At 43.4% G+C, this 144,179-nt stretch overlaps 6 protein-coding genes across 11 annotated transcripts in view; 4 read left to right on the forward strand and 2 right to left on the reverse strand.

The window, feature by feature from the left end:
• Window positions 1–3,817: 3,817 nt before the first annotated feature.
• On the forward strand, window positions 3,818–26,069 carry LOC118397397 (forkhead box protein N1-like). 2 transcript variants are annotated; one of them, XM_052467539.1, is made up of 10 exons: window positions 3,818–4,125; window positions 4,352–4,953; window positions 12,309–12,468; window positions 13,350–13,718; window positions 13,999–14,106; window positions 14,792–14,922; window positions 21,506–21,602; window positions 23,561–23,768; window positions 24,078–24,512; window positions 24,630–26,069. In XM_052467539.1, exons 3-10 carry the CDS (start codon window positions 12,331–12,333, stop codon window positions 24,947–24,949), a joined length of 1,806 nt encoding a protein of 601 aa, XP_052323499.1. In that variant the 5' UTR covers window positions 3,818–4,125; window positions 4,352–4,953; window positions 12,309–12,330; the 3' UTR covers window positions 24,950–26,069. The 2 variants fall into 2 exon arrangements, with proteins under 2 accessions (XP_052323499.1, XP_052323500.1); XM_052467540.1 differs by having other exon boundaries at window positions 3,818–4,953.
• Window positions 26,070–26,591: 522 nt separating this feature from the next.
• On the reverse strand, window positions 26,592–69,907 carry LOC118397398 (protein unc-119 homolog A-like). The gene is made up of 5 exons (XM_035792084.2): window positions 69,314–69,907; window positions 31,522–31,635; window positions 29,398–29,491; window positions 28,365–28,537; window positions 26,592–28,098 (listed from the first exon to the last, which is right to left on the reverse strand). The coding sequence occupies exons 1-5, from the start codon at window positions 69,600–69,602 to the stop codon at window positions 27,986–27,988; spliced, it is 783 nt and encodes a 260-aa protein (XP_035647977.1). The 5' UTR covers window positions 69,603–69,907; the 3' UTR covers window positions 26,592–27,985.
• Window positions 69,908–73,605: 3,698 nt separating this feature from the next.
• Window positions 73,606–78,486, reverse strand: LOC118396962 (beta-crystallin B1-like). Of its 2 annotated transcripts, none has more exons than XM_035791349.2 (6): window positions 78,381–78,486; window positions 77,238–77,311; window positions 76,924–77,042; window positions 75,905–76,037; window positions 75,625–75,767; window positions 73,606–75,505 (listed from the first exon to the last, which is right to left on the reverse strand). In XM_035791349.2, exons 1-6 carry the CDS (start codon window positions 78,475–78,477, stop codon window positions 75,337–75,339), a joined length of 735 nt encoding a protein of 244 aa, XP_035647242.2. In that variant the 5' UTR covers window positions 78,478–78,486; the 3' UTR covers window positions 73,606–75,336. The 2 variants fall into 2 exon arrangements, with proteins under 2 accessions (XP_035647242.2, XP_035647243.1); XM_035791350.2 differs by having other exon boundaries at window positions 78,327–78,433.
• A 4,518-nt stretch (window positions 78,487–83,004) lies between these two features.
• LOC118396963 (beta-crystallin A1-2) lies at window positions 83,005–87,668 on the forward strand. Of its 2 annotated transcripts, none has more exons than XM_035791351.2 (6): window positions 83,005–83,096; window positions 84,346–84,409; window positions 84,632–84,750; window positions 85,080–85,221; window positions 85,675–85,817; window positions 87,123–87,668. In XM_035791351.2, exons 2-6 carry the CDS (start codon window positions 84,371–84,373, stop codon window positions 87,268–87,270), a joined length of 591 nt encoding a protein of 196 aa, XP_035647244.1. In that variant the 5' UTR covers window positions 83,005–83,096; window positions 84,346–84,370; the 3' UTR covers window positions 87,271–87,668. The 2 variants fall into 2 exon arrangements, with proteins under 2 accessions (XP_035647244.1, XP_035647245.1); XM_035791352.2 differs by having other exon boundaries at window positions 83,022–83,087.
• Window positions 87,669–102,055: 14,387 nt separating this feature from the next.
• Window positions 102,056–132,876, forward strand: LOC118397399 (carboxypeptidase D-like). The gene is made up of 21 exons (XM_035792086.2): window positions 102,056–102,853; window positions 105,138–105,385; window positions 115,482–115,624; window positions 115,901–116,070; window positions 116,416–116,742; window positions 117,064–117,176; window positions 122,232–122,423; window positions 123,314–123,481; window positions 123,629–123,738; window positions 123,928–124,030; window positions 124,132–124,274; window positions 124,439–124,608; window positions 124,787–125,089; window positions 125,666–125,861; window positions 126,113–126,248; window positions 126,351–126,497; window positions 126,581–126,679; window positions 126,818–126,882; window positions 127,059–127,190; window positions 127,962–128,250; window positions 130,018–132,876. Exons 1-21 carry the CDS (start codon window positions 102,141–102,143, stop codon window positions 130,248–130,250), a joined length of 4,200 nt encoding a protein of 1,399 aa, XP_035647979.1. The 5' UTR covers window positions 102,056–102,140; the 3' UTR covers window positions 130,251–132,876.
• Window positions 132,877–133,327: 451 nt separating this feature from the next.
• LOC118397400 (Golgi SNAP receptor complex member 1) overlaps window positions 133,328–144,179 on the forward strand; it is a 56,456-nt gene continuing 45,604 nt past the window's right edge. Inside the window, exons 1-6 of one of the 3 annotated variants that reach the window (XM_035792087.2) lie at window positions 133,328–133,551; window positions 134,316–134,427; window positions 134,738–134,828; window positions 134,955–135,062; window positions 136,912–137,003; window positions 142,628–142,702. In XM_035792087.2, the coding sequence (XP_035647980.1) occupies window positions 133,521–133,551; window positions 134,316–134,427; window positions 134,738–134,828; window positions 134,955–135,062; window positions 136,912–137,003; window positions 142,628–142,702 (509 nt within the window). In that variant the 5' untranslated portion in view covers window positions 133,328–133,520. Of the gene's footprint in view, window positions 133,623–133,745; window positions 133,767–134,315; window positions 134,428–134,737; window positions 134,829–134,954; window positions 135,063–136,911; window positions 137,004–142,627; window positions 142,703–144,179 lie in introns of those variants that run through there. The other 2 variants (XM_035792088.2, XM_035792089.2) reach the window with 2 other exon arrangements.

The raw sequence follows: 144,179 nt of genomic DNA on the forward strand, positions 1-144,179 counted from the left end.
GTAGATATGTAACATACTGTAGATATGTAATACATTGTAGATATGTAACATACTGTAGATATGTACCATACTGTAGATATGTAGTATACTGTAGATATGTAGCACACTGTAGATATGTACCATACTGTAGATATGTAGTATACTGTAGATATGTAGCACACTGTAGATATGTAACATACTGTAGATATGTAATACACTGTAGATATGTAACATACTGTAGATATGTAATACACTGTAGATATGTAACATACTGTAGATATGTAATACATTGTAGATATGTAGCATACTGTAGATATGTAATACACTGTAGATATGTAACATACTGTAGATATGTAATACATTGTAGATATGTAACATACTGTAGATATGTAATACACTGTAGATATGTAGCATACTGTAGATATGTAGCACACTGTAGATATGTAACATACTGTAGATATGTAGCATACTGTAGATATGTAGCACACTGTAGATATGTAACATACTGTAGATATGTAGCACACTGTAGATATGTAACATACTGTAGATATGTAACATACTGTAGATATGTAATACATTGTAGATATGTAACATACTGTAGATATGTAACATACTGTAGATACTGTAGATATGTAGCATACTGTAGATACTGTAGATATGTAACATACTGTAGATATTTAATACACTGTAGATAAGTAACATACTGTAGATATGTAGCATACTGTAGATATGTAACATACTGTAGATATGTAATACATTGTAGATATGTAATACATTGTAGATATGTAACATACTGTAGATATGTAGCACACTGTAGATATGTAATACATTGTAGATATGTAACATACTGTAGATATGTAATACATTGTAGATATGTAACATACTGTAGATATGTAATACATTGTAGATATGTAACATACTGTAGATATGTAATACATTGTAGATATGTAACATACTGTAGATATGTAGCACACTGTAGATATGTAATACATTGTAGATATGTAACATACTGTAGATATGTACCATACTGTAGATATGTAGTATACTGTAGATATGTAGCACACGGTATATATGTAACATACTGTAGATATGTAATACACTGTAGATATGTAACATACTGTAGATATGTAATACACTGTAGATATGTAACATACTGTAGATATGTAATACATTGTAGATATTTAACATACTGTAGATATGTAATACACTGTAGATATGTAACATACTGTAGATATGTAATACACTGTAGATATGTAACATACTGTAGATATGTAATACACTGTAGATATGTAACATACTGTAGATATGTAATACACTGTAGATATGTAACATACTGTAGATATGTAATACACTGTAGATATGTAACATACTGTAGATATGTAATACACTGTAGATATGTAACATACTGTAGATATGTAATACATTGTATATATGTAACATACTGTAGATACTGTTGATATGTAACATACTGTAGATATGTAATACATTGTAGATATGTAACATACTGTAGATATGTAACATACTGTAGATATGTAACATACTGTAGATATGTAACATACTGTAGATATGTAACATACTGTAGATATGTAGCACACTGTAGATATGTAACATACTGTAGATATGTAATACACTGTAGATATGTAACATACTGTAGATATGTAATACACTGTAGATATGTAACATACTGTAGATATGTAACATAATGTAGATATGTAATACACTGTAGATATGTAACATACTGTAGATATGTAATACACTGTAGATATGTAACATACTGTAGATATGTAATACACTGTAGATATGTAACATACTGTAGATATGTAATACACTGTAGATATGTAACATACTGTAGATATGTAATACACTGTAGATATGTAACATACTGTAGATATGTAATACATTGTAGATATGTAACATACTGTAGATATGTAAAACATTGTAGATATGTAACATACTGTAGATATGTAACATACTGTAGATATGTAATACATTGTAGATATGTAACATACTGTAGATACTGTAGATATGTAACATACTGTAGATATGTAATACATTGTAGATATGAAACATACGGTAGATACTGTAGATATGCAACATACTGTAGATATGTAATACATTGTAGATATGTAACATACTGTAGATATGTAATACATTGTAGATATGTAACATACTGTAGATATGTAACATACTGTAGATATGTAGCATACTGTAGATATGTAATACATTGTAGATATGTAACATACTGTAGATACTGTAGATATGTAACATATTGTAGATATGAAACATACTGTAGATACTGTAGATATGTAACATAGTGTAGATATGTAATACATTGTAGATATGAAACATACTGTAGATACTGTAGATATGTAACATACTGTAGATATGTAATACATTGTAGATATGTAACATACTGTAGATACTGTAGATATGTAACATACTGTATGTAACACAAGTGGAATCCCAGGGTGGATAGGATCCTGATCTAAGTACCTTAGTTGGCTGATACAAGGCACAATGTATAATTCACTTCACAGAAATGTCTGTTTCTTTCTAGCACCCACTACACTCTATTACCATGTACTAACATAGCAGTTGCGGCCCTCCCGGGTTGCACAGTGGTATAGGGCACTGCATCGCAGCAATAGCTGTGCCACCAGAGACTCTGGGTTCGTGACCGGGAGATCCGTGGGGCGACGCACAATTGCCCTAGCGTCGTTAGGGAGGGTTTGGCCGGTAGGGATATCCTTTTCTCATCGCACACCAGCGACTCCTGTGGCAGGCCGGGCGCAGTGCGCTAACAAAGGTAGCCAGGTGCACGGTGTTTCCTCCGACACATTGGTGTGGCTGGCTTCCGGGTTGGAGGCGCACTGTGTTAAGAAGCAGTGCGGCTTGGTTGGGTAGTGTATCGGAGGACGCATGACTTTCGACCTTCGTCTCTCCCGAGCCTGTACGGGAGTTGTAGCGATGAGACAAGATAGTAATTACTAACAATTGGATACCACAAAATTGGGGAGAAAAGGGGGTAAAATGTATTTTGAAAAAATAATAACATAGCAGTTACACATAGGTAAAAGGGCAAATTGTGTTACACGTGTTTGTGGCATCAATTGTTTCAGAGATTTGCATGATCAGTTTGTTTTGATGAGCCTGTCTGGAGCATGTGCTAAGGTGGCAACCAACGGAGGATGATTCAAGACTAGAATCCCCCCCGCCCCCTTCCATTTCCCCGAAAATAAACCATTCTAGTAAAACAACAGCAAACAGGGTAACCTCAGTGCTACAGGTTTTTTCTTTTTACCAAGTGGAGTTTGGTGTCATTTCAACAAGTGCCATTTAGGACTTCTTTCCCACATTCCACTTCTTCAGAAATCCCTGTTTCTGTCAGGAGGAGCCCCCTGCGGCTACTTGACTGCGTTGAGAGGTTGGCTGAGACCTCCCACTGTAACCTAAGATTTTATTCATCTGTAACTTATCCCTCTGTCTATTTTTCATTCACCTCAGCCTGGTTTGAATAATAAGGCAGCTGAGAGAGAGAGGGAGAGAGAGAGAGGGAAGGAGAGAGAGATGCTAGGAGAGAGAGATGCTAGGAGAGAGAGAGAGAGAGAGAGAGAGAGAGAGAGAGGGAGAGAGAGAGAGAGAGGGAAGGAGAGAGAGAGGGAAGGAGAGAGAGATGCTAGAGAGAGAGAGAGAGAGAGAGAGAGAGAGAGAGAGAGAGAGAGAGAGAGAGAGAGGGAGGGAAAGAAAGAGGGACGGAGGGAGGGTGCTGCTTTCTTGGTTTACTTGGAGGGTAGGATAGGAATTTACCTGTATTGACATACTTCTTCCACTCCTCTCGCTTACTTTCTTTCTCTCTCCTTCCCCCCCTCCTCCCCTTCTCTCCCTCTCTGGCTCAGGTGTTGGTCTTGATCCAACTGTCAGTATAAAAGTTTGGAAGAGGTCTTCAGCGGTTCAGTCCAGAGGCTCAAAGGGTCAACCCCTCTCCTCTACCCAGCGCCACTCAGTTTATCTTAACCAACAACCACCTTGGCATGTGACCGGTCTGACAGAGTGTGACACATCTGGCACTTCTTCTCTGAGCCTGTGCCGTCTGCTCAGCACCTGACTGCCTGGCACTGCGTCCGCGACACACCTGGACACATCTGGGTACGTCTAATCCAGCAGTTTAATTTGTTAACTAATGCTATTTTATGCAGGTGCATCAAAATGTCAAAAATGTTAAATCTACAAAAAATATATAAAATTATAATATATTGCCGTAGCAAATGAGAGCCCTGACGCAATCAAAGAACAGCAATTAGTGTCAATAGACCAAATTAGATAATTGAACTAATGTGCTATACAGGCTCTTATGATTGGTGCAATTACACAGGGAGAACCAGATCCTATCCTACAGGTCCTATCGATGTGGACGAGCTCTGAAACCAAGGCTAAGTACCCACTCTCTCTCAGTGGATAGAGGATGTGATTGAAGTGTATCTGATGCCCCATTCACACAAGTCTTCAAATCAGGTAAAGTAAGAGGGAAGGAGAGAGAGACAGAAGTGGTGACTTCAGCAGTACAGTAACTAGGCCTTTGGAACCTGTTGTGACAGGTTTCCTTCTATGTATCTCATAGCGCTCTGCTGGGCTACCGTGGGTTGGCTGAGGGCCAGACAGAAAGAGAGAAAGAGAGAGAGAGAGTGAAAGAAGAGAAAGAATGAGCATGAGATTAATGCTCTGAAGGCTGGAACCAGCCCTTCTTCCTACTACCACACTCTTCTTAGTCAATATATCTTCAACAGTATTCTTCAAAAGAAGAATCGCTCTGTTGGAAAGTGTTCCAGGTGTTTAGGCTAAACCATGTGCATTGTGTGAATCTGATCAATTCTTCTTCTTCCCCAGACTGGACTGGAATGATTGATTGTCACCACGAGATTCAAATAAGATACTGTGGCCTACTGGCAGAACAAGATTGTTGTCGAATCAAGGAGGGTGAGTTGAGCATCTCTAAATGGTCAAGGATGGGAAAAGTTTGGAAACTTTGGAGCAAATATGCCGAACCTATGGCAATACACCTGTCTGTGCTTCTAACCAGCTATTGTTTCTTTATTAAGTGTGACATGCCTGTGAAATGACACTGAAAACTCATATACGCCATGTTAAGGCCCACAAGGAGAGGACCTTGTTTGGTGGTTGTGTGTTTGCTGGGGTGACAAAACTTTCAAAAGAAAAGCTGTGTCGTTGAACAAAGATGAGTCTTGTCTTCTTACCTGCAACTGATGTTTAGCAACTGAAACGACATTAAGCATGCTTTAGTGGCCTTCTGGCCCCGTGTCAGCCACAATGGACTGAGTAACTACCCCTACTGTATGATCAACTTCGCTACAAAGTCTTCCTACAACTGACTCATGATAAAATGTTTAACAGAGTTAAATCATTACTGTCAATCCAAGCATCTGTGACTTTCAAATATATGGGTCAGGTGTTATAGAGTCAAATGCTAAAGTATAAATTATTGTAAGCAAATATATGTATCATGTCCTGGTTAGGGTTATATTAGCGTCAGCTACCAGGGTTCGCTACTGATAGTGAGATGAAAGCCTGTGACAGTGGCTAAAGTTATAGAGCATAACAAAGTTAGAGGCAAGGTAATCTAGGTCAGGGGGAGGTGCAGAGACAATCAGATAATCTAGAGAAATCGTGAGAGATTAGAATCGTTAGCATGACTGCTGTCAATAAATCTCCCAGTGGGAAAGATTATAATGACATCTTTACTACCGATGAATGACAGGTTCCATAATGACATAATGACATGGTGCCTGGGACCTAAAGGTTTCTGTAGTTTACAGAGAATGTACAAACTTCTTGTTTTGAAACACTTACATAACATTAATCTTGAGCCTGAAATAGTAATTGGCAAATAATGTTATGGATGCTTTTTTTTAGCGGTGACAATAAGAAATATTAAAAGATAACAATACAAACATAAAGCAAATGGCTCAGTAGAATAAACCTTATAGCAAGTGAGTAATATCAAGGAGATTAACATTCAAAAGCTTGTTCAGTTCATGAGGGCAAATTTTGTCATGACAGCCACGTTTTTTATACACAGGACAGGAGTTTACAGGTTTTTGTTCCAGACTTTCACTAATACCTCATTCAACTTATTGTGGTCTAAATCGTAGACGATGAATAGTTGAACATGGTGTTTGCTGGGCAGGAATAAATACTTGCACGCGGTGCCGTTCACTGGGACAGAAATCCCCCAAGTCCGTATTTTAGACTGACGGTCACATGTTACAATGAGCTGACAATTCTGCATGATAGAGAATAACTTGTGAATCTATTTCTAACATAGTGATGTTGCACAGTGCTGAATAAACTCCTGACTAAACTCCTGGGATATGGTGATTTTCCTGGTGGACGGAGGGTTCCCAAGTTCTTTCCATCTGTCTGGGTGATGGGGTGGGATGTGCTTCAACCTGAGGATAACACAGCAGAATCATAAGGCTAAGGAAGGAGAAATTAACTGCGAACCACAACTACCTTTGTTAAATGTGCAATGGTTTTGTAAACAGTTTTCATATTCATAGGCTTGATCAAGTTGTCCCTGATTTACTTTAAATGTATAATTTCATTACTCAAAACATTTTCTTCATATGCAATGGTGAAACACGAGGGGAGGGGAAAGTGACAAGAAGAAAGTTAGCTAGCTTGCAAACGGTAGTTAAACAGACACTACATGCATGTACAGTATTGACTGATTCTGTAAGAATGCACAACTTGACTGGCTAGAACTGTAAAAGTTTCTCCCGAACAGGGACCATAACAGTCCACCATTAATTCAGATGTTTTTGGAATTCTCGCCGTGTTGCAAGGTGTTATGGGATACCCTCCCCACCAAAGGGAATGAAAAAGTATGCTCCCATGAGTGCTTTGTTTTCCAGAACTCCCAAGTACGCTTATAGAACTTCCAGTAACTTAGTACATACTTGTCTTTGAACAGTCTTATGTTTGGAATCACACTTGAAAAATGACAGTTGACTTTCGTACTTGCTATACGCTCTAGATAGAACACAAGTATGCATTTTGGAACACTACCAGTGTTTGTTTGACTAAATAGTAAATGTAATGTGAGAACTAACAATAGCGCTGTGAGTTGTATAACATGACTATCACATTGTTGACAACAGGCAAGCCAACACTTTCACATGTAGGCATGAGAGCCTGTACAGAGAGGAGAGGCTATGGGATTATGCCTTTGCCTGGTTTCATGGTCCTATCCAATGGTTTCCAGGAAAAACTTCCCCAAAATGACTAATTCATGGTAAACAGGTTGGAGGAGCACCCAATCTAAATTCCTCAAAAAAAGCAAATACGTTGTATTCAGGAAAGTATTCAGACCCCTTGACTTTTTCCATATTTTGTTACGTTACAGCCTTATTTGCATGTTTTCTTTTCTTCTTATCAATCTACACACAATAACCCATAATGGCAAAGCAAAAACAGGTTTTTAGAAATGTAAATGTATCATCCAAAAAACCTGGAAATCACATTTACATGAGTATTCAGACCTTTTACTAAGTACTTTGTTGAAGCACTTTTGGCAGCAATTACAGCCTTTAGTCTTCTTGGGTATGACGCTACAAGCTGGGCACACCTGTATATGGAGAGTTCATTCCATTCTTCTCTGCAGATCCTCTCAAGCTCTGTCAGGTTGGATGGGGAGCGTTGCTGCACAGCTATTTTCAGGTCTCTCCAGAGATGTTCCATCTGGTTCAAATCTGGGCTCTGGCTGGGAAACTCAAGGACATTCAGAGACTTGTATCGAAGCCACTCCTGTATTGTCTTGGTTGTGTGCTTAGGGTCGTTGTCCTGTTGGAATATGAACCTTCGCTCCAGTGTGAGGTTCTTAGAGCTCTGGAGCAGGTTTTCATCAAGGATCTCGCTGTACTTTGCTCCGTTCATCTAGTCTCCCAGTCCCTGTTGCTGAAAAACATCCCCACACTATGCTTCACCGTAGGGATGGTGCCAGGTTTCATCCAGTAGTGACGCTTGGCATTCAGGCCAAAAAATGTCATCTTGGTTTCATCAGTTCTGAGAATCGTCTTTCTCAATTTGTCATTTCTCAAGAGTCCTTTAGGTGCTTTTTGGCAAACTCCAAGTGGGCTGTCATGTGCCTTTTATTGAGTAGTGGCTTCCCTCTGGCCACTTTATCATAAAAGCCTGATTTGTAGAGTGCTGCAGAGATGGTTGTCCTCCTGGAAGGTTCTCTCATCTCCACAGAGTTCCTCTGTGGAGGTTCTTGGTCATCTCCCTGACCAAGGCCCTTCTACCCCAATTGCTCAGTTTGGCCAGGCAGCCAGCTCTAGAAAGAGTCTTGGTGGTTCTAAACTTCTTCCATTTAAAAATTGCTCGATTTCGAGTCTCATAGCAAAGGATCTGAATACTTACGTAAATAAGGTATTTCTAAAAAACTGTTTTCACTTTGTCGTTATGGGGTATTGTGTGCAGATTGATGAGGATATTTTATTATTTTATCCATTTTAGAATTAAGGTTGTAACGAGTGGCGATTTTAGCATGTAAATCTTGATGGGGAAACAAACATTTTGGGGGGGATGCATGCCAGCAAAGCCACTTCACTACACAATGCATCACTAAACAATACATTAATTGCACTATAATGGTGACAAACTATGCTCACAAGCTGTTATGGCCTACATATAGCTGTCACAACAGCAGAGTCCCAACAGCAGTCCCAACATCTTACAACTGTTACACCTGGCTATCAGCGGAGCCTTGTCTGGCAGCGAAACAGTTCATTCAGCCTAATTTCCTGCCTTAAAAAAAAACATAGCTGATATGGTTGACTTGCTTAAACAAATGTGGTTTCTAATGACAATTGAGATGTACAAACTATAGCATAAGGGGATGACACGCGGATAAGATCCTATTAGTAAATTTGATTAAAACATTAATGAGCTAGGACGGATGTAGTCAATATAACTATTTGTTCAGCACTTTTGAAATGTAAAGTGGCAGAATTCAGAACATGGGCCATTCTTACAGTGTTCTCCTTGTACACCAAGTCAGAACCAGAGGATAAACAAAGGGGGCATATTAACCGACAATGACAGCTCTTACAATATTTGATGATCACATTTTTATAAAACAGGTTATAGGCTACATGAGCACCACCAAGTCAGAACAGTAGGCACAATTAAGAGGGGAAAAATAGACCAAATTATTAGGGTGAGACACATGGGCTACTAAAGGCTTACTACACAACTTACAGTTGAAGTCGGAAGTTTACACACACCTTAGCCAAATACATTTAAACTCAGTTTTCCACAATTTCTGACATTTAGTCCTAATAAAAAATCTCTGTCTTAGGTCAGTTAGGATCACCACTTTATTTTAAGAATGTGAAATGTCAGAATAATAGTAGAGAGAATGATCTATTTCAGCTTGTACTTTTTCATCACATTCCCAGTGGGTCAGAAGTTTACATACACTCAATTAGTATTTGGTAGCATTGCCTTTAACCTTTCTAGCGCTGGAGTTCCGCTAGCGGAACACCTCAACAACATTCTGCTGAAAAGGCAGATATTCAAAAATATTTTTTTGAAATATGTAACTTTCACACATTAACAATTCCAATACAGTAAATGAAAGATAAACATCTTGTTAATCTACCTATCATGTCCAATTTCAAAAATGCTTTACAGCTAAAGCACAGCATATGATTATGTTAGATCACCATCAAGTCGAAAAAACACACAGCCATTTTTTAACCTTTGATGATCTTCATCAGATGACACTCATAGGACATCATGTTACACAATACATGTATGTTTTGTTCCATAATGTGCATATTTATATCCAAAAATCTCAGTTTACATTGGCCCCTTACGTGCAGTAATGTTTTGATTCCAAAACATCCAGTGATTTTGCAGAAATACTAATAATAAACATTGATAAAAGATACTAGTGTTATTCACAGAATACAGAATTAAAGATAGACTTCTCCTTAATGCAACCGCTGTGTCAGATTTCAAAAAAACTTTACGGAAAAAGCATAATCTGAGAACCGAGCTCAGAACCCAAAACAGCCAGAGGGCTTTACAATTTTGGGACTATTCTATTGGTCCATTAAGCAAGGCATGCTCAATCAAGCACAGATAAAGTATTCATAATTATTTCAAATACCATTTGAACCCATGTCTGTCAGAAACCAGCACACCGTTCAGCTTCAGAAGAACGTTAAAAAGGAATTGGATACTTAAAGGAAAACCAGCATCACTAAACATTGGTGTATCAAATTATTCACATATATATTTTTGTCTTTAAATCAGATGGGAACCATTCATTCATACATTCTGGCTCCTGAATTTTGGGAATATCCCCAGGACAAACTGTGGACATTTTGATACCTGATTTTTAATGGGTCATTTTTCTAGAGTCATGATAACATGGTTAACTGCTGTTACATAGCAAGTGCACTTCACCTATGTCATAAAGGTCCAGCCCTTTTGTCAGAGGTCACAGTACGCTTACAAACTGGGATGTCACACTATAGTCCTCAACCGTCCACAGATCCCGCTCCACCTTAAATCCAGTTAACCATCTTTGGCCAAAGAAATGGCAGCACAGTGATTATTTTTCTTGATCAGTTATTCTTCCTCGTCAGTGCTCCAAACGGCCAATCAGAGGTTTGAGTCATACAGGTCAAAAGTCAAAGGAGCTGTTGCTGCAACAGAACAAAGGCTGTCTCAACTCTGACATTTCACTTCCTTTTTACTCCTGTATGAAAACTTCCACAATCTCTCTCTCTCTCGCTCTTTCTCTCTCTCTCTTTCTCTCTCTCTTGCTCTCTCTCTCTCTCTCTCTCTCTCTCTCTCTCTCTCTCTCTCTCTCTCTCTCTCTCTCTCTCTCTCTCTCTCTCTCTCTCTCTCTCTCTCTCTCTCTCTCTCTCTCTCTCTCTCTCTCTCTCTCGCTCTCTACATCTCTGAAACGAGTCACCATCAATAATGGTAACACAACAAAAGGGTCTTGATTTCACCCTTCAACCCACCTCAGCAATAGCTGGTTTTGAGTGACCGAATCTTCACAGTTTGTTGCCCTTTTTAATGAGCTTTGAGGAGTGTGTGTGTGTGCGCATGCGTGCATGCGAATATGTGTGTGTATGAGGTTACCCTTCCTGGAACCTCTGCCACGTGCCTCACACCTCTTCTGATAACAGTACTGTAAACTGATGAAGATGGAAGAGCACCTTGCCTCCTTCCATAGAGTCCTAGACTAAATGTTTCTCCATTTAAAGTGCTTCTTAGTCCAAGATTCGACTTGATCTGTGTCCGGGTAACTGTTCCATCGAACCTAAAGTACCCACACCTGTACACTGAAAGATCACGTACTGTATCGCTCCTAGTCTTGTACAATGATAACTCAGTGATGCCCAGAAGACCACTGAGACGTTACACTGGGGTTAAGTGCTATAGCCTCCCTGAAAGGTACATTCATACTATGAATGACCCAGACTGAAGGATACAATAAGAATATAATGTAACGCATGGATGGACTGGCAAGCATCAACCACAAAGAGATGAATCACACAAGCCACTGTGCATATGGTACATGTCATGGACCTGTGAAAGCTAGGGAATGGGATTGTGACTCATAACACACATGTTGAGCTACACTGACCACATAGACTGACCAGGTAAATCCAGGTGAAAGCTATGATCTTTTTATCGGTGTCCATGAATTGGGGGGAGACAGGTTAAAGAAGGATTTTTAAGCCTTGAGACAATTCAGATATGGATTGTGTACATGTGCCATTCAGAGGGTGAATGTACAAGAAAAAATATTTAAGTGTCTTTGAATGGGGTGTGGTCGTAGGTGTCAGGCTCAGTTTGAGTGTGTCAAGAATTGCAATGCTGCTGGGTGTTTCATGCTCAACAGTTTCCTGTGTGTAATCAAGAATGGTCCACCACCCAAAGAACACCTTGTAGAGTCCATGCCCTGATAAATTGAGGCTGTTCTGAGGGCAAACTCAATATTAGGAAGGTGTTCCTAAGGTTTTGTACAATCGGTGTATATCACACCCCAAACTCAAACATGTTTGGGGGGCGGCAGCTAGCCTTGTGGTTAGAGTGTTGGACTAGTAATCGAAAGGTTGCAAGATTGAATCCCTGAGCTGACAAGGTAAAAATCTGTCATTCTGCCCCTGAACAAGACAGGTAACCCACTGTTCCTAGGCTGTAATTACAAATAAGAATTTGTTCTTAATTGACTTGCCTGGTAAAATAAAATAAAAAATAAATGTATATTTTCTTCCCGGGTGCAGATTTCATTCTAGGCACACCATCATGTCTACAGACTCTCCCAGCTCCACATTTACACCCAGTGCCAACAGGTTCCTGACAATGACACCAGCCCCTCAGACCTCCTCCCTACGCACCTCTGATCCTCCAGGGTCCTCCTTCCAGCAGATGGCGCACTCACAGGTACCAGAATCCACTGAACACTGTTTATTTTAAAGTCGCACCCATTTTCACCCAGAAACAATCCAGATGTTAACCATAGGCATAGAAACACTCCATTTTGATCTCGCCCAAAGCCATGCATGCTTTACCCATCTAATCTCCTTTCCTGCACCTGCATTAGGCTACTGTTCCTCCAGTGGTAATTCCAGAATCTACACTGTGATCTTAGTGCATTAGCCCTTAGCTGTTTGACTAACCAAACCTCAGTTCAAGTAGTATTTGTTATCTTTCAAATACTTTGAGCATTTGCTTCAGCCTGCTTGGAGTGGTAGATGGACAGGTTTTGAAAAATGTACCTTTTTTTTGGTTCCATTGGTTACTTTTAATTTGTCATTTTCATTGGTTCCAGTGTGCCAGATAAAGTTTGAATGAAAATGAATACTGTTTGAACCCAGGTCTGCTTGCAACAGAGAGATTGTTTATGAGTGAATCTAAAAGGATGTAAACTATCTACCTATCGCACACACAGGACCTTTTCAAGGACAAGATGCCCTGGAGGAAATGTGTTAAGTTTTATACCTAACATTAATCACGTTCCTCTTCTTTTGGACTAATTAATTACCCACCCTTGGGGCAGTAATGTCTATCTAGAGATCAAAATACGACCACACCCCCCTTGAAACAGGCAGGATGTGTTTAAACAGAAATAATATCTGCGTCCCAAATAGCACCCTATTCCCTACATAGGATGCCACTTGGGACACAGACAATGCCAGGAGATAAAAGGTAGGTGATTGTTGGCTATTTCCACTTGCATTGTTTTATGATTGCAGATGCTAGCCAGGAGATTCTGGACGTTGCTAAATAACCAGCTCAGAAATGGTATATTCATCTCCCCTCAGTGTGAGGAGAGCAGTTCTGTGTCATTTACCACTGCCCAGCGTGAGAGAGAGAGTGCCACCTACAGACAGAGAAATGCCGCTGCAGAGAGCTGCAGGAGGCACAGCGTTGATGGAGCCATGGTGGGACAGAGTCAAAGGTCAAACTTAGGGTCAGGAACGGCTGACCGCTTCCACCCCTACCGACATCAGTTCAGCGATGATGGGGTTGGCACCGGTTGCCTGGCCCCTGGTGCCCCTGGGTCTCGTACCTTCGTCTGTCTCAGAGAGGTAGAGGCTCTAGATAGCTTCGCTGCCACACGCACATCTACCAGTGAGGAACAGACATCCTGGGATCCATACAACGGGAATTTCCAGGCTTCCAGACTGATGGTATGATACAGTGATACTCATACTCTAAATGGCTATTCATTCTTAGTACACGCCACCAGCTGAACTGTAGTACCATACCCAGGTGTACATGGCCATCGGGGACAGTCCCACATGCGCAAGTAGTTCCCCATTGACAGATCTCTCATACACACCTACAGCTCCTATCCACACACCCACCCACCCACACATTACGTTGATACTAGTGCTGCCAATGAGTTTTCTCAGATTTCATCACTTGAATCATGCTATTATCTTCATTCATTCCCTTCATTCAACACAGCAGGGCTCCCAGCGCTCTTACACAGAACCACAGGATGCACCCGAGGAACCTTCCTGCTTCCTGTCCCAAGGCCACGCCTCCTACAGCCCCCTAGCCCCGCTACCGCAAGTGAGTGGGCAGGACCAAAGTACAGGGGAAGGTGATAACGTAAGGGGGAGTTTCTTAGAGGAGCTTATCTCAATGGGGTGATTTTGGAATTGCACAGAAAATAAGGTAAACACAGGCTGAGGAGATCTTATAGTATATGTTTTGTTTTATGAGATAATCTTCATCTGCTAACGTAAACATTTTGACATTTTGATGCATTTATGTAATCGAAACAAGCACACAAAGCACTTAATAAGGCTTCATAATTCATAAATGTCATGTTTACTGATTAGTATTCTCTCAAAGAACAAAACCATTTCTGTTTTTTAGGACTACAAACTGGCGACCTCATTTTGTTTGGGTGGAATTTTGGCTGTGTATAGGTTGATTGACATAGAAACCACCTACGGTACTGCACATCTTTCCTATTAGGTGTGTATTCTACTGCATATCTTTCCAATGATTAGTGCCACTCTGCCAAATACCTTGTCAAACACCTTGCCAAGGAAAATATCACTTTGCCAACAGGGCTTGATTATATCATACCGTGAACTAGTTTACAGTTGTCGGCTTTGCAGCACACAGCTGTGCGGTTTGGAAAAACCTCACTGTGTACACACTCTGTTGCTAAAGTAATACAAGTTCTGCTGTAACAATGTGTGTGTATGTATGTGCATGTGTACGTGTGTGTGTGTGTTCTCTCCAGTTCTCACCAGGTGTGTATTCTACCAGTGGACAATCCAAAAGTTCTCAGTACTCTCTCCAGTACCTCTCCACTCCAACCCATCAGGACAGTAGCATGCAGTCTCTCTTCCCCAAGCCCATCTACTCATACAGGTGAACACTGTCGTGACGTGACTATCATTCATCTAATGACTTATTTATTTTGACAACTAACTATGTTTAATTGTTACTCAATTGTTACTCAATTAAATTAATCATGTAACAATTAATCCATTAGGAATTTGGGGCACCATGGAATAAGTTGTTTAATGACTTACCACCTCCCAAATTAAACTCTAAAGATATGTTCTGCCTGTGGCTGTGGAATCCTGACCTGTTTCCCGGATGTGCTACCTGTCCCAGACCTATTATTTGACCATGCTGGTCATTTATGAACATTTTAACATCTTGGCCATGTTCTGTTATAATCTCCACCTGGCACAGCCAGAAGAGGACTGGCCACCCCGCATAGCCTGGTTCCTCTCTAGGTTTCTTCCTAGGTTTTGGCCTTTCTAGGGAGTTTTTCCTAGCCAACGTGCTTCAACGCCTGCATTGCTTGCTGTTTGGGGTTTTAGGCTGGGTTTCTGTACAGCACTTTGAGATATCAGCTGATGTACGAAGGGCTATATAAATACATTTGATTTGATTTGATATGTAGATATCTCTTACATCAATAACAGTCAATTATGAATTATTACCTCATTAGTCTCAGTCTGAACGTCACATAATCCTTGGATCCGCAAGAATCCTAGCCCTTCTGAATATTCAGTACTACACAAATTGATTTAATCATTTATTTACTAACTAACAAATTAATAACACAGAATACACATACACACGTACATGAGATAAAAGTCCCTAGTGGACTGACAAGATATGACGGCTTGTTACACATATGGAGAGGGAGGGGTAGGTAAAGAGAGGGAGAGACACAGAGTCAACTTATCGTTGTTACATTTGGAACCTACACTCAAAGTAATACCTTGCACATGAACCACCGCTCATTCGGATAAGAAGTACAATATGTACATTTACGCATAGCTGTCCTTGATCGTCATCGATCTCTGTTGAACTCGATGACTCCTATGGTGAAGTTGTCGATGGATGTAAGGTTCTGGTTTGTCCACCAGAGGTCACAATGTCTTTTGGAGAGCTTCACTGGTTGTGGAGAGGTTGTTGGAATAGATACTTCAGATGTGCCAATGGTTGTCTGAGAGGGACCTATTCCTTCCCCTCGTGTCTTTGATCAAATGTCCTAGACTACTTTACATGCCGGCTGCAGACTGGTAAATGTTACGGTCTAGTGAGTTTCTTCTTCTTGTGTAGAGATTGAGAGTTTCAGAGTTTCACCATTTCAAACGTATGGACTACCGTCTCACATTTTCTGGTCTGTAGAGTTGAAACCATTTGTCACGTTTAGCTCACGCTGTACGTTGGCTGGACTCGTAATGGTCTCAAGGCTGATTATTCAGGTTCAGGCTCCCAACCACTTTACACGCCAGCAGCAACCCGGCATGTTTTGATCTAATGTAAATTTAGTTTCCAAGGCTTTTATCCTTGGGTAAAAAGGGGGGCATTCCATCACGCCGACACAATGTCTGTGCTCACTTGGGCGTGTGGTTACTGACTGGGCACAAGTTTATATGAAAAACAATTAGCTAATTTAGAAGGATAAAATTACATCACTATCTTCACAAAACTAAATTAATCTGCCTGTTCAGGGGCAGAATGACAGATTTTGTACCTTGTCAGCTCGGAGGTTTGAATATTTTACTTCCGGCACCGACAAAGATGGCCGCCTCGCTTCGCGTTCCAAGGAAACTATGCAGTTTTTAGTTTTTTTAAGTGTTATTTCTTACATTAGTACCCCAGGTCATCTTAGGTTTCATTACATACAGTCGAGAAGAACTACTGAATATAAGAGCAGCGTCAACTCACCATCAGTACGACCAAGAATATGACTTTCGCGAAGCGGATCCTGTGTTCTGCCTTTCACCCAGGACAACAGAATGGATCCCAGCCAGCGAGCCAAAAAAATGACTTTGTAAAAGAGGGAAACGTAATATATAGTGGTCTTCTGGTCAGACTCCGGAGACGGGCACATCGTGCACCACTCCCCAGTATACTTCTCGCCAATGTCCAGTCTCTTGACAACAAGGTTGATGAAATCCGAGCAGGGGTAGCATTCCAGAGGGACATCAGAGACTGTAACGTTCTTTGCTTCACGGAAACATGGCTCACTGGAGAGACGCTATCGGAGTCGGTGCAGCCAGCTGGTTTCTCCACGCATCGCGCCGACAGAAACAAACATCTTTCTGGTAAGAAGAGGGGCGGGGGCGTATGCCTTATGGCTAACGAGACGTGGTGTGGTCACAAAAGCATACAGGAACTCAAGTCCTTCTGTTCACCTGATTTAGAATTCCTCACAATCAAATGTCGACCGCATTATCTACCAAGGGAATTCTCTTCGATTATAATCACAGCCGTATAAATTCCCCCCCAAGCAGACACATCGATGGCTCTGAACAAACTTTATTTGACTGGAATCCATACATCCTGAGGCTGCATCCATTGTAGCTGGGGATTTTAACAAGGCTAATCTGAAAACAAGACTCCCTAAATTGTATCAGCATATCGATTGCGCAACCAGGGCTGGCAAAACCTTGGATCACTGCTATTCTAACTTCCGCGACACATATAAGGCCCTGCCCCGCCCTCCTTTCGGAAAAGCTGACCACGACTCCATTTTGTTGATCCCTGCCTACAGACAGAAACTAAAACAAGAAGCTCCCACGCTGAGGTCTGTTCAACACTGTTCCGACCAATCTGATTCCACGCTCCAAGACTGCTTCCATCACGTGGACTGGGATATGTTTTGTATTGCGTCAGACAACAACATTGACGAATACGCTGATTCGGTGTGCGAGTTCATTAGAACGTGTGTTGAAGATGTCGTTCCCATAGCAACGATTAAAACATTCCCAAACCAGAAACCGTGGATTGATGGCAGCATTCGCGTGAAACTGAAAGCACGAACCACTGCTTTTAATCAGGGCAAGGTGACCGGAAACATGACCGAATACAAACAGTGTAGCTTTTCCCTCCGCAAGGCAATCAAACAAGCTAAGCGTCAGTATAGAGACAAAGTAGAATCTCAATTCAACTGCTCAGACACAATAGGTATGTGGCAGGGTCTACAGTCAATCACGGATTACAAAAAGAAAACCAGCCCCGTCACGGACCAGGATGTCTTGCTCCCAGGCAGACTAAATAACTTTTTTGCCCGCTTTGAGGACAATACAGTGCCACTGACACAGCCTGCAACCAAAACATGCGGCCTCTCCTTCACTGCAGCAGAGGTGAGTAAAACATTTAAACGTGTTAACCCTCGCAAGGCTGCAGGCCCAGACGGCATCCCCAGCCGCGCCCTCAGAGCATGCGCAGACCAGCTGGCTGGTGTGTTTACGAACATATTCAATTAATCCCTATCCCAGTCTGCTGTTCCCACATGCTTCAAGAGGGCCACCATTGTTCCTGTTCCCAAGAAAGCTGAGGTAACTGAGCTAAACGACTACCGCCCCGTTGTTCTCACTTCCGTCATCATGAAGTGCTTTGAGAGACTAGTCAAGGACCATATCACCTCCACCCTACCTGACACCCTAGACCCACTCCAATTTGCTTACCGCCCAAATAGGTCCACAGACGATGCAATCTCAACCACACTGCACACTGCCCTAACCCATCTGGACAAGAGGAATACCTATGTGAGAATGCTGTTCATCGACTACAGCTCGGCATTTAACACCATAGTACCCTCCAAGCTCGTCATCAAGCTCGAGACCCTGGGTCTCGATCCCGCCCTGTGCAACTGGGTACTGGACTTCCTGACGGGCTGCCCCCAGGTGGTGAGGGTAGGCAATAACATCTCCCTCCCGCTGATCCTCAACACTGGGGCCCCACAAGGGTGCGTTCTGAGCCCTCTCCTGTACTCCCTGTTCACCCACGACTGCGTGGACACGCATGCCTCCAACTCAATCATCAAGTTTGCGGACGACACAACAGTGGTAGGCTTGATTACCAACAACGACGAGACGGTCTACAGGGAGGAGGTGAGGGCCCTCGGAGTGTGGTGTCAGGAAAATAACCTCACACTCAACGTCAACAAAACTAAGGAGATGATTGTGGACTTCAGGAAACAGCAGAGGGAACACCCCCCTATCCACTTCGATGGAACAGTAGTGGAGAGGGTAGCAAGTTTTCAGTTCCTCGGCATACACATCACAGACAAACTGAATTGGTCCACCCACACAGACAGCATCGTGAAGAAGGCGCACCAGCTTCTCTTCAACCTCAGGAGGCTGAAGAAATCCGGCTTGTCACCAAAAGCACTCACAAACTTCTACAGATGCACAATCGAGAGCATCCTGGCGGGCTGTATCACTGCCTGGTACGGCAACTGCTCTGCCCACAACCGTAAGGCTCTCCAGAGGGTAGTGAGGTCTGCACAACGCATCACCGGGGGCAAACTACCTGCCCTCCAGGACACCTACACCACCCGATGTTACAGGAAGGCCATAAAGATCATCAAGGACAACAACCACCCGAGTCACTGCCTGTTCACCCCGCTATCATCCAGAAGGCGACGTCAGTACAGGTGCATCAAAGCTGGGACCGAGAGACTGAAAAACAGCTTCTATCTCAAGGCCATCAGACTGTTAAACAGCCACCACTAACATTGAGTGGCTGCTGCCAACACACTGACTCAACTCCAGCCACTTTAATAATGGGAATTGATGGGAAATGATGTAAAATATATCACTAGCCACTTTAAACAATGCTACCTCATATAATGTTTACATACCCTACATTATTCATCTCATATGTATACGTATATACTGTACTCTATATCATCTACTGCATCTTTATGTAATACATGTATCACTAGCCACTTTAACTATGCCACTTTGTTTACATACTCATCTCATATGTATACACTGTACTCGATACCATCTACTGTATCTTGCCTATGCCGCTCTGTACCATCACTCATTCATATATCTTTATGTACATATTCTTTATCCCCTTACACTTGTGTGTATAAGACAGTAGTTTTGGAATTGTTAGTTTGATTACTTGTTGGTTATTACTGCATTGTCGGAACTAGAAGCACAAGCATTTTGCTACACTCACATTAACATCTGCATGTGACAAATAAAATTGGATTTGATTTGACTTGCTACCTTCCGGTTACTAGTCCAACGCTCTAACCACTAGGCTACCCTGCCGCCCCTTAATGACATCACAAAATAATAAACAATATGACATGATTATTCTTTAGATCCCCACTGATCATTCTTAACATTCCTATCTTATAAATATTGTTCCCATATTCACTTTCTGTACAAAAAGGTTTTGGCGGCAAAAGTCTCTCTCTACACAAAGCACATTCCAACCTTGCTACTAGAGAGCCATAAGGAGAGTTCTCTCTCCCTTAATTTATGACAGGGTGTGAAGGTGTCAAAACCATCCCAGTCCGTCAGCCATTTGCCAAGCTAATCTGGCACCTTTGATCCTCACCCAGGAAAGAGTCATGACAGCACCCTACTTCAATACTCCATACATGTGCATAATCACAATATTTTACCAACCTGTAAAATCAGGTTTTGGACTTTGGTGCAACATGAATTATATACTAAAGACCTTATTCAATCAATACCTTATTTAATCAAACCCATTTCTCACTCTTCATCACTCTTCTTTCTCTGCATGTTTGAAATAATGTTTACAAGGTGAAACAAAAAGAAGTTGAGCTGTAAGCATGTCAGTTCTTTAATAACCCCTAAAACCAGTTTACCAGTTTGGATTGAAAGTGAACCCAAGTATTCAGTGTTCAGCTATGATTTCAGTTAGTTTCTGTACATTTTGTACTCTGGTCCTCTGAGGACCAGATGGTAAATATTTCAATAATGATTTAACCTAAACTCCTTTCAAGTATCAATGTTACATAACACAAATAATCACCGTTATCCCTCAGGCTTGCAGGTGTGAGGTGGATGGGGTGTGTGTGTGTGTGTGTGTGTGTGTGTGAGGTGGCCCATGCCCTAGATCTTCACTGGTTCCGCATACACAGCACGGCCTCTTATTCAAACCCACAACGGAAAACTATTTGTGCTTTTTTTTACGATAATGTCAATTCTACTGTATCTACTATACTTATTTTCAGACTTTTTCCTCAAAGACTGAATTAGTATAATAATAACAACATGAATGTCCTTGTTTCCTTTTAGTGTATTGTGGATGTCATCATGGATCCTTGTCATGAATGTACACTCATAGAAAAGTATATGCTATCTAGAACCTTAAAGGGCTGTCCCCATAGGAGAACCCTTAGAATAACCCTTTTTGGTTCCAGGTAGAGCCCTTTTGGGTTCCATGTGTCTGTAGAAAGGGTTCTACCTGGAATCAAAATGTTTTTTACCTGGAAACAAAAAAGGTTATTCAAAGGGTTCTCCTATGCCTATGGGGACAGTCGATGAACCCTTTTTTCTGAGAGTGTAGTGTATATGAAATGGAGAAACAACACTGATGTTAAATAATATCATGTAATATATGTAATAATAAATATAATAATAATATTGGCTACATCTGATTGACTACACTGACTACACTGACTACAATGTTTGTCTTCTATCCATAGCATCCTGATCTTCATGGCTCTGAGGAACAGTAAGACAGGGAGTCTCCCGGTTAGTGAGATCTACAGGTTCATGACTGAACACTTCCCCTACTTCAAGGTACAGCAGGAGGAGATTATGGCTTCTCACTGACCCAACAGTCATCTCGGTTTCATTATTCTCATCCTATGTATTTTATCTGTGCAATGTCACAGGCAGAGTTTCTCATGCACTGAGAAATTGTATGAACTTTGCATCACCTAACTTACCAAAACAGACACATAAGTGTGTTATGCATTGTAAAGTAAATACCTTGTAGTATTTACATGTGGTTTAAAAGACTCAATCACTGAGAGATCAACGCCTGTTGATCTTCAATCCTCTCTTATCTTCTTATCTGGCGATAAGCCCTTTATAGAAGGACACGGAGAGAGAGAGAGAGAGAGAGAGCGAAAGAGAGAGTGATATCGAGAGAGAGAGAGAGAGAGAGAGAGAGAGAGAGAGAGAGAGAGAGAGAGAGAGAGAGAGAGAGAGAGAGAGAGAGAGAGAAAGAGAAAGAGAGAGTGATATCAATAGAGAGAGAGAAACCACATATTTTCTTTAGACCATAGGAAGGATTGGCTCTACCACCTAGCAGTCTCCAGATCTCCTGGCAAGCCTCGGGGAGATGGATGATGAATGATACTGTAATAGTGTATTTAGATTCAACAGTGTGCCAAAGCAGAAGCAGCCGTAGGCTAGCCTCTTCCCCAGCCGTTTGTTAGGCATCATCGACCCCTACCTATTCCATATAGAATACAGGCGTGGCCTATAGGACCTAGTCAAAAGTAGTGCACTTGGTAACAGGGTGCCATTTGGGACACAACCAGTGTTTAACGAGGCTAACCATGGGCCACCCCGGCTGATTCCCGTTAGGGCTTGATCAGTGTCTTCCCATCCATCCCAGTGGTTATAGACCCATGAAATGGTTGGCTGTTTGTTGGCTGGCTGTTTGTAGGAGGAGGTGGAGGAAGGTGCAACGTGGCATTGCAACAGCTTTGGCTCCTCTCCAGCCAAACATACAGTAAGACATTTGACTGAGAGACTACCTCAGGGGGTGTGTGCACGTGTGTTTTCAACGTGGCACTCACACTGCTTTGGTTCCTCTTGACTTTTGACTTGATTTTGAATGACTTAATTGGTTAGGGTTTTGGCAGTTGAAACAATAAGTCAGTGTTCTGCCCTCCCCTGTTTGAGGGAAAAAGCTGAGGGATGGGGCAGGACAGATCTATGGATGTAAGGTGTATGTTGTTTGTTTACTCTTTAATGTTCACAAAAAGTGGAATAAAAAAAGCATATATTTTGAGTTCTGAACTAACTTATAAGTTGTATTCTTCAAGGATCAGTGGGTAACACAGGAGGTTGGTGGCATCTTAATTGGGGAGGACGGGCTCGTGGTCATTTGTGCCGTTCCAGCCATTATTATGAGCCGTCCTCCCCATAGAAGCCTCCACTGATGGGTAAATATCAATCATTGAAAAGTCCAAAAACGGATACGTCAATCGCAGATAGTGTCAAGACTTCCACCGAAGTCATTTCCTCTCCTTGTTCGGGCGGCGTTCAGCGGTCGGCGTCACTGGTCTTCTAACCATCATAGATCCACTTTTTGTCCCTACACACCTGGTTTCCATTTCCCTCATTATGTGTTGTGTATTTAACCCTCTGTTCCCCCCATGTCTTTGTGTGGAATTGTTTGTTGTCAGTGCTTGTGCACGTTTACTGGTGCGCGTTGAGTTTCTGTACCCATATTCTGTTGTATTTTCATGCTGTTGGTTTTTGGATTAAACTGCTCCGCCATTACCTAGTTCTGCTTTCCTGCGTCTGACTTCCCTGCCACCAGTTACGCACCCCTTTACAGATAACCCCTTTTAAGGAATAAATCAATGTTAAATATACTTCAAAGCAATACCTTGGTTATTTACATACAAACTCTACAATAGTATATCGAAATTGAACAATTTAAGAGAAAAAAAGTATCCCATGGAAAATGTAAAAATACATTGTTACTGTGAGTTTTTCCTCTCCTTTCTGTCTCTCAGACGGCTCCAGATGGATGGAAGAACTCGGTCCGCCACAACCTGTCTCTGAATAAGTGCTTTGAGAAGGTGGAGAATAAGATTGGCAACTCTTCCCGTAAGGGCTGCCTGTGGGCCCTCAACCCAGCCAAGATAGAGAAGATGCAGGAGGAGCTACACAAGTGGCGCCGCAAAGACCCCCTCACGGTCCGCAAGAGCATGGCCAGGCCAGGTAGGTGGTCTATTCATCACAGACCAGGACTCCCCTTAGACCTGGGCTATGTTTTATTTGCGCTTCCTCAAAGTTTGGATGCCAGTATTTTAGGTGGAGGGTAAGCTTGGCAATTCTCAGGTCCGTCATGGCATAAATGACACCATAAATAAGATGTGGTTACATACAGGGTATGTTACCTTTGAGACTGAGCAACTCCAGCGTTCTGGTGATTCTATCTACTCAGACTTTTTGGCAGCTGTTACAGGAGATAAGTGCAAGGTCATCTCAATTTAACCACAGTCTCTATCTCTTTCTCTGTTTTCTCAGAGGACCTGGATCGCCTGTTGGGGGAAAGACCAGAGAAGCTGAAATCTTTACCTTCTTACCACAACCAGATCCCTACCCCTTCCTCCTTCACATCCCATCCTCCAGAGCCCTGTCATCCTCTTCGACGTCCCCTCTACCCCCACGTCCCCCCTCCCTCCCTGACAGTCCAACAGCACCCCCGCTACTTGCCCCCCACCACCCCCCAACCCTTCTCCTTCTACTCCCCCTGCAGACAGCAGCCTCTATCGGGAATCCCCCCCAATGTGGGTACCCTGGGTTCCCCTCTGGCGGGGCAGACACCCCCCACCTGTAGCACCACCATACAGGCAGAGTATGATGTTGGGCCCAGGAGCATACAAGAGCTACAGCTAGATGAAGATGCTAGTACTGATATCGACACGCTCAACCCCAGCTTGACTGACCTGCAGCTCCACGGTAAGGATGAAAGAGAGAGATAGAGAGTGAGAGGCCAAGACAGAGAGAACCATATTAAGGAATTATTTTTTATACAATCTACAACAAGATGCACAACCCTGTTCACTCTCCTCTCAGGTTACTTGTGGGACGAGCTGAGAGAGGACAGCCTGGCTCCTGATTCGCTGGTGCTAATCAGTCCCTCCCTGTCCCCCTCCACTTCCCAGCCAACACACCTCCTCCTGGGGTCCAGTCTGAGGAGCACCGGTTCTGTCAACCAGACATCAGAGTGGATCTCCGACGGGCTGGGGAAGGAAGATGAGGAGGAGATGGGAGGAGGATGTGGAGGTCCATCAGACCTCCATATTAATGGACAGTACCACACAGCCTACCCAGGTATGGAGAGCTTGGCTAGTTACCTCACTTCTATGGGGAACACCCCCATACCTTTGCTTTGAAGCCCAGGAATAGGGCTCCCTTCGTGGAATAGCTCACAAAGACCTTCCCCCTGGACCTCAAGACTGTGGTTGTGAAGGTCAAGACTTATCACAAAGGGCTCAGTTTGAAGGTGAATGTAGCAATGATCACAATCAAATGTCATATTTTGCTTTGCTTTGAACATGCAGAGCACGTTGACTCAATTTGTCGACAATGAGTCTGAAGAGAATGGGGGAGCCTGGGTTCAGATTTTATCATAACCGTGTTAACAATATGTTTTTATTCATAACAATGACTTTGGCTGGGTCAAAGTCAAGACTTGACGAATGAGAATGAATGTATCCAAAAGCTCATGACACACCTGACTGTTCAGTGTTTAGGAGTAGAGTGCAGTATGAGCTAACTCCACACTAGATGGCAGCAGAGAGCTGTAGTTACTGGGAACTTTAAAGTTGTAGACAGAAATAAAGAACTGATGACATTTCTTTCGTATTCTACACTACAGAGAATCATATTCATGTTCTACACAATACATTTCTATGTTGAGCATTCTGTGAAGTCCCATTCTCCTGAATAAGCCCCCTGGTGTGATATGTTCCCACTATTGCAATTAGCATTTTATACAGCTTATGGTGACAGGAGATGATTCAAGCCAGTTGTTTTTTAGGTCAAAGCTAATGAATACAATTACAAAATGTGTCTCAGCATAATTTCTTATACGATACAGGGAACATACTCACTGTTTACTCAATTCCTTTTGCTTTCTAGAAATAGTTTTCAAAGCTTTATAGCTAAATTACCATTGAGGATGGAAGTCTATCAAGGCAGAGCCAGACAACTGTTCTCAGGCCTTCATCTGGTTCCTGCACTATCTCATAATAAAAATGACATCACCTTAGCAGACACATTTTTCGAGAGTGTATTTTAGTCAAAGCATGTGTGAAAAGCCCTTTTTTCTTGTATGACTTAACTGAGTATATAGTAAACTGTTTTTGATTTATAGCGCTTGAATTCATTCATTAAATTATATTCTAGTCTAGACAATTGTTCTGTGTCTATCTATGCAATTCCTTTCTTCTAATTTCTGTCACAGATCTATCCAGTCATTGTAAAACAACATTTGTTATACAGTGCATTCGGAAATTATTCAAGACCCCTTGACTTTTTCCACATTTTGTTACGTTAGAGCCTTATTCTAAAATGGATTAAATAAAACATTTTCCTCATCAATCTACACACAATATCCCATAATGATAAAGCGAAAACAGTTTATATTTTGTTTATTAAAATTAAAAACAGAAATACCTCACATCTGGGGGAAACTCCCCAAATACAGGTGTGCCAAGCTTGAAGCATCATATCCAAGAAGACTCGAGGCTGTGATCGATGCCAAAGGTGCTTCAACAAAGTACTGAGTAAAGGGTCTGAATACTTACGTGATATTTCAGTTTTTCTAAAAACCTGTTTTTGCTTCATCATTATGGGTGATAGTGTGTAAATTGATGAGGGAAAAAAACTATTGAATCCATTTTAGAATAAGGCTGTAACGTAACAAAATGTGGAAAAAGTCAAGGGGTCTTGAATAATTTCCGAATGCACTGTGATTGGCTATTCCCACATATCATCATCTTCCTATCAAGTGAATAAAGACCACAAGACGCATTTCAAGACTTCCCAAAAAATCACATATATTTATTTCTCAAAGTGGCATTTCAACCATCTAAACTTTACACTATTTTTTGTTTTAATTTACAAAAACCACATTTATTTTAAATAAATCTGCAGATCACTTGAGACTAAATAGTATGTGCTGGATATCAAAATGAATATCTGGTTTTGAATTCCTATATGACTATCCTTCACCTACTTTTAACTCCTCAAAGTGGCTATTTAAAAAAATACTTTAGAACATAAAACTATGAGTATACGGAAATAAACATGACTAGGATTGCAAAATTCTACTAACTTTCCTAAAATTCCCAAGTTTTCCGGAAATCCAGGTTGGAAGATTCCGAGAATCAGGTTGGAATAAGAAACGCGGGAATCCTCCAAACGGGACTTCTGGAAAACCAGGGAATTTTGGGAAAGCTAGAATTTTACAACCCTAAATACGACACATTCACTGTAAAAGAGTACCTGTCCCATTCTACGACTTACTGTACCCTAATGGCATTCGACTGGTTTCTAGTGGAATGGTGATCGACAAAGAACTTCATAAAACAGTAGTACTATTCCTATCAGGGACATCGAGTCATTCAGAGCTAATGGCTATTTATTATAAATTCAATACACTTTTTTGACTTTCTTTAAGAGTAAAAAAAAGTTGCTGAACCCTAGTAGAAATATATAGGTTCTGCTTGCTCGACTAGAATACATGTTTTGAGGATGTCAGAGAATTGTGTGTCTGTGTCACTTGGTCCTGCGACCGACAACTGGCGGGTCTGTCTGTCTGTCTCTATTGTTTAAATAGCTTAATGTTAATGAGATGAAGGGCAGATAAGCAGACCCTCTCTCTATCTCTCTTTCTCTCTCTCAATTTTTTTCTGTCTCTCCCTTTTCTCTCTTTCCTGCTCTCTTTTTCTCTTTAGTAGATTGACTGAGCCCTTCAGAAAACGCTGACTAGACATTCAATCTCATTCATTGTTACTGGCCCTTACATACTGTACTTGTTGTGCTTTTATTTGGTCTAGATCAGGCCACATCAGACGTGTCCCATAGCAAAGGTCTGTTTGTGTTCATGTATGCTAGACTGTGTACACATCTACAACACTCTCTATCAGACACAGAAACATAAGTTGAGAGGTCATTGCAAGAGACTTGGAGTAGGGGATTGCAATTGAGGCGATAACAAGCAATGGGAGAATTCTGGTTGGAGAAATAAAGCTGCGGAGAGTGTGAGAGGCTGTCCATCAGCCCTGTTGCTTGTGACCTGTCAGTCCGTCCATACATCTCTCCATTCGTCATCTGTCAGCACGTTCGTCTGTCTGTCTGTCCGTGGTCCCATGGGGGGTGGGATTGAGTTGGAGTTGGGATCGGTCTAGGGGGGTCCTGTGGTCCTATGGACTCCCACTGTAGGAGTAGTCTGCCTTGTTGTGCATCACCAGCTTGTTGTCCACAAAGTAGAAGCTGTCGGACTGCGTTTTGTATGGGTGCAGGATCATTTCACGCACTGAGGAAGAAGGGAGAGCAAGGACATATCAGTGTGTGTGTGCTTGTGTAAGTGTGTGTGTTTGAGTGAATGCGTGTGTGTGTTTGAGTGAACGTGTGCGTGTGTGCGTGTGCGTGTGCGTGTGCGTGTGTGTGTGTGTGTGTGTGTGTGTGTGTGTGTGTGTGTGTGTGTGTGTGTGTGTGTGTCGGACTGTCTGGTATGGGTACAGGAAATGCATGCATGCGTCCTATGTCTGTGTCTCTGTTTCTATGAGTGTCTATACTCACTGATGTCCTCTGACAGAGGGGGGAACTCATAGATGTGTTCACAGGTGTTCTTGCTGCTGGGCATACAGAAACCAAACTCAAAATCAAAGCTCTTGAGGAGCTGCTCTCTGAAGTAGTGCCTCTCAATCATCCTGAAGTTGTTGATGGGCATGTCTCCCACTGTGAACTCCACACTGTGTCAGAGAGGACAGGGGGACAGAGAGATCCGATAAACTATTGGAAGCACACTTACACACATCATTAGTTTGTCATAGTTTGATGCAGAACAGAAGTATAATTCCATGTCTCCTCATCTGCCCCCGTTCTGTAGCCCTTTCCTGCAGTCCAATGAAACACTGACCTCATGGGTGGAATGTTATTCATGTTTTTCAGAATTTCCTAATTAATAAAGATTATTTTAAACAGTCGAACTTCTGGTGATTCTATGTCAAACAACTTTGTTATATTTTCAGTCTTCTATGATCGATATAAAGTGTAGTATTGGGATGCAAACTACAAACATTTCAACTTTATATCTGAAATAGTACAGGTGTCTTCTTTTTTTAAGCCCATAACCATGTGTGTGAGGTGTATACTTTGGTTTCAAAGTAGATTTGTTTAAGACTACCAAGATTTAGCCCACTGCAGTAATTAATAACAACTGGCCCGAATGTCATTTTCCTCATGTCTCTCTCTCTCTTTCTCCCTCTCTGCCTTCTTTTTTATCTCTCTCCCTCTCTCTTTCTCTCTCTCCCTCTCTCTTTCTCCCTCTCTCTTTATCTCTCTCCCTCTCTCTTTCTCCCTCTCTTTCTCTCTCTCCCTCTCTCTTTCTCTCTGCCCCCAACTGTACGGCCTTCCTGGCTCCTTGGTATCTGTCACTCACAAACACGCATGCAAGCACGTAGGCATGCACACACTCTCACCTCCTCTCACTCTCCGAGAATAGCCCTCCCCATCTGTCTCCTCTTCGTAGAGCAGCAGGGCACTGAGTGTCCACTGCACCACCATTCTTACACACCCACACACCCTGGCGGCCATCTTAGCTCTGACTTACGTGGCTCCGACCTGGCGCAGCTGCAGGAAGGCGGGGGTGAACTGGTAACGGACGAAGCGGCCTCCGTTGGGGTCCAAGTCCTTCTTTTCGCCCGCTGCCACAGTGTCACAAAAGATACCGCGTTAACAAGCCTGCTGTTTTGAAGCGCGGTCTCTCTGCTGTTTACCTCTCTGAATAGACACTGTTTCAGAGCCTTAGATTATCAACTCACACAGCGAAATAACACCTTCTCAATGGCGACCTAGCAATTCATTCATGAATCATGCATATTACTGCCTGGGCCTAGTTAACCCAGAGGTTGACGTCGGAAATTAACACACACCTTAGCCAAATACATTTAAACTCAGTTTTTCACAATTCCTGACATTTAATCCTAGTAAAAATGCTCTGTTTTAGCTCAGTTAGGATCACCACTTCATTTTAAGAATGTGAAATGTTAGAATAATAGTAGAGAGAAACATTTATTTCAGCTTTTATAACTTCTGACCCACATTCCCAGTGGGTCAGAAGTTTACATACACTAAATTAGTATTTGGTAGCATTGCCTTTAAATTGTTTAATGTGGGTCAAACATTTCAGGTAGCCTTCCACAAGCTTCCCACAATAAGTTGGGTGAATTTTGGCCCATTCCTCCTGACAGAGCTGGTGTAACTGAGTCAGGTTTGTAGACCTCCTTGCTCGCACATGCTTTTTCAATTCTGCCCACAAATTCTCTATAGTATTGAGGTCAAGGCTTTGTGATGGCCACAACTTTGGAAGTATGCTTGGGGTCGTTGTCCATTTGGAAGACTCATTTGCGACCAAGCTTTAACTTCCTGACTGATGTCTTGAGATGTAGCTTAATTATATCTACATAATTTTCCTCCCTCATGATGCCATCTATTTTGTGAAGTGCACCAGTCCCTCCTGCAGCAAAGCACCCCACAACATGATGCTGCCACCCCGTGCTTCACGGTTGGGATGGTGTTCTTCGGCATGCAAGCCTCTCCCTTTTTCCTCCAAACATAACGATGGTCATTATGGCCAAACAGTTTTATTTTTGTTTCATCAGAGCAGAGGAGATTTCTCCAAAAAGTACAATCTTTGTTCCCATGTGCAGTTGCAAACCATAATCTGGCTTTTTAAGGTGGTTTTGGAGCAGTGGCTTCTTCCTTGCTGAGCAGCTTTTCAGGTTATGTTGATATAGGACTCGTTTTACTGTGGATATAGATACTTTTGTCCCTGTTTCCTCCAGCATCTTCACAAGGTCATTTGCTGTTGTTCTGGGATTGATTTGCACTTCTCGCACAAAAGTATGTTCATCTCTTCTACACCTGCATTGCTTCCTGTTTGGGGTTTTAAGCTTCTGTACAGCACTTTGAGATATCAGCTGATGTACGAAGGGCTATATAAATACATTTGATTTGATCTCTAGGAGACAGACTTGTGGAGGTCTACAATTTTTTTCTGAGGTTTTAGGTAGGCCTTGAAATACATCCACAGGTGCCCCTCCAATTGACTCAAATGATGTCAATTAGCCTATCAGAACCTTCTAAAGCCATGACATCATTTTCTGGAATTTTCCAAGCTGTTTAAAGGCACAGTCAACTTAGTGTATGTAAACTTCTGACCCACTGGAATTGTGATACAGTGAATTGCACAAAGTAGATGTCCTAACCGAGTTTCCAAAACTATAGTTTGTTAATGTTTGTTATGACCTATAGTTTAGTGCCACAAGTCATATATCCTAGGGTCTAATAATAGAGAATATGTTAACATATGTCTATGAATATGTTAGGGGACACAAATACTAATGGTTATACACTACCGTTCAAAAGTTTGGGGTCACCAAGAAATGTCCTTGTTTTTGAAAGAAAAGCACATTTTTTGTCCATTAAAATAACATCAAATCAGAAATACAGTGTAGACATTGCTAATGCTGTAAATGACTATTGTAGTGTTTTGTAGCGTTTTGAACGGTCGTGTACATAGTACAGACAGACCTAATACTGGCCTGGTGCTGGGGGCTTGGTGATCTCAAACAGCACCGTCCCTGTCTCCATGTCTTGATTAAATACATTATAATGGGGGACATGTATCTAATATCTGTACTGTATAATATGATAGTTTCGACATAGCACATACCTGGTACAGGGGGCTTGGTGATCTCAAACAGAACCGTCCCTGTCTCCATGTCTCGGATCTTGAACCGTGTGAAATCGATCATGTGAACGTTCTCCTCTGGGGAACATAGGTAGTCTGAAACAGAAAGGAGACAGAGCACATTTTAATCTGAATACAGGAGGGCTAAAAGCGTCTGCTAAATGGCATATATATATATATATATATATATATATATATATATATATATATTTTACATTTACATTTAAGTCATTTAGCAGATATGGCTACATACTCTACAGAACACCTTTTAATCTGAATACAGGAGGGCTACAGGAGGGCTACATACTCTATAGAGCACATTTTAATCTGAATACAGGAGGGCTACAGGAGGGCTACATACTCTACAGAACACCTTTTAATCTGAATACAGGAGGGCTACATACTCTACAGAACACCTTTTAATCTGAATACAGGAGGGTTACATACTCTACAGAACACCTTTTAATCTGAATACAGGAGGGCTACAGGAGGGCTACATACTCTACAAAACACCTTTTAATCTGAATACAGGGGGGCTACATACTCTACAGAACACCTTTTAATCTGAATACAGGAGGGCTGCATACTCTACAGAACACCTTTTCATCTGAATACAGGAAGGAGGGCTACATACTCTACAGAACACCTTTTAATCTGAATACAGGGGGGCTACATACTCTACAGAACACATTTTAATCTGAATACAGGGGGGCGACATACTCTACAGAACACCTTTTAATCTGAATACAGGAGGGCTACATACTCTACAGAACACCTTTTAATCTGAATACAAGAGGGCTACATACTCTACAGAACACATTTTAATCTGAATACAGGAGGGCTACATACTCTACAGAACACCTTTTAATCTGAATACAGGAGGGCTACATACTCTACAGAACACCTTTTAATCTGAATACAGGAGGGCTACAGGAGGGCTACATACTCTACAGAACACCTTTGAATCTGAGTACAGGGGGGCTACATACTCTACAGAACACCTTTTAATCTGAATACAGGAGGGTTACAGGAGGGTTACATACTCTACAGAACACCTTTTAATCTGAATAAAGGGGGGCTACAGGAGGGCTACTACAGGAGGGCTACATACTCTACAGAACACCGTTTAATCTGAATAAAGGAGGGCTACATACTCTACAGAACACCTTTTAATCTGAATACAGGGGGGCTACATACTCCACAGAACACCTTTTAATCTGAATACAGGGGGGCTACATACTCTACAGAACACATTTTAATCTGAATACAGGAGGGCTACATACTCTACAGAACACCTTTTAATCTGAATACGGGGGGGCTACATACTCTACAGAACACCTTTTAATCTGAATACAGGAGGGCTACATACTCTACAGAACACATTTTAATCTGAATAAAGGAGGGCTACATACTCTACAGAACACCTTTTAATCTGAATACAGGAGGGCTACAGGAGGGCTACATACTCTACAGAACACCTTTGAATCTGAATACAGGAGGGCTACATACTCTACAGAACACCTTTTAATCTGAATACAGGAGGGCTACATACTCTACAGAACACCTTTTAATCTGAATACAGGAGGGCTACAGGAGGGCTACATACTCTACAGAACACCTTTGAATCTGAATACAGGAGGGCTACATACTCTACAGAACACCTTTTAATCTGAATACAGGAGGGCTACAGGAGGGCTACATACTCTACAGAACACCTTTTAATCTGAATACAGGAGGGCTACATACTCTACAGAACACCTTTTAATCTGAATACAGGAGGGCTACAGGAGGGCTACATACTCTACAGAACACCTTTGAATCTGAATACAGGGGGGCTACATACTCTACAGAACACCTTTTAATCTGAATACAGGAGGGTTACAGGAGGGTTACATACTCTACAGAACACCTTTTAATCTGAATAAAGGGGGGCTACAGGAGGGCTACTACAGGAGGGCTACATACTCTACAGAACACCATTTAATCTGAATAAAGGAGGGCTACATACTCTACAGAACACCTTTTAATCTGAATACAGGGGGGCTACATACTCTACAGAACACCTTTTAATCTGAATACAGGAGGGCTACATACTCTACAGAACACTTTTTAATCCGAATCTGAATCAGGGGGCTACACCTTTTAAGGGGGCTACATACTCTACAGAACACCTTTTAATCTGAATACAGGAGGGCTACATACTCTACAGAACACCTTTTAATATGAATACAGGAGAGCTACATACTCTACAGAACACCTTTTAATCTGAATACAGGAGGGCTACATACTCTACAGAACACACTTTAATCTGAATACAGGGGGGCTACATACTCTACAGAACACCTTTTAATCTGAATACAGGGGGCTACATACTCTACAGAACACCTTTTAATCTGAATACGGGGGGGGGCTACATACTCTACAGAACACCTTTTAATCTGAATACAGGGGGGCTACATACTCTACAGAACACCTTTTAATCTGAATAAAGGAGGGCTACATACTCTACAGAACACCTTTTAATCTGAATACAGGGGGCTACATACTCTACAGAACACCTTTTAATCTGAATACAGGAGGGCTACATACTCTACAGAACACCTTTTAATCTGAATACAGGAGGGCTACATACTCTACAGAACACCTTTTAATCTGAATACAGGAGGGCTACATACTCTACAGAACACATTTTAATCTGAATACAGGGGGGCTACATACTCTACAGAACACCTTTTAATCTGAATACAGGGGGGCTACATACTCTACAGAACACATTTTAATCTGAATACAGGAGGGCTACATACTCTACAGAACACCTTTTAATCTGAATACGGGGGGGCTACATACTCTACAGAACACCTTTGAATCTGAATACAGGAGGGCTACAGGAGGGCTACTACAGGAGGGCTACATACTCTACAGAACACCTTTAAATCAAAGGAATTAACAGTAGTTCCACAAAGACTATGGGATACTTTTATGATACATTTGTTCAAGTTCATGAACATTCTAGAATTGTCAATTGTCAACCTCTTGCATACAAACCAGACCAGAAATATTTAATATAAAATGTAACTTTGATCAAATAAAGGAATGTAAAAGCATGAAACTTGGTGTAACGATCGTCTTCAGGAGAAAGAGAGGAGGACCAAAGCGCAGCGTGGTAAGTGTTCATGATGATGTTTAATTAAAACTCAGAACACTAAACAATAAATGACAATGTGAATTTACAAAACCAAAACAGTACCGTGTGGCCCAAACACTCACACAGAAACAAACACCCACAAACCGAAAGTGATACCCAGGCTGCCTAAGTATGATTCTCAATCAGGGACAACAATTGACAGCTGCCTCTGATTGAGAACCATACTAGGCCGAACTCAAAAACCCACATAGAAAAACAAACATAGACTGCCCACCCCAACTCACGCCCTGACCATACTAAAACACAGACAAAAACAAAGGAACTAAGGTCAGAACGTGACACTTGATACACCTGGACTACAAGTAATAAAATCTATGTTAAAAGACAATTATGCAGTTGTTACAGCGTTGTGTACACTGATTCAGCTCTTCTGACCCTTCCCCATACAGCCACCTGGCCAGCCTGTCAGATCCTCACCTAACACAGAGACAGAAATAGCTATTTTTACTCCTCTAATCCTTGAGTCTGCCAAGATGTGACACTGACAATAACCACAGAACCTCTCTGTGATAACATGCAGGCCCACAGTGTTTTGTGTCACACTAAAAGAACTGACAGCTTGGAATATGAGACACTTCTATAAGGCCCTCTCACAGAACTGACAGCTTGGAATATGAGACACTTCTATACGGCCCTCTCACAGAACTGACAGCTTGGAATATGAGACACTTCTATACGGCCCTCTCACAGAACTGACAGCTTGGAATATGAGACACTTCTATAAGGCCCTCTCACAGAACTGACAGCTTGGAATATGAGACACTTCTATAAGGCCCTCTCACAGAACTGACAGCTTGGAATATGAGACACTTCTATAAGGCCCTCTCACAGAACTGACAGCTTGGAATATGAGACACTTCTATAGGGCCCTCTCACAGAACTGACAGCTTGGAATATGATACACTTATATAAGGCCCTCTCACAGAACTGACAGCTTGGAATATGAGACACTTCTATAGGGCCCTCTCACAGAACTGACAGCTTGGAATATGAGACACTTCTATACGGCCCTCTCACAGAACTGACAGTTTGGAATATGAGACACTTCTATAAGGCCCTCTCACAGAACTCACAGGTTGGAATATGAGACACTTCTATACGGCCCTCTCACAGAACTGACAGTTTGGAATATGAGACACTTCTATAAGGCCCTCTCACAGAACTGACAGCTTGGAATATGAGACACTTCTATAAGGCCCTCTCACAGAACTGACAGCTTGGAATATGAGACACTTCTATAGGGCCCTCTCACAGAACTGACAGCTTGGAATATGATACACTTCTATAGGGCCCTCTCACAAAACTGACAGCTTGGAATATGATACACTTATATAAGGCCCTCTCACAGAACTGACAGCTTGGAATATGAGACACTTCTATACGGCCCTCTCACAGAACTGACAGCTTGGAATATGAGACACTTCTATACGGCCCTCTCACAGAACTGACAGTTTGGAATATGAGACACTTCTATAAGGCCCTCTCACAGAACTCACAGGTTGGAATATGAGACACTTCTATACGGCCCTCTCACAGAACTGACAGTTTGGAATATGAGACACTTCTATAAGGCCCTCTCACAGAACTGACAGCTTGGAATATGAGACACTTCTATAAGGCCCTCTCACAGAACTGACAGCTTGGAATATGAGACACTTCTATAGGGCCCTCTCACAGAACTGACAGCTTGGAATATGATACACTTCTATAGGGCCCTCTCACAAAACTGACAGCTTGGAATATGATACACTTATATAAGGCCCTCTCACAGAACTGACAGCTTGGAATATGAGACACTTCTATAGGGCCCTCTCACAGAACTGACAGCTTGGAATATGATACACTTCTATAGGGCCCTCTCACAGAACTGACAGCTTGGAATATGATACACTTATATAAGGCCCTCTCACAGAACTGACAGCTTGGAATATGAGACACTTCTATAAGGCCCTCTCACAGAACTGACAGCTTGGAATATGAGACACTTCTATAAGGCCCTCTCACAGAACTGACAGCTTGGAATATGAGACACTTCTATAAGGCCCTCTCACAGAACTGACAGCTTGGAATATGAGACACTTCTATAGGGCCCTCTCACAGAACTGACAGCTTGGAATATGAGACACTTCTATAGGACCCTCTCACAGAACTGACAGCTTGGAATATGAGACACTTCTATAAGGCCCTCTCACAGAACTGACAGCTTGGAATATGAGACACTTCTATAAGGCCCTCTCACAGAACTGACAGTTTGGAATATGAGACACTTCTATAAGGCCCTCTCACAGAACTGACAGTTTGGAATATGAGACACTTCTATAAGACCCTCTCACAGAACTCACAGTTTGGAATATGAGACAATTCTATAGGGCCCTCTCACAGAACTGACAGCTTGGAATATGAGACACTTCTATAAGGCCCTCTCACAGAACTCACAGGTTGGAATATGAGACACTTCTATAAGGCCCTCTCACAGAACTCACAGGTTGGAATATGAGACAGTTCTATAAGGCCCTCTCACAGAACTCACAGGTTGGAATATGAGGAACTTCTATAAGGCCCTCTCACAGAACTCACAGTTTGGAATATGAGACACTTCTATAAGGCCCTCTCACAGAACTCACAGGTTGGAATATGAGACACTTCTATAAGGCCCTCTCACAGAACTCACAGGTTGGAATATGAGACAGTTCTATAAGGCCCTCTCACAGAACTCACAGGTTGGAATATGAGGAACTTCTATAAGCCCTCTCACAGAACTCACAGGTTGGAATATGAGACAGTTCTATAAGGCCCTCTCACAGAACTCACAGGTTGGAATATGAGACACTTCTATACGGCCCTCTCACAGAACTGACAGGTTGGAATATGAGACAGTTCTATAAGGCCCTCTCACAGAACTCACAGTTTGGAATATGAGACAGTTCTATAAGGCCCTCTCACAGAACTCACAGGTTGGAATATGAGGAACTTCTATACGGCCCTCTCACAGAACTCACAGGTTGGAATATGAGACACTTCTATAAGGCCCTCTCACAGAACTCACAGGTTGGAATATGAGACAGTTCTATAAGGCCCTCTCACAGAACTCACAGGTTGGAATATGAGGAACTTCTATAAGGCCCTCTCACAGAACTCACAGGTTGGAATATGAGACAGTTCTATAAGGCCCTCTCACAGAACTCACAGGTTGGAATATGAGACACTTCTATAAGGCCCTCTCACAGAACTCACAGGTTGGAATATGAGACAGTTCTATAAGGCCCTCTCACAGAACTCACAGGTTGGAACATGTGGAAGGGAAAATATTAGGACAGAAATAGAACACTGACAAACACGTATGGTTCCAATACAGCTCAGTTGGTTGGAGCATGTTGTCGACAACACCAGGGCAACACCAGGGGGCCAGCCAACATAACCCAAGGTTTGGGTCGAGGGTACTGTGCGCTGATCCCACACACTTAGAAAAAAAGGGTTCCAAAAGGGTTCTTCGGCTGTCCCCATAGATGAACCCTTTTTGGTTCCAGGTAGAATCCTTTTTGGTTCCATGTAGAGCCCTCTCTGTGGAAAGGATTATACATGAAACACAGAAGACTTCTAGCTGGAACCAAAAAGGGTTCTTCAAAGGGTTATCCTATGGGGAAATGCATAGAACCCTGTGCCCAAGGGACAGCATCTACAGCCCTGTGGCATACACTCACCTCCCCACAGGCTGTGGATTACGACTAAGAGGCTTACATTGTTTCACCGTCATATGGACAGATTGGAAGATGTTAAGGGGATTTGGGGAAACTATAGGTTTTGCTGTACTATAACCTCCATTCCCCCGACACCACCCCACACATTGACCACTACACCCCTTTCATACACCCCTCCCTACCTGCGTCCCATAAATGGAATCTACAGGTGGGCACCTGCCTCTAACCCTTTGATATAACTTCATGTCAAAACTGTACTGAGGTAGAATAGTAAGAGCATGTTCTAGTAAGAGTTCATCGAGCCCTCAAACACACACAAAACAAATAGTGTGCACACACTCTCTCTTTCTTTCTTTTGCCTCTTCCTCTCTCTCTCTCTGTCTCTCACTCTCTCTTTGTCTCTCTTCCTCTCTCTCTCTCTGTCTCTATCTCTCTCTTTGTCTCTCTTCCTCTCTCTCTCTGTCTCTATCTCTCTCTCTTTGTCTCTCTTCCTCTCTCTCTCTCTCCCTCTCTCTGTCTCTCTCTCTTTGTCTCTCTTCCTCTCTCTCTCTGTCTCTCTCTCTTTGTCTCTCTTCCTCTCTCTCTCCCTCTCTCTCTCTGTCTCTCTCTCTTTGTCTCTCTTCGTCTCTCTCTCTGTCTCTCTCTGTCTCTCTTTCTGTCTCTCTCTCTCACTGTCGCACTGTCTCATCCTCTCTCTGTCTCTCTCTCTCTCTCTCTGTCTCTCTCTCTCTGTCTCTCACTGTCTCTTCCTCTCTCTCTCTCTTTGTCTCTCTCTCTCTCTCTCTCTCTCTCTCTCTCTGTCTCTCTCTCTCTCTCTTCCTCTGTCTCTCTCTCAATTCAATTAAATTCAATTTGCTTTATTGGCATGACGTAACAATGTACATATTGCTAAAGCTTATTTTGGATATATACAATATAAAAATGAAATAAAAATAAAAATCATATAGGTCAACGGGACAACGCTAACAACAATAACCAAGCGTCAAAATAACCATACATTCAACAATAACAATAAGCATACAGTAGAGTAGAGTAGAGGACATGTGACAGATTGGTCTGTCAGACACTGTCCCTCAACTTATGGCAGGCTGCAATGTAGTGCGATGCCAACCCACAGCTCTCTGCGTCCTCCCCCAACAGGACGGGTAGCCTATCCTCATCAGAGAGGTCTTTGAAACCTTGAATAAGGGTTTCAAATTTGGGAAAATGACACTCTCTAATTATTTTATATTTTTGACATTTTGTCAGGAAATGCAGCTCCGTCTCAGGTTCTGTTGTTGTGCAGTGGTTGCACAGCCTTTCCTCTACAGGGAGCCAGGTTTTCCTGTGTCTACCCTTCTCAATGGCAAGGCTGTGCTCACTGAGCCTGTACTTTGTCAAGGTTTTTCAGTAACCATGGTCAAATATTTAGCCACGGTGTACTGTCGATTTAGGGCCAGATAGCACTGCATTTTGCTTTGTGCGTGTGTTTCCCAATAAGCAATGTAGTTTTGTTTTGACTGTGTTGTAATTTGGTTTATTCTGATTGTTTGGATGTTCTGGTCCTGAGGCTGCAGTGTGTTAGTAGAACAGGTTTGTGAACTCAGCCTCAGGACCAGCTGGATGAGGGGACTCTTTTCTTTGCTCAGCTCTTGGCATTGCAGGGCTTGGTAGTGATATGAGAGGGGGTCACTGTATTTTAGACGTTTCCAAAACTTATTTGCTCTTTTTTGAGTTTTTATTATTAGTGGATATTGGCCGAATTCTGCCCTGCATGCATTGTTTGTAGTTTTCCTCTGGACTTGTAGGAGAATCTTATAGAACTCTGCATGAAGGGTTTCAATGGGGTGTTTGTCCCATTTGATGAAATCTTGTTTTGCAAGTGGACCCCACACCTCGCTGCAATTGGTTCAATGACATATTCAATTAGTTTTAATAGGTATTTCAATTTCAATGAGCTTTTTAATGGCGTAGAATGCCCTGCGTGCTTTCTCTCTAAATTCATTCACTGCCTCAAGGTGTCTAGTTGAGATTATTTTTAAACCTAAGTAATTGTAGTGTGTACAGTACTCTATATATGTTGTACCAATTGAGAACTCTGTATCTCTGTATCTCTCTCTCTCTCTCTCTCTCTCTGTCTCTCTCTCTCTCTCTCTCTCCCTGTCTCTCTCTCCCTTTGTCTCTCTCAATTCAATTCAATTCAAGGGCTTTATTGGCATGGGAAACATGTGTTAACATTGCCAAAGCAAGTGAGGTAGACAACATATAAAGTGAAATAAACAATAAAAATGAACAGTAGACATCACACATACAGAAGTTTTCAAAACAACAAAGACACCACAAATGTCATATTATATATATACAGTGTTTTAACAATATACAAATGGTAAAGGACACAAGATAAAATAAATAAGCATAGATATGGGTTGTATTTACAATGGTGCGTGTTCTTCACTGGTTGCCCTTTTCTCGTGGCAACAGGTCACAAATCTTGCTGCTGTGATGGCACACTGTGGAATTTCACCCAGTAGATATGGGAGTTTTTCAAAATTGGATTTGTTTTCGAATTCTTTGTGGATCTGTGTAATCTGAGGGAAATATGTCTCTCTAATATGGTCATACATTGGGCAGGAGGTTAGGAAGTGCAGCTCAGTTTCCACCTCATTTTGTGGGCACTGAGCACATAGCCTGTCTTCTCTTGAGAGCCGTGTCTGCCTACGGCGGCCTTTCTCAGTAGCAAGGCTATGCTCGCTCGTCTGTACATAGTCAAAGCTTTCCTTAATTTTGGGTCAGTCACAGTGGTCAGGTATTCTGCCGCTGTGTACTCTCTGTGTAGGGCCAAATAGCATTCTAGTTTGCTCTGTTTTTTTGTTAATTCTTTCCAATGTGTCAAGTCTTTTTGTTTTCTCATGATTTGGTTGGGTCTAATTGTGCTGCTGTCCTGGGACTCTGTAGGGTGTGTTTGTGAACAGAGCCCCAGGACCAGCTTGCTTAGGGGACTCTTCTCCAGGTTCATCTCTCTGTAGGTGATGGCTTTGTTGTGGAAGGTTTTGCAATCGCTTCCTTTTAGGTGGTTATAGAATTTAACAGCTCTTTTCTGGATTTTGATAATTAGTGGGTATCGGCATAATTCTGCTCTGCATGCATTATTTGGTGTTCTACGTTGTACACGGAGGATATTTTTGCAGAATTCTGCGTGCAGAGTCTCAATTTGGTGTTTGTCCCATTTTGTGAAGTCTTGGTTGGTGGGCGGACCCCAGACCTCACAACCATAAAGGGCAATGGGCTCTATGACTGATTCAAGTATTTTTAGCCAGATCCTAATTGGTATGTTGAAATTTATGTTCCTTTTGATGGCATAGAATGCCCTTCTTGCCTTGTCTCTCTGTCTCTCTCCCTTCAGTTCTTTACTTACCTAAGGGTTAGGAAGCAGATGGACCAAACTGGCTAGCCAATGACCAGGAGATATTTTTAGCCTTCCTGTTACCTAGCTGTGCTACATGGAGAGAGGGGAGTGTATGTGTAAGTGAGTATGAAAGGTCTTGTGTGTGTGTTTGTGTATACGCATGCACGCACGCGCATGTGTATGTGTGCGCTCACATATGTGTGTGTCTATGTGGGTGGAGGAGGGGGGAGTGTTGCACTCAAAGGGCCTCAAACCTGCTGAGGTCTTAAGACGACGCCCTCGTTCCCTGCTCAGGCCCGGGTGTTGTTAGGTTCATTAATATAATTGGTAGCAGGCTTAGGACTCTGCTGTGTGTGTGTGTGTGTGTGTGTGTGTGTGTGTGTGTGTGTGTGTGTGTGTGTGTGTGTGTGTGTGTGTGTGTGTGCTGTGCAGATGGCAGTAATTCCCTTGTGAGTTGTGACTGGGTCTCCTGGCTGCTTTCCATCTCACCTACTACCCACCTGTCATTATAATCCACACCACAGTACTACTACACCCACAGATAGATAGTAACAACTGTATATACTGTACGTGTGTGTGTGTGTGTGTGTGTGTGTGTGTGTGTGTGTGTGTGTGTGTGTGTGTGTGTGTGTGTGTGTGTGTGTGTGTGTGTGTGTGTGTGTGTGTGTGCTGTGCAGATGGCAGTAATTCCCTTGTGAGTTGTGACTGGGTCTCCTGGCTACTTTCTGAGGGTTACAGTGGTCTGAGGGATACAGTGGTCTGAGGGTTACAGTGGTCTGAGGGCTACAGTGGTCTGAGGGTTACAGTGGTCTGAGGGTTACAGTGGTCTGAGGGTTACAGTGGTCTGAAGGTTACAGTGGTCTGAGGGTTACAGTGGTCTGAGGGTTGCAGTGGTCTGAGGGTTACAGTGGTCTGAGGGCTACAGTGGTCTGAGGGTTACAGTGGTCTGAGGTTTACAGTGGTCTGAGGGTTACAGTGGTCTGAGGGTTACAGTGGTCTGAAGGTTACAGTGTTCTGAGGGTTACAGTGGTCTGAGGTTTACAGTGGTCTGAGGGTTACAGTGGTCTGAGGTTTACAAGGGTCTGAGGGTTACAAGGGTCTGAGGGTTACAAGGGTCTGAGGTTTACAGTGGTCTGAGGGTTACAGTGGTCTGAGGTTTACAAGGGTCTGAGGGTTACAAGGGTCTGAGGGTTACAAGGGTCTGAGGGTTACAGTGGTCTGAGGTTTACAGTGGTCTGAGGTTTACAGTGGTCTGAGGTTTACAAGGGTCTGAGGGTTACAAGGGTCTGAGGGTTACAAGGGTCTGAGGGTTACAGTGGTCTGAGGGTTACAGTGGTCTGAAGGTTACAGTGGTCTGAGGGTTACAGTGGTCTGAGGGTTACAGTGGTCTGAGGTTTACAGTGGTCTGAGGTTTACAGTGGTCTGAGGGTTACAGTGGTCTGAGGGTTACAGTGGTCTGAGGTTTTTCAGTGGTCTGAGGTTTACAGTGGTCTGAGGGTTACAGTGGTCTGAGGGTTACAGTGGTCTGAGGTTTACAGTGGTCTGAGGGTTACAGTGGTCTGAGGGTTACAGTGGTCTGAGGGTTACAGTGGTCTGAGGTTTACAGTGGTCTGAGGGTTACAGTGGTCTGAGGGTTACAGTGGTCTGAGGTTTACAGTGGTCTGAGGTTTACAGTGGTCTGAGGTTTACAGTGGTCTGAGGGTTACAGTGGTCTGAGGGTTACAGTGGTCTGAGGTTTACAGTGGTCTGAGGTTTACAGTGGTCTGAGGGTTACAGTGGTCTGAGGGTTACAGTGGTTCACAAAATAACTGATGTTGATGTATGACACTTCTGTACTACTAAGAATATTATGCCAGAGTCAAGTTTGATTTGTCACATGCACATGTACAGTGACATGGTTAACTGTAAGCCATATCCAACAGTGCAGTATTCAATATCATAACAGTTTAACTAATACAAACATAAAAATATAGAAACTTGAGAAATAAGAGAGGAAGAAAAGGACAAAAACAGAAGTATGTCAGCTATATTCAAGGTCTGTAACGGTTCTCTTGGTGTGAAGGAGAGTCGGACCAAAATGCAGCGTGTAGATTGCGATCCATGTTTTAATAAACAAATGTAACACGAATCTAAATACAAACACTACAAAAAACAATAAACATAACGAAAACCGAAACAGGACACTAAGGACAATCACCCACGACAAACTCAAAGAATATGGCTGCCTAAATATGGTTCCCAATCAGAGACAACGATAAACACCTGCCTCTGATTGAGAACCACTCCAGACAGCCATAGACTTTGCTAGATCACCCCACTAGCTACAATCCCAATATATACACACCACATACAAAAATCCATGCCACACCCTGGCCTGACCCAATACATGAAGATAAACACAAAATACTTTGACCAGGGCGTGACAGAACCCACCCCCCCTAAGGTGCGGACTCCCGAACGCACCTCAAAACAATAGGGAGGGTCCGGGTGGGCGTCTGTCCATGGTGGCGGCTCCGGCGCGGGATGTGGACCCCACTCAGTCAATGTCTTAGTCCCCTCTCCTCGCGTCCCTGGATAGTCCATGCTCGCCGCCGACCATGGCCTAGTAGTCCTCACCCAGAACCCCACTGGACTGAGGAGCAGATCGGGACTGAAGGGCAGCTCGGGACCGAGGGAAAGCTCGGGAGTGAGAGAAAGCTCGGGAGTGAGAGAAAGCTCGGGAGTGAGAGAAAGCTCGGGAGTGAGAGAAAGCTTGGGAGTGAGAGAAAGCTCGGGAGTGAGAGAAAGCTCGGGAGTGAGAGAAAGCTCGGGAGTGAGAGGAAGCTCAGGAGTGAGAGGAAGCTCAGGAGTGAGAGGAAGCTCAGGCAGGTAGATAGATCTACCAGATCCTGGCTGACTGGCGGATCTGGCGGATCCTGGCCGACTGGCAGATCCTGGCCGACTGGCAGATCCTGGCCAACTGGCAGATCCTGGCCGACTGGCAGTTCTGGCAGAACACGGCTGACTGGCGGATCTGGAAGAGTCTGGTTGACTGGCAAATCTGGAAGAGTCTGGTTGACTGGCAAATCTGGAAGAGTCTGGTTGACTGGCAAATCTGGAAGAGTCTGGTTGACTGGCAGATCTGGAAGAGTCTGGCTGACTGGCAGATCTGGAAGAGTCTGGCTGACTGGCGGATCTGGAAGAGTCTGGTTGACTGGCGGATCTGGAAGAGTCTGGTTGACTGGCAGATCTGGAAGAGTCTGGTTGACTGGCAAATCTGGAAGAGTCTGGTTGACTGGCAGATCTGGAAGAGTCTGGCTGACTGGCAGATCTGGAAGAGTCTGGCTGACTGGCGGATCTGGAAGAGTCTGGTTGACTGGCGGATCTGGAAGAGTCTGGTTGACTGGCAGATCTGGAAGAGTCTGGTTGACTGGCAGATCTGGAAGAGTCTGGTTGACTGGCAGATCTGGAAGAGTCTGGTTGACTGGCGGATCCTGGCAGACTGAAAGATCTGGCTGCTCCATGCTGACTGGCGGCTCTGGCTGCTCCACGCTGACTGGCGGCTCTGGCTGTTCCATGTAGGCTGACAGCTCTGGCAGCTTCTTACAGACTAGCAGCTCTGGCGGCTCCGTGCAGACTGGCAGCTCCTTGCAGACTGGCAGCTCCTTGCAGACTGGCAGCTCTGGCTGCTTCATGCAGACTGACAGCTCTGGCTGCTTCATGCAGACTGACATCTCTGGCTGCTTCATGCAGACTGACAGCTCTGGCTGCTTCATGCAGACTGACAGCTCTGGCTGCTCCTTGCAGACTGACATCTCTGGCTGCTCCATGCAGACTGACATCTCTGGCTGCTCCATGCAGACTGACAGCTCTGACTGCTCCATGCAGGCTGACATCTCTGGCTGCTCCATGCAGACTGACATCTCTGACTGCTCCATGCAGGCTGGCAGCTCTGGCTGCTCCATGCAGGCTGGCCGCTCTGGCTGCGCTGAACAGACGGGAGACTCCGGCAGCACAGGAGAGGAGAAAGGCTCCGACAGCGCTGGAGAGGCGGGAGACTCCGACAGCGCAGGAGAGGCGAGGCGCACTGTATGCCTGATGCGTGGTGCTGGCACTGGTGGTACTGAACCGAGGACACGCACAGGAAGCCTGATGCGGGGAGCTGCTACCGGAGGGCTGGGGTGTGGAGGTGGTACTGGATAGACCGGACCGTGCAGGCGCACTGGAGCTCTTGAGCACCGAGCCTGCCCAACCTTACCTGGTTGAATACTTTCGGTCGCCCTGCCAGTGCGGCGAGGTGGAATAGCCCGCACTGGGCTATGCAGGCGAACCGGAGACACCGAGCGCAAGGCTGGTGCCATGTAAGCCGGCCCAAGGAGACGCACTGGGGACCAGATGCGTAGAGCCAGCTTCATGGCATTTGGCTCGACGCTCAATCTAGCCCGGCCGATACGCGGAGCTGGAATATACCGCACCGGGCTATGCAACCGCACTGGGGACACCGTGTGCACCACTGCATAACACGGTGCCTGCCCGGTCTCTCTAGCCACCCGGTAACCACAGGAAGTTAGCGTAGGTCTCCTACCTAGCGTAGCCCTACTCCCTGTGAGCCCCCCCAATAAATTTTTGGGGCTGACTCTCGGGCTTCCATCCGCTACGCCGTGCTGCCTCCTCATACCTGCGCCTCTCAGCTTTCGACGCCTCCAGTTCTTCCTTGGGGCGTCGATATTCTCCAGGCTGAGCCCAGGGTCCTTTACCATCCAGTTCGTCCTCCCATGTCCATTTCTCCAGGTAGTGCAGCCTCTCCCACTGCAGCTGCTGCTGCTCCTGCTGCCTCTGTTGCCTCTCCTGTGGCTCCTGCCTGTTGACACGCTGCTTGGTCCGTTTGTGGTGGGTAATTCTGTAACGGTTCTCTTGGTGTGAAGGAGAGTCGGACCAAAATGCAGCGTGTAGATTGCGATCCATGTTTTAATAAACAAACGTAACACGAATCTAAATACAAACACTACAAAAAACAATAAACATAACGAAAACCGAAACAGCCTGTACTTGAGTACACTAACACATAGACAGGAACAAGGACACTAAGGACAATCACCCACGACAAACTCAAAGAATATGGCTGCCTAAATATGGTTCCCAATCAGAGACAACGATACAACGAACACCTGCCTCTGATTGAGAACCACTCCAGACAGTCATAGACTTTGCTAGATCACCCCACTAGCTACAATCCCAATATATACACACCACATACAAAAATCCATGCCACACCCTGGCCTGACCCAATACATGAAGATAAACACAAAATACTTCGACCAGGGCGTGACAAGGTCAGTGCCAATACCAAATGGACAATGTGTAGTGATACTGGAGTATTGAGGTAGATACTGTAGCTGGAGGTGAATAACACAGTGTTTTAGGGGTAAATGTGTAGTGATACTGGAGTATTGAGGTAGATACTGTAGCTGGAGGTGAATAACACAGTGTTTTAGGGGTAAATGTGTAGTGATACTGGAGTACTGAGGTAGATACTGTAGCTGGAGGTAAATAACACAGTGTTTTAGGGGTAAATGTGTAGTGATACTGGAGTACTGAGGTAGATACTGTAGCTGGAGGTGAATAACACAGTGTTTTAGGGGTAAATGTGTAGTGATACTGGAGTACTGAGGTAGATACTGTAGCTGGAGGTGAATAACACAGTGTTTTAGGGGTAAATGTGTAGTGATACTGGAGTACTGAGGTAGATACTGTAGCTGGAGGTGAATAACACAGTGTTTTAGGGGTAAATGTGTAGTGATACTGGAGTACTGAGGTAGATACTGTAGCTGGAGGTGAATAACACAGTGTTTTAGGGGTAAATGTGTAGTGATACTGGAGTACTGAGGTAGATACTGTAGCTGGAGGTGAATAACACAGTGTTTTAGGGGTAAATGTATAGTGATACTGGAGTACTGAGGTAGATACTGTAGCTGGAGGTAAATAACACAGTGTTTTAGGGGTAAATGTGTAGTGATACTGGAGTACTGAGGTAGATACTGTAGCTGGAGGTGAATAACACAGTGTTTTAGGGGTAAATGTGTAGTGATACTGGAGTATTGAGGTAGATACTGTAGCTGGAGGTGAATAACACAGTGTTTTAGGGGTAAATGTGGTGAACAGCAGGAATATGGAGGGCTGCACACTACAGTATATCTTAAATAATTGCCCATTCAGTCCAAACACTAACTTACAGCTCTTAGGCTAACCTTTTCCTCCTTGGGGAGCACAGGTCATTCAGGTTCAAATCGGTGTGAAATAATACATTTCAAATGAAATGTTGCTGTCCCCTCAATAATAAACAAAGAATTCTAGAACAGACCTACAGTGTTAGAAGGTAAATATTCATAACAAAACACTGTAGACTATTACAGCTCTATAACATGATTGTAGGTCAGTTATATGTGTAGTGACTGAATGACCTTCATTTACACGCTGACTCTGGTGCCATACGGTAGGTGTTATCTAACACCTAACACGTTAGATCAGATGCCCAAGCTGTGTCCAGGCATCGGCTAACAAGTGGGAGAGCAGAATAGTGCGCCCCTTAAATCCTCATCAACACACAACCATGTTGCATCACAGTGTCAGAAAAGTCAAGTGTACATTCAATCTCTGGTTGAAAAAAAGAATGCTGTGCCGTACTCAAAATTGTAAGAAATTACGTTATTATGACCATTCAATTTCTATAATCGATGTCCCTTTTTCCAATCTGTCACTCAACCCCAAAGGCTCCACACACATTTCTACAGCCATGACAACTACAACCACAGTGTGTTGGAACTGAAGGCGCCGTTACCCTGGCAACACTGGCACTATGTTCTTGGCACATGGCAGCCTTACCTTCTTTACAGTGACTGTGATGTCTGATAAGAGTGATGTTCTCAGAACATGAGACGGCTACAGATCAGCTAGCTAAACAGGAGCTCCACGAGCAAATTGTATGAGCCCCACTACCCATACTGCAGTACAAAGGTTGCATCTCAGTAGTCGTCCCCATGACCCATAGTACAAAGAAGGCCGCATCTCAATAGTCTAAAGTGGCTTCCTCCTCTTTACTGATCTGAACACAGACAAATCAATTATGGAGGATGCTTTCACCTGTTCATTTCATTCATGTCAGTGTAGATTGCCGGAAGGGCACGAGGAGAGACTATTGAGACACACCCAAAGTGACCAATACTCCATTGCTCATCACAAAAGATGACAATGATAATACCACTACATTATCTGTACCTACTGTAGGTCCAATAGTCATTGAGCCATCTGAAGTAACAGGGTCTGAAATGCTGAAGGCTCAGAGTAAGATAGCATCAGAGACCTTTGTGCAGGCAATGGACCCTGTTCCATCAGAGACTGTCATGAGGACTCCCTATAATGCTTGTATGAGCATGAGCTTTTCTGTCATTTCAACTAACATGGCGTGGGCCACGTTATCCCTGATTATTCATGTAGCCTAAATATTGTATTCCCTTCGCTACACATCCAGATACACAATATAAACCGCACATCATAAAAGTGATCATGTCAGCTTCCTCATTGGGAATTTTACTTCCTGATTGATTTCTGTTGCAGCTTTAGCTTTGCCCACTCATCCAGTCCAGTGGGCAGGTAGGTAGGGAGAGAATACACTACATGGCTGCCTAACGTTAAATTGAATCTTTGGCCCCGTGAAACACTGCACTGCAAAACGTGTGTGTGATTCTAAATCTGAAGCTGACTGGACAGATTACCGACAGATGTCCTGCAGAGGAGGGAGAGCAACACGCCAAGTCACTCACACACACACACACACCCACCCACACACCCACCCACCCACCCACCCACCCCCACACACACACACACCCACCCACCCCCACCCACCCACACACCCACCCACCCACCCACCCACCCACCCACCCACACCCACCCACACACCCCACACACCCACCCACACACACACACACACACACACACACACACACACACACACACACACACACACACACACACACACACACACACGCTAAGTCAGCTAGAATTACAGATGGAGGGAGAATGTCATCAGACATTACACACTATGCTAATTAACCTGCTCTAATTTCCCTCATCGTGATCCAGACGGTGTGAACATTTGCATAGAAATAAATGTATTCTACTTGTAAACAAATGTCATACCCAACGAGTCACCAAAAAGCCCTGCAATCACAGCTCCTAAATGTCTCTCCATTCTCTCTCCTCACTGAGTAAGGCCTGCACGTAGATAATAGATGGACATAAGTACAGTAATAGCCGCTGTTAAAATCCTAACAGACCTCATCCGCTGTACTTTAAGGGTCATTTCAGTGATCATTGTGTATATATCCTCACAAGGAACGACAACACAAGATTGTGTTTTACGTCTAAAATATCGAGAGAGGGACAGAAAGACGGAGTCACGACAAATATGGCGTGAATCATCATATTCAACATGAAGAGGTTCCACTTCCGATTCATCTGAATGGTTATCCTTGAAGAGGAGAGAAGGAGAGGAGAGGAAGAGATGAAAGGAGAGAAGAAAAGGATGAGAGGAGAGGAGAGGAAGAGAAGAATGGAGAGGATACGATGAGAGGTGGGAGGGGAGGGGAGAAGAGGAAGATTATACATTGTAATTGAATGTTAAAACAGTTCTGTCCATTAACCGGATCACAGCAACGACCTGGTCCATGATGACCTTTACCAGTATTCCCTGGAGTAACTAGGCTAATAAAGATGAACAAAGCTATGGCTTTAAATTTACAAAGAAAACCATCAAAAGGACATTTCTGCCATCCCACCAGGAGTTGACCTGTATATTACAATACACCAATGTCTGAGTAGAGACAGCCTATTGATATCATTGAGCAAGGTGGCCCAGGTGATCTACGCATCCATGGAGGGTATATGAATAAGTGTGTGTGTGTGTGTGTGTGTGTGTGTGTGTGTGTGTGTGTGTGTGTGTGTGTGTGTGTGTGTGTGTGTGTGTGTGTGTGTGTGTGTGTGTGTGTGTGTGTGTGTGTGTGTGTGTGTGTGTGTGTGTGTGTGTGTGTGTGTAAAGTATGTATGTGTATGTATGTGTGTGTGTGTGTGTGTGTATTCCTTTGTAATCAATACATTTGTCTCTGTCTAAATTCAGTCTGATTGGTCCAAGCACACTTCCAGTATGCAGCAGGACAGAGCACAAATGAACCTGCATTGTATCAGTCTGTAGTCAAAATCAAATAAATAATTATAGGCCAATCTCAAAGCTGTCCCCCCTGGTGAAAATACTTGAAACCCTTGTGAGTGAACAGCTAAAAGAGTTTTTATTTACTAACTCTATTTTATCAATGTACCAATCGGGCTTTGAGAAGAAGCATAGCACAATTACAGCAGCCATGAAGGTTTTAAATGATATCACTGAAGCCCTTGACAAAAAACAGCACTGTGTCTCACTTTTTATTGATCTCGCTATGGCTTTTGATAGAGTTGATCATGCTATACTAAGGCAGAGATTGTCGAGTGTAGGTCTTTCGGAGCATGCAGTTGCATGGTTTGTTAACTATCTGTCTGATAGAACTCAATGCACTCAAGTTGATGGGCTCATGTCTGTTAAATTGTCTGTCTGTAATGGTGTGCCCCAAAGCTCTGTACTTGGTCCTCTCTTATTCACTATTTATATAAATAATTTAGACAAAAATGTCCAAAATGCGCAACTTCATTTTTATGCTGATGATACTGTTATTTACTGCTGTGCCCGTCTCTTACAAAAGCTTTCCAAAACTTGCTAAATGCTTTTTATACAGTTCAACATACCTTGTGTCAATTGAAGTTTATCCTCAATACTGACAAAACTAAACGAATGGTGTTTTCTAAAGCGAGAAATAGACCTCTGAACTTATCACCTATTATGACCTGTCAGGGAATTGAGATTGAGACTGTAACCTCATATAAACATCTTGGAATTTTAATTGATGACGGCCTCTCTTTTAAATTGCATATTCAACAATTTACAAAAACATTGAAGCTGAAATTGGGATTTTATTTTAGGAATAAGGCCTGTTTTTCTTTTGAAGCCAGGAGGCTGGTATCAGCTACATTTATGCCTTTACTAGACTATGGGGATATTTTATATATGAATGCTTCCGCTCAGTGTTTGAGATCAATTTACACTCTTTACCATGGCACTTTGAGATTTATTTTAAACTGCAAAACCCTTACGCACCACTGCACTTTGTATACCAGGGTTGGCTGGCCTTCTCTAGTCACTCGTAGGCTCAGTCACTGGTATACTTTTATTTACAAAGCCATTTTGGGTTTACTACCTTTTTATTTGGGCATTTTTATTGTTCAGAAATGTGGTGGGCACTCTCTTCGTTCGCTGGACTTTATCCTGCTAACTGTTCCAAATGTCCGAACTGAATTTGGTAAAAGGGCTTTTATGTACTCTGCGCCATCGTCTTGGAACACCTTACAAAATACTTTTAAACTGGAAGAACTCCCGATTGGTATTTTTAAATCACTGATGAATGATCTTGAGACTGATTCCCTGACCTGTCAATGTTTTTAATTTTCTGTTTTTGATTTTGTTATACTCTTATGAATCCTATGGTTTTTACTAGATTACTTGTAGTTCTTCATGATGTCTGTCTGTCATTTTTGTAATAACTTGGTGCTGCCTATCTTGGCCAGGACGCTCTTGAAAAAGAGATTTTAAATCTCAATGAGCACTTCCTGGTTAAATAAAGGTTTAATAATAATAATAAATAAAAAATCAAATGACATTTTATTGGTCACATACACATATTTAGCTAGATGTTATTGTGGGTGTAGCGAAATTCTTGTAGATGCCTCCAATGTCAGGTGTATTGATGTTCCAGTACCAGCATGGTTCAGTGAGTCAGAACATTGAGCAGTGGCTTACTGCTTACTCTTCAAAGCAGAGGGATTCTCTCTGTAATGAACTTCACCAAAACACTTCCTTCAAACTGCTGGCTGTGCAGATATCAGACAGGAGCTGCTTGGCAGAGACTTGAGGGATGCCACTGCACTGTGCAGTTAAAAGGCCAGTTGACTTTGTAGTCTAGTCTACACAGAGTACCACTGTTGTCTTGCTGACTTCAGCATGTGTGTGAGTGTACGTTTGTGTGTGTGTGTGTGTGTGTGTGTGTGTGTGTGTGTGTGTGTGTGTGTGTGTGTGTGTGTGTGTGTGTGTGTGTGTGTGTGTGTGTGTGTGTGTGTGTGTGTGTGTACTGCATCACAAGAAAATTGCCATACAGGTGGCTATTCATCAACCTGTAATGACTAAAAGGTGATATTAAAATGACAGGTGGGTGACATTAGACAGTTCATGAGAACCAACTCTAATATTGATAGAATTCATAACTGATAAACGTGTTTGTTCCCTGTTTGTGAGGAAGCATGTCATCCTAACGGAAGCAGTCTGGCACCTGATAATAATATGAGCTCTAGGTCTTATTGTATGTGCTTATGGAGGCACTGTAGATACTGTGAGTGGGATAGAAATGGGCTTCACAGAGTGTGAATCGAGCTCTATGGATCATTCTGTGTGAATTAGGATCCGGCGGATACAGTATATCACTGTGTCCTCTGGCTCTCATCTAGATACAGTATATCACTGTGTCCTCTGGCTCTCATCTAGATACAGTATATCACTGTGTCCTCTGGCTCTCGTCTAGATACAGTATATCACTGTGTCCTCTGGCTCTCGTCTAGATACAGTATATCACTGTGTCCTCTGGCTCTCGTCTAGATACAGTATATCACTGTGTCCTCTGGCTCTCATCTAGATACAGTATATCACTGTGTCCTCTGGCTCTCATCTAGATACAGTATATCACTGTGTCCTCTGGCTCTCATCTAGATACAGTATATAACTGTGTCCTCTGGCTCTCATCTAGATACAGTATATCACTGTGTCCTCTGGCTCTCATCTAGATACAGTATATCACTGTGTCCTCTGGCTCTCATCTAGATACAGTATCTCACTGTGAACTCTGGCTCTCATCTAGATACAGTATATCACTGTGTCCTCTGGCTCTCTTCTAGATACAGTATATCACTGTGTCCTCTGGCTCTCATCTAGATACAGTATATCACTGTGTCCTCTGTCTCTAGACAAGATACAGTATATCACTGTGTCCTCTGTCTCTAGACAAGATACAGTATATCAATGTGTGCTATATGGGATGCTTTGTATTAGCTGATCTAATACAAGGCCCTGTGGTTTGACAGGCCCTGTGGTTTGTCTGTGCGTGTGTACATATGGATGGATGGTTCTTTGTGTGTATAGTTTGGTTGTTCTGTGTGTGAATCAAGGATCCTGGGTGTAATTAGATAGAGGGTGTCACTGTCCTCTTAGTCTGCATTCTACGGGATGCTGCTGCTTCATATGGTCAAGGAGATCTGGTTGGTCTGGAATCCTATGTGTGGTTCTGTCTGTGTATGTGTGAACATAAGGGACCTTGCTCTATGAGTGTTTATGCTCTATGAGTGTCTATGAGCTCTATGAGTGTCTATGAGCTCTATGAGTATTTATGCTCTATGGGTGTCTATGAGCTCTATGAGTGTCTATGAGCTCTATGAGTGTTTATGAATAATATGTGGCCATGCGTGTGTGTATCTCTTCCTGTGTAATTGTATGTGTGTGTGTGTTTGTCCGTGTGCTTGCCCATGTGTGTCGGCAGCTCGGTGGCAGCCAGATGCCGGAAGGCTCTGAAGTGGTAGCGTCTCCCAAGTTCCCTCTGTCTCTCTCTCAATGCCTCTCTCTCTTTCCCTCTTTTTCTCTCCCTCTCTCTCCCTGAGAAGAGTGTCACTCTTCACTTTCTTTTCCTTTAACAGCGTCACCTAGCAACGCTCCTTCTGATACCGTGCCAGGACATTCTGCTTTCTGCTCCACCTCTATCCCCTTTCCTCCCCTCCACCCACCTCTCCACCTCCTCTGCCTTTCCTTTCCTCCACCTTCCCTCCTCTCCACCCACCTCTCCTCTTCCTCTACCTTTCCTCCTCTCCACCCACCTCTCCTCTTCCTCTACCTTTCCTCCCCTCCACCCACCTCTCCTCCTCCTCTACCTTTCCTCCCCTCCACCCACCCACCTCTCCTCCTCCTCTACCTTTCCTCCCCTCCACCCACCCACCTCTCCTCCTCCTCTACCTTTCCTCCCCTCCACCCACCTCTCCTCCTCCTCTACCTTTCCTTCCCTCCACCCACCTCTCCTCCACCTTTCCTTTCCTCCACCTTCCCTCCTCTCCACCCACCTCTCCTCTTCCTCTACCTTTCCTCCCCTCCACCCACCTCTCCTCCTCCTCTACCTTTCCTCCCCTCCACCCACCCACCTCTCCTCCACCTTCCCTTTCCTCCACCTTCCCTTCCCTCCTCTCCACCCAACTCTCCTCTTCCTCTACCTTTCCTCCTCTCTACCCAACTCTCCTCCTCTACACCTTCCCTCCTCTTCACCCACCTCTCCTCCACCTTCCCTCCACCCACCTTCCCTCCCCTCCACCCACCCACCCACCTCTCCTCTTCCTCTACCTTTCCTCCCCTCCACCTTCCCTCCCCTCCACCCACCTCTCCTCCACATTCCCTCCTCTCCACCCACCTCTCCTCCACCTTTCCTCCCCTCCATCCACCTTCCCTTCCCTCCTCTCCACCCATCTCTCCTCTACCTTCCCTCCCCTCCAACCACCTCTCCTCCACCTTCCCTCCCCCCACCCACCTTCCCTCCTCTCCACCCATCTCTCCTCCACCTTCCCACCTCTCCTCCTCCTCCTCCTCTACCTTTCCTCCCCTCCACCCACCTCTCCTCCTCCTCTACCTTTCCTCCCCTCCACCCACCTCTCCTCTTCCTCTACCTTTCCTCCCCTCCACCCATCTCTCCTCCTCCTCCTCTACCTTTCCTCCCCTCCACCACCTCTCCTCCTCCTCTACCTTTCCCCTCCTCCACCCACCTCTCCTCCCCTCCACCCACCTCTCCTCCCCTCCACCCACCTCTCCTTTTCCTCTACCTTTCCTCCCCTCCACCCATCTCTCCTCTTCCTCTACCTTTCCTCCCCTCCACCCACCTCTCCTCTTCCTCTACCTTTCCTCCCCTCCACCCACCTCTCCTCCTCCTCTACCTTTCCTCCCCTCCACCCACCTCTCCTCCCCCTCTACCTTTCCTCCCCTCTACCCATCTCTCCTCGTCCTCTACCTTTCCTCCCCTCTACCCACCTCTCCTCTTCCTCTACCTTTCCTCCCCTCCACCCACCTCTCCTCCTCCTCTACCTTTCCTCCCCTCTACCCATCTCTCCTCATCCTCTACCTTTCCTCCCCTCTACCCACCTCTCCTCATCCTCTACCTTTCCTCCCCTCCACCCACCTCTCCTCTTCCTCTACCTTTCCTCCCCTCCACCCACCTCTCCTCTTCCTCTACCTTTCCTCCCCTCCACCCACCTCTCCTCTTCCTCTACCTTTCCTCACCTCCACCCACCTCTCCTCTTCCTCTACCTTTCCTCCCCTCCACCCACCTCTCCTCCTCCTCTACCTTTCCTCCCCTCTACCCATCTCTCCTCTTCCTCTACCTTCCTCCCCTCCACCCACCTCTCCTCTTCCTCTACCTTTCCTCACCTCCACCCACCTCTCCTCTTCCTCTACCTTTCCTCCCCTCCACCCACCTCTCCTCTTCCTCTACCTTTTCTCCCCTCCACCCACCTCTCCTCTTCCTCTACCTTTCCTCCCCTCCACCCACCTCTCCTCTTCCTCTACCTTTCCTCCCCTCCATCCACCTCTCCTCTTCCTCTACCTTTCCTCCCCTCCACCCACCTCTCCTCTTCCTCTACCTTTCCTCCCCTCCACCCACCCAACTCTCCTCCTCCTCTACCTTTCCTCCCCTCCACCTGTCCACATTGCTTTCTGTCCACTTTGCATAAGCAAGACAAAGCAGAGCTGATCATGTTAGGGTTGATTCAAATGGTAATGAAACACTCTTAGCTGGTCTCAGATCTGTTTGTGCTGTATAGATGTAACTTATATTGTTGTTGTCATGAAAAATCAGGGTAATGAAATGCTACTTTACAGTGATCTGATAAAGTGGTGTCAGACCACTGGGCCTCCTGCTGTGTGTGTGTCCCCGTGTGTCCTTCTCTGTCTGGTACTTAACATGAGGTAGGGCCAGTAACAGAAAGGTTGCTGGTTTGAATCTCCGAGATGACTTGGTGGAAGTCTGTCTGTACCCTTGAGCAAGGCACTTAACCCTAAGTAAGTTGCTCTGGATAAGAGCGTTGACTCAAATGTAAAAAGAAAAACAGAGATGAGAAAGACATTTTACACTCTGGCTCAGAAAGCAATTTGGCTGTTACTGCCTGAGGCTCTGCCTGTAATACATTACAGTGTGATGCAGAACACTTTCAGATATGTCCTGGAACAGATGTGTCAACATACCACACGGTACATTGACATGAACTCCACGTAATAGTGGGTTTTATGCAGGTTCTACGATTTATGTACAGTCCTTACATTCGTGCACAGTAGACGACAAGGCTACAGGATATGATCGAGCCTCAGGTTATTCCAAAACTGGACACAATACAGCATGGGCTGACACTGATCTGCATTTCTTGCATCGAATGCTTCAAAGCTCACAGAAGTATTGCGGAGGAGTAAAATTAGACTCAGTCTTGTGTCATGCTGTTCTTATAAAAATAACCTGTATGACACAAGATGTCTGTTCATGGCATTCATCATCAGCAAGTGACTGCCATATATAGTTCTTAAAGAAAGGGACCTGTTTTGACACAAGATGTCTGTTCATGGCATTCATCATCAGCAAGTGACTGCCATATATAGTTCTTAAAGAAAGGGACCTGTTTTGACACAAGATGTCTGTTCATGGCATTCATCATCAGCAAGTGACTGCCATATATAGTTCTTAAAGAAAGGGACCTGTTTTGACACAAGATGTCTGTTCATGGCATTCATCATCAGCAAGTGACTGCCATATATAGTTCTTAAAGAAAGGGACCTGTTTTGACACAATATGTCTGTTCATGGCATTCATCATCAGCAAGTGACTGTCATATATAGTTCTTAAAGAAAGGGACCTGTTTTGACACAAGATGTCTGTTCATGGCATTCATCATCAGCAAGTGACTGCCATATATAGTTCTTAAAGAAAGGGACCTGTTTTGACACAATATGTCTGTTCATGGCATTCATCATCAGCAAGTGACTGTCATATATAGTTCTTAAAGAAAGGGACCTGTTTTGACACAAGATGTCTGTTCATGGCATTCATCATCAGCAAGTGACTGCCATATATAGTTCTTAAAGAAAGGGACCTGTTTTGACACAAGATGTCTGTTCATGCCATTCATCATCAGCAAGTGACTGTTATATATAGTTCTTAAAGAAAGGGACCTGTTTTGACACAAGATGTCTGTTCATGCCATTCATCATCAGCAAGCGCCTGGCTGTCATTTATAGCTCTAATCCCCCAGATTAGCCAGGAGGAGTTAGAAGACTTTTCAGCCACAAGCTTCATTCACATCTCTTTCTTTCTTTTGACTTGACTCGAGCTGTCAATCAACATGGATAAATACACAAGGAGACCTATTTAAACAGTTGACAGTCTCCCACAGGAACAAATCTACATTTGAAATAGTTTTTTTCCAGGATGATAGTGATAGGCTTTTTATTATGCTTCTTCACACAGCATGTCTCAGATATGCTGCCTGTAGGCTACTGGTTGGCTGCCTGGCTGACTGTGAGGTGATTGGCTGGCTGGCTGACTGTGAGGTGATTGGCTGACTGGCTGTGAGGTTCATTGAGAGGTTGTGTTTTATTTAAGAGCTGAATGCAGATGAGATCTCCTCCCTCCTCTTATCTTCCTCCTCAGCCCCCGCTTGGTCTGTTGTTTGGTCAGTGTGAAAAGGCAGCTTGATTTTGAAGGAAATGTGTGAGAGGGCCTGTGTCTGTTTGTATAATGGTCTGGGGGAGAGGTATCAGGAGGGTTTACGTCTCCATCACACCGACAGCGTCATTGAGCAAAATGGTACGCAGCATCATCTGGATATGTGTGAAACAAAAGTTCAATGTTCACTTTTTGCTACCATTTCTGTCAAGCCGTCTACGCATACTGTTTGATACATACGTTCGATAAATCCAACGTATGCACCACACACAATGCACTGCAACTGCCTCTGCATCGCAATGCTGCAAGGCAAACGCAGAATTCCATTGGAATTGAATGTACTCCTGGTGTACCAAAATGCAATGAAGCTGTCGGTGTGATCGAGGCGTTAAGGTCTGAATTTGAGCTGCAATTGGCTGTGAGAGAAGTGTTGCTGTGTGAACATACTAGCTCTGTTCACAAGCCCTGTGATTGAACACTATGTTATGTTTTGCTAGGTGCTACATCATGCTAACCACACACATCAGGGTAACTAAGTGATTGCCTCACCTATCAAATAGGGTGCATTCCAAATGGCACCCTATTCCCTATCTAGTGCACTACTTTTGACCAAAACTATTGCACTTGATACAGAATAGGGTGTAATATGGGACGCACAAATATCCTCACTTCCTGTTCAAGCTTTACTCTGCTGACTTACAGTAATAGAGATGGAAGCCTCCCGGTCTGACCCCAACACACACATAAACACACCTACACCTCACTATCACACACACACACACACACACACACACACACACACACACACACACACACACACACACACACACACACACACACACACACACACACACACACACACACACACACACACACACACACACACACACACACACTTCATATCCACTTCCCTTTCCTGCCACTGACATATTAAATATCGTTGCCAGTTATGCAATACAACAGCACAGCAATTAATGCTCCATTTACAGGTCTGTCACATTTACGAGACTAATACCACCATCTTATCTAATGTTAGTGAGAGTTAGGTCTACATGTTAACATAGTGTACTGCTCCTTTATCATGATGCCGGCCTCTTGCTTTGTAATGCAGGTGGCTGTGGTAACTGTCTGGAGAAGCCCTCTAACTCACATTTACTGCACATACAGCCAGGTAGAAAGCTACTGTCAGCAGCACACTGGCTTGGGGATTTGATGATCAGCAGGGGGTGCTGCTGTCCCGAAAAGGTTAACTGCATTAACCCTGTAGAGGTGCATCTGCAACAGACAGCTATTTAACTGTTTCCCACTTCAACAAAATGGAGGAAGTGGACCAACTGCGTGTCTACAGTAGCCTATAACAACAATATGTGATGGTAAATCATTGACTATAAAACTAGGCCTTTTTTAAACACAAACAACATAGACCTACTAAGTGATAGAAAATGTCTATCATTTAGTTTAGCTTTAAACAAACCTTCCTATGGTGTTTTGTTTACTGATCACAATCCTTTTATTCATCTGCTTTAGAACTTTGAGAAGCAAATCTATTTTATCACAGAGGCGGAACAGTAGAAGCCACAATATAAGCTGCTACAGGTTACTACACTGCTTCAGCCAAACAGGAACAAGTATAAACACATACTAGGAGGTGGAGGATCAAAGGAAAAGCTCTGACCCTTAACCTTAAAATAAGCATATTGTAGGGCAAAAAATATATAATGTTATAGCCAAGTTTGACTTTGCAGCTTGTCCATGTAGGCCTAGTTGGAGCCATGTTTTAGGGCCATAGGAAAAATAAACAAAGCCCAGGAAGCTTCAGTTACACTGCAGTTTCACATCTCTCTGACAGCTTTCCTCTGATATCTACCATCTACCACTACAGTACTTCACTGGCCCCCAGGGTCACACTGCTACCAGTTGAGAGAGAAAAGGCCGGCGGCCATTTTAAACTCTGCTCTATGTTGATAGGATTCTGTGCCAAACGTCACAAAGAATGGAGGCAACTGAAATGAATACGGCTTGGTAAGAAGTACTGTTGTGTTATTGTACCGTAGGGCTGTTTTAGCTTGAACGTGAATCGGCTCAGTTCATCACATCATCCCATTCAGAGGGTGAACGCACGCACGCACACACACACACACACTTTAACACACTCACACTCGTGGCGGTATGACTAAGCTCATATATTCCTCCAGGGTCTCTTTCCACTACGTGGCATACTGAGTTCACAAGTCTGTCTGGAAACAGATTCCCCTACCCCAGAACTTTAGGCACAGATACATTCAAATATCACGTGAACCTTTTTTCAGACCTGCATCATACAATAGTAACACATATCCTAAGACTGGTGGAACAATGGTCTGTCCCACAATAAAAGCGTAATAATATTTTCGTATTTTTTGCAAATGATACAATAGCATATTGTGGAAGGTTTTGCTTATGTAATAGATAATGTTGAGGGCCACATGGAAATGTCATGGTGGGCCGGGTACAGCCATAGGGTGGAGGGTTTTTGTGACCCTGACCGAAGAAGTAATTTCCTCCTCCACCAACAGTGTGTTGAGTGAGTGGCTCCTTCTTCTTTCTTTCTACTGGTGCACAGACTCTGTGGTCGGCTGGCACACACACACACACACACACACACACACACACACACACACACACACACACACACACACACACACACACACACACACACACACACACACACACACACACACACACACACACACACACACACACACACACACAGAGAAACAGGCCATACTGACTGACTCAATCCTCATCAGATGAAAATGAGTCAATGGCTTGCTGCTTTCAACAAGCAATGATACATTCTCAATACCCCAATGTGCCACTCAATAGATCATACATGTTGTATTACTTAGGCCTATCTGACTTGCGTTCATTGTTAACCTTCAAATATACAGGCTATCACAACTGTTTTGTTATACTAAAGATTACACTTGTTTAATCAGATTTAGAGTTGAGTTGCTTTGACCCAAGTGAGGAACAATATCCCCACCACAAGACATCTATCCACATGCAAAAATTAGAGGAGAAGACAGAAGAGCACAGGACAAGACGGGAGAGGACAGGACGGGAGAGGACAGGACGGGAGAGGACGGGACAGGACGGGAGAGGACAGGACGGGAGAGGACGGGAGAGGACAGGACGGGAGAGGACAGGACGGGAGAGGACAGGACGGGAGAGGACGGGAGAGGACAGGACGGGAGAGGACAGGACGGGAAAGGACAGGATAGGAGAGGACAGGACGGGAGAGGACAGGACGGGAGAGGAGAGGACGGGAGAGGAGAGGACAGGACGGGAGAGGACAGGACGGAAGAGGAGAGGACACGACGGGAGAGGACAGGACGGGAGAGGACAGGAGAGAACAGGATGGGAGAGGACAGGACGGGAGAGGACAGGAGAGGACGGGAGAGGACAGGATGGGAGAGGACAGGAGAGGACAGGACAGGACGGGAGAGGACAGGACGGGAGAGGACAGGAGAGGATGGGAGAGGACAGGATGGGAGAGGACAGGACGGGAGAGGACAGGATGGGAGAGGACAGGACGGGAGAGGACAGGAGAGGACGGGAGAGGACAGGATGGGAGAGGACAGGACAGGAGAGGAGAGGACAGGACGGGACGGGAGAGGACAGGACTGGAGAGGACAGGACGAGAGGACAGGACGGGAAAGGACAGGACGGGAGAAGAGAATAGAAGAGAGGACTGTCCTGCCCATCGACATCAGATGAATGACCCCCATAGAACAGTAACTTACCTTGTGACAGATGCAAAGAGTAGATTTAAATTAGGCCGGCCACACACATCAATTTGCTTTTAAAACTCCAGCCATTGTGGTGACAGTCAAGTCCAGAGACTGTAAATACAGTCATGGGAATATACAGTCAGAGGGAAAGGTTGTTGTTTATCAGACAAACAGTGATGCAGTGTTTCCCTGGCTTTAATTCAATCTCTCTATGATGACGGAGACATCGAGAGACTGTATAGGAGCTGGACGTGAAGTGGGCTGGACTTACTGAATAAGAGTTTCATTAGTGGAGAGCTAATATACTTACATTAATATACTTACAGTAATGTCTTTCATACACTCATTTGAAGAAAAGACAATTACACTGCAGACAAATAAACACACAATGAGTGAGGAGGACTGGACAACAATTGGAGGTGACTAGGAATAGCTAATATACATTATAAACCGGGTGGTTTAGATTTACTGCTCTAATTATGTTGGTAACTAGTTTATAATAGCAATAAGGCGCCTCGGATGTTTGTGATATATGGCCAATATACCACGGCTAAGGGCATATCGCAACACACCTCCTCGGGCCTTATTACTTAAGTATAGTACTATTACTTTTTGATGTGGCTCGACAACTACAGTAAGAAGTCAATAAGTGTGAGAAAAAAAAGCTATAGTTCTACTTTTAGGATCTCATTATGTTACCTAAGGACAACTGATTGAAGTGGCCTATATACATGTATCTGATGTGGTGAGACTGAGAACTGCCAGTATACAGGTTGGTTCCCCACTTCACCCCACACATACAGAGCAGTCCAGTATTCTGCCAGGAGCCTGTTGATGTATTGTTGGCTTTGGCTACCTAGGATGGTTTTCCAAGAGTGGTGGCCTATATTCAAGCAATTGCTTGTGTGGCGAGACACTTCCTGAGAGCCAAAAGCCTGTTGGGTCAGTGTTGGCTGACTGGAGTGGAAAGAGCTATCCCTGAGAAAGGATTCTCCCTGGTGAACAATCTGAAGCCATTATGACTAATACTATCACAACAAAGCGGGCCATCTGACTACATTTGAGTAATAAGATGACAGCCAATGTTGTGTGAACTAGTCACATCAAATGTCAAATGGCCCGCGGTTTATCTAATAGATGTGAGCATGTGCCAAAGATAAAATGTTTCTCCAGTTTCCTTTGGAAACAGATTGTATTGTGATGCATTTGCATCGTATCTCATAACAGTAATATACTGTACATGAAGAGTTTCCAAAACACTACATCTACCAATTTTTTCATGTGTTTTTTCATCAGAAATTATTGCTTATGTGTGTGTGTGTGTGTATAACATATTACTGTTATACACACAGTAATATGTAGATTTTTGATGAATAGATTTTAGATGTACATGTATATGAAAATGTGTTCTCTATATACCAGTTGTTTAGCTGGAATGGAATGTCCGTATCCTGTATTGGACTGTGATATGTGGTTGTCTCACCTAGCTATCTTAAGATCAATGCACTTACTGTCACTCTGAGAAGATTGTCTGCTGAACAACTCAAATGTCAAATGCAAATGTTTTACACAAAAATCTCATATTACTGTATTGAATTATATATATACAAATAATAATATTGATGCCACAAATGTATAATTTGTACATGTGTTTATGACAGATGTAGTTATTTATTAGATTTGACTATGTAAAACCTAGCAGTACGACATCTTTATCTGAGACTGAGGCGGGTATATATAGAATTTTGCTAAACAACATGATTATTTGTCTCCCTGAAATGAACCCATCAAGTGATAGATTTTAAATAACTACATGTCTGCCATTGAATAACCCCATGATTAGATAGTGAACAACCCTATGATTAGATAGTGAACAACCCCATGATTAGATAGTGAACAACTCCATGATTAGATAGTGAACAACCCCATTATTAGATAGTGAACAACTCCATGATTAGATAGTGAACAACTCCATGATTAGATAGTGAACAACCCCATTATTAGATAGTGAACAACTCCATGATTAGATAGTGAACAACTCCATGATTAGATAGTGAACAACCCCATTATTAGATAGTGAACAACCCCATGATTACAGAGTGAACAACTCCATGATTAGATAGTGAACAACCCCATGATTACAGAGTGAACAACCCCATGATTAGATAGTGAACAACCCCATTATTAGATAGTGAACAACTCCATGATTAGATAGTGAACAACCCCATGATTAGATAGTGAACAACCCCATGATTAGATAGTGAACAACCCCATGATTAGATAGTGAACAACTCCATGATTAGATAGTGAACAACCCCATGATTACAGAGTGAACAACCCCATGATTAGATAGTGAACAACCCCATGATTAGATAGTGAACAACTCCATGATTAGATAGTGAACAACTCCATGATTAGATAGTGAACAACCCCATGATTAGATAGTGAACAACCCCATTATTAGATAGTGAACACCCCCATGATTAGATAGTGAACAACCCCATTATTAGATAGTGAACAACCCCATGATTAGATAGTGAACAACCCCATGATTACAGAGTGAACAACCCCATGATTACAGAGTGAACAACCCCATGATTAGATAGTGAACAACCCCATTATTAGATAGTGAACAACCCCAGTATTAGATTGTGAACAACCCCATGATTAGATAGTGAACAACCCCATGATTAGATAGTGAACAACCCCATGATTAGATAGTGAACAACCCCATGCCATGATTAGATAGTGAACAACCCCATGCCATGATTAGATAGTGAACAACCCCATGCCATGATTAGATAGTGAACAACCCCATGATTAGATAGTGAACAACCCCATGCCATGATTACATAGTGAACAACCCCATGCCATGATTAGATAGTGAACAACCCCATGCCATGATTAGATAGTGAACAACCCCATGATTAGATAGTGAACAACCCCATGCCATGATTAGATAGTGAACAACCCCATGCCATGATTAGATAGTGAACAACCCCATGCCATGATTAGATAGTGAACAACCCCATGCCATGATTAGATAGTGAACAACCCCATGCCATGATTAGATAGTGAACAACCCCATGCCATGATTAGATAGTGAACAACCCCATGCCATGATTAGATAGTGAACAACCCCATGCCATGATTAAATAGTGAACAACCCCATGCCATGATTAGATAGTGAACAACCCCATGCCATGATTAGATAGTGAACAACCCCATGCCATGATTAGATAGTGAACAACCCCATGCCATGATTAGATAGTGAACAACCCCATGCCATGATTAGATAGTGAACAACCCCATGCCATGATTAGATAGTGAACAACCCCATGCCATGATTAGATAGTGAACAACCCCATGCCATGATTAGATAGTGAACAACCCCATGCCATGATTAGATAGTGAACAACCCCATGATTAGATAGTGAACAACCCCATGCCATGATTAGATAGTGAACAACCCCATGCCATGATTAGATAGTGAACAACCCCATGATTAGATAGTGAACAACCCCATGCCATGATTAGATAGTGAACAACCCCATGCCATGATTAGATAGTGAACAACCCCATGCCATGATTAGATAGTGAACAACCCCATGCCATGATTAGATAGTGAACAACCCCATGCCATGATTAGATAGTGAACAACCCCATGCCATGATTAGATAGTGAACAACCCCATGATTAGATAGTGAACAACCCCATGCCATGATTAGATAGTGAACAACCCCATGCCATGATTAGATAGTGAACAACCCCATGCCATGATTAGATAGTGAACAACCCCATGCCATGATTAGATAGTGAACAACCCCATGCCATGATTAGATAGTGAACAACCCCATGCCATGATTAGATAGTGAACAACCCCATGCCATGATTAGATAGTGAACAACCCCATGCCATGATTAGATAGTGAACAACCCCATGCCATGATTAGATAGTGAACAACCCCATGCCATGATTAGATAGTGAACAACCCCATGCCATGATTAGATAGTGAACAACCCCATGCCATGATTAGATAGTGAACAACCCCATGCCATGATTAGATAGTGAACAACCCCATGCCATGATTAGATAGTGAACAACCCCATGCCATGATTAGATAGTGAAAGAACACACCAATCTCTTTCATAATTTCAATAAAGAATAAAAGCAAATTTACCAACATTTATGAAAATGCATATATAGCGTTTTGGAATGAAACTCTGCACATCTTACATACTATTAAATACATGGCATGCTGCAAGCTGAATAAATTCCTGCAGTGACTACTGTATTTGATATCCTTCTCCCTTTCCTTTCCTTATAGCATAAGCCCCCCATGCAGCATACATACACTGATAAGAAACCATTTCTCATTTCACAAAACACTCTCTCTCTACTGGTTAGATGACATTTATTTTCCTCATCATGCCTGTCTCAGAGAAACAGTGTGTCCCTCCCTTATCAGCGCTGAGCCACTGTGTCTCCCTGCCTCCCCAAAATGGACGCAGTTACCTCCCAAAGCACTGCCATGAAAGTCATTTACACAGCAAGCCTTGCAATTTTCTCCTTCAGTCTTTCACTGGTTATTTCTCCTCCACTGAGCAGAAAATGGACTAAATGGATCTCTGTACAGTCTCGGCATACATGTAGCATGTGTATTGACTGAATAATGAAGATTCTCTGGTTCATTAATACAGTATGTACTGTGCTGATTCAAAGGGAGTAAGGCAACCATAGGGCCAAATTCAATACGACTGCATCTCCTACAGGAGGGGGGACAACGATATTCTATACAATGACCATGAATCAAATAATTATTAGGCCATAGCAGGTGGCTATCATAAAGCATTTGTCAGAGAAATGCCATTTATGCCATTTGATCTATGGTTTCCTGAATGTATCCTAAACTGCAACTATGTGGGCTAGAGACCAAAACAGTGAACACAGAAAATGTAACACATATAGTATCAGCTAAACTTGGCTTCGAATCAAAATGGTTTTGCCCTGTAAACACATTTCCAGATGCGTTGTTCATTGAGTGTTTTGTTGCATGCTGCTTGACTCTGAAGCATTAATTAACTAGAGTCAATCAGGTCATAGAAGTGCCACATTCCCTTCCTTTCTGACATAATCCAGATGACATGTCAGTGGAGAGCAGAGATTAACACTATGCAGCCATCATCACTGTATTATCTCACCACTGCAGCCCGATGCTGCTCTTCTGCTCTTCCTCTGGGCGTTACAGAACCAAACAGCTAACACTATCGGACAGGAACATGGATAAAAGGGATGATGTTGGCGGGCTAGTGCGCCTTTTGGGATGAGTACTGCTCCGGATGATGAGAAATGCCCTTTGCTTAAAGCAGAGACTCTCCGCATAACAACCAAATTGTTCAGACACAAGTCTGCATGTACAGTATATTGAAATGACTCATCGTACATGGAGGCTTAGGTTAAAGGCCTTATTACCATCTAGCTAGCCCACAACCACAGGGCATTAGTTTGTGATATAAAATGGAACTAGCGTGTCAAGTACAATATGGATGCATCCCCAAGTCTCTAAAGTGGCCTAGAAGGCCCTTATCCTACAGTGTCTACAGAATAGTACCGTAGTATGCCTGGCCTTCGCTCTATTGTACTGTATATCCGCTACTGATGTGAAAGGTGAATTGATGCAGGCAATACAACAGCCACCAACCTGTATACTTTGTGAGGCTGGTGCAATTCATTTTAACCTGAGAAGTAGTCTCTTTCAGACCAGGACAAAGCCACTTGATAGAACCAGGATGCACTCAGGTAGTTGACATAAAGATGACCCCGTAAAATGACTTTTACAGCTTACCAATCACCAGTAACCTAGTGTGAATGCAGAAGGAACAGAGAGAGAGTGGATGTGCTTTATACGACAACAACAAAAAGCCTATCTGTGTCCCAAGTGAATGTAGCTGTGTTGTTGTGTCATGTAACAATCTAATACAGATCTTTAAATAGGCTCTGACTGTCTCAGTCTCAGTTGGCAGGCACAGAGCACTGACCACCTGTTACCTCAGAGGAAACACGTTCTTCAGGTTAGGGAAAGGATTTAAGAGAAGTCTGATTGACTTTTTTTCATCAACGTGGACAACAGCGGGCATTAGAAAGAACAATCACATGAATCGCTGCCTGTCTGGTTCAAAAAGACTATTTACACACACACTCTCTCTCGCTTGCTCCAACCTTCTCTGTCTTTATCCCTCTTTCTAGCTCTCTCTCTCTCTCTCTCTCTCTCTCTCTCTCTCTCTCTCTCTCTCTCTCTCTCTCTCTCTCTCTCTCTCTCTCTCTCACACACACACACACACACACACACACACACACACACACACAAGGTTGTGTGCATACCTATGTTCCGGTCTACTAAACCTGTCTGAGCTAGAGGCTGATAGCCTACTCCCCTGTCTTCCATCATTATCTAATATGCCGAGATTGCCCACACAGAAACATTCAAGTATACATTTCGCTAGCCTATATAACCTGTATTTCCACACGCACAAATATACTACTTGAGCCCAATGTTCCTCTATGCCGCTATCCAATGCACTGGCAGGATACCCTTGAAAAATGAAAACCTGGCACGAGGGCAACTAATATGCTACTACGCGGATGGATGAATAGATGGATGGCTGGCTGCACGTTAAAAATGTAACGTTGTTGCTGTGGACCGGATGCTTCATGCCAGGCATCAGGCATCCGAGCAACAGCAGGTGCGCTGTGGCCAGAACGGTTCAGGTAGCCATGAAGCTACCCTTCAGACCAATTAGTAGCCTACTTACTTTCAGTGATCTTCTGTAACCCAAGTACATCCTCAGGCGATATTACGGGGTTTCTTAGCAACTCGTCTTCCGATGTAACCGGGACCCCAGCATCTGTCGAGTTGCAGCCTTTCTTCACTTTCATGGCCACGAGCGGTTTGGGGTGCGACTGGCGTGAACTAGGGCTTCTGCTGCTGCTCTCGAGATCTCCGCTGCCACGGTTCGTATTATTAGTAGCCGCTTTCTTCGCACTGGCGTTAGGTGCGTCCTGGCTGTTACACACAGCCTCTGTGGTACAAGAATAGCTCATTCTCCGTGCCTCCTCCCCCTCCCGATCTGGTGAAGATACAAATCAGTCTCTCTCCCTCCCTCACCCAAGGCTCAACAGCTCTCTCACTCGGTATGTAATTTAAATCCTTAAGTTCTTTAAACCCGTCTGTCCGTGACTGCTTGTGTGCGGCGGCTGAATAGCCCTTGCTCTTGGAGCGCGCGTGTGGTGGTGGCGGGGGTTTACAGACTTCAGAACGTAGAGAGAGGAAGGAAGGATGTGGTGGGCCGTCTGCGCTCATACGAAAGCATCATAAACCGTTAATGAAAATACATATAAAATCAAATGATAGCAGGATATTCTCACATAAACGGAGTCCTTTCACCCTACATGCATCTCTGCGGTGGCCAACTAGCGCATGGACATGCGCTCCCGCATTGAACAGCCTATGACTCATTCAATTGTTACTGTAACTTCTCTTCAATTTATGACATGATCATTACATGATTCCCAGAAACTGTAAAAATGGCCACTTGGCCAGTGTAGGTCATTTGAAGCAGTTGTCCCTTCAGCTCACATCCATGACTATTCACGTGTACATATGCAATTTACATGTTTGCAGATTATTGCAATTATTGATCATATCTACAGAAATCAGCGAACCAGACAGCTTTTTGGACACATTCTTACCAAAATTCTGTGAATAATTTAACATCCTTATATACTGTATCTGGCACAACTGGCAGACGTGGTTGTGTATTCTACATCACTATGAACATGTTAAGATATTTCAGGGCATATTACAATTATATTTCATAGAGTTATGGTCCTGCGAAATTTTCTGATAAGACCACATTGAGTTGTTTGGTAGCCATATTGGAAAAGAGCTTCTGTGGGGCTAGTGAATTATGTGATGGCCCTATAGCTACAAATCTTTTAAACCCTGTTCTACCCTGTGCCGCTATCACCAAAGTTACAATCCAAAAACGGAGCTGCAACATTACATGGAATTATGTGACTAAACGTCCAACATTCTAATGTCAATGGCAAAATATGAGCGATTTTTTAAACAATAGTTACAGCTGATGCTTTCAAAGTTGGTTATATTATACAGTACCAGTCAAAAGTTTGGACACACCTACTCATTCAAGATTTTTTACTATTTTAGCAACCTGTAAGGGTGCGTGCTGGTGGCAGGGAAGTTAGGCGCAGGAGATCGAACTTGGTATAAACGGAGCAGTTTAATAAGTGCTAAAAAAACAAAATATACCGAATAAAACAAGTGGGTACAAAACCCCTCACACACCAGAACATAACTTGCACAATGCTTACAAACAAACAATCACCGACAAGGACAATGAGGGGGAACAGAAGGTTAAATACACAACATGTAATGACTGGGATTGAAACCAGGTGTGATACAAGACAAAACCAAAGGAAAAAGAAAAGAGGATCAGCGATGGCTAGAAGGTCGGTGACTTCAACCGCCGAACACCGCCCGAACAAGGAGAGGGACCAACTTCGGTGGAAGTCGTGACACAACAGTTTGCCTTGATGACAGCTTTGCACACTCTTGGCATTCTCTCAACCAGCTTCCTGAGGTTGTCACCTGGAATGCATTTCAATTAACCAGTGTGCCTTGTTAAAAGTTCAATTGTGGAGTTTCTTTCCTTCTTAATGTGTTTGAGCCAATCAGTTGTGTTGTAACAAGGTAGGGGGTAGGGGGGGTATACAGATGATAGCCCTATTTGGTTAAAAAAAACAAGTCCATATTATGGCAAGAACAGCTCAAATAAGCAAAGAGAAATGATAGTCCATCATTACTTTAAGACATAATGGTCAGTCAATCCGGAAAATTTCAAGAACTTTAAAAGTTTCTGCAAGTACAGTCGCAAAAACCATCAAACGCTATGATGAAACTGGCTCTCATGAGGATTGCCACAGGAAAGGAAGAGCCAGAGTTACCTCTGCTGCCAAAAATAAGTTAGAGTTAACTGCACTTCAAATTGCAGCCCAAATAAATGTTTCACAGAGTTCAAGAAACAGACACATCTCAAAATCAACTGTTCAGAGGAGACTGCGTGAAAGGCCTTCATAGTCTAATTGCTGCAAAGAAACTACTACTAAAGGACACCAATAACAAGAGATGAGCAATGGACATTAGACCGGTGGAAATCTGTCCTTTGGTCTGATGAGTCCAAATTTGAGATTTTTGGTTCCAACTGCCGTGTCTTTGTGAGACGCAGAGTAGGTGAACGGATGATATCTGCATGTGTGGTTCCTACCGTGAAGCATGGAGGAGGAGGTGTGATGGTGTGGGGGTGCTTTGCTGGTGGCACTGTCTGTGATTATTTAGAATTCAAGGAACACTTAACCAGCATGGTTACGACAGCATTCTGTAGCGATACGCAATCAAATTAAATCAAATTTTATTTGTCATATACACATGGTTAGATGTCAATGCGAGTGTAGCGAAATGCTTGTACTTCTAGTTCCGACCATACAGTAATATCTAACAAATAATCTAACCTAACAATTTCACAACAACTACCTTATACACACAAGTGTAAAGGAATGAATAAGAATATGTACTTAAAAATATATGAATGAGCGATGGCCGAACGGCATAGGCAAGATGCAATTGATGGTTTAGAGTACAGTATATACATATGAGATGAGTAATGTAGGGTATGAAAACATATAAAGTGGCATTGTTTAAAGTGGCTTGTGATACATTTATTACATCAATTTTTCATTATTAAAGTGGCTAGAGATGAGTCAGTATGTTGGCAGCAGCCACTCAATGTTAGTGATGGCTGTTTAACAATCCCATCTGGTTTGCGCTTAGTGGGACTATCATTTGTTTTTCAACAGGACAGTAGCCCAAAACACACCTCCAGGCTGTGTAAGGGGTATTTGACCAAGGAGAGTGATGGAGCAGTACATCAGATGACCTGGCCTCCACAATCACCCGACCTCAACCCAATTGAGATGGTTTGGGATGAGTTAGACCGCATCGTGAAAGAAAAGCAGCCAACAAGTGCTCAGCATATGTGGGAACTTCTTCAAGACTGTTGGAAAATCATTCCTTATGAAGCTGGATGAGAGAATGCCAAGAGTGTTCAAACCTCAGTGGTGTAAAGTACTTAAGTAACAATACTTTAAAGTACTACTTAAGTCATTTTTTGGGTTATTTGTACTTTACTTTACTATTTATATTTTTGACTACTTTTACTTCTACTTCACTACATTCCTTAAGAAAATATTGTATTTTTTACTCCATACATTTTCCTTGACACCCAAAAGTACTTGATGCATTTTGAATGCTTAGCAGGACAGGGGAAATAGTCAAATTCACGTCAACCGAACATCCCTGGTCATCCCTACTGCCTCTGATCTGGCGGACTCACTAAACACACATTCTTTGTTTGTAAATGCTGTTGGAGTGTGCCCCTGGCTTTCCGTAAATAAATAAAAAACAAGAAAATGGTGCCATCTGGTCTGATTAATATAAGGAATTTGAAATTATTTATACTTTTACTTTTGATACTTACGTATATTTAAAACCAAATACTTTTAGACTTTTACTCAAGTATGACAGTTGGATAGTGTTTCCACCACTGGCAAAGCTGTCATCAAGGCAAACGGTGGCTACTTTGAAGAATGTCAAATATATCATATATTTGTTTAACACTTTTTGGTTATCACATGATTCCATATGTGTTATTCCATAGTTTTGATGTCTTCACTATTATTCTACAATGTATAAAATAAATAAATAAAAATCACTCTGACAATAGCCCAAGTGAGTCCCCGACAGTCCAAATTTGGGCTATTTGTTGGATTGCATGAACATGACATGGTTACAATTTGTCACTGTTGATGTTGATGCAGGATCATCTTTGTGAGGATATCTATATTATGTAGAATAATGTTTTGAATGTTCAGCATAACTGATATGAAAACGTGGGACAAACACCACAGATAATCATACAACACACAAGAGAACAAAAAGTCAAACAAGTAACCTGACATGAGCCACTAATTGCATTTCCAGCACTGAGGTTAGGAATCTTCATTCATTTTTTTATTTAATTGGAAAGTTGCTTTCCAGATGCCAGCATCCCTGAGAAAGATATAGTGTATATAACAAGATTCCTCAGCAACCCCATCATTAAGAGGGGGGAGGGGTCTCCCAAAAGGTCAGCATGTCTAGAAAAACACTACCAGGTAGCCTACAGCAGCCTGTCTCCCAATCATGCCCCCTAGCTCACGTCCTCCTTCAGACAGCCTCACTGCCCTAGACTGAGTGTGTCATGGGCATAGCTTCCCTGCCCTAGACTGAGTGTGTCATGGGCATAGCTTCCCTGCCCTAGACTGAGTGGGTCATGGGCATAGCTTCCCTGCCATAGACTGAGTGTGTCATGGGCATAGCTTCCCTGCCATAGACTGAGCGTGTCATGGGCATAGCTTCCCTGCCATAGACTGAGTGTGTCATGGGCATAGCTTCCCTGCCATAGACTGAGTGTGTCATGGGCATAGCTTCCCTGTCCAAGACTGAGTGGGTCATGGGCATAGCTTCCCTGCCATAGACTGAGTGTGTCATGGGCATAGCTTCCCTGCCCTAGACTGAGTGTGTCATGGGCATAGCTTCCCTGCCCTAGACTGAGTGGGTCATGGGCATAGCTTCCCTGCCATAGACTGAATGGGCAATGGGCATAGCTTCCCTGCCATAGACTGAGCGTGTCATGGGCATAGCTTCCCTGCCATAGACTGAGTGTGTCATGAGCATAGCTTCCCTGCCATAGACTGAGTGTGTCATGAGCATAGCTTCCCTGCCCTAGACTGAATGGGCAATGGGCATAGCTTCCCTGCCATAGACTGAGTGTGTCATGGGCATAGCTTCCCTGCCATAGACTGAGTGGGTCATGGGCATAGCTTCCCTGCCATAGATTGAGTGGGTCATGGGCATAGCTTTGAAGCCTTGAAGGTAGAATGTCATTGGGGAAATTATGGTTGAGGTGCAATCCCTAAACTAGAAGGTGGCTTTGGGGGAGAGTACATGGGGAAACAGTGCCTCCCGTGGATGATTGAGCTCACTGCAGGGCATGGACAGAGCACAGAGAGCTGGCAGCTGTCCACCGTAGCTTCGAGACTGGAGTGAGAGCAGTATGTCTACTCTCTAAAATGATTCCCAGATCGCAGGAGGGTAGAGCATTGTAATGAACAGGCTTATTCGGCATCATTAGGTATATAGCTAAGAAACACATAAGCAACTAAGATGTATAAAATAAATTGGGTTTGCAGATATGGAAACAAACTAGTGAACACAAACTAATGAAGTTATATATAACTTGTTAAAATCTTTGTTAACTAATTCCCTTTCTCCAATTAAAATCCCCATCATAAATATCATAAATCTTCTCATGCTATAATTCCATCAGGTCTTGGAAAAGAGAGTACAGCTATCACTTTCACCAGTATTATTATATTCAGGCATTGTGGAAGTCAGCTGCAGGTGAACTGCAGTAGCAACCTTTGCCCAGTAGGTGACACTGTCTTCATTCAAGGATTGTGCATCACAGTACACACACCCTGAATGTTACTACTTGTAAAAGTGATTGAGGTGGAGCCAGTGATGTACGCTGTTAGCTTATGTTGGCTGTGTGGAGTTCCAAGATGGAGCTCCAGACCCAGGGATGGTTAGCTCCAGGGCAAGCCAGGCCCCTTCCCCTCTGTCCTGCTGGCCCATGACCCGTCGCCTGCCTGGCCCCATCTAGACGGTCCACTCAAAGCAGCCTCTGCGATGTGTCTGCATGTCCCTCACTCTACGGATGGACTGGATCTGGGGATGGTGGGCGCCCCACTCGTTCCAGTGCTTGAAGACACCGCACTCGAACACGTACTGGTAGCCACGGTAACCGGGGTACTGGTAGCCAACCCAACTGTCATCCAGAGAAACAGACGGAGATAATGAGAGAGAGAAATGGAAGTTAACATCTTAAATCAAATGGATGTGTAGATGGATGGATTGATTGATTGATAAGTTAATATGCCAACTCACGTTCCACCAGTGACCTGGATGCTGGCCACACGGTCCTGGAAGCCGTAGGACCACAGACTGGGGATATCCTCATCACACACCTCCATCTTACGGCCCTCAAAGTTATTACACTCAAACAGGCAGATCTTGTGGTCCTGGGTGTCCTGTAGGCAGAGAAGAACAGAGGGAGGGATATCAGCAATAGAGTTTACCACCTATTCACCAACATCCCTCAGACGAGGAGGGGAAGCCACTTAGACTAGAGTATCCATGTAGTGGATGGATGGATGGACAGACTAACCATGCGAACGGGCCTGACGGACATGAAGCGGTCACACCTGTAGCTGTTGCTCCAGGTATCCCAGCGGGGGTACTCTCCCTTCTCCAGCATGAACATTTCTCCACTCAGGTTCTGCTGCTCATAGCCCACCCAGCTGTATGGGGACATTATATAAGTGTTACAGCACAACTATAACACACTTATAATGAATTAACACAACTCTCTTTTCACCATAATCAGAAGCCTTGAGGCTAGGTACAGCTAAGTGATTAGAAGGTTCCTAGGTGACACCATGTTAGATGTCACATGTTCATCGCAAAAGTCATGTATCATTGGAAATTGCATGTTGTAAATGAACTATGTATCTGGTATCCCATTGAACTGAGATAACGTTAGTATTAGTAGGTTTTATTGGTTTCTCTCAGTCATAGACTGAATTGTAAACCAATTTACAATCATAACATCAATCACATAATTATCAAATAGTTTAGGATTGTACTATCAAAACACTTAATATAATAAAATGTAAAAAATATGTAATATATACAAAACAACAATACTATGACAACAAGGTTTGGGGTGGCAGCTTTAGAAAAGGCATCTTCAGAGTTCAGAGGCATTTCTAAGGCCCCTGGGCTATATGGTGTGTGCATTGATCAGTTTAGTGAAGTATGGAATGGGAGAGTTCTGATAGCGGCCTGTGTGTGTTATGGGAGTGTTCAGTTTGTGGCTGTTGCGCGTTGCCTGTCCAGTAATCTAAGGTCTGGTAGGGGGGAGCCAGTCTGCAAACTGGGAGTTCTGTGGGGATTTAGCAAATGTCAGGCAGATCTGCTCCCGTCTGCTGTCGAAGGACATGATTCCGAGGGTTTTGAGGGCTTCCCAGTAGCTGGTGTACGACCCGCTCAGAATTATTCTGCAAGCATTCTTCTGGACACTCTCCAGCTGACAACTTCATTCTAATGGCTCGAATAATATGAATCCCTATGAATGTTTTTTTTTAAAATCTTCTATGTAAACAGATGACGTTAGATATGACGTACGGTCCACACTCCACCCTGATGGAGCCGATCCTCTCAAAGCCCTTCTCACACAGGTTACGGCACTCAGTGATGCACTCCATCATACGACCCTGGAAGTTCTCAAACTCAAACAGGTACATCTGTAAAGATAGTGAATACCACATTATGGTAATTTACCGTAATAAGCTATAATATAATACTGTTAATGATTTGATATGGAGATCTTTGATCAAGATGGCGGTCTTGGGCATTTAAAACAACTGGAAATGCTGTATCTTCGCTAAAGATGATTAGTTATGATAAGTAGTTTGTTAAAAAAGTGTGTGTTGACCTACTTTGTGGGCACGCAGTCCCATGGCTGGGTGGCTCCCAATGCTGCCCTGGGCTCCGGAGTGGGACATGGTTGAATCTGTGGCCAAACAGGAAGAGAGTGAGAGGGAGGGAGAGAAATAAAGAGGGAGAGAGGTTAAAGCCTAGCCTCTTGGAAAAACAGCTTCCTTTGACCTTCATATTGTGACACTCATTTTAGTCATTTAGCAGACATTTTTATCCAGGGCAACTAGGGTTAAGTGCTTTGCTCAAGGGAACATCAACAGATTTTTTTCACCTCGTTGGCTCAGAGATTCAAACCAGCGACCTTTTAGTTAATGGCCCAACACCCTTAAACACTAAGCTACCTGCAGCCCATGCCCCAGCTGTGTATCTATTCAACAGCCCCCCGAGCCCCCCAAGAGTCATATCTGTTCCGCTAAATAGATCAAAGAAATGTTTCTCACCGGTTCCAGATACAAAAGAGAAAAAAAGACCAACAGTAGTTCGTGTTCAACTCAATGACTATAAACAGATTTCAATATTCGTCTTTTGGAAAAATTCCATATCAAAACCCACTTATTCACCCAAACTATTAATGAGAACATAATCTACTTGTATCTAGTCACTCAAGGTCTTAATCTAGACTGGATTTGATGCTTTTTCCTCTCTCATTAACTCTACCCCAAAACACACCTTTTGATGTTGAAGCCTGTTCTAAGAGACTTGCCTGTGCAATTTACCCCCACTAAATATTCCATAAAGAGCAATTCCCCTGTGAAAAAATAAAATCTCCAAAGATTTTTAAACAACATGCTCAAACATATTTTTCTTACAATTACTACATTTAGTGACACTGAGCACACTTTCATCTGCCAGATGCAGGTAGGCCTGTCATGTAGTATTACTGAGCTGAGAGAAGATCACAGTTAAACATGGGCTCATCTCTCTCACCGCCATTTCCCATTAAATAAACCACGGAACAGACAGAATGTCAAAGTAATGCAAAACATCACTCTCTTGATATAAGACAAAAGAACATCCCAGAGTTAATTGAAGTCAAAAGCTTCAATTTGACAGTTCTTGATTTAGGTTATGGGACGAAGAGACCACACCTTTGCCCCCCATCTCTCTCGCTCACAACCCCCTTCCCTGAGTGTGAATCTCACCAAGCGGCTGGTTGTCAGGTACAAGGGAGGAACGGACGTCCAGAAAGATAAGCCTAAGAGTTGGAATCAAGCCCCCAGAGTAGGGATATATATACATTTACATCCCATTGGATGAGCATGGTTTTCTATTGGGGGGGTCAGGGGTCATATATGCTGATCTCCACTAAACCATGCTGAGTCGGCTGCTCGCTTTGTTGTCCTGCGCTGTGTGGTGGATCTCTCGCTGTCTCGCTCTCTCTAGCAGAGCAAGCAATGTGCTGACCTATTGTGTGTAGTGCGAATAGGCGTGCCGGCTACTGTTCAGTTGGAACTGGCACGCAGGGAGGCAGGTATGCACACACACAGTTTGGTGTTTGCTAGGTTTTGTTTTGTTGCTATAGCATGGGACACCTCAATGTACAGTAGTGTCTGTCAGACTGCCAACATCTAGTATAGTGAGAGGAACACAGCAAAAGGACTTGGCACCCATGTCATTTTACAATACAAGAATGGTTTACAGTGAAACAGTCAGAACATGACATAGCTAGATATTCTCTGCCTGGCCTAAGAAATGCATTGAATAACACCTTCATAAATGGCAACAAAGACAGTCCAAAAAATAACAAGGATTTGAAGTGTCTGTCCTATATCTAGGAGACATAAGAAAGTAGAGAAAAAAAAATATATATATATTTAACCATCTCCATAATTCCATTAATTTGTATGGGTTACATTCCGATGATTCCCGTGACACTTATGGAGTCATATTAGTTTGTAGCCTAAACGGTTCAGATGCTACGAACATTTTCGTGAGAAGAGCGATTTTCGGGATGTCACATGGTCTGACAAACACCGATGTAACTCGGCTGCCTTCCACCGCAGATGCGGAGGATTGAGACGAAGCCCATGCGGTTCAACTCTACCATTGAACTCGTGATTGTGCCTCTATGTCATCAAAAGGGAGGGGTTCGGTATGAAATACACTCCCTTCCAGATGTGTTGGGTGGTACCACCTCAAGGCTTACTATAAAAGCAGGTGAGATCGTGCCTTATGTGGCAATGGTCTTGGTATGCAACCTAGTCTCAAAGCATTTCGTATGATTTTGTACGTAAATCCGAGACACTCCATTTAGTATGATATGTTAATGTTTCGTATGGTATCTATTCATTTGTGGATGTCCATTACCCATTTCAAATCAAAATCAACTTTTATTTGTCACATACAGTACACATGGTTAGCAGATGTTATTGCAAGAGTAGCGAAATGCTTGTGCTTCTAGTTCCAACAGTGCAGCAATATCTAACAATTCCACAACAAATACCTAATACACACAAATCTAAGTAATTTATGGAATAAGAATATATATATGGATGTCAGAGCGGCATAGGCTAAGATGCAGTAGATAGTATAGAATACAGTATATATACATTATTAAAGCGACTAGTGTTTCATTTACTAAAGTGGCCAATGATTTCAAGTCTGTATGTAGGCAGCAGCCTCTCTGTGCTAGTGATGGCTGTTTAACAGTCTGATGGCCTTGAGATAGAAGCTGTTTTTCAGTCTCTCGGTCCCAGCTTTAATGCACCTGTACTAAACCTCGACTTCTGGATGATAGCGGGGTGAACAGGCAGTGGCTCGGGTGATTGTTGTCCTTGATGATCTTTTTGGCCTTCCTGTGACATCAGGTGCTGTAGGTGTCCTGGAGGGAAGGTAGTTTGCCCCTGGTGATGTGTTGTGCAGACCGCACCACCCTATGGAGAGTCCTGATATGTTACGAATTGCAATTCATATTATATTTTACGAATATGTTACAAATTCGCAAAACGTATGATATGTTACAAATTCTAGCTCGGTAGCTAGGTGGCTGACATTAGCTGGCTGCTAACATTAGCTAGGCTAGGGGTTAGGGTTAAAGTTAGGGTTAAGTTTAGGAGTTAGGTTAAAGGGTTAGGGTTAGGAGAAGGGTTAAGGTTAGGGGAAGGGTTAGCTAACCATCTAAGCAGTTGAAAAGTAGCAAGCAGCTGAAAAGTTGCTAATTAGATCAAATTGCCCCCTGACCAACCACCCTACTTCCATTTGACCTTAAGTAACCATTGGTCTTATGTAACCATACCAAACGTACCATATCATACTAATGTTTCGTCTAGTCTATGAGACCAGGCTGTGTTAAGTGGAGTGTGTCAATATGTTCATGATGCTTCCTTGACTAGACCACTGACATCAAACAAAATTCAAAAGGCAGTAAGTTACATTTCCTTCGGGAATTCAAAATTACACCGCAAGTTGCAATAGATGTCAGGAACTCTGCACCTTACCACTGTGAGCTAACTGTCGGGAGGAGTGTTTGCTCTAGATGCATAATCTTATTATCAGAGTGTGCCAATGGACTTCTGGTAAGTATGCTTTAGTGAGAAAATGTTGGGATCAGGTACAACTACACCCCCCCTCTTGTTTAGTATTTCTCCAGTAGATTTCCTCAAAGAGAAAGCCTGCACTTCTATGTCAAAGATAATGAAACAAAAATACTACAGTAGTGTCTGCAAGAACACTACAGTAAATACTACAGTCAGCAAAAACACTACGGTACATATTATGGTATACTACAATCCGTAAAAACACTACATTAAGTAGTATATACTACAGTTTTTTTACTACAGTATTTATACTATAGTTAACTGTAAAATACTTGCCTAGTTAAAAGGTTACTTTAAAAAAATAATTCACTATACTACACTATTCACTGTACTGTTTTGTCCACAGAAAAACTACAGTGAATGGAGCCAGCAGCATAACACCCTGCATCCCACTTCTGACTTAAATCTCAAATCTCAGGGTTGGTCCTAGATGGGAGACCAGATGCTGCTGGAAGTGGTGTTTGTAGGGCCAGTAGGAGACACTTTCTTCTGGTCAAAAAATAAATCATTTCCCCAAGGCAGTTATTGGGGACATTTCTCTGTGTAGGGTGCTGTCTTTCAGATGCAACGTGAAATGGGTGTCCTGGCTCTCTGTGGTCACTAAAGATCCCATGGCACTTATTGTATGACTAGGGGTGTTAACCCTGGTGTCCTGGCTAAATTCCCAATCTGACCATCATGGCCACCTAATCATCCTCAGCATTTTATTTTTGCATTTTCCAATTAAGAACATTCAAAACAAAAGTGAAAAGATATTAGACAACGATAGGACAAAGTGACAGTAACAGACGAACCGTAACAAAAATAAATTATAATTATAGTTATATAAACAAACATACAATAATAAAAAATATAAATAAAAAAAATACTTAAAAAATGAGACATTGGATCACCTGCCGTAGGCTACATAATATACATTATGTGTGAAACATTATGTGAGGATTATATATAGATTCAATCAATGAGATGTGGGGGGAGATTCTCCATATAGTCAATAAAAGGTTGCCAAATTCTGTAAAATGTCTTTAACTTATTCCTCAAGCAGTAAGTGATTTTCTCCAAAGGGATACAACTATTAACTTCCGAAAGCCACATTGCAACTGGCAGGGAGGAATCCAATTTCCATTTCAAGGCAATACATTTCTTGGCAATCGCTAGCAATATTTCTGTTAGCTTTATAGTATGGCTTTGCCTAAGATTGGTGTTAGTAAAGTTACCCAGTAGACAGACCTCCGGGTCTAAAGGGAATGCAACCCCGTAAATTGAGGATGGTATCGCATACCCCTGCCAGAAACCGTGTAGTTTTGAACACTGCCAAGTGGAATGGAGGAATGTTCCTTCATCTGAGCCACATCTAAAACATAGGGAGGAGATATCTGGGTTGAACCTGTGCAGTCTAGATGGGGTGATATAGAGCTGATGGAGGAAATTAAACTGGATCAAGTCTGTATCTGGAGTTCAATGTGGATGTAACCCCATCCCTGCATACGTCACTCCATAGATCCTCATCAAGATCAATACCCAGATCTCTCTCCCATCTAAGTCGGGGTTTATCTAGCCCAGGCAGTGTTAGTCCTGACATAAGAGCATTGTAAACACGGGAAATGGTCTTGAACAGTGGTTGGTCTGCGTGGCAGAGTTGTTCAATAGGTGACATCTTAGGTAGGTTCCATTGTCCCTTGAGAGTCACCATAATAAAGGTTCGTAGTTGTAGGTAGCTAAAGAAGTCCCTGTTAGGCAAGTGGTATTTCTGTTTCAGCTGATCAAAAGACATAAGAACTCCCTCCTCGTAACAATGTTCCAGAAGAGTGATCCCCTTATCAGACCATGGTCTAAAGTTCATCCTCAGCTTCTAATTGGCTCATTGATTTCCTCAATTGTCATCTAAGAAACACATTTTTAAATGGTTAGAATTTTGGTACATCCTCTTTCTGACGTGTGTCTCTTTTTCCTCAACAGCATATACATTAACTACTGCAATCGTGTCATGTGTTAGGGGTAGGGCGATGACCGGGACTGGGTGTAGTCTATGCCTGTATAATCACGGAGTCCGGACGCTTGTGTTAATCGGCACTGGGCACGGTGCCCTGCATCCAGACCAGTACACCAGCACACCATGGCAGGCGGGGGAGAGCCTAAAGCCCTGTGGCTCAGTATGGAACAATGGAGGGCCCAGCAATGTGCTGACTCCTACCCCATCCCACAGGCCTGGGCTCCATTTACCACCACTGTGTATAAATAGGCCCGTTTACTCAGGGGTCAGGACATCGTTTTGTGGAGCCCCCCGTGAGCGCTACACAGCAATTTTTTGGGGTAGGTCAGGTAAGCCCTCCATCTTTAGACTGTTCAGCCTATAGCCTTTTGCCAGCATTGTTGTCCATTTACATTGTCCATTGTCCTGTTTTTTTCCTTTGCTGTTTTCTGCTGAGCCTTGGGAATGTATAGAAAGGGTCATATGCACACACACATTCTCTAAATGGACACACCAATCGTCATCATAGTCAACATCATACATGACGCCATCAACAGCACAGTTTACTTTACACACTCAGGGTGTGACAATGACATGACTTACAGGCACATGACACAATGGTTAACAATGTAGAATTTATAACAACTAATAAAAAACATAATTAGCACATATTATTCAGAAATGTGGATGGATGCTTTGCATTGTACTATTTTATTTGTGGTATTACATACCAACGTTAGATACCAGACCTATGTATTAGAGAGGATTTTTTTTCAGTATTATACTATAGTATTTGCACTGCTCTGTTGGTATCTGTTTTCTGCTTTGAATCGTTGCTCTGGCTTTAGCTAGATGTTTTTGTGGCATGCCTCTCTTTAGCTAGCTGTTTTTGTGGCGTGTCTCTCTTTAGCTAGCTGTTTTTGTGGCGTGTCTCTCTTTAGCTAGCTGTTTTTGTGGCGTGCCTCTCTTTAGCTAGATGTTTTTGTGGCGTGTCTCTCTTTAGCTAGCTGTTTTTGTTTCGTGCCTCTCTTTAGCTAGATGTTTTTGTGGCGTGCCTCTCTTTAGCTAGCTGTTTTTGTGGCGTGTCTCTCTTTAGCTAGATGTTTTTGTGGCGTGCCTCTCTTTAGCTAGATGTTTTTGTGGCGTGTCTCTCTTTAGCTAGCTGTTTTTGTTTCGTGCCTCTCTTTAGCTAGATGTTTTTGTGGCGTGCCTCTCTTTAGCTAGCTGTTTTTGTGGCGTGCCTCTCTTTAGCTAGCTGTTTTTGTGGCATGCCTCTCTTTAGGTAGCTGTTTTTGTGGTGTGCATCTCCTCCCTCAGCCCTATGTGCATTGTATTATCATCAGCAACAGCACAGGGCAGTGCTTTGTTTGGGCTTGTCATGAATCTCTTGCATAGATTCTCTAGTTCCAGCCACATTAGCATAACCATAACATTAATATATTTGGGCATTAGCTGCTGGGCACAGACTGACGCAAGAGCAAGAGCTGAGTGGAGATGAGGTCCATTGGGGTTTAGTCAGGTCTACCCTGGTCTCCCTGTAAGGCCAAACAGAAATGTGACTGCGTGACTGTCTGTGACTGTGTGCTTTCTGCACTGCAGGTCAATTATTACTGAGATATCAAACATGGCGCTGACTACTCCTAACCCAGTGGGACCATGGAAGGTGAGTCAGTGTTAGGTACACCACGTTTCCACAACACTTTTCCATTTGTCCTTAATTAACAGACACAAGAGGAGAAAGGAAAGCTTTGCACACGGAAGTGCATTCTCTAGCAGAGATACATACTGGTTGTGTTAAAAACAGTAAAAAAAACAACAACAAACATTTAAAACAGCAATAGCGGGTCGGGCAGATTACAAATATGCACTATATCCTCTGTCCTAGATCACTGTCTACGACCAGGAGAACTTCCAGGGAAAGCGTATGGAGTTCACTGCTTCCTGCCAGAACATCATGGAGTGTGGTGTGGACAACATCCGCTCCCTGAAGGTCGAGTGTGGAGCGTAAGTCAGCCAGCCCCCCAAAACACATGTACATACTGTAGGATATTTATCTCCCCGACAGGTTACTCATTATCCTTCAAGCCAGGGGACCATTGCACAAGCAACAATTTCTAAGGGATACTGATAGACACATACTGTATCATGGACACATGACAAAGTCTTTGCCCCACCTTAGCAACTATCTACATGTACTGTATATCTCTATCCCTCTGTCTCTCCATGTCTCGCTATTCATCTCTATGTCTCTCTATCACTTTGTCTCTGTCCGACTTTCCATGTTTCCCTCGCTCTCTCTCTCTCTCTCTCTCTCTCTCTCTGTGTATGTGTAGCTGGGTTGGGTACGAGCACTCCAGCTTCTCTGGGCAGCAGTTTGTGTTGGAGCGTGGAGAGTACCCTCGCTGGGAGTCCTGGAGTGGCAGCAACGCCTACCACATCGAAAGGTTGATGTCCTTCCGCCCAGTCTGCTCTGCTGTGAGTGTACTATCCAAGCCTACTTCCTGTTCCTGCCAGACCAGGCCAGACAGACACTCTCCTCTGTGGACTATGTTCCAATATCCATTGTAGAATTTCACTTAGAATGCCCAATACATTCACATTGTATGTTAGTACCGATATTGGAACAGAAGCCTGGGTTCTGGCCTCAGTCCATGTCTCTGGCTCTTGTGACTGACACTGACAGAGTCTAGCTCTACTCAGTATTACTGACACTGACATTATTACATTTAACAGATACAAGTAGCTGTCCTTGATAGCCTCTACGAGCATTATTGAAAGTACTAAATGACAAAGTGAATAAAACACAGTATTATAAAGATTTCATACTTTCATTCATAATTCTACCCAGTATATCTTTCGTAAATAGCTTGGAGTGAAACAGGTTGAATGTAACCTGACATTGCCTAATCCTCTTTCTGAACTGCACAGAACCATAAGGAGTCCAAGATTGTGGTGTTCGAAAGGGAGAACTTCATTGGCAAGCAGTGGGAGATGAACGATGACTACCCCTCCCTGCAGGCCATGGGCTGGGGCAACAACGAGATCGGATCCATGCAGGTCCAGAGTGGAGCGTAAGTAGTACGAGTAGAAATCCTGGCTTCCTTTTTTACACTACAGAAGACTATGCTCATAACAAATCAGAAATAGAGGAATCAGGCCTCTTGAGTGGTACAGTGCTAGAGGCATTACTACAGACCCGGGTTCATTCCTGGGCTGTCCCATAGGACGGCTCACAATTGGCCCAGCTACGTCAGGGTTAGGGGTGGGTTTGGCCGGAGGGGCTTTACTTGGCTCATCGCGCTCTAGCATCTTCTTGTGGTGCACCTTTAGTATTTTATTTATTTTTAAGTGGAACTTGATCTGCGGACCTACAAAAGTGGCCGCCTGCAGGCTGACCCCAGTCGCCAGTTGAACGGTGTTTCCTCCAACACATTGGTGCGGCTGGCTTCCGGGTTAAGCGGGCGGGTGTTCAGGAGCGGGGTTAGGTGGGTCATGTTTTGGAGGATGCATGACTCCACCTTCGCCTCTCCCGAGCCTGATCGAATTTGGGGAGAAAAATACAAAACTTGGACAAATTGCTAAAAAGGTGCAGTAAGATAATTCAAATCCATTATAATAACTATATAATTCAAATCCTTTGTAATAACTATAGAAACTGTGATAGGATAATCCGTTCTGTAATAGATCATAATATAACTAAGCAAAAGACTATTTCAGAACTGAAATGATTAATTATCTAAACGAGTCTCCTGTGACCTTACTGACCTCTCTTTGCCAAATGTGTTAAAGAGACACTATGGTGAAAAATGAGCTATTATATGGTATATTATAATGTGCTATTATATGGTGTCCCTGGATATTATACAGAGGAATAACATGTACTGTAGAGGCCAACTCTTTCTGATCTGCAAGGGCCTAGACTCTGAACATCATGAGGGGCCACAGTGGCTGGGGGGCAAGCGTAGAGAAGATGTTTCAGTTTTAAAGTAAGTTTGCTGCAACTCTACTCATGTTGTCATGTGGTGGAGAGAAATATTTGCAGGTTTTAATATGATATCTAATGATCAATGGGGAGCCACCGGTCGGTAACTCAACGATGATTACTACATGTTTAGATAGCTGGCTAGACTAACTTACCAATCTGAAAAATGTTTGCTGACATGTGCTAATTGAGTGACTGTCATAAGAAGACAAAACAACTGCTGATGAACAACTACATTTTGAAATTGCACCTTTAGTATTTTTTATTTTTTTTGTGGAACTTGATCTGCGGACCTACAAAAGTGGCCGCCAAGTTGCCCATCCCTGTTCTACAGGGTAAGGGCTGGGGCTTGTTTCCTGGTATTTTCTCACTTCCTCTCCATCTCCCCCTTTAGCTGGGTGTGCTACCAGTTCCCCGGTTACCGTGGCTACCAGTACATCATGGAGTGCGATCGTCATGGCGGAGAGTACAAACACTACAGGGAGTGGGGCTCCCACGCTCAGACCTTCCAGGTCCAGTCTCTGCGTCGCATCCAGCAGTAAGAGCGTCCACAGCCTTCTCCCTCTTTCACCCCTCCTCTTCATCCTTTCCCCTCATCCCTCATTCACCCTATCATTTCAAGTTTGACCAGTAGTCCTGTTAGACCTCCAAGACCGACGGCTCCTGAAGCTTCTGGTGCTCCACAGCGACAAACATGTTTACAGCACTTTTGTTTTGTTCCATCGCCAAAATAAGAAAAACGAGAGAACGAAAGAGTAAGATAGAAAAGTGACAGGTGCATCCCACATCAAGCGGAGTGAAGGGTCTCGGGTGATGTGGTGGTACGACCCAGGCTTTGATGCTGTTCTTCAGTGTTGTCACGGGGAATTCACAGCCACAGTGATCAATAAAGAAAGAATGAGCAACAAAAATAAACAGCGATACAAGAGTCTGCTATTAACCTGCTCAAGTGTCTTTACTCTTTTCACTGTCTTCTCTTGCATCTTTTCTCAGCCCTTTCCTCTGTAGGCTACTACTTTCTAATGAAGGCCTCACTATCTGTAATAGAAGTTAGTAGAGTTGGTTATGTCAGGGCTATAAGCTACTGGTTCATGTTCAGCATCAGGTTTCCGGTCTCTATAAAACGGGTCAAACTGGGCTGGAGTTACACCACAGCATTCCACCACTTCTAGGCCTACCCTTACAAGCCTGCAGTAGCAGACAAGTAGCTATAAACTCTTAGTTGAAATGACCCTATAATGTCAGTTACTTTTATGTACAGTAGTTCCATCACTTTGAACAAACTAATTTCACCCTTGCTTATAAGAAATATAGAAAATATGGTTAAGAAATATAAAGTGTCTACTAAGTGGACCTTCATACTGAAAGCAAACTGACACATATTCCACCCGTATTACACGCTATAGCACAGCACACGGTTAGAAACTCCAGTAATCAACGTATTTTAGTATTTTAGTATTCAATATACAGTACAAAGATTAAATAATGAGTGAAATGTTTAATTTTAATTCAACTCAGGTCTATTATCAAATCAAAGTTTATTTGTCACGTGCGCCAAATACAACAGGTGTAGTAGACCTTACAGTGAAATGCTTACTTAGAGGCTCTAACCAATAGTGCAAAAAAAGGTGTTAGGTGAAAAAAAGGTAGGTAAAGAAATAAAACAGAAAGAATATAAAAGATATCAGTGTTTATCCAAAGGCGCCCTCTAAGGCTACACTAAAAAACCCAGTCTGTCTCAATTCAGTGCCAAATCTTGCCTAAATGCATGGTGTCTGTCAGGCCTATCCTATGCAATTTAGTATCAATAGCCTATACTGTATGAGGAATATGTTTAGGATATTGAGGCTATGGTAATATTGGAAATTTACGACCTACCACATTTCAGAAATATTCATACACTGGATATATATTACATTACTGATTCATGTTGACATTGTACATAACTAAAATGCACTGTACATGTAGTCTCAAAGTCTAGCTTCTTCAAGCCACCTTAAAAAGGAGGGTCAATGCGATCTGGAATCGTGCCCTAAACCCTAACCCCTACTCTTACCCTAACTAGAAACATAACCATTACGTAACCCTAACCCTTAACTTGACCATTTAAAAAATGTCAACTTCATTGAAGGTAGAGACATCACAAGGACCCCGGATAGCGCGGACCCTGAAAAGAGGCGACTGACATCTGATGAAACCCCACCTCTTTATTAAGAGTTGGATGCAGACACTGGCAGGCTGGCCGGAGAGACAGCTAGCAAAATTCTATATAGCTAGAAATGTTTTCATCATTTACCTTTTTATTTCACAAGCCATGATGTAGGAGTGTGGTGCTCTAGATTACATTTACATTTAAGTCATTTAGCAGACGCTCTTATCCAGAGCGACTTACAAATTGGTGCATTCACCTTATGACATCGAGTGGAACAGCCACTTTATATATATATATATGCCATTTATATATATATATGCCATTTAGCAGACGCTTTTATCCAAAGCGACTTACAGTCATGTGTGCATACATTCTACGTATGGGTGGTCCCGGGAATTGAACCCACTACCCTGGCGTTACATGTTACTCTACCAACTGTGCTACAGAAGGACCAAGCACCTCTACTTTACAATAGTGCATCTAAATCTTTTAAGGGGGGTGAGAAGGATTACTTTATCCTATCCTAGGTATTCCTTAAAGAGGTGGGGTTCAGGTGTCTTCGGAAGGTGGTGATTGACTCCGCTGTCCTGGCGTCGTGAGGGAGTTTGTTCCACCATTGGGGGGCCAGAGCAGCGAACAGTTTTGACTGGGCTGAGCGGGAACTGTACTTCCTCAGTGGTAGGGAGGCGAGCAGGCCAGAGGTGGATGAACGCAGTGCCCTTGTTTGGGTGTAGGGCCTGATCAGAGCCTGGAGGTACTGAGGTGCTGTTCCCCTCACAGCTCCGTAGGCAAGCACCATGGTCTTGTAGCGGATGCGAGCTTCAACTGGAAGCCAGTGGAGAGAGCGGAGGAGCGGGGTGACGTGAGAGAACTTGGGAACTTGGGAAGGTTGAACACCAGACGGGCATGACGGGCATGGTAGAATTGATTATAAATGATTCGGTTTACCATTTAATGTGTGGATTAATTGGTGGAGTAGAGGACCTTGTGCATTTCAGGTAAAGTTACTCAATGTTTATATCCCAGGACAAATTAGCTAGCACAGCAAGCTAGCTATATAGGACAAGTTAGCTAGCAAGTGCAAGCTAGCTAGCTAAATTGCCATAAATGTTTAATGCTTTTTGACCTGTCCCCAAATTAATATAATTGGTTCAGAGTTTGTTTTGATATTTTAACCTGCGTGTCGTGATCGCGTTTGGTGTGGGGGGAAGAAATACATTTATGCACGATGGCACACGCACGCAGCCGGTTTGGGTTCTGTGTTAACCGTTGGCGTGCGCGAGCATTGTGGGTGCAATAATTGAATAATATAGATTTCTACATTTATTTTGCAGCGCAAGCAGTGTAGTCAGCCTGTAAGCCTTATTTATACCCTGCATACGTATGAACGCAAGCTTTACAATTAGCTATACAAAAATGGCGACCCTGCGTAGTTAAATAGCAAAAACATATTAAGGTCAGTAAGAACTTCTTGTGTTTCCTGTCATCCAATCAGGGCTCAATCAAACCAGTATCCAATGAAAAACTCCCTAGATCAGTGATCACCAACCGGTCGATTGCAATTGACTGGTCGATCGCCAAGCCATTCCTAGTCGATCAACTAACATTGCTGTAAAACAAAAACAAAAGCTTAAAGCCTATCCTAGCTTTTCCTTCCAGTTCTCTGCTGCCAGTGACTGGAACGAATTGCAAAAAAACTACAAAAAAACAACAAATCGCTGAAGCTGGAGACTTACATTTCCTTCTCTAACTTTAAACATCAGCTATCTGAGCAGCTAACCGATCGCTGCAGCTGTACATAGTTCATCTGTAAATAGCCCACCCAATCTACCTACCTCATCCCCGTATTGTTTTTATTTTCTGCTCTTTTGCACACCAGTATCACTACTTGCACATCATAATCTGCTCATATATCACTCCAGTGTTAATCTACTAAATTGTAATTACGTCGATACTATGGCCTATTTATTGCCTACCTCCTCACGCCATTTGCACACACTGTATATAGACTTTCTTTTTTTTCTATTGTGTTATTGACTGTACACATGTTTATTCCATGTGTAACTCTGTGTTGTTGTTTGTGTTGCACTGCTTTGCTTTATCTTGGCCAGGTCGCAGTTTTACATGAGAACTTGTTCTCAACTAGCCTACCTGGTTAAATAAAGGTAAAATAAAAAAATATTGATTTATTTTATTTGTTTTGCGCTGTTGTCAGTAGATGCATTTGATTCAGCAGCGCTAGCGCTGGGTGTTCCCATTTTTAACCGCTTCATGTGTCTGAACATAGAATCCCCCTACCCAGCAGGCCTAAAGAGCAAATCATGTCCTACCGCGGGCAAATCAGATATCCCAGATCACCGTGTCTGCACAGGTTCCTCGAACGCACAGCAAAGTTGACCGTGTGAAATTTCAAAACAAATCTGCTGTTTTTATGAGTAAGTTCATGTTTAAGTTGTTATTCAGCACTGTCAACACTTTGTTTATAAGCCAGAAAATGCACATTCTCCTTACTTCCACTCACGCTACAACCAGCATTACAGCTGCAATGAATGAGTATAGCAAAGTGTTTCGATAAGCTTGCGTTATTATTTGCAGCTTGTCTTTAATATGGAGGAATATTTCACTTTCTCTGGTCATAGGAGTAACATGAATTGGTGCATGAGGCAGAAATAATGCAGTGTTACTTAAGATCACCATCAGCTGGAAGACTGTCCCCTTTTCTCAGCGGAGGGAGGGAGAAAGGAGGGACAGTGAGTCAGAAAGGAGGGACAGTGAGTCGGGTGACAGGCAGCCTCACTGCTGCTCCCTCCCCTCAGACTGACCATCAGATGCGGGCCATCAGTCCAGTAAAAAAATGTAAATAATAATTATGCTCACTCAGCTGTGCCAAGTAATACAACAAAGGATCTATTACCAGTGTGATCATATACATAACATTTTGAACTACAATTTTAAAAATGGTCTAACATTGGCAGGGCAATTTAAGCATAGCCAATATGTAGTGATAATGTATTAAGCCTATTGCACAAACCTCGTTGCTAACAAAACTGTTTTTAATTGGTTAATGTTGCACAGGCAACATTAAGCAACATTAAGTAATGTTTTTTATTTTTATTTTTTAAATAGATCTCGGCTTCCATTTTGACTCAAAATTATCCTGACTCAGAAAAGGTTGTTGACCACTACCCTAGTTAGTGTATATCTAGGGAGTTTCCTGTTGTCCTGGTCATGTAGTGAGAAAAAAACCTGTCCTACTGCTAGCTACAAATAGAGCATTTTACACACTGCCAATAAGCACCAGAGTAAAATGTGCTCTTACAGTCAATAGAAACCACTGTAATAAACTGTCTCTTGATTTTAGATGTGAAACTAAATTTCAATAAGTTGCAGTTGGTATGGTCTTACTAGGGCAATTTAATTTAAGTGTTGTCTACTTAGTGTTGACCTACATTGCTGTTTGAATTGTTGTGACTGTTGCTGTGGATTCTTTTTTTGTCTGTGTGTGAATTTTACCCCTTTTTCTCCCCAATTTCATGGTATCCAATTGTTTAGTAGCTACTATCTTGTCTAATCGCTACAACTCCCTGTACGGTTCGGGTGAGAGAAGGTTGAAAGTCATGCGTCCTCCGATACAGCGCGCATTCAACCCGGAAGCCAGCCGCACCAATGTGTTGGAAGAAACACTGTGTACCTGGCAACCTTGGTTAGCACGCACTGCGCCTGGCGTCGCCCCATCACGCTAGTGCGTGATGAGACAAGGATATCCCTACCGGCCAAACCCTTCCTAACCCGGACGACGCTAGGCCAATTGTGCGTAGCCCCATGGACCTCCCGGTCGCGGCTGGCTACGACAGAGCCTGGGTGCGAACCCAGAGTCTCTGGTGGCACAGCTGGCGCTGCAGTACAGCGCCCTTAACCACTGTGCCACCCGGGAGGCCGTTGCTGTGGATTCTTTTCAGACCTATTTATGTAATAGTCTTGGTAACTGTTGGGTGTCCACTCCTTACCTGTCTTCCATGACTATTTAAAGAGCTTCACTAGGCCCCAGTCTTAGCTCCTCATCTAAAGTTTGGAAGGATATCAGGTCCTACAAGAGTAGCAATTGTATTTTTCTTCAATAAGTTGCTGTTGGTATTGTCTTGCTAGGGAAGTTTAATTTAAGTTCTGTTTCTACCTGGTAGCCTACTTAATAGGGGTGTAATGGCACAGGTATTGGTACCGAACCATTCAGTACAGGGACCTCGGTTTCGGTCCGCACTGTGAACCTGAATGAATACATACAAATATTTACAAAATAAAAAGACTAGACATATCGGCTATGTCTACGCTGTTTTGTAGGCTCATGCCTCTTGAGTAAATTTGAGCTGAAAACACATATCCGTTAATACAACTAAAGCCTATGCGCTTGTTATCATCAAAATTCCAATCTTAATTGCCACATTTCAAAGCTATCCTCCATCGTGTAAATCTCCAGTTTGGGAACATTTTGGCTTCCCAGTAGACTACAACGGCGATGGACAGAACTGTGGATAAAATTCTTAACATTATGTTGCCTCGCTCAATGAGAATAGCCTATGCAGCTGCCAACACCGCACATATTTTGACACATTTACACCAACAGCACCCCCAGTGTACCGGAGCAAGATGGAAATGTAAAGAACCGCCACAACGTCGCCTCCTCTCTGCATTCAAGCAACCCTTGAAAATGAATTACAATACCAATATGTAGGCTATGTTTATATTTTTATATGTTTATAGTCTTTGGTTTATAGCTGTGTATATGTGCCCATTCTCTGTGGTTGAGAATAGGGGGTTTCAGCACCTCGTGAAAGTTAAAGATACATTATGAACTTCCCTCTTGCACCCAATTCAGCAAACAGGTAGTACCTGATCTATTCAAGCAAGCCAATGTCTACGTTTTGAATTAATTAACCATTACACAGCCGGCCAAATAGCTAGGTTCAGCTCCGAGACAGGATTGTGTCAAGACACAGATTTGGGGAAGGGTACCAAAACATCATCATTCTTAAATGGAAGAAGTTTGGAACCCCCAAGACTCTTCCTAGAGCTGGTCGCCCTGCCAAACTGAGCAATCAGGGCCTTCGGCGGGGAGGTGACCAAGAACCCAATGGTCACTCTGACAGAGCGCCAGAGTTCCTCTGTGGAGATGGGAGAACCTTCCAGAAGGACAACCATCTCTGCAGCAATCCACCAATCAGGCCTTTATGGTAGTGTGACCAGACGAAAGCCACTCCTCAGTAAAAGGCACATGACAGCCCACTTGGAGTTAAAGGACTCTCAGATCATGAGAAACCAGATTCTCTGGTCTGATGAAACCAAGATTGAACTCTTTGGCCCGAATGCCAAGCATCACGTCTGGAGGAAACCTGGCACCCTCCCTTTGGTGAAGCATGGTGGTGGCAGCATCATGCTGTGGGGGTGGTTTTCAGCAGCAGGGACTGGGAGATTAGTCGGGATCGAGGGATAGATGAACGGAGCAAAGTACAGAGAGATCCTTGATGAAAACCTGCTCCAGAGCGCTCAGGACCTCAGACTGATGTGAAGGTTGACCTTCCAACAGGACAATGACCCTAAGCACACAGCCAAGACAACGCAGGCATGGCTTCGAGACAAGTCTCTGAATGTCTGTGGCCCAGCCAGAGCCCGGACTTAAAACTGATCGAACATCTCTGGAGAGACCAGAAAAGCTGTGCAGTGACGCTCCGCATCCAACCTGACAGACCTTGAGAGGATTTACAGGGAAGAATGGGAGAAACTCTCCATATACAGGTGTGCCCAGCTTGAAGCGTCATACCCAAGAAGAGTCGAGGCTGTAATCGCTGCCAAAGGTGCTTCAACAAAGTACTGAGTAAAGGGTCTGAATACTTATGTAAAAATGTCTAAAAACGTGTTTTTGTTTTGTCCATATTGTGTGAAAAGTAATGAGTAAAAAAAAGCTGTTTAATCAATTTTGGAATAAAGCTGTAACGTAACAGAATGTGTTCAAAGTCAAGGGGTCTGAATATGTTTTGAATGCACTGCAGGTCCTGCCGGCTGGCCAGATAACTGTTCAGATAACCCTGCTCGCTCCTCGCTTTGTGGGTTTTACAGACGCTTCCCACGCCTTGGCAGCAAACCTAATTTAGTTTATTCTGCATGCACAACCTATGTGGAATTCCAGCAGGGTTTGGAACTACCGATCTGCGGTCAAGAAAGCTGAGTTCGTCCCTACACTCTTTGGCCCTGACGGACACTTGGACTACCCCAGGGAACAGTGCTACTACAGCTGCTCTCTCGTCATCGGACTATGCGTTCTCTCATAGTCTGAGTGCATCTGGTCATTGCGGTGGTGGCACAGGGCTGCTTATTTATCCTAAATGGGAGATTTTCTTTTCCCTCTCTCACCTGTATCTCCTCATTTGGATGACAACAGTCAGGTCCATTGATCTTGGTACCCTGTGGTCTCTATTATTGTCACGTTGGTATGAAGGACCGGGAGACGATTTCGCCCGCCTATTTTTTAATTTTTAATTGATTTCTTACCCAAATTACGGCGTGCCGTGAAAAGGCACGGGGACGAAGACCACCCAAACACTATAGAAAACACTGGGTTGAAACCCAAACAAAAGAGCGAGGAGTACCTCGAGACCCGTAATCATCTGCACAATCCACAATGGCACGAAAGCCAAAACACACAGCACAGGTACTCACACGAACCAACGGACATTGTAACAATAATCAACAGGACACTGGTAAACCAAGGGCACATTTATACAATTACTAATCACTGGGAATAGGGGCCAGGTGTGCGTAATGAAAGTTCCGGGGGGATCCGTGACAATTATGTCTGGTTTAGTGTATCATGACTTAACATGAGGCTGAAATGAGAACTGCTTGGCCTACTAAAGATCTGTTATTCCAGTTATATTTGTTTTTATAACTGATAAGGCTGTTATTTTCTAGCTCAATGACATCACAGCTAGCCTTTTAACAGCCATTAGCACAAATCATTATGATGTGGTAGTGAACTCTATTAAAGAGCATACCCGTATGTGGCTTCATTTACAGTTACAATACTGAAGGTGTCACGACTCCCACCGAAGTTGGCTCCCCTGCCTGTTCAGGCGGTGCTCGGTGGTCATCGTCCCCGGCCTACTAGCCGCCACCGATCCCTTTTTCGTTGATTGTTTGTTTTGTCTTATTAGTTGCACATTTCGGAATCAGAATGTCAGAAAACCCACAAACTACAACAAGGGCTGATAACAGTAGTGTTACATTAATTCCTATTCTTCTTTTGCTCTGTCCTCTATCACTTCAGAGCCTGTGGTTGTAAGTAAAGTAAACAGGAAGTAACAGATCTAGTGTTTATTTAACCCCACGGAGCCTTTTTAACGCCATCCGTTCTTATATTATGTATAGATCTCATCTATGAAATCTGGGGGCTTTACCCGGGGATTGGGTCAGGTGATAGATATAGACACAATGGTTTCCTCACAGTGAGATGTCCATAGAGGCACTGTCAGAGACAGCCTAGGCCTGTTGCACCCTGCTGGTGTCACCATATGGGACTAAGCCCCTGAGAACCATCCTGAACTAACATCCTTAAAGTACTCTGTAAAACAGGCTCACGTAGGGCACTGCCCTGTTGATCTGTTTCACTACAGCTGTCAGCTGAGCACAACTAGACTGGGGCTTGCACACACCCTGCCATTTAACAGTCATGCTACATGTTTAGTAATGTTTCCACTACCATGACTCAAGCAAAATACTATGAAAACTCTATAAAACATGTATAAATATATGTTATGCTGCTGCCATAAAGCTTAGAATCAAATAGATTTAAAATAACCCACCAACTGTCTTGTGGTTTTATATCTAAACTCTTTACCAGTCAACCAAAACTACAGAACCCAGAATCAATCTGCAGGCCAGGCAGTCACAGTGATGCAGCCATTTGAGACGATGTACAACAGCTGCATGTACCACTCTGGCTTGTATTCTGGCTTGTAAGGGCTTACTCAGTACTGTGTTAGTAAGGGCTTACTCTGTGCTTTCTGATACCTTTCGTCTCTCAGTGAGAACTGGCCTAGCACGCACACATTCAACCCTGATGTATGTGGATTAAACAGCCGCCTTACTGGAGATTTCTTTCTTAAACTGGTGCCTAGTAAGTTAGTCACTCACTGATGATGGATGGATGGGTGGACTGACACTTGTTTCCTCTTTTCCTTTTCTCCCCCACCTCATCCCCTCTCACTGCCTCTGTGTCAAATAACTTCTGAAGATTCCTGAATTAAAGCCACGTCCTGGAGTTGGACAAATCTCAAGCAGCCATATTAGCTGTCTCTGCTGCTGCCGGGGTGTGTGTGTTGTTTAATTATGTAAATGCTGAATCTGCTGTGTTGTATCTTGCCCACATCATACTCTCTGATATCATAATATGCACACAGCAGCATTTCTAACCTGAGGCTGGTAGGCCTCACACATTCAGATAAAAGAGCAGGGGTTGTTTGTGATGTTTGTCTCCTGTGAATTTGTGTGTGTGTGTGTGCACGTGCATGTGATTATGCGCACTAGCATGCATTTGCACGCTGGATTGTGTCTGTTTAAAGGCGGCAGTAACTTGGCCTTGTTTTTCTGTGTAAGGAAGATAGTTTAGTTTCCTACTTTAATTGGGTTCCAGTGCCCACCTAGTCATGGAAACCCTCCAGAGGCCTACTGCCTGCCTGCTTTCTGGCTCTGTGCTGAGGGCAATCTGGGAATGCTGCCTGAGCGGCAGGTGGCACCAGGCCACCGCAAACACATTCCTCCCCCAGGCAGCCCTCGACTAGAGGAAAGGCTGGTGCTGGCCACAGCCCGCTCTGTTCTGTCAGAGGAACTTTGCATTGATCAACATCTTGTAGCCTACATCCTGGGTTATGTGGAGATTTAAGGAAGTTCCTGATTCAAAGCGTTAAGGCTGTGTCCACGCTGTTGCTTTCATGACCTAAACAGAAGAGATTGAGTCAACACACTTGCTTGTGACAGTCAAGTTTATTTTCTATGCTTGCCCACTTTATTTTGATGGTGCTTCCAAAAATGATATTGATGTCTTCATGAGTGGTTTTGAAGCAGAGGGACAATGAAATGTTTCCAGGAAAAATGTTCCTTAATTTCGTCTTTGTGTTAGTATGGTCAGGGCTTGAGTTGGGGTGGGCAGTCTATGTTCGTTTTTCTAGGTTGTGTTTATGTGTTTGGCCTGGTATGGTTCTAAATCAGAGGCAGGTGTCGTTCGTTGTCTCTGATTGAGAATCATACTTAGGTAGCCTCTTCCCACCTGTGTTTTGTGGGTGAATGTTTTCTGTTTAGTGTATGTCACCTTTCAGAACTGTTTAGTTTCATTCTCCGTTGTTATTTTGTTTAGTGTTCTGTTGAATAAATTAACATGGACACGTACCACGCTGCATATTGGTCCGATCTCTCCTACTCCTCCTCAGACAAGGACGACGAACGTTACACATAGGCTATATTTTCATATCTTCTAATCTCTGTTCAGGAGACATGCAGGACTATAACTACCTGAAGCCCACTTCCTGTTCCTGTCAGGCTAGGCCAGACAGGCACTCTAGTCTATGGGCTACGTTCCAATATTCATTAATAGTGTCACGCCAACTCCCTCTCTCCAGCGCTCAACGTCGCCAGTCTACTAACCACTGGCCCTGGCAACCATTATTACGCACACCTGCTCTCCATCATTACGCAAACCTGCTCCACATCATTAAGCACACCTGGACTTAATCATCACCTTGATTACCTTCCCTTTATTTAGCCCTCAGTAGCCTGTCATCAGGCAGTATTGGTTTGTTTTCATGTTCCATAGTTTTGTTAATTTGCCTTGTATCCTTGTTATTAAACTCTTCTACTGCACCTGCTACCTGACTCCCTGCCTATACGTGACAGAATACTACCTCACAATATGGAAGCAGCAGAGGAGAAAACCCTCTTCCAGAAGGTCCAGGAACAGGGTCATCTACTCCACCAACACCACGACCAGCTGGCGCAACTGGGTACGGCCATGGAGGATGTCCTCCGCATTCTCCACCGCCTCGACACCCCCAGCGAGGCTCCCCATATACCTTTCAGAGGGCTTCCGACCACGGGTCATCACAGTGAGCCAGTCGACCAGCCTACCCAGCCGTCCACCCAGGTCAGAGATGCCCTACTGTCCCTTCCAGAGAAGTATGACAGTACTCCATCGAAATGCCATGGCTTCCTACTCCAGTGCTCCCTCTATTTCGCCCCACCACCGAGAGGTCCAAGATTGCCACTTGATGACCGGGCAGGGGTTGAAGTGGGCTACGGCTGTCTGGGAGAGAGGAGAGGAGGCGCTAGGTTCCTATGAGAGGTTCATGGCTCTGTTCAGGGCGGTCTTCGACCATCCACAAGAGGGCAGAGAGGGAGTTGAGCGACTACTCCAACTCCGGCAGGGTGCTCAGACCGCTGGGGAGTAGGCCCTCACCTTCCGGACTGTGGCAGCCTCCAGATAATTGAATGAGCACCCTATTCTGAAGAGGACTGCGCGAGGAGGTTGGTGTGCCAGTACGACAACCTTTCCCTGATGTGCTCATAGCGATGGCCATCCGCCTGAACAACCTTCTTCGGGGGCGCCGGCGCTTCTATCGCCCCTCACCCTCCGCCCTTTGGCCGTCCTGGGGCAGAGTCTGAACCTATAGAGATACACATCTCTCCACGGCAGAGTGAAGTTGCCAGAGACAGTTGGGCCTGTGTCCCTGTTGCGGCCAGGATGAGCACCGGCTCCCAACCCTAAGTCCACTGGGGCAGAGGGACGGCCCTGTGATCAGCCGTCTCCCAGGGTAGGCATGAGTATTCCTTCATTGTTTTCTGCTAAACCCTCCCTGGTTTCCATTTCACTGGTTGGCTATCTCTCAGTTGTTGTCTCTATGGCTCCAATGGACTCAGGTGCTACGGGGAATTTTATCGACCAGGCCTTTGTCTCCTCCCTGAACATCACCACATACCCGCTCTCCTCTCCTTTCCCGGTCCAAGCCTTGGATAAATGACCATTGGGATCCGGCACTATCACGCACATTACAGCACCACTCACCCTCACTGTGGACACCTTGTACCAGGAAAGCCTTCCCTTCCTCATCACCACGGTTACCTTACACAAAGTCATCCTGAGGCACTGTTCCAGCAGGTCTTCTGGCACTATGGCCTTCCGGAGGACATCGTCTCCGACAGTGGCCCCCAATTCACGTCACGGGTTACGGAAAGCCTTCATGGAGAAACTGGGGGTCACGGTCAGCCTCACTTCCGGTTACTAGCCTCAGTCTAATGGGCAGGTGGAGAGGATGAACCAGGAGCTGGTTAGGTTCCTGAGGAGTCACTGCTAGGACCAGCAAGAGTACTGGGCCCAATTCCTTCCCTGGGTGGAATACACACAGAATTCATCGCGTCACTCCTCCACCAGGCTGACTCCCTTCCAGTGTGTTCTGGGTTATCATCCAGCCCTGGCTCCGTGGATCCGAGCCATTGAGCTCAATTTCGAGTTTCACAGCAAAGGGTCTGAATACTTATGTAAATAAGGTATTTAAAAAATATATATATTTTTAAAATTTGAAATACCTGTTTTGCTTTGTCATTATGGGGTATTGTGTGTAGATTGAGGACTTTTTTATTTAATCAATTTTAGAAAAAGGCTGTAATGTAACAAAATGTGGAAAGAGTCAAGGGGTCTGAATACTTTCAAAAGCACTGTCAATGAGTGTCCTGTGACCTTACTGACCTCTCTTTGCCAAATGTGTTAAAGACTATGGTGAAAATGAGAATAATGTGCTATTATATGGTGTCCCTGGATATTATACAGAGGATTAACATGTACTGTAGAGGCCAACTCTTTCTGATATGCAAGGGCCTAGACTAAGGGCTGGGGCTTTTTCCTGGATATTTTCTCCCTTTCCCCCTTTTGCTGGGTGTGCTAGCAGTTCCCCAGGTAACGCGGCTACCAGTACATCATGGAGTGCGACTGTCATGTTGGAGAGTACAAACACTACAGGGAGTAGTCCAGCAGCAGTTTCCACAGCATTCTCCCTCTTCCACAGCCTCCTCCTTCTTTCACCCCTCCTCCTCTTATCCCTCCTCCACTCTATCATTCCAAGCTTCTGGTGCTACACAGCAACAAAGATGTTTACAGCACTTCTGTTTTGTTCCATTGCAGAAAGAAGAAAAACGAGAGAATAAGAAAGAAAATGAAAGTGGCGGATACGCCCCACATCAAGCGGAGTGAAGGGTCTCGGGTGATGTGGTGGTACGACCCAGGCTTTGATGCTGTTCTTCAGTGTTGTCACGGGGAATTCACAGCCACAGTGATCAATAAAGAAAGAATGAGCAACAAAAATAAACAGCGATACAAAAGTCTGGTATTAACCTGCTCTGGGATCAATTGTCTATACTTGTATTAACCATTTTTTCTCTCTACTAGTATATTTTCTCAGCAGTTCTCAGTAGTCCCTTCTCCTTGAACAAACACTTTCAAACCTTGGATATAATAAATATAGGAAACATAAATATTAAGTGTCTACTAAGTGTACCTTGATACCAAAAGCAAACTATATTACACCCTATAGCACACAAATACAAACCCCAGAAATCTAAACTATTTTAGCAATAATGCAAAAGAAAATACAAAGCTTCAATCATGAGTGAAATACTTTGTGTAAAGTAAAATGTTTAAATTTAACCCAGCTTTATTGAGACATCGTGAACTGTTTATCCAACACTGCCTCTCTCAGGCAACACCAAAAACGCCAGTCTGTCTCAATTCAGTACCATTTTCCATCTGAAATATTGACTATTATAGGACAAATCGTGCCTAAATGCTTGCTATCGCTCAGGTTTATCCAATGCAATTGGGTAGCTAATAGCCAATACTGCATGAGGAACATGTTGGGAAATTGAGACTATGGAAATATTGAGACAACAATGGGAATTTACAACCTAACAAGTTGAATAAATATTGATACAAGGCATTGCACTTACATTTTTATTTTATTTGGTATATTACAATACCGACTAATATTGACAGATATCAACGTAGAGAACTAAAATACACTATAGTACTGTACTCAAATGATGATATATTCTGCAAACCACCTTAAAAAGAGGCTCCTCCTCAAGGAGAGTGACGTCAAACCGAAGCACCGCCCCTTTGAAAGCTTAACGGGATGTTGGATGCATCCAGTCTGGGTTAGCTAGCTAGCAATGTTCACCTTTTCATTTCACAAGAGTGGATGTTCAAGAGGTAAGAGAGTCGGAAACATGGCAACATATTTGCGGGAGCATCGACATACAGCGCCGAAACTGTGTGTCTCACTTTTCGTCTTCTTCCTTTTTGTTGTTGTCCCCATCACGGCTCTGAGCGTCGGCGAGGCGAGGCTTGTCAGAAGCAACACCGCAGCGAAAGAGGTAGAAGACCATACAAAATACTACAATTATGTGCAAATGACCCGGCTACTGAAGTTCATGGCCTTGAAATACTCTCACATCGCCAACCTGTCCAGTATAGGCCAGTCCGTGCAGGGCAGGGAGTTGTGGGTTATGCGAATCACAAAGGACCCCAACTCAGACGTACCGGGAAAACCCAAATGTAAATACGTGGGGAACATGCACGGGGACGAAACTATCTCGAGGCAAGTATTGGTTTACCTTGTGGACTACCTATTGACGAGGTATGGAGAAGACCCGCGTATCACGGAGTTGGTGACGAGCACGGATATTTACATTATGCCCAGTATGAACCCAGACGGGTTCGAAAGGTCGATAGAGGGTGACTGCAGTGGCGACGCAGGGGGTCGTTCCAACGCCAGGAACGTGGACCTCAACCGAAGTTTTCCTGACCAGTTTGACAAAATCAACGTCCCGCAAGAGGATATTCCCGAGGTTACAGCTGTCATTAAATGGATTCTGGAGAAAAAGTAAGTATTTCTTTCTCTTTTCTATTTACATAGACCTACATACACCATGGTTTGTTTAGTTTACATTGTTTATAATCAAATTCAAATGGTGAGATGGGGCTCAACTTAATGGGCTAAACCAGGGGTAGGCAACCCGTTTCCTGGAGTGGCCCAGGTACTACAGAATTTTGTTCTGACACCTGACCAACTGAGATAATTGATCACTTCACAAATTGCCTAAATTCAACACATCACACACCTGATCCTTCAGGTCAGTTAAATATGAAGTGGCTGCGGCACTCCAGGACCCTGGGCTACACAGACATCCCTTACTGCAAATCAAATTATAACTGCTAAAACCAAGGACTTAACTGGCGGCCTGCATCCATCATTGTTCCTATTGTTTTGAAGCACCTCCTCATGGACCCTAAATACCCCCTCCCTCCCCTTTTATTTATTTGATTTGTTATTTAACTAGGCAAGTCAGAAGGACCCCTGAAGGATCTATCCATTCACCTAGGGGCCCACTGTTGCCAGCTAACAGTTGTGAATGCCCTCGATCAACATCAGACTCCAATAGGCCAATATAAGTAACCTGCCATACAACTTTAGTTCGGCCACCTTTGTTTAAGGACCTGTCAAAACAAACTATACCTCCTCTTCCAGCTGTCACTAAACAAACAGCTGTTGAAAAACATCTAATGATGTCATGTTATTGCATATAGCTGATTTTATTAAAGCACATAGGGTTTGTCTATATATGGAAAAATACATGTTTTAAATTGGTCTGAAAAACTGACCACTTTCGGTCGACCAATATTTTTTTTAGTCGGCGACAGCCCTATTTGTTGTAAACCCGTATTGCAGCTCAGCACTTTAGCTTTACAGTCAGGACTATGCTATCTTATGTGTTGGTAATGTTTTTGGCACTACTGCAGGATATGTTGCTGTTACCGTTATAGTCCCATCTGGTGTGTAGAACCTCCTGCGCGGACAGGAAGTAGAACACAATAGACCAACTCAAATTATTTGTCACATGCGCCAATTACAACAGGTGTAGACTTTTTACTGTGAAATGCTTACTTACGAGCCCCCAACTATTATTAATAAAAAATAATAAGTTAAATAAAGAAATGTATTCATTATTAATAAAAAATAATATATATATGACTTTTTTTAACTAGGCAAGACAGTTAAGAACAAATTCTTATTTTCAATGACTAGGAATATTGGGTTAACTGCCTTGTTCAGGGGCAGAACGGCAGATTAATTTTTCCCATTGTCAGCCTGGGGATTCAGCCTGGGGATTCAATCTTACAACCTTTCGGTTACTAGTCCAACACTCTAATCCCTAGGCTACCTGTCGCCCCATAAGTTAAATAAAGACAAAATAGTAACACAATAGTGAGGTTATATACAAGGGGTACTGGTACTGAGTCAATGTGCAAGGGGTATAGGGTAGTTGAGGTAATATGTACATGTAGGTAGGGGAAAAGTGACTATGCATAGATAATAAACAGAGCGTAGCAGCAACGTGTGTGTGAAGGAATTCTAATGTGTGTGTTGGAGTGTCAGTGTGAATGTGGGGTTAGAGTCCAGTGAGGAGTGTACATCGAGCCTGTGCAAAAACATATAATAAGGGGTCAATGCAATTAGTCTGTGTGGCCATTTGATTAACTGTTCAGCACTCTTATGGCTTAGGGGTAGAAGCTGTTTATGAGCCTTTTGGTCCCAGACTTAGCACTCCGGTACTGCTTGCCGTGCGGTAGCAGAGAGAACAGTCTATGACTGGGGTGGCTGGAGTGTTTGACAATTTTTAGGGCCTTCCTCTGACACCGCCTGTTATAGAGGTCCTAGATGGTAGGGAGCTCGGTCCCATTGATGTACTGGGCCGTATACACCACCCTCTGTAGCGCCTAGCGGTCGGATGCCGAGCAGTTTCCATACCAAGTGGTGACGCAACCCGTCAGGATGCTCTTGATGGTGCAGCTGTAGAACTTTTTGAGGATTTGAGGACCCATGCCAAATCTTTTCAGCCTCCTGAGGGGGAATAGGCGTTGTTGTGCCCTCTTCACGACTGTCATGGTGTGTTTGGACCTTAGCGATGTGGACACCAAGGAACTTGAAGCTATCAACCTGCTCCACTATAGCCCCGTTGATGTGAATGTGGGTGTGCTTGTGCGTGTGTGTACTTCAGCTCAGCCTCGGATAGTTAAAGGTTCCCCCTGCTGCAGACAGTACATACTAGGCTTACTATATATCCCCTGCCTCCTGATAACATTGTGTTGTTGTTATGTCCCTCCAGGTTTGTCCTGTCAGGGAACCTGCATGGTGGCACTGTGGTGGCCAGCTACCCATTTGATGACTCGGCCTCCCATGCAATGCAGGGTTACTACAGCCGCTCTGTGGACGACAACCTGTTTAAACACCTGGCACTGACCTATGCCAAGAACCACCCAGTCATGAGGACCGGGGAGCCCAAGTGCCCAGATACCCCTGACGAGACTTTCGAGGATGGCATCGTCAACGGGGCAAAGTGGTACGATGTACCCGGTAAGACTTTTTCCTCCTCAACTATCAGACCACTGATTTATGCTCTTTGGAGAGCAAAGGTCATGTTCTTTTTCCTTATTAGTTTGTTGAAAAATAGTTTATCTTTCACACACAAAGTAGCCTAGACCAGCTCCAGTATCTTCCTTTTGTGATTTCTAATGTCTTTTTTTTCTCCTTCATAATTTGTTTAATTTACATTTCTTGACAAAATATCTTCACCTGCTTTAAACATTTTTTTTTTTACCTCATTATCCCACCTCACCTCTCTCAGAACAATCACACCTTATTGTTGAAACAGAGAGCGGAGTCCTGCGTTGCCATGACGATTAAGTCAATTGGGGGTCTATTTTAAAATGTTCTCTTCTCAGAGACTGATGACATCATGTGGTATATTTACCTCTCAGGCATTCATAATCAGCTGGATATCAGGTTTTACTCAGCTCAGTGTTCATGGAGACACCTTGAAATGAATATTCAATGACATGTAGGCCTATAGTAAGGGAATAAAGAATATATGATAACATGTCAAGTGTGGGCTTTCACTGCCATGGTACAGGCTTACTTTTTGTCATTGGGACAAAGCCCAATGTGTGATGTCTAGGCTACGGGTTGCCATGAAAAGGGGTTAATTAATTAGTGTGGTGGTTTCCTCTGTCTTTGCTACTGTACATTTTCCATGGCCCAATTTTCACTGAATATATTTCCCTCGACTCATTTTGGATCTATTTAAGAACCAAACCAGCAGCCCCACAGCTGTAATTGTCTGTCTAGTCTTGATTTAAAACCCCACTAATTAGTCTATTGAATCAGAGTACGACTTTGAACATACAGGTGTTCCATTGCCCTGACTTCACTATCTTGCAGAGCAGCTGTGGCAGAGGACAACAGACCCAGCTAGCTAGTATTGTATTATTCACCCCTGCAGGACAGACCTGCTCTCTGTTCTCTCTTCACAGAAAGCCTGACTGGTCTCAGGTTATCCTATCCGTCTTTTACGAGCTGTGTGTGTGTGACACCACCTGTCCATGCAGCTTGCTGTCCCCCCACTACCCTCCTTCATGTTCAGGAATACCAGTGTCTGTGTTCACCAGGCAGTAACCGGACCCCCAGTCTCTGTTGTGCTGTGTGGCTGCTGTCAGGTCAGGGGTTTGGAAAGAGAGCCAGACGAGGGGCGATGAGATGATACTCTAATCTGAGTCTGAAAGTTTCAGGTGACCGTCAAGGCTTTTCCTGTAAAGACATGTGATGTCATCACCCTGTGTGTATTTCTGTGTAGGGGTTGTATATTCTCAGCCATTCCTCAATAATCCCAGAATCTGCTCTAACAGACTGCCTCTGCTTCAGTTGTAAATTATGACTCGGCAGAAGACTCATTCAGGTTTCTTCATTACTCACCTGAATCTAAATTGACCGCCTCTGTGTTTAATGGAGACCTCAGGAAGTCTGTGCATCAGATGAAATCTGTCTTCTAAAGGAACAGCAGAGGTGTCATTTAAAGGTGAACTTAGGAAGTGTAAAGTTTAGGTGTCTTAACAAGTAATGAAATATGCCTCAATTCTCTGATGGAATTTGAGAATAGACTTACACAATGCTCAATGAGGAAATGACAGGAGTGAAATGTACCCAATGATATTGTAGTATCTTATTAGAACATTACAAATGTGAGTTTAGAATCTAGATCATTGTCATTATGACCTCCCAAGAAGTGACTGTTGAGAGAGCGAATGATAGGGAGGGAGGGAAGTTTGAGTCGACTTGGATAATTGCAATAGTGACTGATATCCTTTTGACAAACTTTTTTTTTGTAGACCTATTTTGTAGCTAGTTTATCTTTTCCCTCCATGCCAGAGGTGTCAAATTCATTCCATGAAGGGCCTAGTGCAGCGTTTCCCAAACTCGGGCCTTGGGACCCCAAGGGGTGCACGTTTTGGTTTTTGCCCGAACACTATTCAGCTCATTCAGATGATCAAAGCTTGAAAATTAGTTGATTATTTGAGTAAGCTGTGTAGTACAAGGGCAAAAACCAAAACGTGCACCCCTTTGGGGCCCAATTTTGGGAAACCCTGGCCTAGTGTTTGCTGGCGAGGGGAGTTCCTATAATAATCAGTGACCTTAATTCATCAATCAAGTATAAGGGAGGAGCAAAACCTGCAGACACTTGGCCTTCCGTGGAATGAGTTTGGCACATGCTCTATGCTATTGTCTACTGTATTTGACATACCCATAGTTTACACAGGGATATAGGCTACTCCTAGAGAAAAAGCCTTGAATCAGCTGGATGTACACTGAGTGTACAAAACAGTAACAACACCTGCTCTTTCCATGACCTAGACTGACCAGGTGAAAGCTATGATCCCTTATTGATGTCACTTGTTAATAATTTTAAGCCTTGAGACAATTGAGACATGGATTGTGTGTGTGCCATTCAGAGGGAGAATGGGCAAGACAATATTTAATTCCCTTAGAACAGTGTATGGTAGTAGGTGCCAGGTGCACTGGTTTGTGCCAAGAACTGCAACGCTGCTGTGTTTTTCACACTCAACAGTTTCCTGTCTGTACCAATAATGGTCCACCACCCAAAGGACATCCAGCCAACTTCACACAACAGTGGCAAACATGCGCCAGCATCCCTGTGGAATTCTTTCGACACCTTGTAGAATCCATGCCCCGACAAATTGATGAACTGATAATTCACGTAGTTTATAAACTAACTAGTCTTTTTATAGCCTAAATCATTTGCACTAGCCTATTCCTTTTACTCACTAGCAATACCCAGTGCTCTGTTTCTGACTGTTCATACTTGGATGACAACAGTCAGTTCTGTTGTTCTTGGTACCCTGTGGTATCTTTTATGTCCCGGTTTGGTGTTTGTTATTTAACATGAGGCTGAAATGAGAACCACTGGACCTACTATTAGGGATGTAAGGATTCACCTGTACGCATCGGTCACACATTCAAATAGTTAAGATAGGAGTGGATCGGTCCACGGGACCCCAAACCGATCTGAATGTAGATACTCGGTCAGAAAAATGTTACAAATGATTGGTTCACAAACAGTTTTTGCGCATATTACTTTCTTTCTACCTTCTAAAAATACTTAATCTTTTATGACAACTGTGTTGATCTAGAAGTCATGTTGCATTCCGAACAACCCCAATGCGCAATATTAGGCTTTATTATTGATTTGATAAGTTATCAAATGCGCTGTTACCGGAATAGAAGTAAGCCACCAGAGACACAACTCATATGGCTATAGCCTACCTGCTGAACATGGCTTACATTAGATTTGATTTTGATCAGGTTCACCATCAGCTATAGTTCTGGTAGTTTTGCTTCATACGATCAGTGTATATGGTCATTTTTTAGATATCCAGGGTAAAGATGATAATTTCAAAATAATGATGGCCATCACTTTTGCGAGCGACGCAGCACTGCATGTTCAAAAAAGGGAGGAGCTTACTCCATAACTTCCAAAAGGTCAAAACCATTTCAGTTTGAGACTGGGTGAAATCCATAGTTGTGCTATATATTCATTGGTTCTGTCATGGCTAATTGTGTAAAGATAAATATTGATACATCACAAGTTAAAAAAAATGTAATCTGGAAAAATGAGAAATGGGTGATCAAAACTGGGGTTAAAAAACAAACATACATTGCCTCCCTCTAATCTAATAGCGGGGTGGTAGATGCCCACTAGGATCACTTATGGCTCAGGTGACTACAAACACGATAGACACATCAGACCAGGGGCGCAACTTTCACTGGGGACGGGGAGGACACCCCCCACATTCTGAAATTGCAGTTTTATCATTGGAATGTGATACAAAACGAGGCAACGTTGTGCTTTAGGACCACGCGGACACCTCCGAGTGTCGGGTAGGCTGTTTGGAGTGTTTATCCGACTGGATAAAAAACTAAAGTTATATCCTCCCTACTTCTAAAACCAAAGTTGCGCCCCTGCAACAGACAGACCAGACAGCAGCGCAGACAGATCCAGCTCAGAGAGGCCCAGCTCCATGAGTTCTATCAACAGCAGATTTAAATTTAGTATGGAAAATTAATCTTTATTCACTAAATGTTAGTGCACAGAATCGCATTGATTTGTTTGTTGAATCGCATTGAATCATTTCAAACTAAAATGTATCGTATGGGAGCCATGATGCATATGAATCATCTTGAAATGGAAAGATGCACGTCCCTACCTAAATTAGGCCAGTTATATTTGTTGAGCAGGGGAATCGGTCACTGTGGTTTGGGTGGAAAGCCTATACAAACAGTATTGCAGGGTTGGTAGGCCTAGTGCTACAAACAGGCATCACTGCAAACAGACAGAGAACAACAGACATGGTGATTGTAGTGATGACAAGGCTAGTTCTGGGGAATTTCTGTTTAAAAGTCTATTGCCATGAGACTCCCACTTGTCTTGTCGAAGGTATGTCCTCTTATGATTATCAGTCAGTCAGTGATCTACTTGTCTTAGGCTGTCAGGTTAATGTAGGGCAATTCCACGGTAACAGAATTATGCTGAGACTAAGATTTTTCAGTTAAAATGTATGCCAAACAAAAAAACATTAGTTTCAAAGTTCAACAAACCATACAACTCTATGCATAAGGACTATTTAAAAAAATAATAATAATAAAAAAAATTGTACACAGAATATTTTACTAAAATGTAGTTACTGGAAGATTGCATATTTGGGTATTCTACACATTGGCTATTATTTGAATGAGCTCTGCCAAAACAGGCAGACCGGTATTCAGTTCCTGTTCGAATGAACGTTGGAATGGGCAAAACGAGTGACCTAAGCGACTTTGAGCATGGTATGCTCATTGCTGCCAGGCGGCCCTGTTCCAGTATCTCAGAAACGTCCAGCCTCCTGGGCTTTTCACGCACAACAGCAGTGTCTAGGGTTTACCAAGGATGGTGCGACAAACAAAAAACATCCAGTCAGTGGCAGTCCTGTGGGCAACAAACAGCTCGTTGATGAGAGGTCGAAGGAAAATTGCAAGAATCGTGCCAGCTCACAGGTGGGCCACAAACAAGCAATTAACGACTCCGTACAACAGTGGTGTGCATAATGGCATCTCGGAACGCACAACTTGTCGGTCCTTGTCGCAGATGGGCTATTGCAGCAGGTGACCACGTCTGGTTCCACTCCTATCAGCTAGAAACAATAAGAAGCAGCCCCAGTGGGCATGTGATCTCCCACACTGGACATTTGAGGCGTGGAAAAACATTGCCTGGTCTGACGAATCCCGGTTCCTGTTGCGTCACGCTGATGGCAGAGTGAGGATTTGATGTGAGCAGCATGAGCCCATGGCCTCATCCTGCCTGCTGTCAACTGTACAGGCTGGTGGTGTAATGGCGTAGGGAATGTTTTTTCCTGACACGCTAGGTCCCTTGATACCAATTGGGCAATGTTTCCATGCCCTGAAGAATTCAGGCAGTTCCTGAGGCAAAAGGGGTCCGATCTGGTACTAGCGATTTATCTACAGATAAAGTATGAACATATTAAATCAAGAGGTTGAATACCTACCGTAATTGCTGGACTATTAAGCGCACCTGAATATAAACCGCACCCACTGAATTATTAAAAAATATGTATTTTGTACATAAATAAGCCGCACATGTCTATAAGCAGCAGGTGCCTACCTGAACTTTACACAGCCTTTAAACGAAACACGGCTTGTAACAAAAATAAATAGGCTTTAACGAAACACGGCTTGTAACAAAAATTAAAACAGTAGCCTACCAAGAAAGTCATTGGTCACTATCTTCCTCCTCCTGTGCACTGAAACCACTGAAGTCATCTCCTTCGGTGTCGGAGTTGAATAGCCTCAGAATTGCTTCATCCGATGTTGGATTGTTTTCATTGTCGCTCTCGTCACTTTCATCCGGAGGCAAATACCCCGCTGAGCTCATGCTGACCCTTCAACACGCAGCAGTCCAGCCCTTCGAAACCCGTTGATGATAGTGGATTTTTTGACAATGCTCCACGCTGTCAGGACCCACTGGCAGACTTGGCCATAAGATGCTCTTCGCCTGCGGCCCATTTTAGTGAAGGATTTCTCCTCACTTGTCATCCAAGCCTCCCACTGAACAAGGAGAGCCACCTTAAATGCAGGATTTACACTGATGTCGAGTGGCTGCAAATACTTTGGGCCATCTGTTTTTCTTCCCTCTGAAAGGTTGTGTTTTCTTTCTGCACTGAGTCAGTTCCTCACGCTGCTGTTTACAACGTCTTATAATCGACTCATTAAGGCCAAGCTCCCATGCAGCAGCTCTATTTCCTTTTCCAACAGCCAGATTTATCGCCTTCGACTTGAAAGCTGCATCATATGCATTTCTCCGTGTCTTTCCCATGATGAGGGTGACAAAATTACTACCGTAATCAGAATGATGGGAAGTTTGAGCGCGCTCGATTTACGTCACATTATGTGACGGTGCTCAGTTTTTTGGCGGCATGAATCTTGTGAAAGCGGGAAGAATCCATAAATTAGCCGCGTCATTGTATAAACCGCGAGGTTCAAAGTGTGGGAATAAAGTAGCGGCTTATAGTCCGGAAATTACGGTACTATTCCTGCAGTGAGGAGTGGTGAGAGAGCCTCATTCTGGTCCATAATATGATAGAGATTAAAGGTTATAAAAAGGTTATAAAATCTAATGATACAAAACAACTAAATGGTCCTGATCATATAGGGCGAGGCCATATCCAAAACAACTAAATGGTCCTGATCATATAGGGCTAGGCCATATCCAAAACAACTAAATGGTCCTGATCATATAGGGCTAGGCCATATCCAAAACAACTAAATGGTCCTGATCATATAGGGCTAGGCCATATCCAAAACAACTAAATGGTCCTGATCATATAGGGCGAGGCCATATCCAAAACAACTAAATGGTCCTGATCATATAGGGCTAGGCCATATCCAAAACAACTAAATGGTCCACTCACTGTGCATAGCCTATCCCAGGGGAGAATGACTGCCCCCTCTCATTGAAGCCACAGAACTTCCAGGCTGACCAGGGTACTGCAGGTATTGTTAGCAGAAAACGGGATACCCCATTATAGTGAATGGAAAAATGGCAATCTTCGTGGTTATTTTTGTGTAAATTGAAAAAATTTTTGAAGACAATCATGGCATCAATAATAGCTTCTAATACACCAGAAGTATGTACTTGAACCGATTTATTTTAAATAGCACACAGTAGAAATAATAAGGATAATTTATTTACTAGTGGAAGCATACAGTACACGGGTCGGCCTACAGCTCAAGTTATTCAATGAGAGGGGTCAGCCTGCAACTTCATTTCCTGGAGTAGCTCAGATGGCGTGTGTTATGTCAACATGTGATGTCATCTTAACCCACTTAATTTGGCTTGAATGCGCTATTAAGTCTGCACATAGGAATGAATGGTGTCACATGACTAATAGCTTTGTCCAGTCATACTGTGTGTATATACAGTCATTGGTGTATCCTGCCTGGAGGGAGGATGTGGAGGGTGGGACTGATAGGCTAGAGGTCCTGTCATGACCTCTATCTCTGGAGGATGTTTGCTGTCTGATATTGTCTAATATGACATGTCATATTATACACACATCACAGGTGCTGCCGGGCAAATCATTAAACACGAAAAAGTCACTGAGATTACTCTTATTTGGAGCATTGTTACAATGCACACTGTACAGTCTTTTTCATGCTAAGGTTATTAGCCAGTGTCCATAGAGGCACTGTCAGAGACAGCCTAGGCCTGTTGCACCCTGCTGGTGTCACCATATGGGACTAAGCCCCTGAGAACCATCCTGAACTAACATCCTTAAAGTACTCTGTAAAACAGGCTCACGTAGGGCACTTCCCTGTTGATCTGTTTCACTACAGCTGTCAGCTGAGCACAACTAGACTGGGGCTTACACACACTGCCATTTAACAGTCATGCTACATGTTTAGTACTACGATGTTTCCACTACCATGACTCAAGCAAAATACTATGAAAACTCTATGAAACATAACAGAAATATAGTGGGGCAAAAAAGTATTTATTCAGCCACCAATTGTGCAAGTTCTCCCACTTAAAAATATGAGAGGCCTGTAATTTTCGTCATAGGTACACTTCAACTATGACAGACAAAATGATCATTCTGGATCATCCAAATGCTCTCTAGCAAACTTCAGACGGGCCTGGACATGTACTGGCTTAAGCAGGGGGACACGTCTGGCACTGCAGGATTTGAGTACTGGCGGCGTAGTGTGTTACTGATGGTAGGCTTTGTTACTTTGGTCCCAGCTCTCTGCAGGTCATTCACTAGGTCCCCCCGTGTGGTTCTGGGATTTTTGCTCACCGTTCTTGTGACCATTTTGACCCCACGGGGTGAGATCTTGCGTGGAGCCCCAGATCGAGGGAGATTATCAGTGGTCTTGTATGTCTTCCATTTCCTAATAATTGCTCCCACAGTTGATTTCTTCAAACCAAGCTGCTTACCTATTGCAGATTCAGTCTTCCCAGCCTGGTGCAGGTCTACAATTTTGTTTCTGGTGTCCTTTGACAGCTCTTTGGTCTTGGCCATCGTGGAGTTTGGAGTGTGACTGTTTGAGGTTGTGGACAGGTGTCTTTTATACTGATAACAAGTTCAAACAGGTGCCATTAATACAGGTAACGAGTGGAGGACAGAGGAGCCTCTTAAAGAATAAGTTACAGGTCTGTGAGAGCCAGAAATCTTGCTTGTTTGTAGGTGACCAAATACTTATTTTCCACCATCATTTGCAAATAAATTCATTAAAAATCCTACAGTGGGATTTTTCATTTTGTCTGTCATACTTGAAGTGTACCTATGATGAAAATTACAGGCCTCATCTTTTTAATTGGAAGAACTTGCACAATTGGTGGCTGACTAAATACTTTTTTGCCCCACTGTATATGTAATGCTGCTGCCATAAAGCCTGGCATCAAATAGATTTAAAATAACCCACAAACTGTCTTGTGGTTTTATATCTAAACTCTTTACCAGTCAACCAAAACTACAGAAGCCAGAATCGATCTGCAGGCCAGGCAGTCACAGTGATGCAGCCATTTGAGACAATGTACAACAGCTGCATGCACACTTTTGTCTTGTATTCTGGCTTGTCCTAAGCTTACTCAGTACTGTGTTGGTAAGGGCTTACTCTGTGCTTTCTGATACCTTTCGTCTCTGTGTGAACTGGCCTAGCACGCATTCAACAGCTTTACTGCAGATTGCTTTTCCACTGGTGCCTGTTAAGTTAGTCACTCACTGATGATGGATGGATACCCGCTTCCTTTCACTTCTGTTTCTCCCCCTCTTCATGTCTGTGTCAAATACCTTCTGAAGATTCCTGTACTAGAGCCATGTCGTGTAGTTGGCTAAATCACTACCAGCCACCCTAGCCGTCTCTGTTGTGTGTGTGTCGTTTTGATTATGAAAATTCTGGATCTGCTGTGTTGTCTTTCCCACACATGCTGTCAATCATATGCACACAACAGCATTTCTAACCTGAGGCTGGTAGGCTCTTTTCAGATGAAAGAGCTGGCCTTGTTGTTTGTCTCGTGGGTGTTTGCATGCGTGCGCGTGGTTATGCGCACTAGCATGAATTTGCAAGCTGGATTGTGTCTGTGTAGAGGAGGCAAAGTGACTTGGCCTTGTTTTGTTTGTGCGTGAGGAAGGGGGAAGGAAAGGGAAGAGTTTCCTACTTTTATGGGGTTCCGTTAGCCAATAATAGTCAGCTTTTGGACATTTTATTTTTATAAAATGATATATACAGTGCATTCGGAAAGTATTCAGACTCTGAATAAATGTTCCTCATCAATCTACACACAATAACCCATAATGACAAAGTGAAAATAGGATTCCAGGAATTTTAGCAAATCTATTAAAAATAAGACAGAAATACCTTGGTGCCTTCAGAAAGTATTCAGATGTTACCTCATACCCCATAATGACCAAGCGAAAACACTTTCTTTAGTTTGTGCTTCCAAACATGATCTTGATGTCTTCATGAGTAGTTTTGAAGCAGAGACATTTAAAATGTTTGCAGGAAAAATTATTGAAATAAACTCCAATTTGTAATCTCTGTTCAGGAGGCATGCAGGACTATAACTACCTGAATGGGAACTGCCTGGAGATCACCATGGAACTGAGCTGCTGTAAATTTCCCCCGGCCTCCGAGTTAAAGAAAGAGTGGGACTACAACAGGGAGTCACTCATTGCCTACCTGGAGCAGGTAGGCTTTCACAAGACCACAAGACACAGTATCACACTCCAACTTTCAAACTATCATACACATCATTTCATTGCATATCCGTAGTATTACTCTCTGGTTCTTACTACTGTACTCTATTTATTTTAATTGAAGAGATTTTTCTGTCTTGACATCCGTTTGCAGTAGTTTCTTAGTTCTGGGCAGCACTTAGTTATTTGAGCTTCTTTTGTTCCCAGCTACTGAGGCAATAGAAACAGTGTTTGAGATCTCTTCTAACGTTATCCTGTTTTCTCCCAGGTTCACATTGGAGTAAGAGGCTATGTGACGGAAGCTACCAATGGGACAGCTCTGCCTGATGTCAGGATCATGGTGGCAGGCATCAACCATAACCTGACCACGGCCCAGTTTGGTGACTACTACCGTCTGCTGCTCCCTGGAACATACAATGTCTCAGCTATAGCTACGGGGTAAGTACAGCTGGAGGAATGAGCTCTATAGTTTCTACAGAAACTTTGCAGGCACAAGTTACTGTAGTCTTTAACAAAATAAGCATACTCTACTCCTGACTTTAGTTCCTGTCTGTTTTCCTTAGAACTGATTTGGGTATGGTGTTTTCTTACAGGAAGTAAATGTATGTCTTACAGCTTGGTACTGGTACTTAACCATGTTACCTGACACTTCCTGGTGAAATACATTTCAAATCACCTGGATGTAGATACACTGCTGTGCACAGAGGTTTTACTTTGTTTTTTGCATTACTAAATGTTAATTTTAACTGTAACAAAATAAACATTCAATGTCTGTCTTCATAGGTACATGTCCATGACAGTAGTTGGGGTTCAAGTGGTGGAGGGCAAGGCCACCGAGCTCAATTTCACCCTAGCACCCCTGGGAAATGAACCCACAGGTGGCATAACCGTACCCTTTACCCCCACCACCACCGGTCCTACCACAACCTCTGACCCTGACTCCACCAGCATCGAGACCTCCAGCACCACCTCTGAGATGGGGACCTCTGGGGCCAACGAGAGCTCCACTCCCCAGGAGGCTCGGCCCCCAGCCCAGCCTGAGCACCAGCCCATCCAGCCACAGGACTTCCGCCATCACCATTACAATGATATGGAGCTGTTCCTACGCAGGTACTGTTATGTTTGCTTTATAGCCTTTGCAGTGAAGCATTTAAAATGTTATGCTAGCAAGTATAGGCTACCTGGGGCGGCAGGTAGCCTAGTGGTTAGAGCGTTGGGCCAGTAACCGAAAGGTTGCTTGATCGAATCCCCGAGCTGACAAGGTGAAAATCTGTTGTTCTACCCCTGTACAAGGCAGTTAACACACTGTACCTAGCCCGCCATAAATAAGAATGTGTTCTTAATGGACTTGCCTGTTAAATAAAACAAGTAATATTAGGATGTTGGAGCTTGAATTAAATGTGAAAAAGCCTTGTTCTTTCAACACAACAGGTACAGCAATGGGTTCCGTTCCATCGCTCATCTCTACTCCATTGGGAAGTCAGCAGAGGACCGTGAGCTCTACGTCATGGTGATATCAGACAACCCCACTGTCCATGAGCCAGGTATGGATGTGATTTGGTGTAGCTCCAGAAGAGACTATTGGCCCTAAAGCGAGGCCTTCAATCAATGGCTGTTTGGTTTATGATGATCTAACTTCTTACAGTAACTGGATTGTGTTCATACACTGAAATTCATAGCAGTTCTGCTGTTTTCTTCCTTAAGATGATCCTGATATTATTGCTTCGGCCCAATTATCTAGTAGCTTCATAGCAAGATAGCGATGACAGACATGGCAGTTCCGCTTCTAGCTCCTAAGCAACTTTGCAGTATTTTATTTTTTGTGTGTTATTTCTTACACTATTAGCCCAGAACGATTTTTGTGTTATTACATAAAGCTGGAAATAGCTTTTGGATATCAGAGCTGCGGTAACTTACCAGCACTACGACCAGGAATACATCTTTCCCGAATTTGATTATTTGTTCGCAACCCTGAGGACAATTGAACTTCTCCCATAGGCTGCTCCAAGACTCCGCCGCCGGAGAAGAGGTATTCGGAGTGGACTTCTAGTCGGACTCAGGAGGCGGGCACACCATCCACCGCTTCCAATTTTATTACTCACTAATGTTCGGTCTGTGGACAATAAAGTAGACAAGCTCAGGACAAAGATCTCCTTCCAGAGAGACATCAGGGACTGTAACATTCTCTGTTTCACAGAATCATGGCTCTCCGGATATACTGTCCCGTCCATACAGCCAGCTGGGTTCTCAGTACATCACCCAGACAGGAATAAAGATCTCTCAGGGAAGAAGGGCGGTGGTGTATGTTTCATGATTAACCACTCATGGTGTGATTGAGATAACGTACAGAAACTCAAGTCCTTCGTTCACCCGACATAGAATACCTCACAATCAAATACAGACCGTATTACCTCCCAGAGAATTCTCTTTGGTTAGTCACAGCCGTGTATATTCCCCATCAAGCTGAGACCAGAACGGCCCTCAAGGAACTACACTGGACATTATGCAAACTGGAAACCACATATCCTGAGGAGCATTTATTGTGGCTTGGGATTTTAACATAAGATTCAGGAGCATTTTCCTCAAATTTTCTATCAACACATTGACTGTAGTACTCGCGCTGGGAAAATACTCAACCACTGCTATTCTCTCTCCCGGGATGCCTACATGGCCCTCCCCCGCCCTCCCTTCAGCAAACCAGATCATAACTTTATTTTGCTCCTCCCTTCCTATAGGCAGGAACTCAAACAGGAAGTAACTGTGCTATGGTCTATTCAACGCTGGTCTGACCAATCAGAATCCATACTTCAAGATTGTTTTGATCATACGGACTGGGATATGTTCTGGGTAGCCTTGTATAATAACATTGATGTATACACAGATACAGTTGTTCCCACGGACTATTAAAACCTACCCAAACCATAAACTGTGGATAGATGGCAGCATTCGCGCTAAACTGAAAGCGTGAACCGCCGCATTTAACCATGGCAAGGTGACTGGGAATATAGTCGATACAAACAGTGAAGTTATTCCCTCCATAAGGCAATCAAACAGAGAAAACGTCAGAACAAATACAAAGTGGAGTCGCAATTCAACGGCTCAAACACGAGACGTATGGGTCTACAGACAATCACGGATTACTAAGGGAAAACCAGCCACATCTCGCTTTGAGAATAACACAGTGCCATCGACGTGGCCCGCACCCAAGGACTGTGGGCTCTCCTTCTCTGTGGCCGACGTGAGTAAGACATTTAGGCGTGTTAACCCTCGCAAGGCTGCCGGCCCAGACGGCATCCCTAGCCGCGCCCTCAGAGCATGCGGAGACCAGCTGGCTGGAGTGTTTACGGACGTATTCAATCTCTCCCTATCCCAGTCTGCTGTCTCCACTTGCTTCAAGATGTCCACCATGGTTCCTGTACCAAAGAAAGCAAAGGTAACTGAACAAAATGACTATCGCTCCGAAGCACTCACTTCTGTCATCCTGAAGTGCTTTGAGAGGCTAGTTAAGGATCATATCACCTCTACCTTACCTGACACTCTAGACCCACTATGATTTGCTTACCGCCCCAATAGATCCACAGAGATATAATCGCTATTACACTGCCCTACAACTCCTGGACAAGAGGAATACCTATGTAAGAATGCTGTTCATTGGCTATAGCTCAGCCTTCAACACCATAGTACCCTCCAAGGTCGTCATCAAGCTTGGGGCCCTGGGTCTGAACCCGCCCTGTGCAAATGGGTCCTGAACTTCCTGACTGGCCACCCCCAGGTGGTGAACGTAGGAAACAACACCTCCACTTCACTGATCCTCAACACAGGGGCCCCACAAGGGTGTGTACTCAGCCCCCTCCTGTATAGCCTGTTCACCCATGATACACGCCTCAACTCCAATCATCAAGTTTGCAGACGACACAACCATAGTAGGCCTGATAACAACAATGACAAGACAGCCTACAGGGAGGAGGTGAGGTCCCTGGTGGAGTGGTGCCAGGAAATTAACCTCTCCCTCAATGTTAACAAAACAAAGGAGCTGATCGTGGACTTCAGGAAAAAGCAGTGGGCGCACGCCCTTGTCCACATTGACGGGACCACAGTGGAGAAGGTGGAAAGCTTCAAGTTGATTGGCGTACACAGCACTGACGATCTGTCTGTGGTGGACCATTTCAGTGTGGTGAAGAAGGTGTAACAGATCCTCTTCAACCTCAGGAGGCTGAAGAAATTTGGCTTGGCCCCTCATACCCTCAAACTTTTAGATGCACAATTGAGAGCATCCTGTCAGGCTGTATCACCGCCTGGTATGGCAACTGCACTGCCCACAATCACAGGGCTCTCCAGAGGGTGGTGTGGTCTGCCCAACGCATCACCGGGGGCACACTGTCTGCCCTCCAGTACACCTACAGCACCTGATGTCACAGGAAGGCCAAAATGATGATCAAGGACATCAACACCCGCGCCACTGCCTGTTCACCCCGCTACCATCCAGAATGCGAGGTCAGTACAGGTGCATCAAAGCTGGGACTGAGAGACTGAAAAACAGCCTCTATCAAGGCCAACCGATTGTTAAATAGCCACCACTAATCGGCTGACACCCGGTTACTCAAGCCTGCACCTTAGAGTTTGCTGCCCTATCTATGTAGACATGGAATCACTGGTCACTTTAACAATGTTTACATACTCCTTAACTCATCTCATATGTACAGTTGAAGTCGGGAGTTTACATACACCTTAGCCAAATACATTTAAACTCAGTTTTTCACAATTCCTGACATTTAATCCTAGTAAAAATTCCCTGTTTTAGGTCAGTTAGGATCACCACTTTATTCTAAGAATGTGAAATGTCAGAATAATAGTAGAGATTTATTTCAGATTTGATTTATTTCATCACATTCCCAGTGGGTCAGAAGTTTACATTCACTCAATTAGTATTTGGTAGCATTGCCTTTAAATGGTTTAACTTGGGTCAAATGTTTCGGGTAGCCTTCACCAGCTTCCCACAATAAGTTGGGTGAATTTTGGCCCATTCCTCCTGACAGAGCTGGTGTAACGGAGTCAGGTTTATAGACCTCCTTGCTCGCACACGCTTTTTCAGTTCTGCCCACAAATTGGCTATAGGATTGAGGTCAGGGTTTTGTGATGGCCACTCCAATACCATGACTTTTGTTGTCCTTAAGCCATTTTTCCACAACTTTGGAAATATGCTTGGGGTCATTGTTCATTTGGAAGACCCATTTACGACCAAGCTTTAACTTCCTGACTGGTGTCTTGAGATGTTGCTTCAATATATCCGCATAATTATCCTCCCTCATGATGCCATCTATTTTGTGAAGTGCACCAGTCCCTCCTGCAGCAAAGCACCCCCACAACATGATGCTGCCACCCCCGTGCTTCATGGCGGTTTTGGAGCAGTACTTCTTCCTTGCCGAGCTGCCTTTCAGGTTATGTCGATACTGTGGATATAAATACGTTTTACTGTGGATATAGATACTTTGTACCTGTTTCCTCCAGCATCTTCACAAGGTCTTTTGCTGTTGTTCTGGGATTGATTTGCACATTTTTCCCACCAAAGTACGTTCATCTCTAGGAGACAGAACGCATCTCCTTCCTGAGTGGTATGATGGCTATGTGGTCCCATGGTGTTTATACTTGCGTACTGTTGTTTGTACAGATGAACGTGGTACCTTCGGGCGTTTGGAAATTGCTCCCAAGGATGAACCATACTTGTGGAGGTCTACAATTTTTTTTTCTGAGGTCTTTGCTGATTTCTTTTGATTTTGCCATGATGTCAAGCAAAGAGGCACTGAGTTTGAAGTTAGGCCTTGAAATGCATCCACAGGTACACCTCCAATTTACTCAAATGATGTCAATTAGCCTATCAGAAGCTTCTAAAGCCATGGCATCCTTTTCTGGAATTTTCCAAGCTGTTTAAAGGCACAGTCAACTTAGTGTATGTAAATGTCTGACCCACTACAATTGTGATAAGTGAAATAATCTGTCTGTAAACAATTGTTGGAAAAATGACTTGGGTCATGCAGAAAGTAGATGTCCTAACCGACTTGCCAAAACAATAGTTTGTTAACAAGAAATGTGTGGATTGGTTGAAAAAGGAGTTTTAATGACTCCAACCTAAGTGTCTGTAAACTTCCAACTTCAACTATATACTGTATTCTATTCTTCAGTATTTTAGTCAATGCCACTCCGACATTGCTCGTCCTAATATTTATATTTTTCAATTTGATTATTTTACTTTTAGATGTGTGTATTGTTGTGAATTGTTAGATATTACTGCACCAACAATAACATATGCTAAATATGTGTATGTGACCAATAAAATTTGATTTGATATCCTTTTGAATGTGGTGTACTCACTCATATCAGCAGGCCCTTTAAAGAATTGTGTTTTTTCAATATTTGGTGGCACTGCAAGGATAAGGAGGGTTTTAAAATCATTGGTGTGCTTTAGTTTAATTGAGTGTGAATTTGTTCAGGAGACCTCCGCCCTCATTCTCTCTCAGCCGACTTTGCCCTACTTCTCTTTTAATAGCACTCTAACACTTTTTGTATTTATTTTTCCCGCTCTTTTCTCCCCTCTGCTTCAGGTGAACCAGAGTTCAAGTACATAGCTAACATGCACGGAAATGAGGTGGTGGGACGCGAGCTACTCCTCAACCTTATTGAGTACCTGTGCCATAACTATGGCAGCGACCCTGAGGTCACCCAGCTGGTCAACACGACTCGCATACACATTATGCCTTCCATGAACCCGGATGGTTATGAGATCGCCAGGGAGGGTAAGAGAGGAACGTGTGTGTGTGTGTGGGGGGGGGTGTCTATTTGTGAAAATGTTGCCTGTACGCATGCCAGATGAAGAAAAATGCAGTGTCGCTCTAAAAGAAGGTATTTCACATGATCAGCGGTAGCATGAAGTCAGTGGTTCCCAAACTGTGCCTCCCCCAAGTTTTATTTTTCTTAAGGAACTCGGTCCGGCTTTCAACTTATTCTTGAGAGTTGTAATAGTAGAATGCACCAGGTGCAATTTTGAGGTTGGGTAGTGCATCATCAGTTCCTCTTGTCATGTCAGTCATTGCATACCTTAGAGAGCCATTTATAACTTGCAAGAAATGTCCTGATCAACTAGTGCATATCTGCAAAAACATTTTAGGTAGGTTTTTTACCCCATAGATTTTGTTGTATTGTTTGAGTCACTAAAATATTACAGGAATACACATTAGACATGGTGAATTTGTATAGAATTTTAAGAACTTTCTGCCTGTGAACAAGAAGTGTTCAGACCCAAATAGCTTGAATATGCTAACAGAAACTATCTGTACGTCAAGTGTCAGACTGCGACCTTGAAATACTTCTGAATGGAATTTCTTCTCTTTTTCTGCCTGGCTTCATTATTTGCCCTGTAGATCTTCTCACATTTCCTCTAACATAGGTCTAGTTTTAGCTCAGGTACTTGTGCTGCTGTTTTCCCCAGCACTTTATAAACAGGAAGTTGATCACCGGGGAAATATTTAAGGTGGAACTACCCTATTATTAAAAGAAGCCATGGAAATATTTGTTTTGGTACCTGGGTACTGTGACATGAGAATGGTCCGTTTCTGTTGTCTCTGTATAATGGATTGAGATATAGGTATCAGGTGTTGTATTGTTTTCTGTTCATTTTCTCTCGCAGGTGATGTCAGAGGGTACACGGGACGCAACAACAGTAACAACTTTGACCTGAACCGTAACTTCCCTGACCAGTTTACTACCATCACTGAACCCAGGCAGCCAGAGACCATCGCTGTGATGAACTGGCTCAAGAGTAATCCCTTTGTGCTCTCAGCCAACCTACATGGAGGTAATCCCTAACCTCCCCCATTTTTCTATGTTTCTAAAAATTGTATGTTGGCCTGCCACCAACATATTGTCCCACTTTGGAGGACAGCTTTATAATTTTAGTAATATACTGTATTCTCATTGAATATTTACTCTCTGCCCACCACAGGGTCATTGGTGGTCAACTACCCATATGATGATGACAAGCAGGGACGTACGGAGTACAGCAAGTGTCCTGATGACAAGGTCTTTAAACAAGTGGCCAGAGCCTACTCTCAGGTCAGTGGACTTCAACACACAATTTTGGTCCTTATATCAGTCCATTTAATGTAACTTTTTAATTAATACATTTATACAGTTGTAAACTATTTTAATTCTGTTAATAAAACCACTGGACAGAAGATACGTTTACTGTTTCAATTCTGCTGTTTTTATTGCATTGCATTTGCCCTGTGTGTGTGTGTCCAGGAAAACGCTCTCATGCACAAAGGACACCCTTGTGAGGACCTTTACCGATCAGAGTTCTTTGAGGACGGCATCACCAACGGCGCCAACTGGTACAATGTTCCCGGTACGTGCCTTCCCATGCCAATACACACACTGTGAGGAACCATTTGTATGTCTGCGCACCTGTGCGTGTGTATCTGACTTCTCTTTGTGTTCTCTCACCAGGTGGGATGCAGGACTGGAACTACCTGAACACTAACTGTTTTGAGGTGACCATAGAGTTGGGCTGTGTGAAGTACCCTAAGGCCCAGCACCTGCCTTTGTACTGGGACCAGAACCACAGAGCCTTACTGCAGTACATCCACCAGGTCAGCATACTTACATGCAGTCCTTCACACACTCTCTCTCTCAATTATTATTATTTAAAAAATTGTATGTGTATTTTCTCTCTTTCCATCTGTCTTACCTACTTATTTTGTCTCAAATACACCAACTTGTATTTGAGGTATTCATTGTGTGTCTGCCTCTGTAGGTCCACAGAGGCGTGAAAGGCATGGTGATAGACATTAAAGATGGTACAGGCATCCCTAATGCCACCATCACGGTGGAGGAGATCGATCATCAAATCACAACCCACCTAGCTGGAGACTACTGGAGACTTCTGGTCCCTGGAACGTACCACCTCACCGCCTCCGCGCAGGGGTGAGAGACAGGACCGTAGTAGTAACTGAGATAAATTTGAGGGTTTGTTTAAAATGTAGACCCAAGACCGGTCCAAAAAACCCTGTTTATCTGCAGGGTAACCACTACTAACTCATAGAAACAGAACAACTAGAATGAACGGCCTCTGTGGCCTAACCCTCCCTCCCCGTCTTCTCAGGTATAACTCAGTAAAGATCTATGCCACAGTGCCAGAGGAGGGGGTGGAGCTGGTAGACTTCCGGCTGACACGGATGCGACCTGATCCCAACGGCCAGGCCCCAATGGACCCCAGGGCCACCCAGGACCCTGCAGAAGAGGTGTTCCAGAGCTTCATTAAGGACCTGTCTCTGGGCCAGGGGCTGGAGCAGCTGGTTCAGAGTACCGTCACAGAGAGCAGCTTCAGATACAGACGCTACAAAGAGCTGTCAGAGTTCCTGAGGGGTTTGACGTTCAACTTCCCCAAGATCACCTCCCTGCATAGGTAGGCCTGAGTTATGACCCCTGACCTCTAAACCCTAACCTGATAACTAACCTCTAAACCTCAACTTTCCCAAGAGGAACTCCCTGCACAAGTAGACCTGAGTTATGACCACTGACCTCCTAGTTAAACGCATCAAATGTCACCTCCCTGCATAGGTAAACGCTGACCTCTAACCCTCAGTGTAACTGCACTTAGTCAAAATAATTTATCTTGTCATGTAAAAAAATGTATATGTATTGTCACATGTACTAGATAGGTGCTATGAAATGTATTGTTTTACAGAGTCAGCCATAGTAGTACGGCGCCCATGGAGCAAATTAGGGTTAAGTGCCTTGCTCAAGGGTACAGATGTTTCACCTTGTTGGCTTGGGTATTCGAACCAGCGACCTTTCGGTTACTGGCCCAACGCTCTAACCACTAGGCTACCAGCTCCCCTGTACTTCTAATGGCTAACCCCAAAACCTCTCCAAATGGTTTGAATTACGGTCTACGTCTCTTTGCAGAAGAGTCTGCTAGGTGACCATATTCCATATTATCTACAGTGGAACTGATAATAACATGCATTTTTCTGTGTAGTTTGGGCCAGAGTGTGGAGTACAGGACCATCTGGGCCTTGGAGATCTCCAACAAACCAGATGAGCCTGAAACGGCCGAGCCCAAGATCCGCTTGGTGGGAGGTATCCATGGCAACGCCCCCGTGGGCACAGAGCTGCTGCTGGAGTTCGCTGCATTCCTCTGCATCAACTACGGCAAGAACCCCACCATCACCAGGGTGAGATGTTTTAACTGAGATGGTTTTACTACACCAATCATAGCTACGTTACGTAGTGAAATTATTCACACCCTTGCACAGTTGTGTTGCCTTGAAATGGCTAAATATTCATCATGTCGATTTCTTGATCTACCACACTTTCTAAAAAGTTTAGAGATGTTGTAAAATACAAAAGCTCTCATTAAATATCACTGATGTCCTGTTCTACCCATCATTCCTCTTTATCCTTTTCCCTCTTCTCCTCTCCACAGCTGATAAACGAGACGCGGATCGTCATCCTTCCCTCCATCAACCCAGATGGACGAGAGCTGGCCAGAGAGAAACAGTGCACCTCTACTGTGGGCATGACCAACACACACGGGAAAGATCTGGACACTGACTTCTTCGGTCAGTACCTGCTGTTTGTGTATAGACAGATGTTTTGTGTGTGTATACTTGCATGCCCTTACATGTCTAATGGTGTCCTGTCTGTGTGTGCTGCTGTTGTAGGTAATGCCTCCCAGCGCGTGGTGGAGGCTCAGCCAGAGACCAGGGCAGTGATGGACCTGATCTTAGAGAGGGGTTTCACACTCTCTGTAGCCCTGGATGGAGGCTCCCTGTTGGCCACTTACCCCTACGACAAGCCTGTACAGCCAGGTAGGAGCATAGGGCTCCAAATAGAATAGTTTAGTGGGAAAACTATTAAATAAATAGTTAACTAATAGTGTACTTTTTTTCAGTTGAAAATGAGGAAACTCTGAAGTACCTGGCCAATGTTTATGCCAGAAACCATCCCAAGATGCACCTGGGGGATACAGGATGTTCAAGCAATGACCAAAGTATGTACCAACAGCACCACAAATAGACCACTGTGACCTATAGACTGTATAGTGAATTAAAAGGAAGTGGTGACTTGAAAAAGAAGATAGCTACTATATAGCTATTATTTCAGCCTCCTCTTCTCCTCCTCTACTCAGTGGGTAACATCCCAGATGGAGTACTCAGGGCAGCAGAGAGACAAAGTCACATGGGCAGCATGAAGGTATGTTCCATCAACCCCTGCTTCTTAATGCTTATGCTATACCTGTCTCAGGAGGAGGGTTGTTCTGACACCCAGGGCCCTAAGAGGCATCTGCTGGTTGAGTCCTGGAACGACAGGACTATATTTATTGGTCACCAAAATGCCTCTTCTGATCTGTGTGTATGTCTGTGTTCCAGGACTTCAGTGTGGACTTTGGCCACTGTCCAGAGATCACGGTGTATACAGGCTGCTGTCTGTTCCCCCCGGCCGAGCAGCTGGCCACGCTGTGGGCTGAGAACAGGAAGGCACTGCTTAGCATGCTGGTGGAGGTCAGTAATACCCTTGACCTCTGACCTGGTGCCATGTGATACAAATGCATTAAATAAGTTCACAAATGCGTTGATAAGAGTTATTGAGTGTGTTTGATAATAATTAATTAAAGCATTTCGGCTCTCCGATTTGGTTACTTATCAAACGTATTTGTTAAACGCAGTTGGGGCGGTAGGTAGCCTAGTAGAGCATTGGGCCAGTAACTGAAAGGTTGCTGGATCGAATCCCCATGCTGACAAGGTAAAAATCTGTCTGTCTTCCTGCGATAGACTAGCGTCACAGATATTGAGATATTGAGACAGATATTTGAACCACTATGACTAATTAGTTCCCATTTGAAACGACGGGCTGTGGTCCGTCTTGGTTTACTTATAAAATCTTTGCTATAGTGTGTACTTCTGTTCTGTTATAATCTCCACCCGGCAGAGCCAGAAGAGGACTGGCCACCCCTCAGCCTGGTTCCTCTCTAGGTTTCTTCCTAGGTTTTGGCCTTTCTAGGGAGTTTTTCCTAGCCACCGTGCTTCTACACCTGCATTTCTTGCTGTTTGGGGTTTTAGGCTGGGTTTCTGTACAGCACTTTGAGATATCAACTGATGTAAGAAGGGCTATATAAATACATTTGATTTGTACTTGTACTGCACATCAAGCTGTCTTACGCTACAGTAACAGGATATAGGCTCCTGCCCTATCGGTCGTTCTGGCTCGGACATGGCTACTTACTTTCTGTTCTGTGTACTTTACATTCAATCTGTGTTTCGTCTGTCTCCCAGGTCCATAAAGGTGTGCGTGGCGTGGTAAAGGATAAGAGTGGGAAGCCCATCGTGGGGGCCATGATCGTGTTGAACGGGGGTGTGAAGGTGTTCACTGTAGAGGGAGGCTACTTCCATGCTGTTCTGGCACCAGGAAACCACAACATAGAGGCTGTGGCTGATGGCTACCAGCAACAACGGCAGGAGGTGGTTGTGTCGTCATATGAAGCCGCCAGCTCCATCATCATTGAGTTTGACATGGACAACCGCATTTTTGGCCTGCCCCGGGAGTTTGTTGTGGCTACTGCAGGTAAGCATGAGGAGAAATGGGTTTCGTGGAGATGTTACATTTTATGTAATGTTGCCAGATGATTGCAGACAATTACATTAAAAAAAAAACCATTTTTGTCATTTAGCAGACGCTGTTATTATAGGAGCAATTAGGGTGAAGTGCTTTTCTCAACGGCACATCCACAGATTTTTCACCTAGTCGGCCCGGGGACAATTGTAGGGAGTATAACAAGGTGAATAAGTTAAATGCTGTAGGCTTTTAGGACACGTTTGTTTTGTGCCATGGTCTGAGAGTCCTTTAGGTGCCTTTTGGCAAACTCCAAGTGGGCTGTCATACTCACTGTCATGAGTATTCAGGGCCTTTGGTAGGAGACTCAAACTTGACCTCTGATGCATCCTGTTTCCATTGATCATCCTTGAGATGTTTCTACAACGTGATTGGAGTCTACCTGGTAGTAAATTCAATTGATTGGACATGATTTGGAAAGGCACATACCTGTATATATAAGTTCCCGCAGTTGACAGTGCATGTCAGAGCATAAACTAAGCCTTGAGGTCAAAGGAATTGGCCGTAGAGCTCCGAGACAGGATTGTGTCCAGGTACAGATCTCAGGAAGGGTACCCCAACATTTCTACAGCATTAAATGTCCCAGCATTAAATGCCCCCAAGAACACAGTGACCTCCATCATTCTTAAATGGAAGTCGTTTTGAACCAACAAGACTCTTCCTAGAGCTGGTCGCCCGGCCAAACTGAGCAATCGGGGAGAAGGGCCTTGGTCAGGGAGGTGACCAAGAACCTGATGGTCACTCTGACAGAGTTCCTCTGGAGATGGGAGAATCTACCAAAAGGACAACCATCTCTGGAGCACTCCACCAATTAGGCCTTTATGGTAGAATGGCCAGACAGAAGCCACTCTTCAGTAAAAGGCACATGACCGCATGTTTGGAGTTTAGCAAAGGCACCTAAAGACTCAGACCATGAGCAACAAGATTCTCTGTTCTGATGATGCCAAGATTGAACTCTTTGGCCTGAATGCCAAGCGTCATGTCTGGAGGAAACCAGGCACCATCCCTACGGTGAAGCATGGTGGTGGCAGCATCATGTGGTGGCGAAGGTTCACCTTCCAATAGGACAACAACCCTAAGCACACAGCCAAGACAACGCAGGAGAGTGGCTACAGGACACGTCTTTGAATGTCCTTGAGTGGCCCGGACTTGAACCTGATCAACATCTCTGGAGAGACCTGAAAATAGTTGTACAGCGACGCTCCCCATCCAACCTAACAGAGCTTGAGAGGTGTGCCAAGCTTGTAGCATCATACCCAAGAAGATCGAGGCTGTAATCTCTGCCAAAGATGATTCAACAAAGTAAAGGGTCTGAATAGTTATGTAAATGTAATATTTATTTTTCTTCCCTAATACATATTTTTGCTTTGTCATTTTGGGGGTATTGTGTGTAGATTGATTTTTTTATTTTTAGATATATTTTTTAACCTTTATTTAACTAGGCAAGTCAGTTAAGAACAAATTCTTATTTTCAATGACTGCCTAGGAACAGTGGGTTAACTGCCTGTTCAGGGGCAGAACGACAGATTTGTACCTTGTCAGCTCGGGGGTTTGAACTTGCAACCTTCCGGTTACTAGTCCAACGCTCTAACCATAGGCTACCCTGCCTCCCCCCCCAAAAACATTTTAGAATAAGGCTGTAACGTAACAATGTGGGAAAAGTCACGGGGTCTGAATACTTTCCGAATAAACTTCATGCTCGTCTCTCCTTCCCTACAGCGGCCTCCATGACGGCCCTGGTGGTGACAGCCTGTATCATCTGGTGCGTGTGTTCGGCTAAGTCCAACCAGCAGAAGGATGGTTTCCACCGGCTGCGGCAGCACCGTGACGATTACGAGGATGAGATACGCCTCACGTCCATGGGCTCCAAGAAATCCCTGCTCTCCAATGAGTTCCAGGATGAGAGCGAGAGTGATGAAGATGCACTCTACGCCAAAGCCGACAAACTCTGAGATCCCACATACATACACGGTCAACCTGGTTCGTATTCGTTAGGCACCAAACAGACGGAAGCAGGGAAGGGACAACAAGAAACGCTTGTTTTTGCTATCTGTTGTTCAAAAACATTTTGCTACGGTGTGCCCTAATGAATACGATCCTGTTAGTACTGGGCAATTCCACATTAACAGAGTGATGCACTACTTATGCACTACTTTTGACAATTTCCATAGAACATTTTACAAAAACACATTTACTTGAAGAACAATGCTGATGCAAAGTTTAGTAACAGAATGATGGTTTGTGCAGTTGGTGCCGTCATTCTGTTACCAAAATTTGCATCTGCACTGTTCTTCATGTAAATGTGTTTTTGTAAAATGTTCAGCGGAAATTGTAATAGTTAAGAGTGCATAGAGTTGTAAGGTTTTTGTTTGACATACATTTTAAACATGAGAAATCTTTAGTCTCAGCATCACTCTATTACTGTTGAATTGCTCTACTGCCCATCCCTGTGACTATTGAGTTGGCTGGTATTGTGCTCTGTGGCTCTGCTTTACTGGAGGGAAAGGGAGGAAGAGGTGCAGCAGGGAGGGCTTGTTCTTGTCCTTTCTTATAAGATTCCCCAGGTCCTATTTGCTGTTTTCCTCCAGCCCACCAGAGAGAGGTGTTTCAGAGTCTACAACTGTCCTCTATGGCTGTGTCCAAGATGACTCGTCCAAATCAGCACCTGCTTGGCTCTGTTCATGGATGCACATTAAAAGCCTAGTGGAGCTGGGAAACTTTTTTTTTTTTCATGCACGCAACACACACATGCACACTTTTGCAGCTAATCACTCATCAACCTGTCCATATGTATTTGATACTTGTACTTTGAACTAGTACCAAGGAATACACGAACTACAGTAATTTGAAATGAATCAAGAATGTCAGTTTCTCCTGGTTTTTGTCAATGTTGTCCCAGTCCAGTTAGCCAATCTTTCAGAGGGAGCATCAAACACAGTGTCTTGGATGCTGTAGAGTTAGACACCCCACTCTCTTGTAGGGCTATAGTACAGAAGCGTGGTGGTGTGGGTACTAGAAGCATAGTAAATATACTAGAATCTCGTCCAGATTATGGCCTAGTACAGATTATAATCTGTGATCCATCAGATACTCGGGTGGTATGGAAGACCTAATAGTCATCCAGGATTCTTGAGTATTTTAAATGATGCACTCTCAGAACAGAAGCCTTACAATGGGCCTGGGTTCACAGGCTGCATGCGTTTTCACTTCTATTGCCCTCTGCTTATTCATGTGCCCTCTTGGACATACAGCACAAGGCCCTCTATGCATTGTACTACAAGCACTGTATGTTAAATACAAATACATGATTTCCCATTTAATTGTTCAGGGAAAGCACTTTGAAATAGATGCAAATACTGTAGACTACAAATTGATGGTTTTCTTTAAAAAAAAAACGTTTTTTAAAGAATATGTATGCTTTTTTTCTTTCTACGCACAGACCAGCTTGTTTAAAATGTTTCATATCTTAATGACCTTTTTAAGATGGCAAATTACTTATCCATGCTTTAATAATCAGCAGCAACATAGATGTATATTTAGTTGTAATTTACTTTATTTCTCTTTTTGCTGTTAATTTTTTTCATGCATTCATTCATGATTTATTTGTACATCTGATATAATACAATTCTATCAAATCCTTATGGTAGATGGCAGCTCTACATTACTGAAAAGGTGCAACATGTCTGCTCTAGAATCATCCAGCAGTGGTGGGAGTGTTTAGAGAGGAGGGCATCTTCCTCTACAACAGTGGTCACCAACCCTGGTCATGAGGAGTATGAGGTGTGCAGACTTGTTCCAGGCCAACACTGACCCTCCCAATTCTACTCTCATCAATGTCTTATTGAGTAACTGGTTAGTTGAATCCGGTGTGTTAGTGCTGGGCTGGAACAAAACCCTGTACACCATGTAGTTATTCAGGACCAGGGAGGAGGACCACTGGTCTACAGGAGTGACTGACTCCTAGCTTACATCTCTGTTGCACATATTCAATATTGTAGCGAAGCCAGCTAATCTTAGGGGAGGGGGAGAAATTAAGTTATTTTTGTTTTACTTTCTGTGTGTGTGTGTGAGAGAGATGGAGCGCGTGTGTTTTCTGAATGGATGTTGGTGTTTTGATATAAATTGTTATTTTTGTTTATTTTTATATGAAACTGAATTGATTGTAGATAATGAACTGTTGCCAAGTGTATATGAGTGAGAAAAATAAGTGCAATTCAAGTTAACCCTGACAATACAACACACATTTCATAACAAACCAACCTGTTACTTTGTATGTGGTGATTATTTTTATTTGAACCTTTTATTTTACTAGGCAAGTCAGTTAAGAATAAATGATTTACAATGGCGGCCAACCCCGGCCAAACAATAACCTGGACGACGCTGGGCCAATTGTGCGCTACCCTATGGGACTCTCTCATGGCCTGTTGTGATACAGCCTGGAATCGAACCAGGGTCTGTAGTGAAGTCCTGAGTTGCATTGCCTTAAACCGCTGCGCCACTCGGGAGCCCCATATGACAGACCATGCTGACATGAACATTCTTCAAGACACATTGATGAAATAAATCATTTTCTTTCAATATGGTTTTATGTCCTAATTTGTTGTATTGGTTTGACTCTACACTAATCTCTTCTCAGAGATGTCATTCAGCAGCAACATTGCAGCAAAATGTTAATGCAGATTCTCCATTTTAGCATCTTCTATTGACCCACTACTGCCACTAGTGGAAAGCCAAATGAATGAATGTTTTGAATGAAGACAACTTGCATGGTGGCTGCTGTGAAAGGTTAAAAATGTCTTACTGCATATTTTGTTTAGTCAGTTTAATAGGCTGGATTTTTAGATGTCAATGCAGTTGTTTGTGTTGCAGACTACTAGCATTTACCATTTGATTTCTATGGGGAGGGGAAGAATGTAGAGCAAGAATAGGACCAGTTTCACAACATTCCTCATTGCTTCTGTCGACACAGCTTATGAAAAGAAGTCTATAACGGCAACATTCTCTTCTGCTGGCAGGTGTGGTCTGTAGCTGTCTTTCTCAAATCATTCCTCTTTCAATTACTGTTTGAGGCTATACATACACTGCTTTTTTGTTCCCAAGGTTCTGACCAGTTGGCAATGGATACTGCACAAGACTAGTTAACAGCGCGGGGAGGCGCTGTTGTAGTGTACAGTTGTAGTACAGTCCGTGGGCCGTGCGTCAGCTCATGACGTTGGACAAAAATGGCAGGAGGAAGCAGCAACTACTGGGAAGGTGAGGTGGCAAACTGGCACAACTAGGGTGCGATCAGACAGAGCCATTGGATACATTTACAACGATGTTTGGTAAATTATAACGGGGTTTACAGGCCAAAAGTGTTGTCAAATTTGGAGCAAATCGTCACTCTGTTGGATTGGGTGGCCTGTCTAAGAGCTCAGTTAGCTAGCTAGCAAAACAAGCTTTTGCTAGCAAGTGAAACGTTCACCGATGTAATGTTAACTTCGTCAGCTAGCTAGCTAATGTTTGTTAGCATAGCCAGCTAGTTTCACATAGCTATACAAACTTTAGGTTGTAGCTAGCTATTTTAGATTAGTTGTATACAATAGTTAGTATACTAGCTAGGTTGCTGTCGAGTTGATTAACAAGCTATGTGATTTCAGTTTCACCTCGCTAGCTAACAGTAGTTATTTAGTTAAATGATAAGCCAACCTAAGCAAAATAGTTTTTGTGCTAGCTAACTAAAGTAGTTGGTTAGCCAGCAAAGTTGTATTGTCAACAGCAGCAGGGTGATTAGAGTGCTGCCTGGTTGTTGTTTTTTGTCTCCACTTAGCGAACCTTAGGTACCTACCACTATTATATAGACAACTAACTTTAACATACATTCAGATGTTTAACTTTCGATACGAAAAAGACAGCAAGACATCTGATTTAATGACTGATTTCAGCTATTTGGATTACAATCTTTCTGTAGACGTACGTTGCCGTTGACGCCAACCCTGTTTCTCAATTCCAAACGGTGTGTGTGTATGATTTGCCAGATTTGCGAAAGCAGGCCAGGCAGCTGGAGAATGAGCTGGATCTGAAGCTGGTGTCCTTCAGTAAACTGTGTACCAGCTACAGCAGCTCCAGAGATGGTCGTCGAGGAGACAGGTAAGACTAAGACCCGTTCCTATTTTATCCCTAACCCCTTCCCCTATGGCCTATGTCCTACATTACAGGTGAGACTAGTGCCTGCCACTACAACTTTGGGGACAGTTTCCCAGAACCGAGATTAAGCCTTCTGAAGTAAAAAGTACTTTCAATGGAGATTCTCCTTTAAACATGCTTTTTCTTGGTGTTTATGGATCTAAAAGAACTGATAGGTGTTACAAATATGGCGATACAGTACCTCCACCAAGCTCACATGTTGCTAGTCCTAATGGTCATTCTCTCCTTCCTTTTCTTCCTTTCTGCCCTATAGCAACTCGGATACTACTCCCCTCCTCAACAACTCGACACAGGATAGAATGTTTGAGACCATGTCTGTGGAGATTGAACAGCTGCTGGCCAAAGTAAGACTTCCCAGCAAGTAATTATCATTGTATGCAGTTCATATGAAATTTCAGAATGGATTTTGGTCCTCAAGTAGTATTCAGCATTGTTGTGTGTATGTGTACTGACGGTGCTGTGTCTCTTAGCTCACGGGTGTGAATGACAAGATGGCGGAGTACACCAGCACCCCAGGGGTGACGTCCCTCAACGCAGCCCTGATGCACACGCTCCAGAGACACAGAGACATTCTGCAGGTCCGTCTGTCTTCTCTTACTTTCAATTTTTTTCTCTTTATCCCTCCCCCTCTTCTCCGCTCTTTCTTTGTTTCACTCCTCCTCTTCTCCGCTCTTTCTTTGTTTCACTCCCCCTCTTCTCCGCTCTTTCTTTGTTTCACTCCCCCTCTCTCCCGCTCTTTCTTTGTTTCACTCCCCTCTCTCCCGCTCTTTCTTTGTTTCACTCCCCCTCTCCCCCGCTCTTTCTTTGTTTCACTCCCCCTCTCCCGCTCTTTCTTTGTTTCACTCCCCTCTCTCCCGCTCTTTCTTTGTTTCACTCCCCCTCTCCCGCTCTTTCTTTGTTTCACTCCCCCTCTCTCCCGCTCTTTCTTTGTTTCACTCCCCTCTCCCGCTCTTTCTTTGTTTCACTCCCCCTCTCCCGCTCTTTCTTTGTTTCACTCCCCTCTTCTCCGCTCTTTCTTTGTTTCACTCCCCCTCTTCTCCGCTCTTTCTTTGTTTCACTCCCCCTCTCCCGCTCTTTCTTTGTTTCACTCCCCTCTCCCGCTCTTTCTTTCTTTCACTCCCCCCTCTCCCGCTCTTTCTTTGTTTCACTCCCTCTCTTTCTTTGTTTCACTCCCCCTCTCTCCCGCTCTTTCTTTGTTTCACTCCCCCTCTCTCCCGCTCTCTGTTTCACTCCCCCTCTCTCCCGCTCTTTCTTTGTTTCACTCCCCCTCTCTCCCGCTCTTTCTTTGTTTCACTCCCCCTCTCCCGCTCTTTCTTTGTTTCACTCCCCCGCTCTTTCTTTGTTTCACTCCCCGCTCTTTCTTTGTTTCACTCCCCCCGCTCTTTCTTTGTTTCACTCCCCGCTCTTTCTTTGTTTCACTCCCCCGCTCTTTCTTTGTTTCACTCCCCCGCTCTTTCTTTGTTTCACTCCCCGCTCTTTCTTTGTTTCACTCCCCGCTCTTTCTTTGTTTCACTCCCCCGCTCTTTGTTTCACTCCCCCGCTCTTTCTTTGTTTCACTCCCCCGCTCTTTCTTTGTTTCACTCCCCGCTCTTTCTTTGTTTCACTCCCCCCGCTCTTTCTTTGTTTCACTCCCCCGCTCTTTCTTTGTTTCACTCCCCGCTCTTTCTTTGTTTCACTCCCCCGCTCTTTCTTTGTTTCACTCCCCGCTCTTTCTTTGTTTCACTCCCCGCTCTTTCTTTGTTTCACTCCCCGCTCTTTCTTTGTTTCACTCCCCCGCTCTTTCTTTGTTTCACTCCCCCCGCTCTTTCTTTGTTTCACTCCCCGCTCTTTCTTTGTTTCACTCCCCCCGCTCTTTCTTTGTTTCACTCCCCCGCTCTTTCTTTGTTTCACTCCCCCGCTCTTTCTTTGTTTCACTCCCCCGCTCTTTCTTTGTTTCACTCCCCGCTCTTTCTTTGTTTCACTCCCCCTCTCTCCCGCTCTTTCTTTGTTTCACTCTCTCCCGCTCTTTCTTTGTTTCACTCCCCATCTCTCCCGCTCTCTGTTTCACTCTCCCGCTCTTTCTTTGTTTCGCTCCCCGCTCTTTCTTTGTTTCGCTCCCCGCTCTTTCTTTGTTTCACTCCCCCCGCTCTTTCTTTGTTTCGCTCCCCGCTCTTTCTTTGTTTCACTCCCCCGCTCTTTCTTTGTTTCACTCCCCGCTCTTTCTTTGTTTCACTCCCCCGCTCTTTCTTTGTTTCACTCCCCCGCTCTTTCTTTGTTTCACTCCCCCGCTCTTTCTTTGTTTCACTCCCCCTCTCTCTCGCCTATTCCTCTCTCAGAACTTAGTCCTACCTTGAGCTCTGCATGCATCATTTTCACTTCCATGTTTAATGGTTTTTCATTCCCTTAATTAACTCCTGTTTTTTTTTTTGTTTTTTTGCTGTACCCTAGGACTACACTCACGAATCCCACAAGACCAAAGCCAACTTCCTTGCCATCCGGGAGAGAGAAGATTTGCTGGGGTCTGTCCGGAAAGACATTGAGTGAGTATCTCTCCCTCCAGCCAGCCATCCCTCCATAGATCCTGTCTTATCATAAAACTTTGTACTGACTTGAAACAAGTACTAACTTGAAACAACAGATTCAACTATTTCAACTGTAAAGGGTGATTTGATGAAGCAAATGATTATGTTGATTATTATGATTCTCTATGTAAGAACACACCCTCATGTGCATCTCAAATCCCTGATCATGTAACAGTGAAAATAAAATAAAATACCAGTCATGTACGCTGTTTAGATGTTGAAGTTAAATAAAACATCTTTTAGTGACAGTTCATCCACTTTGGGCAGGGTGATGAAGGCATATACAATGAAAGGGTAAAACGCTGCATTGAAACGTTCTTTATAGGCACTTTCACACTCAACACATACGCTGCTGCTACTGTCAATCTATCCTGTTGCCTAGTCACTTTACCCCAACCCATGTACGTAGATACCTCAATTACCTCGTACCCATGCATACAAATTATGATATCACTAGTTTTCAATTTTCGATGGTATTTGATGTTTCTGATTAAAAATAGTTCTAAATAGGCTTAGGGGTAGTGCATGGCAACACATTTATTCTTAGTAGTTTTAATGAACTTTCTCCATTCTGATTGCTTTATACTGTTCAAATAAACGTCAACCAAAAATAATAGGAATACAAAACTGACAGTGAAGTAGTCGGCACTTAGCTAAGTGGTTAGAGCGTTGGACCAGTAACCGAAAGGTTGCTAGATCAAGTCACTGAGCTGACAAGGCAAAACTCTCATTCACAGAAGGCAGTTAACCCACTGTTAAAACTGTTAAAATGTAGGCCGTCATTGTAAATACAAGTTTGTTCTTAACTGACTTGCCTAGTTAAATAAAGGTTAAATATTTGTAAAAAAAATAAAAAATTAAATGTTAATAGTCCTATTTGTAGGACATTGCATAGGAATGAAAATCCTCTATTGTAACCTCTCTGGTACTCGACCAATGGTTCCCATTTCCATAGTTATTTGTTGAATTCCAGCATTCACTTCCTACATTTTCCTACATTTCTTCATTTCCTGCACGAATTTGTTGTCACTGTCACTTTTTCTTTGTCTTAGGATATGCCTGTATTTCATCAGGTTTCCTTTATGAGAATAATTATTCTCCCCTTTGACTGTTTTTGGATTCAATTGCAGTTCTTATTTAATAGAAGGTAAAGTAAAAATCTAAACCGGTCCTTGAATGAATAGGTTTTTTTAATGGTTTACCGCCCAGCCTAAACCCATGGGCCTCCAATGAGAGAGAAGGTGCTCAGTGCTCCACTGATTGGCTTGGTCGTGAATGAAGAGATTTAAATGAGGGCTAGGCAACCAGACCATGACTATTGTCTGTGTTCTAATGGCTTATTGATCTGTGTAAGATGCATCAGGCCGCACCACAAGATCACTGCAGGATTCCTATTGAGCACACACACCCCCTCCTTTATATAAGAATATAGTCTTATTCATCAGTGCTCTCTGTTGTTCCATACAGTCATGTGTGTTCTCCTTGTGCTCCACAATAAACCAAACATCATGGTGCCTGGGAATGAACCTTTCACTGTTCTTTTGGCTGTGGACTGAATTTATAATTGTTCTGCTTGAGAAAATAACATTATTGCTCACCCACACAATGGGATGGGAATGTGAGCTTTGTTTTAGTGGTATTCCTATCCTGTCTTAGTCATCACTAAAGTCCCCAAAGGAGCATTTTTATTATTGTATGCATTCTGATCCATGTAGCCTACATGGTGTATGATGTACTGTAAGCATTAACATGCACATTGGGAAATGAGATACTACAAAGAGTGCCTCCAGAAAGTATTCAGACCCCTTGACTTATTCCACATTTAAGGTTACAGCCTTATTCTAAAAATGTTAAAAATACCCTCAATCTACACACAACCTCTGCGAACAATTACTTTGATTTCATGGCTTGGTTTTTGCTCTGACATGCACTGTCAACTCTGGGACATTTTATATAGACAGGTGTGTGTGCCATTCTAAATCATGTCCAATCCACTGAATTTACCACAGGTGGACTCCAATCAAGTTGTAGAAACAGCTCAAGGATGATCAATGGAAACAGGATGCACCTGAGCTAAATTTAGAGTCTCGTAAGCAAAGGTTCTGAATACTTATGTAAATAAGGTATTTCTGTTTTTTTATTTTCAATACGTTTGCAAACCTTTCTAAACCTGTTTTTGCTCTATCATGGGGTATTGTGTGTTGATTGCGGAGGACTTAATTTAATACATTTTAGTATAAGGCTGTAACGTAACAAAATGCATAAAGTCAAGTGTTCTGAATACTTTCCGAAGGCGCTGTACATGCTGCTCCTCAAGGATTTAGACTGGTGTTGTAGTGCTTTCAAAGCCCACGTGATTGAATCTTGTGGCGTACTAAGGCTGAACTAACACACTAATAGCCAAGCTACTGAAGCTAACGACAGTGCTCATTATCAATACATCAGCACTAAGCTAACAAGAACCCCTATTGTCTTGTACTATCAAGCATTGAGTTGAGAGACACAGGCAGTCATGCAGATGCCGAGACTCAGAGCTTCCATTTCCGTGAAACTCAGAAATGGGGAAACTGAGAAAGTGATGCAATGAAGAGGGAGAGGGCACCACTGGGATGCTTCACCACTATTCTGTAACAGTTGTCCATTTTGTCAAGTTCCACAAGTTCTAAGGCCATTTCAGTTTTTCTGATACAACAATACATGATACAATACATGTCGTTATAAAATTGACCTATAGTCATTTTATCTTCTTGGCTAACTTGACTAAAAATAATTTGCCATCTGTTCTAGTACAATAACTGTTGTATCCTCTTGTTCTTCCTACCCATTTACTGTACAGTATGTTCAAGCTTCATACAGACCTTGGACTGTATTAGTAAGTCATCTTGGCAACCCGATCTGGCACATTTTCAGCCTCGTGTCATTCAATGGTGTCCTTTGAGACTTCCCATATATCAATTCATGTTATGTCCATCAATATTATGGCAGCTTGCAACTCTTTGTTTGGTGGCCATCCTAGTTACTTAGCTTATGTCAAACTCCACTGTAATGTTGTTGGGCTTCTTTGAATCAATATAGTATGTTGCACTGTTTTATAAGTTCACCATGCAATCATGCGGACATTATTTCTTAAGTGATCTATTACTTCCTGTAACCAGACAATGCCAAATCCCCCTATAAGTATATTTAAAAGATCCCTGCCAACATGACATAACACATTATCCACCATGGATGTTCCCCCTCTAGTTGGCTTGGGCGATATACCGATGGTAGGATTTTCAATACTGTGCTTATAACGAAGTTAATTATATCTATAAGAAATCTAAGATATGTCAAATTATATCTAGCTCAGGGCTCCAGCTATGCATTCGGTTTTCTAACTTGCTATGTAAGTGGCTAGTTGTCAAAGTCAAGCTTCTTGTTTACAGCAAAGACATTTGATCATAGATATCTTATTCAATTACTATTAGTATTCTGATTCTATGCATTCATCCCCTCCTGGATCTAGTATTCAAACAATGGCTGCCTCTCCTTTCCCCAGGTCAGTGGAGAGGAAGGAGAGCATCAATAAAGTGCTTATGGGCTTATAGCCTGTAGCTAGTCCAGCAGCCACTTCCTATAGCACCCGCTGCAGTAGCGCTAAGGAGCTGTTGCCGGGTTTCTCGGTGCTCATATCTACTCTGTGAGTGGCTTAATCAACAGTGTGCCGTTGTGTAGGCTACATGTTGAACAGTATATACTTAAGCAATAAGGCCCAAGGAGGTGTGGTATATTTCCAATATACCACGGCTAATGGCTGTTTTTAGCAATGACGCAATGCGACAACGACACATTAGCCATGGTATATTGGCCATATACCACAACCCCCAAGGTGCGGAAATAAATATGTATTTATTTATTTCCGCTCAAACTTAATTAACCATTATTGAAATGGTTCTATAAACCCTGAAGCATGTGGGGCTGAGTGGTGTCTTTCTTGTGTAGCGCACATTCCCCTGTTGCCCACCAGGTGGCAGTAGATCTTCTGCATACCTGACTGGGTGTGTGTGGCTGCTTATGTAAGCAGTCAAGATGAGGGCTCTTTCTGTTTATAACCATACCACACACACACATGGCTCCAACCATCTTTAAATGATTCTTCTGAATTTTGGTATCTACTTCCTCAGAGTCGGAGGAACTGGTGGATATCATTTTTATGTCTCTGTGTCCAGTTTGAAGGAAGTTGGAGGTAGTTTTGCGAGCCAATGCTAACTAGCGTTAGCACAATGACCAGCAAGCCTTCTAACACTGTTACTGTAGCAATGACCAGCCACTCCCTCTGAGATGTGGACCACTCCATTACTACCTCGTCATCCATTTTCATTGTACTTCTCCCACAACTATATGGCCCTAGCAAGGTCAACAGATCACCCTGCCCAACACACACACCAAGCTATGGAGCAGCACTCCGGGCCAGCACCAGTGATGGTGGAAAAAGTTGCTAGTTGCATATCGCAATATTATTTTGGATGATATTATAACAATACTTTGACTCCAAGTATCAATTTGTTTCCAAGTATAGCTGGTTAGCGTCAGCTAGCGCTAGTCTGCTGTACCTGCCCAAAAACGAGAGTATTTTTAATCTAATAGCTTGTTCTCCATCCTTCTTTTAAAATAGTAAGCCAACATGTCTTTAGCACTTATTTCCATCACTGATTTAAAACTCATTTTCTCACGCTCTCTTGTCTCCATCGTAGTAAAATCGCACTATCAAATACATATTAATACATATTGTATCGGCACCTCAGTGTTGGGATAATATCATGAGGCCCCTGGCCAGCACAGTAGCGCCCTGTCACCATCCCCACTGCGACAAAAAATGTGTACATTTGACAAATCATATATCTTATTGGTCACATGCGCCTAATACAACAGAAGACCTTACAGTGAAATGCTTACTTTTACAAGCCCGTAACCAACAATGCTTTATGAAGATTATTCATTTTTTTAAACAAATACGTGTTAAGTAAAAAATAGAAAATCAAAGTAACAAATAATTATAACAGCAGTAACATAACAAGTGAGGCTATATACATGGGGTACCGGTCCAATGTGCGGGGCCACCGGTTAGTTGAGGTAATATGTACTTGTAGGTAGAGTGAAACTGACTAACACACTCTTATCCAGAGCGACTTCTTAGTCTGAGTTAATTTTACGTGGTAATGTTGACAGCAGGAGAAACCATCCTCAGTGTTTTCCATTCAGGCCAGGCTGCTTTAAAAGAGCTGTACATTTACTTCAGTCCTATAGCTAGCTCTTTAAACCACCTCATCATGGCTGGCCTCCTATTATACATGAACTCCTCCATTTACCAACTGTGCCTGTCTGCTTGGACTGTAGCTGCATAGACAAACCTTGTTTCAAATGGTCACATTGATGAATCCATAGATGTTGTGTTTGATACAATCGTGGCTGAATTTGGTAATAACTTAGATTAATCAGGATCAATTTCTCAGTAAATATTTAATATTGTCATAGCAGTGATGTCATCTTGAGTAGTTTGTGTGTCATATGAATTAAACCCATTCTCTCTTTCTGTCCAACAGGACATACAAGAGTGGTTCAGGAGTAAACAACAGAAGAACAGAACTGTTTCTGAAAGAGCACGAACACCTGAGAAAGTAAGAACGAACACACACACACACCGCTCCTGACTTTGTGACTCTAAATGACCAGATTACTTCGCAATATCATCTTGCAATATTCTCCAAGTACCCATACTGTCATCTCACAATTATTCTGTCAAGCTTTTTCTGAAATTCTTACAAGCAAGTTGGCTTTCTGCTTCTGGGAATTCCAAGTACAGTGTCTTTGCTGTTCCCAGAGCAGTTATCATAGCTGTATCAGTTCTCAGAGGAGCTGCTACTTCCCAGTAACCAGACCAATAGCAGTCTGCCGAGCAGCACAGCGCTGGGATAACTCATGTTGATGAGCCCAGTTAGGCATTTTGAATAACTCTAAAATGATCTCCCTGCTCTTGCTGTTTGCTTGCTAAGCACTGCTTAAACACTTCTTCCCCCAACAAGACAGATGAGAAGCTGTTTGAGTTTTTCATTTTAAAGATAGCGCTCGGGTAAGGATGTTTTGGTGTATAAATCAGCGTGTGTCATCTTGATTCACTGACATTTCTGGCTATTTTTTCCCCCGTAGACAGCAACTTGGCTGCTTAAGTTAATGATCTGTTTAAATGAAATGTAAGAGAATAAAATAGATTTAAGGTAAAGGGAAATTTAGGCCTAATAATTCATAAAATAAACAATTCCTGTATTATTCTTCCATTAAAATATCAAGGCTATAACTCCTAAAGGTCCAACTCTACCACACACTCAGTCATAGCACAACTATACATTTGAGTTCAGTAAGGTTATTCTCATTCAGTCAGACCATAAACGCCACACAGTGCAACACAGCAATATAACTGTCATTTTATCATTTACCTCAACTTGAACGGACTGGCATGGCGCGCTGATTTTCAAGGGTTAATTCTTTGTTCACCTCTGTGTTGGCGTGTGGCGCGCAGAGGTGTTAGAGACAGGCCATTCAACCTCACACAGGGTATCAGCATGGTGTAAAGACAGAGACCTACACATTAACTACAGCGTTACATGTGTCATGGCCAGTGTCAGGAGGGAGACATTGCAAACCATGGCTACACTAAAGAATTGGCCCCCAAATAGCAGTTTCTCCAGATACACCCCAAACCTCCATTCATTAGAAGAAACCGTCTGACTGTTCTGTCACAAAATGGCTGTCGTGTCTGTGACTCATTAATGACATGCTATTTTATCAAATCGATTACCTAATGTTTAATTGATTACGTGATTGAATTAAATCATGCAACAATTAACTCATTAATAACCTAGGGCACCATGGAGACGTTTATTTAAGGAGTTCCGTCTTCCGAATGAACTCTTGGCGATCTAAAGATCTCTTACATTTCAGTCATTAATTATTCTTTTATCTTCTCATTCTCATCTGAACGTCGTAAAATTCTTTATCTGCATGAACCCTAGTTTCCATTATCAGCAATATACAAATTGGCTTAATTATTTATTTACTAACTAAATAATCACAGAAATGCATAACAAACCAACAGTT

The sequence above is a fragment of the Oncorhynchus keta genome, chromosome 18 (assembly GCF_023373465.1).
Source record: "Oncorhynchus keta strain PuntledgeMale-10-30-2019 chromosome 18, Oket_V2, whole genome shotgun sequence".
Classification (NCBI taxonomy): domain Eukaryota; kingdom Metazoa; phylum Chordata; class Actinopteri; order Salmoniformes; family Salmonidae; genus Oncorhynchus; species Oncorhynchus keta.

Coding starts and splice junctions, on each gene's coding strand:
- LOC118396962 (XM_035791349.2), bottom strand. CDS start 78,477: ATGTATATATATCCCTACTCTGGGGGCTTGATTCCAACTCTTAGGCTT. Junction 76,038..76,923: donor ATCAGGGTGGAGTGTGGACC/GTACGTCATATC, acceptor GTCCCCATACAG/CTGGGTGGGCTATGAGCAGC. Junction 75,768..75,904: donor CCGTCAGGCCCGTTCGCATG/GTTAGTCTGTCC, acceptor CTCTGCCTACAG/GACACCCAGGACCACAAGAT.
- LOC118397399 (XM_035792086.2), top strand. CDS start 102,141: ATGTTCACCTTTTCATTTCACAAGAGTGGATGTTCAAGAGGTAAGAGA. Junction 124,275..124,438: donor TACTGCAGTACATCCACCAG/GTCAGCATACTT, acceptor CTGCCTCTGTAG/GTCCACAGAGGCGTGAAAGG. Junction 126,883..127,058: donor GTCACATGGGCAGCATGAAG/GTATGTTCCATC, acceptor TCTGTGTTCCAG/GACTTCAGTGTGGACTTTGG.
- LOC118397397 (XM_052467540.1), top strand. CDS start 12,331: ATGTCTACAGACTCTCCCAGCTCCACATTTACACCCAGTGCCAACAGG. Junction 14,107..14,791: donor CCCTAGCCCCGCTACCGCAA/GTGAGTGGGCAG, acceptor TGTTCTCTCCAG/TTCTCACCAGGTGTGTATTC. Junction 21,603..23,560: donor AACACTTCCCCTACTTCAAG/GTACAGCAGGAG, acceptor TCTGTCTCTCAG/ACGGCTCCAGATGGATGGAA.
- LOC118397398 (XM_035792084.2), bottom strand. CDS start 69,602: ATGAGCTATTCTTGTACCACAGAGGCTGTGTGTAACAGCCAGGACGCA. Junction 28,538..29,397: donor CTGCGCCAGGTCGGAGCCAC/GTAAGTCAGAGC, acceptor TCTCTGACACAG/TGTGGAGTTCACAGTGGGAG. Junction 28,099..28,364: donor CCCTCTGTCAGAGGACATCA/GTGAGTATAGAC, acceptor CTTCTTCCTCAG/TGCGTGAAATGATCCTGCAC.
- LOC118396963 (XM_035791351.2), top strand. CDS start 84,371: ATGGCGCTGACTACTCCTAACCCAGTGGGACCATGGAAG. Junction 84,410..84,631: donor ACCCAGTGGGACCATGGAAG/GTGAGTCAGTGT, acceptor CCTCTGTCCTAG/ATCACTGTCTACGACCAGGA. Junction 85,818..87,122: donor ATGCAGGTCCAGAGTGGAGC/GTAAGTAGTACG, acceptor CTCCCCCTTTAG/CTGGGTGTGCTACCAGTTCC.